The sequence below is a fragment of the Trachurus trachurus genome (genome assembly GCF_905171665.1).
Source record: "Trachurus trachurus genome assembly, chromosome: 14".
Lineage (NCBI taxonomy): Eukaryota > Metazoa > Chordata > Actinopteri > Carangiformes > Carangidae > Trachurus > Trachurus trachurus.
Window position 1 is genome coordinate 18,486,710 of NC_139903.1, and position 144,179 is coordinate 18,630,888.

At 41.6% G+C, this 144,179-nt stretch overlaps 1 protein-coding gene across 1 annotated transcript; it reads right to left on the bottom strand.

Moving 5' to 3' along the window:
• Positions 1 to 22,360: 22,360 nt before the first annotated feature.
• Positions 22,361 to 99,062, bottom strand: LOC310997496 (polypeptide N-acetylgalactosaminyltransferase 10-like; the record flags this gene model as incomplete). Its single annotated transcript, XM_083987206.1, has 12 exons — positions 22,361 to 22,525; positions 24,199 to 24,348; positions 25,532 to 25,648; positions 28,123 to 28,344; positions 31,030 to 31,137; positions 38,707 to 38,824; positions 45,936 to 46,119; positions 48,131 to 48,316; positions 68,349 to 68,515; positions 72,968 to 73,106; positions 76,829 to 76,931; positions 98,904 to 99,062. 12 exons carry the CDS (start codon positions 99,060 to 99,062, stop codon positions 22,361 to 22,363), a joined length of 1,818 nt encoding a protein of 605 aa, XP_083843332.1.
• Positions 99,063 to 144,179: the final 45,117 nt, after the last annotated feature.

The following is a 144,179-nucleotide window of genomic DNA, read 5'->3' on the forward strand; positions in this document are numbered from 1 at the left end:
AATTGACAAAGAAACTCCGAACTGTAACGGTGGTAATGGTTAGCTAAGCTAGCTGCAGTAAGATACAATGGCAGATAAGCTAACGGCTAACGTTAACTCCAAGCTCCAAGGTTGAAACACGGCTTTTTTTTTTTTTTTTTTTTTTTTTATCATATTTATTTCAAACCACAATCGAATTTTTCTATTGGCTGAGATGGAGGCAGATGACGGTTTGGTGGCCGCTTTCGTCACCGGCCACTAGCTCCCCGACCAATCAGCACCGGCTGCTGCCTGCCGCTAACGGTTGCTAGGCACTCTAGCTGCTCTGCTGCGGCTAACGGTTGCTAACAGCTGTCTGGATGGGAATCGTTAGTGCGGCCGCCGCTAACGACCCGTTAACGAGCCGGCGGATCGGCTGTAGATGCACTGTGTCACGGCTCTGGCGTCCTCTCCTAGTAGTGTCCGCGCTACTAGTGCTGTTAGAGTTGCTCCTTAGTAGCTCGTTAGCGCTAGCAGAAGTGTCGATGTGTGTTTATTACTTTTTTTTTTCTCTTTTGTGTGATTTCGCGGGTGTGAATTACTGTAAGTTAGTCCTAGTCTGAGAAATAGCCGATCTACAAGTTCACAAACCTACTGAGAACTTGCAGATCTAGCTATTTTAAATAAATGCCCACTATTAAATCTTTTATGGGGGTCTCTGGCAAAAAATATTTTCTAATTAGGTTCTACATTGCATATCAAACTGGGGGTCCTTGAAATTAAAACAGTTTGAGAGCCACTGAGTAAGTTACACTTGTGAAATCTCTAATTGAAATATTGATTACATGTTACCAGATGTTCATTTATTTATTCAGTTTCTTTGACTGTGAAATTCTAGGGTGTGGCAATTCTTGAAACCCATGATTTGATTTGACTTTTGATTTTAAAAAATTAGGGTCACGATTTGATTTTTTCATTCTCTCTCTCTCTCTCTTGCAGGATCTGGCTAAGCTGCTGCCAAAAGGCCACCCAACTCCACAAAAAATAATGTTAAAAGGTGATGAGCCATCAGACTCAACGTCTGGGTCTGACACCATTATAATAGATGAGAGCCCAGTCTCTAAGCATGGCGAGAAAATTCCATCGCTGAATCCATCACCTGACGGGGGACATGCAACACAGCTGGACCACCACCCTATGGGTAGGTTTGTCATAATTATTACATAATCGCCTGGGCCCACATGTTCAAAACTTTTAATCATTATCCTATCAGATTTGGTGAAGTTCAAAACCAAAAAAACAGCAGTAAGATAACTTTGTTATCCAAATAGTATGTGAATGACTCATGGGCCCTGATGAAGATTATTTGCTATTATTTTTGTCATTATTTTTGCTTAATGGTCAGAATCGTTTACATTCACCTATTTAAATTAATCTAATAATAACACTTAATAATTAAAAGCAACAAAGGCAATTAAATTATAGTATGAACATAATTTAACAGCACAGCAATTCATTATATGAATTATTATTGTGATATTTTAATGATAAGGTAAAGTGCATAAATCGGCTAAAGGTGATCAAATTAATCTGAACTAGTAGCCTATAAATCTAGCTGCCCCCTAGCAGCAGCAAATCTATTTGCTCCGTAGGTGGGTCTTCTTGGGCGGGCCACCCAAGTAAAGCCTTTGTAGGGGACACACTAGTTAATGGTGGGCTACTTAGTCTTAGGACATATTAAAACATGCCTACATGTTTGGCCTCACATAGGCATTCTTCAGGCCATGTAGAAAGACATGACACACCACACGAACAAGATACTCTCTAATTTTTTTTTCTTGTGGTGTTGTAGCATGTGCAAGGTTATCTAGGCATGTTTTAATTATGTTCAAAAATGAACTTGCCTGCCATTAAAGCTGAGTAGCTTGGTATTTTCTCACTCCTGTATTGTTTGTACTATTTCTCCCTTTCAGATCGAGGCCAGGTCAGAGAGCTTCAGACTCTTTGCGACTTAATTGGAGAGTGACATCGTGACAGCCCATCTTCATCATCAGGCCAGCAGGAGCTGTTTCCTGGGAGAAGCATGTTCGTCTCATCATTCCGCCTTGCTGCCATGAATCACGCATGCATGTGTCTGTTCCATGCACTTTTTGAATCCTAAGTAAGTTTTTTTCAAAAAAGGCTCTGTGTTTTTAGGCCAGGATAGTGGGAATAATGATTATATCCAATTAGGACAGTGTAGCAATGATTAATGATGCAAAGTCTGCGAACTAGTTCAGGCAGACGACTCAAGCTGCGCCCATCCTGATCAGCTGATCAGTCACATGCCCTCCTCATCCAAATAGGGCGGGCTATTTAAACCCCCCAGTTTACCTGCTCATCCCTGGCTATGCTGCTGCTGCCGTTGCTATTTTCTGCATACACTCTGCTCCTGCTGCTGCTGCTTCTGCATACATCTCACTGCTGCCGCACATGAGGTTTTGCAAACCCACCACCTCCCCAGCATCCACCTGTGGGCTCTGTCTCTATGCTTCATTCTGCTTCATTCCCTGTAATGTCTGGCAAAGCAGATCATTCAGGGAACACATTTCTGAGTCAGAGCCTGACACTAAACCTGCTGCAGCCATGCTCAAGGATACCTATGCTGTGCTTCAGCTTGCAATGCATGCTTATAAATGATTTGTTCTTATTTCAGAGTTGTCTGACTGAACTATCAGAATAGAAGTTTAATATCAGAAATTAAGTGTTATCCAGTATCACTTACAGCACTTTTAAGGATAACACTGTTGTTTACATTTATATTTATGATTGGCCCCAAAATCTTACTTGCTGATTTGCAATTCTCTGAACTGAAATGGACATCTCACGGTGTTATTTCCTTTTAACCTGAAGTGCAGTTGTGTATGGTCTATGTGGTAAGTCTTTTCGTCAAATTACTCACGACAGATTTTATGCTCTTGTCTTACAGCTTATGACCTGAGATGTGCAACTCTACCGGACTGGGAACCAATTGAGGAGGCCAAGCTCAAGAAAGCCTTTGTGAACAAATGTAGGGCCAGAGCAGGCTCCAAAGAGTAGGCCACTGGTATAGCCTGCCCTATGTGGACTGCTTTCTCTCTCACCCTTTTTTTTTATTTTTTTATTTTTATTTTTCTCATTCATTTTCATGGACCAGTAAATGCCAAGTTCATTTTGAGGTCTGGTAGTATGCGAGTTGTTAGTAGTAGTAGTAGTAGTAGTAGGTTCTCAGGTCCTTTTACGGTGGCCTGGAGGTGCAAATCAACATAACAAAATCTGAAACACTTTTACAAAGCTTGAGACAAATTTACATTTTAGAAAACATTTTTACATATCCTGAAACAAATTTACATTTCAGAAAACAAATTAACAAGAAACTAAACATTTTTACAAACACAGATAAATGTGCAAGTCCCAAAACAAATTTACAAATAACATAAACTGGAAAGGGAATGCACCAACTCCGGGGTTGAACCAGAGGTGATAACAGAAGCAGCCAGCCGGTGTTATGGTAATGTAATTTTGTTTTATGATATGTAAAAATGTTTTCTAAATTGTAAATTTGTCTCAAGCTTTGTAAAAGTGTTTCAGATTTTGTAATGTTGGTTTGCACCTCCAGGCCACCGTACATTGTTGTTCCACGTACCACAGCAGTGCTGGTCAGTGTGTTTTTGCTTAGTTTTTTTTTTACAATCTGGAAGTGTTGTACGTAGTAATGGTGTCACACAAATAAAGTTTTCAACTTTTCAATATTAAGAATTGTTTTTACAGTTATTTCTAATTACTAAAGTTTATTCATCTTTAAATTACATTCTCAATTTGTTCTCGTATTTCTCAAATATAGCTCAGATATCATTCTCATATATAGCTTCAGAAAGACATTTAAGAGAAATAATTAAGACATGGAAGAGACATAGGACAGACAATGATAAGATCTCTTTTAAGGCTCATACTTCTCAGATTTGTCTCATAAAAGTCTCAGATTCATCTCATGTTATTCTCGTCAATTCTCATTCAAATAACCAAGACATAATTGAGAACAGGGGTATACAATTATGAGATCTCATCTGTTTATCCCAATTCTCAAGTATTGCTCAAATTGTTTTCTCAATTCAACCTCCTTTGTCTTACTGGTGTCTTGTCTCTTCTTAGCTTATCTCTTGCTCCTAAGGGACCCTTAGGAGAAATAATTCAGAAACAAATGATCACAGAATGATACGAATATGAGAAGCTCAAATGTATCTCAAGAGACGAGATTGAACAACAGATGAGCAACACATTTTTCCTATGGGATTGGAGAACTATAGAAAGGACAGAATTTCATTTGTTAGTACCACTCCACATCAGATCAAGCATCAACAGTTCACAACATACCTCCATTAATTCATTAGTAGATGCAGACACCAGTAAGACCAGGGGAGAGAGGGAGAGGAGAGCTGTGGCAAACAATTGCAACCTGGTCACTACATATAATTGATTTAAAGTAACATTTAAACTAGTGGCTCTATTTCCTACCTCAGAGTCAGAGGAAGCCCACACAGCAGCCAGAGAGAGACAAAGAGACAGCCAAGAGGTCACAGGTGACTTAAATGCCCTCAGTCTAATCAGGAGGCAGTAGAAAGGGGTTGGCCTGAACACAAGGGTGTGTTCAAGAACCAACAACTGCAACTCTGGTTTCCCCATCACACTAGCTTAGAGTTCACAGGGTAAAATACACACAGTTTTATGTCAGTCAGCATTGTAAATGAACACATATCACATCATTTTAGGATATGATTAATATGAATACCTCTTAATTTGTTATTATATTTATTCGCATTTCTATTGTATACTTCTGTATTTTTTGTATTGTATGTCTTATTAATATTATATATGATATAATTGAGGTGCAATCAATCTGTCTGTCCATCTGTCTGTCTGTGACATGAGCTAATAAGCTAGCTAGTATATAAACAGACCATATAGCCTATGTTTCCCCTTATGTAGCGATTTGGTTATTTACCAAGGTGCAACACCCTTCCATATATATATATATTTATAAAACGGAAAGGTGAAATCCGGCAATCTGATTGGCTGTTAACCGTGGTATATTGAGCATATACCACGGCTACTATTCTAAAACCTTATCACAGCGTAAGCTATCACTCCGCCTCAGGCACGTATGACTGGTATGAATGGAAGTTGTTGTCATGTATCCATGACAACGGATTGTTGCAGTCCGTAGCAAAAGACAGCTGATGTTTTTACGATGTTAAAAAACGGACTAAAGTAGTTGAATTCACATGTTTAAGGTTGACTTTCACCTCCGGGGAGGGTTAACTATGGTAGAGGGGACTGAGCAGTGACTTTCACCTGAAAAAATGCGGAGGAAAAGACGAGCTGCAGAGCTAATTTGGAGCTAACGTCTGGAGAGGTGGGACTATTTTTTCACAGTGAGGCTATTTTATTCGATAATATGCATTTCTGGTTGAATAAAACTACATGAAATTGATTGCATATCCCTCTTTTATATTGCCTTTATTCGTAACCGTTTTATAAAAGCAATATATCACTCCAGTCCGTGGTATATGCTCATTATACCACTCCAAGGGGGTTGTCGTCCCTCCGCTTCGCGTCGGGCCGAACAACGCCCCTTAGCCGTGGTATAATGAGCATATACCACGGCCTGTCGTGATATATTGCTTAATTATAAAACGGAAAGGTGAAATCCGGCAATCTGATTGGTTGTTAGCCGTGGTATATTGAGCATATACCACCAAAGACGGTTTATCTTTGATACCACGGCTACTATTCTAAAACCTTATCACAGCGCAGGCTATCACTCCGCGTCAGGCACGTATGACTGGTATGAATGGAAGTTGTTGTCATGTATCCATGACAACGGACTGTTGCCGTCCGTAGCAAAAGACAGCTGATGTTTTTACGATGTTAAAAAACGGACTAAAGTAGTTGAATTCACATGTTTAAGGTTAACTTTCACCTCCGGGGAGGGTTAACAATGGTAGAGGGGACTGAGCAGTGACTTTCACCTGAAAAAATGCGGAGGAAAAGACGAGCTGCAGAGCTAACTTGGAGCTAACGTCTGGAGAGGTGGGACTATTTTTTCACAGTGAGGCTATTTTATTGGATAATATGTATTTCTGGTTGAATAAAACTACATGAAATTGATTGCTTATCCCTCTTCTATATTGCCTTTATTCGTAACCGTTTTTTTTCGCGTCGGGCCGAACAACGCCCCTTAGCCGTGGTATAATGAGCATATACCACGGCCTGTCGTGATATATTGCTTAAATATATATATATATATATATATATATATATATATATATATATATATATATATATATATATATATATATATATATATATATATATATATATATATACTGTATATACATACAGCTCTGGACAAAATTAAGAGACCACTCCCAAAATGATCAGTTTCTCTGGTTTTACTATTGTGTTTGAGTAAAATTCAATTCATTTTTTTTTGTTTTATTCTATCAACTAACATTTCTCCCAAAATTGAAAAAAAAATATTGTCATTTAGAGCTTTTATTGGCTAATGACAACTAGTCTAAATAACAAAAAATATCAAGTCTTTTCAGACCTTGAATAATAATAATAATGCAACGAAAACATGTTCATATTTATTCCTAAAGAACACAGCAAGAATATTTTAACTCAGGAAAAGAAAAGTGGTCTCTTATTTTTTTTCTGAAACAAAAAAAGAGACCACTTTCACAAAATGTTTTTTAAAAGCATCTCCACATGTATGACAGTCATTCTTTTCTTTTCTTTTTTAAATACCAACACAAACACAACTTATTCTACTTAATGAGACACTGATGAGGTCATCACCTGAACCACATCTGGTTTTATATAAAAACCACTTCTGGGATTAAACATTGACATTATCCCACAAAAACTGATTTATAAACTCTTCCTGAGTTAAAATATTATTGGTGTGTTCTTTAGGAATAATCAATCAATCAATTTGTTTATTTCGGGCATGTCAATTTAGATCATCATCATCACACTTCATCTTAGTTCAAATAATACAATACACATGGCCAAAAGGGAAAGCGGGAGAAGCAAAAGCTTATCTAGTCCCGCCCCCATTACCCACAGAATAAAAATCTTTATCATAATCTTTTCTTTTCGCTTTTTTTTTTTTTTACATTTTGATATAACATTCTTTTACTTATGACATTTTGACATAACATGTTACGGCAGTAGGTAGTATACAGATCATATCATAATCTTTTCTTTTCTTTTTGCTTTTTTACATTTTGATATAACATTCTTTTACTTATGACATTTTGACATAACATCTTACAGCAGTAGGTAGTAAACAGAGCTGAAGTTTAGCTCTAGACAGTACATACAGATTGCGTGTGTGTTTGCACATGTGTCCATATTTGTCCGTCATGAGTGAACAACAGTCTCATCTTGTAGCTTGGCATGTCACAAAGTCACAGAATGGTCCAATCGACAGAGAGCAAAGTCCAGTGTTGTTGGGATGGTGTGAGAGCCCTTTTTTGCCATTTTCTTTTATTCATCCATCTCCTCTGCAGCCTTCGCCGCGTTTAACTTCGCCATATCCTCCCGAGTTTTGGCCATGTCAGCTCGCATTATTGACACAAATTCACGGATTGCTGAGATGTCGGAGCACATCCCGACCACAGCACTTCGAGTAGTGGCGTTGTCCGCCCTCGCATTGCTCTGCTCAGTGGCAATCTTCCTCATTTTCCGATATTGCATGAAAATTCCGCATCCCAGGGTGAACATTCCAATTGTCATGAACGTTAATATGTACACGTCCTCGACATCCTCCACATCCAGTGCGGCAAGGCAGAGGACTCTCCACTTTTCTCATCCATCCAGGATGTAGCCGGAGATGAAGGTCCCGTCCGGGCATTTGGGTTCACCAGAACCTGCACGCCTTGTTGAGAACACTCTGTCAATGGCATTCAGTGACCAGCTCAGCAAATCCATCGTGAACCAGTTGATTGAACTCAGCTTGTCGATTTACAGGGCTCAGTTGAATTCTTCTCTGATCTTTCACAGTAATGTCACAGCATGCATTAGTACCCTAATTTATCTCCACCTTGTTGATAGACATTATAACAACATCCTGCTATAAACAGCCTGGCTTAGACCTTTGACATACAAGTTTCTCTGGTTAAACGTATTGTTTGGGTGCAAAATGTTTTTGTTATGCTCCCATGCCGTCTCAACACAGTGTCTGTTGATTCGTGTCTCTGACCTTTATCAGCCCTCCTGTGTTATTCTGTACCGGTCAATAGTTGAATTTACATACTTTCTCTTGAAGACATTCAGTGTCTCTGATTTTTTAACTTCATCTTCTAATGCATTCCATTGTTTGACACCTGTGATCGATAAGCAAAAGGATTTTAACGTAGTTCGAACCTTTCTTTGCCTGATAATCTTGTTCCCTCTAAGATTGTGTCTCCCCTCTCTTTCCAGGAAAAGTATTTGCAGATTTTTTGGGAGGCTTTTATTCGCGGCCTTGTACATCATTTGTACTGTGCGAAAATTTATCAAGTCATAGGGCCCTAGTTTCCTAGACCGGGCGAACTAGGCGTGTCCAGGTCCATTTCGCAAGTTTGCTGGACAGCGGAGTCCGACTTACGCCAGCACAAGCCCTCCCCTCGTCCCTCCTACCGGCGCAAACGGCAAAGAGGGAGGAGACAGGGCGGGAGGGAGACAGGAGGAGGAGAAGTGGGATTAACACAGCCGATTCGGATCTTCACCAATCAAAGGAGCTCCTCTCCTCACCTTTAACTGCGCCGCGGGCGATGCGCGCTGCAAGTTTGTCATTTTATACTTTGACATGGACGGAGGAGACAGCGATGCCAGAGGCCGAACCTCTCCCAGGAGGAAACAGCTGTTTTGGTCCGGAGGTCCGAGCTCAGAGTGACCAATAATGAGTTTACTAATATCCTTAATCAGGTTTGATCTGATACACTGAGAACCACTGCCCAGCTAAAAAACAACAACTAATAAACTAATAAAGAAACTCACATTATTCAAACCTTGTGTAAGAAAGATGAGAGGTGTACACTAATCACAACATAAACAAACACCATGCGGGATGAAATCAGCGTAAAGGACGCTCTCTCTCTCTCTCTCTCTCTCTGTCTGTCTCTTTTTTTCCCTTTTTTTTCTGTGATAGAGATGCTGAGTATACTGTAGTAGGCTATATACTGACTATCTGATACCGAGGCTGTTGTGGTGGGCTAAGAGAGATGATGATTTGTGTTTTGTTTTTCATTACAGCTGCGTGACGACGTGGTCGCTCGCGCTAATGAATTAATAAGTAAGTAAATAAATGAATAAAGCGGATCATCACAAGGGCACAGTGCAGTATCTCAACACGGCAGCAAAATGCAGTCCTCCACCCTGACAGTCCTGCTTTTGGGACATCCGCAGCTGCTTTTCAGTGCCAGTTCGTCCCTGCTGTGTTAAAGCAGAAGTGAGTGATATATTTGTGTTAATATAAGTCTTAAATAGTTATATCTTCCGACAGCAATCACTTACATAGAGTGTTTGGACTGAAACACGGGTCTCTCAGTCCCTCTGCTCAGCAGTCCATGTTTCCCATGAGATGAGATCTAGGACACCGGGTCAGAGGCGCTGATTTTGCAAGGGTAGTTTTCGGCCAGATGCTAGGTGGAAAAATTCTTGCATATTTCGTCTTTAAATTGATGTGTGATACCCAATTCAAACAAGCACATCTTGTGTCTTTAGATAGAACAGCTGGAATTAAAGCAGAAGTAAGTGATATATTTGTGTTAATATAAGTCTTAAATAGTTATATCTTCCGACAGCAATCACTTACATAGAGTGTTTGGACAGAAACACGGGTCTTTCAGTCCCTCTGCTCTGCTCTGAGCCGAAGAGAAAACATTTATCGTATCCTACAGTTTTTATCCAATGAGGAGAGAGAACGGCATGCAGGGCTGTGTGTGCAGCCAAGGAACGCCGTGAATGTGGTGACGTAACGACGAGGACTGTTATGGTGCGTTCAAGGAAACTCATATTTTTCCGACCGTGAAGTGGTACCACACTGGCGTAGCCACGGGTGTGCCAGTGCCACCCACAGAGGAAGCTGGCACACCCAAAAATTTGATGCATTTTTTGTTTTTGTTATAGTCTATAGCTACTAACATGTTATCGATCAGTTAATACATTTGTAAAAATTGCCTTCAGGTGATGCGTTGCGGAGAAACTGGACTAATGGAATAATTAACGAGTTCAAGGCCAAGCCACGCCGTCTTGCCCTTTAAATTGAGAGCTGCACAGTGCGCACAGGTAAGCAGCGATATCGTTGTCCTCTTCTGCTTTGCGATATAAAACCATCAGGCCAGGCTGTTACATAATCATATGTGATGAATGATGAGCCCAGTAGTTGTGTTCAGATGGTTAAATAGCGTTGTTGATCATGAGATCAAAGTCATTTAAGCGCCGTTACGCACGCCGCACCTCTCTCGTCCAGTGCGCTCCTCTCCTCTCCTCTCCTCTCCTCTCCTCCCTCTCCAGTACCTGGCTGCTCAGCTCTGGGACCGGGGCTGAGAGACGTCACCGCCGCCTTCACTCCGTCCGTGATCCATCTGGTCAGCGCGTTTAGATCCGAGTGGCCTGAGTGTCCCACCTGAGCTCTGTGCCATAGCGCGCAGCTCCAGCTCAATGAATGACAGCAGGTCTCAGTTACCTGCTCAGATGCTGCTCAACACTTATCAGAGCAGCTCTCCCTCGTTTGCTGAGGTTTTATTACAAACTAAAATCTTCTTTTGTTCTTTGCCGCATACCTATATCTCCCCATCTTCTCGTCACTTCATCTCTTCTCTTCTTGTTTTACCAACCACATTTTAACTTTCTCATAGATAATCTCCCACGTTTCTTATGCTGCAGGCAGCTCCACAATATGTTTATTTGTCCCTCTCTCTATTAATGCGTCAGATCAAATTTTTATTCTGCGTTTGTATCCATCCAGCTCTCTGTCCACACTCTCCATGGCGGAAACGATTACGCGCAAAACCCTCATTTAAATACTCCGGTTTGCGCGTGTTGTCATTTAGTGTGTTACTCTTAGTAGATCACCTATTGTGTGTGCGCTAACCAGACACGCAAAAGTGTGTTTTTTTATGACTTTGTTATTGATTTATTTGAGCACGTCATATGTGTGAATGTTTAGACCTGTTGTACTGTTGATAAGAGCAGTTACTAAGCAGTTTTTTTTTTACTCAGCGTTGCATATAGATTAGAAGATAAATATGATCATACAGGCTTGCCATGATGCCACTGTTACATTATGTGCAGTCTATGTCTGATGCTTGTTAAAGGCCTATGGCTTGTTGAGAGCGAATAACACATGGTTTGTTATTACTGATGAGAACGCACACAACATACATAATGTTGGAATTCTTTTGAATTTGTATGGAGGTGTAACGCTCAGTTTGTTGAAAATAAATTTGGCACACCCAGTCTTTGCAGGTGCACACCCAATGTCTTTTTTCTGGCTACGCCACTGTGGTACCAGTTCGATCTGGTACGAGTTCACCGGTCAGAAGTTACGAGTGGCCGTTATAGTGACTTTCACCGGTAAAACAGGTCGGAAAAACACGAGTGGGTTGCCTGGAACGCTACAAAGTCGTAAGTTGTGACTTGAAGCTGTAATTTACGATTTCAAAAGCCTGCCTGGAAGCAGCATTAGCGAAAACGACCGGATCACTCACTTCTGCTTTAATTCAGGTGGAGTTTCCATTACGCTGCCGACAGCCTTTGATCTCTGCTTTGATCTGACGTCAGATGTGACGGGACAATCTATATAGATATAAATTCACGTGTTGATTCCATTAGTTGCATTAAATAGTGGTTATTGTGGATATTTATTGCATTGAAATGTGCCTGGAACTGTGGAGATCCGCCTGTGAGGTCTTGGTGACGTGTGTGCACTGCACGTCAGTCAGCCAAACTTCCACTGCACCTGCTGCGCTCCGCCCTGCGCTGAGAGTAGACCTGGTTTGAGCTGGCGAGCTTTCAGCGCAACCTCGGCGCCGGCGGGACATTTTCGCACGAAACTTCCACTGCACCAAGCTGAATCTGTGACGCCTCCCCCTGCTGCGCGGCCACACCTATCTCAGCGCAGCGCGATCTACCAATCTGCCAATCTGACTTTGCGCTAGGCTGCGCTGGTCGAAACTAGCATTAGACCGGCTGCGTTACCTTGCGCCACCTGCGCTGCGCCAGCAAACTAGGGCCCATATAGTTTAAGTATTCTTGAATCGACGAATAACTGATTTGTGTGTGCCCTGTATTTGGCATAATGCAAGATTCTCAGAGCTCTTTTTTGGAGTATTAACAAGGGATGAGTGGAGCCTTTATATGTGTGACCCCACACCTCTGCATAGTATTGCAGGTGTGGAGAGACTAGTGCCCAATACAGCAGGTGAAGTGCTTTTTGATTTATTATTTTTTGTGCTTTCCAGAGTATGGACACACTCCTGGCTAACTTGCTTTTTAAGTGTCTTATGTGTGGTTTCCAACTTAACATGTCATCAATAATTACTCCCAGTACTTTGTTCTCACTGACCCTTTCAATATTCACTCCGTTTACTTGGATGTTTATATTCTTATTACAACCTTTTTTCCCATATAGCATGTATTTAGTTTTCCCTAGATTTAGTGATAATTTGTTTATATTAAACCACACATGAAGCTTAGCCATTTCCTGGTTTACTGTTTCCACAAGTTGGCTCAAATCACCCCCAGAACAGAAGATATTAGTATCATCCGCGAATAATATTAATTTCAGAATATTAGACACATTGCATATATCATTTATATATAGTATGAATAGCTTTGGACCCAGAACTGACCCCTGTGGGACCCCACAGATTAAGTCCAGGCAAGTTGATGTGTTATCACCTATTTTAACATATTGGGACCTCTTGTGTAGGTAGCTCTTAACCCACTCCAGAACTACACCTCTAATGCCATATCTCTCCAGTTTAGCTATTAAAATATCGTGGTTAATATGAACATGTTTTCTTTGCATTATTATTATTATTCAAGGTCCTTAGCTTGGGATTGGCTGAATATCAGTGGGAACAGACACTTATGACATTGGACGTCATCAAACCAAAAATATGAATTTCTTCCTCTTTAGGTCATCATCATTTTTCTTTCCTTAAAGGATGGCATAGGAAGGGGGACGTGTTAACTCTGACCTGCCTTTAACTTTTTTGAACAGCCAGGCGTGTTAAAGGATTTGACCCGAATACGTCCACCCAGGTCCCCAGTGACCCAAGTCTGCCACTGTGACACTGCCACTGCCGTGATTTTCCATTAGCATGTGACAGCGGGGCCGTTTATAGCAGCGAAGCCCTGTGGAGAAGCAGGTTAGCTGTAATTATTCAGCTGATAGGTTATGAGCAGAGCAGGCCTGTCACACCTCTACTGCCTCCATGGACTGAGCCAATCAGAAGCCAGGAGGAGCGTTTGGATATTAGTCATGCTGGCAGCAAGTGTCTCCCCAGTGAGAGGGAGGAACTTTCATTTTCACCAGGAGTCGTGGTTCATTGGAGGACTCCTTTTAGTTTCATCTCCAACATGCCACTAATACTTCTATTACCCTGGTTAACACACAGGCTAATAAGCTGTTTTTTACTCTGACCTACTTCTGCAAACACATTTTCCAGATGTGAGGAATAAAAGTTGACACTAAAGGAGGAAAATTGTTTTATTTTTCTGACAGGCCAGGATTCAATTAGCATTTTTATTTTTTGTTGTATTTTTTGTCTCCTGCTCACATCTGTCTTTCCGTTTTCATGCTGCCTGATGTTCATATCAGGCATGATCAAAAGAAGTGGGTGCAATTTGTTGTAATCTGACGGGGGCGAACATGGAGCTCAAAATGGAAACTACTGTATATGATAGAGTCTCATCCTCTTTGTAGAACTCTGTGGTCAAAGTTTCAGCTTGCCTTTTACAAACTGCACTCTCAATGAAGAGTAGTGAGTGAGTGAAAATATTTCAGTCAAAACATGTGACAGCCTGTACTTCAACACTATTTCACTCCAGATGTGGTGAAACTAATTATGATGTCTACCATTACAGTACTTTTCTTAAACCTCAAATCTCTGTGGAAAAACCTCCTTTGTAGATTTTAAAGCACATGTAGCCCCTCTGCTTTTTAAAGCGAGACAATCAGCATCAGAGAATGATGATTTTCCATGATATTTATCTTCATCATTTCATAAATAAAGTATTCAGCATGGCCTAATTCTTTCCTTTAAAGATTCTCTGTGGTGAGGAAACCATGGATTCTTTCTCTAATTCTACATGACGGACTCAAGGTGTCTGTGAATTTACTTTTGAGTGTCCTGTTGGTGGAAACCTTTGTCCACGAAAGCAATATGGTTGTGGAAAGACTACTTGTTATGTTGTTGTGGTTTGGTTCCAACACAATGAGGCTGAAGAAAAGACCAGGATTTGTTAAATATGTATCTACTTTAAAGGGATAGTTAACCCAAAATTCAAATTGCACTCATTATCTACTCACCCTCATGTCGACTAAGGGCTGGGAGAAGTTTTAGAGTTATCCGGAAGCTCCTCTTCCTGGTCCGTCCAATTTGGACGAACCAGGAAGAGGAGGAGCTTCCGCTACAAACAAGCTTGAAATATAGACTCTTTTTTTTTCAGAACAATTTTGCATTTTGGAGCTTCAATACAAGACGGACATTACATACAAGCAGCATGGAGGTATTTGGATGTTTTTTGGTGTGTCTTTTTGTTACGAAGAAAAGTGATGTCCATTTGCAACCGTTATATGGACATGCATTGCTACGCCGAGACCCCCTGTAACTCAGAGAAGCCACGGATAACTCTGAAACTACTCCCAGCCCTTAGGCGACATGAGGGTGAGTAGATAATGAGTGCAATTTGAATTTTGGGTGAACTATCTCTTTAAAGCAGAAGTAAGCGGAATGTTTGTGTTAACTCATTGAGTGCCAACCACGTAATTTCTCGTTTTTCGTTCCCATGCGTTGAGTGCCAAAAACGAGATTTTACGTTTTTTGCTCTTTTTTTAAATTATGAAAATAGACACTTTAATACACATTATATGTAAATTTGGGGACTCTACGACGAGGAGAACTGAAATAGATGACGATCAAAGTCACATGACAGCTCATGATCTGGAAGTTTTTATCATAACTCGGCTTTTGCAAACGGAGTTCTGCATGCAGATGCAGCGCAGCTGCTCTGCTCTCACCTGCGCTGCTGCTCTGCTCTCACCCGCGAGGCTGCAGCAGCTCGGAGCAGAAACAGGAAGCTCTCAGCCGACTGTCCCGCCCGGTCTTCATCTGGAGCAACACCGTGTCCTCCCCAAAGTCCCCCCGCGGTAAAATCTGATGGTCTCTGGGCCAAAGCAGACCGGCATCACCGACCCGTACCACAGAAGGACCGCGACCACCGGCGGGACCGGTCTTCCCGCGGCGCTGTGGCCGACAGACCCTCACGTTCCGCGGCTAGAGGCTGTGACACGGCACGGTGCGTCTGTGTTATTGTTGTTTAGTGGCGCCCCCCCCCCCCGCCCCCGATGGTGGTTTTGCGAATAGAACAACAATTGTTGTATATATTTATCTTATACGAGCCCTTTGATCCAGAAATGCGAGTGTCAGAAGAGCGACAGGCACAAACAGAGCACCTTTCATAAAAGACGCTCTATCTCCTTTTCTAGAAAAAAAGGAGGGATTTTGGTGAAACCCAGCCATGTTTAGCTTGACTTTTCTCAGGAACAGAGGCACGTAGAAACAAACGGTTTGTGGTCATTTGAAGCATAAAGTTAAACCTTTCAATTGAGCTACAGTATGTGTTGGTGGCAATAATATAGAATACACTATGGCTCTACATAAAAAGTCAAAAATGGTCTAAATTGCCGGTACACTTGACTAAAACTTTGGAAAGGAGCGCGGCACTCAATGAGTTCATATAGCCTAAGTCTTAAAGGGATAGTTCAACATTTTTGAAAATTGGCCCATCGCCATGATCCCCCTAGTAATAGCAGTAGGTTCGTTACCTTTAATTGTTGGTCCAAGCTGCTTTTAGATCGGGGGAGAAGAATACCGAGCGGCGCAGCTACACTACGGAGGCTAATGGAATTTCTTGGTTTTGCTCATCAAACTCAGCAAATACACAACCAAAAAACTCAAAAACGCTGTGGTGGACAAGTTGTGACCTGCACATTTACCACGCTATGAGATAATAGCGGAAAGTTAAGAGAAGTGAAGCAAATACTCGGAACTACTTTCTTCAGTGAACCACTGGTCGGAGGGACACAGTGTGCGCACCTCAGCCAGTGCCGTAGTATACGGACGTATCTGCAGTAAACAGGCGCTTTTGAAATCACTCCGCCGAGCAGCCGTCTAGAGTGTAAAGTCCGACTTTGCCTCTAAAACAACTCCATCTCGCAACTTTCCGCACATTTACCACGCTATGAGATAATAGCGGAAAGTTGCGAGATGGAGTTGTTTTAGAGGCAAAGTCGGACTTTACACTCTAGACGGCTGCTCGGCGGAGTGATTTCAAAAGCGCCTGTTTACTGCAGATACGTCCGTATACTACGGCACTGGCTGAGGTGCGCACACTGTGTCCCTCCGACCAGTGGTTCACTGAAGAAAGTAGTTCCGAGTATTTGCTTCACTTCTCTTAACTTTCCGCTATTATCTCATAGCGTGGTAAATGTGCAGGTCACAACTTGTCCACCACAGCGTTTTTGAGTTTTTTGGTTGTGTATTTGCTGAGTTTGATGAGCAAAACCAAGAAATTCCATTAGCCTCCGTAGTGTAGCTGCGCCGCTCGGTATTCTTCTCCCCCGATCTAAAAGCAGCTTGGACCAACAATTAAAGGTAACGAACCTACTGCTATTACTAGGGGGATCATGGCGATGGGCCAATTTTCAAAAATGTTGAACTATCCCTTTAAATAGTTATATCTTCCAACAGCAATCACTTATATAGAGTGTTTGGTCTGAAACATGGGTCTGCCAGTTACTCTGCTCTGCTGTAAGCCGAGGAGAAAACTTTCCTTGTATCCTACAACCTTTATCCAATGAGGAGAGAGAACGGCATAAAGGGGCGGTCCTCTCTGTGTGTGCAGCCAAGGGATGCGCGTGAATGTGGTGACGTAGGGACGAGGGCGGGGACTGCTAACTCCATCGGCTGACAGAAAGTTAGCCAAAACGACCGGATCGCTTACTTCTGCTTTAAGGTTAAATGGCCGTTGTTGTTGCTGTAACAACAATAAACATATGGTTAAAGTGATAGTTCAACATTTTGGCAAATTGGCCCATTGCTATAGAGAATGTGAAGCTGACGTCACGCCGCTTTGCGTTGGGGAACGACGGCGCCATCTGAGGAACGCAAACGTAAACAGAGAGTGGGGACTGGATTCAAGACCCAGATTTACTCCCTCCACTGACATATCCAGACATCGTGAACTATCTCGTTTTTGGTATTAGTGCATATACTACTGTGGCATTTTTTTACGCAGCAGTACTGTCCCACCATGATTACTTTTAAGCGACTTTGGGGAACTTTTTTTAGGGAGACGAGCAAGTGTTTACATCCGCGATCCTCCAAATATGGCGCCCAACGTCCCACGGCGTGACGTAACTTCACATTCTCTATAATCCCTATAGTTTTAGGAGTAGGTTCGTTACGTTTAATTGACCTATGGCTAAGCCCCGCCCCCTCCACTCACTCGGACAAACAGTCAACATTCGGTGACAGTTGCTATGGCAGCTGTCACAGTAGCAGACATTTCACAGGAGGCAATTGATGATTTTTGGAGACAAAAAGATTAAATATCATCTCAAAGTCACCAAAACTTAACTTAACTTTACTGCTATGGCTGCCGTTTGCCGCGAAACGCCGATAGCGACTGTCTATGGAGTTTTGCATTATACGTTAGCATTAAGCTAGCAGGCTTTATGCTTAGTTGTGATACTGGCTAACATCTAAACATCTCTGACAATATGTTGCCTCAAATACGTTGTTGACTTAACTTAGAACAGATGTAGACATCCTTGTTGAGTTTATCCACGTTTAGTTGGTGTTGTGGTCAACCGCATAACTTTATCCAGAGCAGACACTTCTCTCGGTTGAGATGTGGCTTAGGAAAAGGTAAAAAAAAAAATACACCCCGTTGCCCAGCCTTTCGTGATACCTAGTGTCATGTACGCCATACACACCGTTTGACCATTTTAAACTTAAAATGTCAAGAAAAAACATATAAACGAATGAAAACTGACTAACTGCAATGCATTTCAATGGACGTGGAAGCAGAGAATGTCCAAGTGTATGGGCTAGCTATGCGCACTGTGATTGGCTCATCGTATTTGGGGGCGTGGCTTAGCCATAGGTCAATTGTCGTTGCAAGGCGGAGCTGCTCAGGGCTACGCTACAGAGGCTCATGGGATTTCTTGGTTTCCCTCATCAAACTCATCAAATACACAATCCAAGAACTCCAAAACGCTGGTGTAGACACAGAAACTAGTTGACAAGGTTTAAAGTTATCATCCCAGGTGCAGGCGGCACATTTTTGGCAAAATTATAAAAATCTGAGTATATAGTTATAGACAGATCAATTATTTCACATAATGACGAAATTTGGTCATCTGTGCAAGGAGCAGGGGCCAAAATTCAGCCTACCAATCAAATCATGCAATCGGTGTTTACTTGGACATGTCTAATTAAAATTACGTGGGGAAACCTACATTGCTCCTGTCACAGTAGTCCCAGCCACTAGAGGTTACCTGACAACTAAACAGATGGGTTTTCACCTCTAACTGAAGTATCTGCCACTGTGAAACTGAACCAGACGTACATGGCAAATGCTGTATTAGCAATATGAAAACAGCACTGGAGAGTGACCCAAATGAATTCTGGGTAATGGACATCTCCACCGTTAACATTATGTCCATGAAAGTCATTTTCTTATTCATTTTTCTCTCATGTAGGTGTCACTTAAACCTTGACATTTTTTAATGTGGGTTTAATTGCCCGTTTATCTCAACTCTCGGGAAGCTAAATTGACTCATCTAATTCACCACCCCTTCGCTTGCCTGCCTATATAAGCACACCAACCAGCCGACACAACCTCTCCTCTCAGATCAAACATAACGTTACTCCTCTCCAGGTCGCAGATACAGCGGAGGGAGAGCAAAGGGTCAGTTCTCAGAGTCCATGTGTTGCGTGTTTGTGAAAAGGGCAACTCGAAGACTTGAACTTTCTCAGCTAGATAACCCCGATCCTGTAAGAGGGGATGGGCTGGAACAAGAGGTCCAAGCAGCAGTGACTTGACCTTGAGTTACAGAAGTTTAGAGGTGGTCACGAAAGAACAGTGTGTTGAACGGGAGTGGTTTCTGCTCATGTACATATTGAATAAGAAGTGAACTGATCGGAGTTCTGTTGTATTATCCACCAAAGGTTTTCTATTGCATAAAAAAGGACCATGGTTAGGGTAAGTTATTCAGTGGCTTCCACTGTTTGTTTGTTTGACCTTGGTGACATTAGACAGCCAATAAGATCCCTGGACTCATACTCATAGTATTGGATTTGCCACTCGGGTTGATGACTCACTCCATCAATAAAAAAGTGGATGTGCTAAATGAACTTTGGACCTCGGCAGCTGCTGTCCTTTGTGGGGAAATGTTAGGTTGCTGTGCCGGTTTCATCTCCAGGCTGAGCAGAGATGATGAGTTTGTGTGACCTCAGTTTTTATCAGATTTCCAATAAGACGTCTGCAATCACATACAGGTACCGAGTCAAGGACCCGAGTGGTCGAATACGCAGCTCTGCTAGAGTATGCACAGTGTGGGTGTAGCTGATACTGCATGATAATTCATATAATTTTCAATGTTTTTTTCATTATCATGTAAATGTATTCACTTTCTACAGCTCTGATGACCTCAGCTCAGCTCCTGTCCTAATCATATTTATTTATTTACAACCATAAGTCTTTTTCCTACAGGGTCCGTGATTTACTCCATAAAACCACCTCACAGTAGTTTTAGTTTTCTCCTCTCACAGGCTTTTTACTGGGGCTCTGGTAACAACATGTTGGTGTCAGCCAATAAGAAGAGAGGAGGCTGTGAGTCTGTTCTCTAATTGGCTGTTTCCTGAATGGTCCAATAAAACAAAAGAGCATCAGTGTTGAATTGTGCCATTTGCTGGAAAGAGAAAATCAGATTTAATGGATAAAATGGATAAGTGGATTTTTGATATGTGCTGAGATGTTACTTGTACCACCATTGGAGTTCAGTTGTATGATTCACCAACGGTTTTCTATTGCATCAAAAAATCTAAGAGGACCAAGGGTAAGTTATTCAGTGGCTTCCACTGTTTGTCTGTTTGACCTTGGTAGTATTAGACAGCCAATCAAATCCCTGCTTAAAAACCATTGTGTTAATAATATCAATATCATTTTGTTAATATCCTGGATACGCTTTCATGATAAAGAGGTCAAGATTGGCTAGTGCTGAAAAACATACAGGCCATATAAGGAGACTGGTGATGTACCATATCCAGAATCTGTTGTGCAAACAGCCCAAATGACACCCTATCACAAGTAAATGATAAATGACAATTGAAATGATCACATATTCTTTTCCACTATGCCAAAGTCCACACGTATCCTCTAGCAAGAATCTGGATCATGTCTGACATCTTACAAAGCTGTGATCTGATCAGGCCCATTTATCATATATGGGGTTATAGAACTGCTACAAAACATGGATTTTGCATAATATGGGCCCTTTAAAATATGTTGTGATATTTTTTTCTGTAAGTTGTTATTTTTTTAATTAAAACAAACAGCCTGAAATATTTCACAATTATAATGAATCTAGAATATATGAAAGATGTTTTTTAATAAAATAAGGAAATGGTTATCCTTTCCATAATCTTCTTAATTCATTCTCTGAGGTATGTGCTGTATGTGGTTTACATGTGTGCGCAGTATGTTGACTATATATTGTCAGAGGGCAAAAAACATCTCTTTGGACCAAACTAAAAATGGAACCAACTGGTGACATTTTGTTGCTTTATTACACTGTAGAAAAAAATATTTGCACTTTCAAGATGAGTCTGTACAACATGTACTTAGATTTTTGCAGAGCATCTGCACTCTGTGCAGGAATAATTGTTCAAAATATGTTTGTTGCTCTTTTTTTGGTGCCATGAGTGAAAACAAAGAGCAGACATGTCCTGTTCTTTGAATTTGTAAGGCAACAGTAGAAAAAGGCCAAAGAAAAGATAATCCATTAAATCCAGAGTCTGTTTAAGATTCAAACCAGCAAAGAAAGAACGGAGCGTCTTCCCAAATGTTTCTCTTGTAAATCCTTGAGGGCCAAAGAAGAGTTTTTGTCGGATTTCCACAGGACACTTGGTTTCATTGTGTTTTCCTGCCCTGCAGAGAGAGAACACAGGCAATCAATGGTATTCTTAAGTCAGTGAACTGTCAGGAGAGAATAGATCAGCTATGGGTGGCGTTCATGCTCGGGCGAGCGCGTCTCTCTTTTACCTCCTTCCTCATCACGAGCTCATGCTGTATGATTGGATTCTGGATGTTGGCTGTGTGTGTGTGGTCTGACCAGCACTCGGAGCTCTCAGCCTGGATCACTGCTCCACCATGGGGAAGGTTTCTAAAGCAGCGTGTTGTTCATTTGTAGCTTCCAGTCTCATCTGCGCAACAGTGGAAACAAGGCCAGATTACCAGCTGGTGGCGGCTCAGACATCGAACTGTTTGGAAAAAACAACAGGCTGAGTTGTAGAAGTTTTTACAACTTTTGGTATTTTAGGTGATCAAACTCATCAAATTTTTCCTCAGAGTCAACAGATCCCACATGATGAGAAATGGTTTCGGACATCTGTGTGAACCGTACGGTGTTGCAGAATAATCTGAGTTGTGGATAAATATTATTTAAACTTTCAATAAAGATGGGTGTGTCTGTGCTGTCTTTAACAGGTTTCTGAAGCTCAGAGTGAGCTGCTTCTCCATTGCCATCTTGGCAGGGTCAGACTCCGCCCCCTAACTCACAGCGAATCAAAAAATGGGTAAAGGGATGGGGCATGTTTTAAGTTGAAACTCTGGTGCATGTCATTTTGTGGCAAGCAGACGCTAAACGACCTGTCATTCAGACTCGATCCAGTATTGGGTCAAAATTCAACAAATCATGAGCATTTTGGTTAAAATCATGTAGATGTAAGTGATTGTGCCACTCACCTGAACAAAGGTGGCCATTATTCCTTGACCTCTTTCTTTGGAAGACTTCTGATCTCACTGCTGAGTGCCCTCAGTTGGCGCCCCCGTTGAAGTGCTCCAGCACGGTGGCGTTTGTCCTCTCAAACAGCCACTGCTGGCCGGGGGAGGACGGGTCACATGTGCTCATGAAGACCCGCCGCTCGTTCGGGCTGCTGTCGATGCAGCTGTTGCTGACCGGGTGGTACAGACTCTTATCCTGGAGGAAGGATATGGAGGACCACAGCGGACACATTAATTAAAAAGAGGAATTTCAAAAAGGATTTGAAAACGCAACTTTAAAACAGTCATTTAAATCACCATTTAGAAAATACACTAATGAATTCCCAAATGAATAACCAAATTTACACCAAAATGCATTTTGAAAAACAGAAATAAATAATGAATTTGCAAACTGAATTAAAAAATAAAATTTTTAATAAGTCTTTTAAAAGGGCAATTCCATCTTCTATTGGATATCCATTTGTGACGCCGGGTTAACTGCTGTCTGTCCCTTTGTTTCCCAAAAAGCTGGTTCGTATTATTCGTACTGGCATCCTCCTGATACATTGGCTGAAACTCAATGGTTGCTGTACCAGTAAATGGCGACATGTTTCAAATGCAATATGATCTATTTATGAGTCAAATATTCACCTAAAAAAAATGTTTTGTTTATTAATCCTTGTGTATGAAAATACTGTAATTTTGTTTATCTGGGTCTCAGTTGTTCCATGCTGTTTCATCACTCCCTGTTCAGCTTTTTTTTTGAAGGAAACCTGCTGGACACCAATTTCTAATCTGTGTCAGGTCCACAGCCTCTACGGTGTATGTCACTGTAATTCAAAAACAAACAAAACAAAGAAAAGAAAAGAAACTAAATCAATACGATTGCTTGCTCTTCATAAGCCATGCTCAGAGCAGCTCACCAAACAAAACCCACCTAACTTCGCACAGCAGAAAGCATCTTTTTATGAAGAGCACTCCATGAAAAGATAAAGAGCATGATAAAAAGGTCCTTCATGTTCAGTTTCGTAAATAAATAAATACGTGGTTCATTAAGGTTTTTCTCTGCTGGCGAATAAAGAAGCATCTTTGGGTAACCTATTGGCCTTTCTTTGCTAATGTAGTCAAGAGAAGCCAGGTGTTGTGAGGATTTTTTTAAATCTTCTATTCAGTCATCATGCTTGGACACTGTGACATCAGATTTATAAAGAATCTATAACAAATCAGTGCTCTTCAGCTTAAACGTTCGAATGTTTTTTTTCCACACTATTCATAAACACAGGAAAGTTTCATCCTGTGGTTATAAAATACAGTAACAAAGATACACTTGATAAGGTACTCAAAAAAGAAAAGAAAATACACCTCTCTTAGGGGGTCAGGTGTGTCCAGGTGGGTTTGGGCTTGATGACTGCTATGTTGTGACATCACAAAATTACACAAGTCTTAACGGTTGATTATAAAGCTCGGTTTCTGAATACAGGCTGTGTGCATTTCAGTAGTCTGTTGACTGAGTCTTTCGTACTTTCACAGTATTAATAACTGCTTAATAATTAAAATGACTTGGAAATCTCATTTTATACAATGTGGAACCTTTAAAATACCTTTCACCTGACATGGCCATTTGATGCATTTTGATCCATACATATAGTAGCACAGAATCACATACAGTATACAAAAAAAACTAACAAAAACAAAACAAAAAACCTTGACACCAAAAGACAGAAGCTGTGTAAGTACATGTTTTATGTTTTATGTTTACCAAATGATGATTAGCTGACCAAAGAAACCACAACAGCAATGGGAACACAGAGAAGACGATACAAGAAAAAAAACTCAACAGTATCACTTTCTGCAAGTAGTGTAACTCCAACCCCCGACCCCCCAACGTACCTTCCTGTAGCGCCACAGCTGGTTCCCCTTCATGCCGTGACAGTCGTACAGGGTGACGGGGCTGTTGTGGGAGACTGCGTCAAAGCAAACCTTCCTTGTGTGCATGGGGTCGCCAACTCGAATATCCTCCCTCCAGCCAAACGTCAACACCTGCAGAGAACATCACACTGTTTCTGTCCTCCCATCGATTTTTCTGAAATGTCTCCCATACTGTTATCCACGATTCTGTCGTTTCTAAGTCTCCAAACTTTTAGTTTTGCACTAAATAAATTATTGTTTATGAATTACTACATATTTCCTGAAGATGCAGAGTTGTTGGCTGAATAGACAAGAAAGAAGTTAAACAGGTAACTTGTTGGTAAATTGGATGGCGCCAAGAACACATGTACATTATTTACCGTTTCCATTAAATAAATCACTGTCACTGCCATTTCATATTAAACATTTAGTATGTTTGTAGCATCACATTATTTTTATCTTGCTTGTGAAAAGCTTGCATGTTTGGCACCTAACAACTAACATCAATTCCAAATGACAGATTTAAATTCTATACTATGCAAGTCCGCTCGCTTTTCCGCTTTTTTGGTTACACTCCTCTCGCCCATGTGCATTTGTTTACAATGAAGCCGGTGAAAAAACAATAAACGGAGCGGGTGATAACGTTACATAACATATACGAAGTTACGACTTGTGTGTTTGTGTAGTCTTAACCGTCATAAACAAAAGATTACGGGTTACGGAGCGCGTCTGTGTCACGGTGTGCAGAGACGAGAGCTGGGACACCGGGGCCGCGACCGAGTACTACACTGATGTTGCATGGTTGGTTTTCAGCCATGAGACGCCAGGTGGAGACCCTCCGTTCTCACTCGTAACAAGTCACAAGTCATGTAGTTAACTTTCACAATTACTCCGGAGCTTTTTAATTAAGGTAAAAATGTAGCATAGCCACGGGAGAAATCCTGCTTAGCTCCTCTTATAATAATAAACTAACATTGTTTCACGTGTGTATTAGCTCGAGAACATTAGCGTGTACATCACATCTTATTAAAATCAAAGTACATCTGGAGCTAATGGGAATTTGGTCATTCGTTTGTCTCCCATGAAATTAAGGGACAACTGTGAGGAGTCAGAGTATAATTACTGGGTTTTTGGGGGCTGTAAATATCAGTTTCAAATGTCAGACAGTACAAATAATATTTATTGGAATATTTCACTCTAGAGCCACTGGATTGGAACTACTGAACAAAGCGAACTGGCTTTTCAATGAGCAGGTCAGACAAATTGTTTATTCTAAGCTCTTCAGAGAAAGACTAGAGAAAGAATGACCGCTCACCTGTCCATGACTCCAGCCCACCTCACCCCGGCCCTTCACACAGTTCTCTAGACGGACAGGACTCCCTGACACAAAGTGTTTGATCTCCATGCACATGTCACTGCCCATGTTTCGTATCTACAACACACACACACATACAGAGATACACACACATAAATGCATGTGCAGAGAGTGGAGAAGTCCAGCTTGCTGTTTGTACTCACATCAGAGCCCAGAGGCAGATTTGGCCCAGGTAGTTTACAGGTTTAGAGGAGGAGAAGGAAAAAAAAACATGTTGTTATTGCAAACATGTTTCATCACTGATTCTTGTCTGTCGGCATCACTGGGAATTTTGTTATCGCCATCTCCAGCTTGGTGCTCAGGCTCTTTGCTTTTTTTTTTTTTAAGTGAAGAACGAACGCCTGTAGTAAAATAAACAATATATATATTGTATATCTTCCGTGAAGTTTTTCGACTTATTATGGCTACTCTTGTGTTCCAAAAAAGGTCAAAAACATCAGAGTAGTTTGTGAGGAGGAGGTCTAAGACTCACTAAAAAATAAGCACTTGCAGAGAGACAGTTTCAACAATAGGTTTGGAATTTATTTACATAAACAAAAATGATCTCCAGGTTGACTTCAAACAACGAGCAAAATAAATAAATCTTATTTAGCGGTCGAGAAACTGTTTCACTCCTCACTTGCCTCACTCCTCCAACACCAAAAAAACAGACCCCAAGAAACAAGCTGTTCTCACTCCCTAATCACAGGAGGAGGATGGCCTGACTGGAAAAAACTATTATAATAAAAAATAGTTTATCTACAATTGACTGTCTATCCTGAATAGTCATCATTATTATCATTATCCTTAGCATTTCCAAATAATCCACAAGAATTAATAGGATCTCATAGGCTCCAACAGTATATGGTGTTTTGGTGGTCACCTTTGTATCCAGTGCACCGATTGTGCAGCTTAAGCCTGCCACACACATAAAGATTTTATAAATCTCAACCGATTTATTATCTGTGAGAGACCCCACACATGAAGATAAAAAATCTGTGATTGAACAGTTTTGATCGTATTGTGTGTGGTGTGCTGCGATATTCCAAACACAGCACACCACACACATTAAGATTTTTCAGAATCTTGACCCTCTGGTCAGAAAACAATCCGGCATCAGCAGCGATACCAGGGGTGTCGTTGTAGCTACTCTTTCGGGTCTATTTCCGGATTGGACAATGAGAGCGACGTAATTTTTTTTTTAATGAAAGCGGGACACTTCAGCCTTTACAACGATCCCATCTGTGTGTGTCTGTGGCTCCGGACGCCGAGCAGTCAAGCGGCTGTCCAATAGGGAGCCGTACGCTGTCACATGACGGGCTGTGAGCGGCGGTCACATGATCGTTTAAACATGGCTGCTGTATTGCCAGCTGTTGCCGGCTACGAGCGCTACTGTCTTTGCTATCAGCTATCAGGAAACCTCCCGTGTGCGTGAATGTCTGTGTGAACCTCATGTAATGCCAGGGCTCAGGGCTGCACTGTGGCTCTCTGTGAGGTTGCCGGTGCTGTGTGGAGAAGTGGCTTGTTGCCGCGAGCAGCATGCAGAGCTCGGCAAGCAGGCGCTTCTCCGCACAACACCGGCTCTCCACACACAAGATGACTTTTGATTGAAACGGCCACCGAAGTCGGCCCCGATAATCGTAAATATTGAACATGTTTAATACTTACGATTATCGGCGCCGAACGTTTTCCGAGCCGATTGTCGGGGGAATTTTGACTCTTAACACACCACACACTACAAGAGAATCTTATAAGATAATCTTAAGACCTTAAGATAATCGGGCGGTGTCTGTCCGTGGTCGGAAGGGGGAAAATCGGGGCAAAATCAGCCCGATTATCTTTATGTGTGTGGCAGGCATTAGAGATAATTTCAGAGCAGAAACTGTTTTCAGCTTAAGGGATGACGCTCCATCCACCTCAGTTGGACTGAGTTAGTTGGGGAAGGAGCCTTTAGGCATTAAAAAAGTTTTGCAAAGTAAAAGCTGCTGAAGAAACTGCTGACATTTTCAAATAATATTTTTTTTTTCAACTTTGCTCTCAGCTAGGGGACAATCTTTATTCATTTTTATTTCTCCTTTTCTCAGAAAATGTTTCCCTCTTATTTCTGCCTCAGTTATTTCTTTGGATCTGAAATAATAGGAAAGCAGACGACCTCCATTCGCCACAAACAAACTTTAAGTGAACATATTAGTGCTGACAGCAGGTGGGAGTTCATTAGCTTATTATCAGACGGCTTCGTTCTCCCACGCACTTGTCTGTCAGGTGTGCATTAGAGCATTTGCAATACATGTCGGAGATGATGAAATTTGCTGAGTGAATGAATTCAGATTGACTGATGATGTTATGAAACCAGAGAAGTAACAAACTTTCAGGATCAATCTGAGCCGTTAATTAGGTGGAAGTTTGTACTTCAGTTGCATCATTGTTGTTGCAATTTCAGGTAACACATTTACTAACCTGTGTCAAATCTTTTCTGTGTAACATATGAATCCAATCTAATCTACATTGAATTGAATTCCAACACATTCACTAAAGTGCTTTCGTAAATGTACCTCTCCCCATGCAGCAGCAGGGGGCTCCACTGGTGGGTAGTGTTTGGGCAGATCCCAGGCCACATCGCTCATGAACCACTTGAAGCTCTTGCAATTGAGCCGGTTCCTGAGCTCCTTCTGCGACGTCATGTCGCCCGCCGACAGGTGGCGATACTCGGGCCGGCGCTGGTAGACGTATTCTGCGTATTCGTCCATCCAAACCTCGGCCACACGCTTTAAATTCTAAAAATCACAATCAAAGTGAGTCAAGTTTGTAGTAGGATAATATTAGTGTTTGGCTAACACAAGGTTAGCGTCTCACAGATGAGCCTCTCACAAATATCCACTCCATTCTGCTGGTTTTGTTGTTGATCTGTCTCAGGAGGAAGTTTGCCCTGGTTACATGCTGTCATTCTGACATCCCACCATTCCGACATACCGCTATTCCGACATGCGAACGTCCCACCATTCCGAGAAGGCTTTCAACATACTAAGGAAATGACTCCCTTCTTTAAGACATGCTGATAGACGAATACCCACATGGTTGTTCGTATCTACGCAGCAGAGCGCAGACAGGGACTAATCTGCCTGTCTAGCCACTACCTGCTCTTTTTACTAAACTTAACCAACTCCTTTCTTCACTGCCTAAGCTCAACCAGTGCAAAATCTTTTGGTGTAAAAAATACGCTATTGAAGGAATTGTCGGAAAGGCAGGCAAAAATTGTCTGAATGACGGGACTTTTGATAGTAAATTGAGTGTTGCCATTTAGACAATTAGAGGCCTATGTCAGACTGGTGGGATGTCAGAATGGTGGTTGCCCCCTGTTTGCCCTGACGGTGGCATCTATTTCCTGATTCTGTCTCAGGACAGGGGGGGGGAAACAACAGTTGCAACTTTGCTGCATTTGTAAAAACATTTCCCCTGTTGACATTCACTTTGAGCCAGCTGTAGTCAAGCAGCAGCAGATAAAATGTTAGCAAATAAAGACGTTTAACCTGTGAAGAGAACCCCCACTGAGGTCATTTTTTTTAGTAAATGTTCTGATGTAAATGTTCAGCTTCATCTGCAGGTTCAGCTGATTCAGGGCTATCAGCATTCCACTGAGGTCCAGTTTAAAGTTGGTCTGAATTAAAAAAAAAAAAAAAAAAAAAAAAAGGACAAAACAAAGGCCAGTGCCTTCCAGTTGCATACTGAGTCAAACGGAGCCAAGTTTCAGGCTGCGGCAGAGGCATACATAATGAATGGCGCTCAGCTACACCCTGGATGATTTAGTGCTTTTAGACAATTTCCCTCTCTGTGTAGGTGCTTTGGGGGAACAAAGAAACTTAAGCTCATTCTTCACAGGAGCACCTGCAAAGGCTAGGAGTTGTAGATAGTAGACACACTGCTCACGGCCACTTCTCATCTGGTGGTCTTTTGTGAGTAGATGCTAAGCGGACTGTAAAGTGCTTTCATGCAAGGAAGTGAAAGTGGAGACTACTTAGTAAAGAAGCCACTAAAAGGCATGCTCTCACACTCAGGCAATGGGTGTGTATGTGGTCAGTGTGTGTCTGTGTGTTTATTAGTGTTCTTGAGCTTAATTAGAAAGCTTATTTATTCCATCTTGTGAGTTAATGTATTCAGTTACACTGATTTTAGTTCATTTTCACTGTTTGGCCAAGTTGAGGGACGCAGATGTTGTTTTTACAGTGTCTGTGCTGCGGGTGTGTGGGTGTGTGGGTGTGTGTATCTGCATGAAATGACTTTTCCCGACTCCTGAATATTTCCTGTGCTGAAATACATTTGGTTTCACATCAAACCAAAATTTCAGTGCAACACGAAGCCAAACATGTTGTTTTTGAAAACCAAATTTAACTCATTTAGATGCTGAAGAGCCTTACGTGTGTGATAGTGTGTGCGCACGCGCGTGCACGTGTGTGTGTGTGTGTGTGTGTGTGAACAATGGCGAATACTAATACAATTAAAGATAGATAGATATCACCTTTATACCAAGAGTATAATTGGATTTTCCCTCATGTGTTGTTTGTTTAATCAAGAGGAATTAATGAGAAGCGCTTTTTCAAGAGACCAGGAAACCAGAAGGAGGAACTACAGAATGTGAGAGTGACTATACTAAACATAAATGGACTTATTGTTGCTGTCAAAATGCTTTGATTTAAACAACACCTGACAACAGACAACAGACATGATGAAAACCAGCCCCCAGCTTTAATATGAGCTGATACTGACTCCAAAAGGATATTCATAGCTTAGCTTATTAAAAAGCTTTCATTAAAGGGACACTACAACTAACCAGCTGATAGTAAATACATACTCTCATCTTAAAACATGAATTAATTGATCCATAAAATTGTGGTAAACATAGACTTAACTACCAGCCCACTCTCAAGTCCAAATCCCCCTCCCTCAGTATCATCACGGAGGCCTTGTCCGTCTTTATATATATTGTCTATGCTTGTGCTCTATCAAAGGGGAAAGAGTCCTGTTTGTCTTCCATTTGTAGGTTATAAGGTTTTTTGGTGGCTCTCAAGGTGACGTTGAACAGGTAATACAATCATGGTGCCATGTAACCTAACATATAAACAAAGGCCGAGATTGGACTGACCTTTGAACAGCCACACTGCCCTTTGATTAGCCCTGTAATCAATCACACTGATACTATAGGTCCTACCTACATTGAAAAAGAAAAGAAGGTTCCACCGCACACAATGGGGTACATTCAATTAATTTATTGTTAAAAACAGCAGCAATGCGTTTCGCCCTGTGGGCTTCATCAGGCTTGTTGTAATATGACTTGGCCTTGGGTTTGTTGGAGGTTGATATGACACCACTGAAGGCTTGTATCAGACTGTTACAGAAAATCTGTCACTGATCTGCTGCATTGTATTTCATCATGAACCGTGGAGGCGCACAATGTGAAGAATTACCTTTGCCAAGCTGATCCCACCAGGGACCTTGTAGGGGACGTACTTCCTATAGATGTGTCCTACCCTGGAGCAGGGGATGTCCTCCATCCGACCACCACACATCCACACCTACAGGCACACACGGATCAAGAGAGTTAGAAAGCACTTGTATTCTGAAGTGTTGTTCATATTAAGCTCCAAAGACAGAAAACTGTGGAAAGGTAAAGGAAGGTGAAGTGAGGGGGATGATCAAGGAGGCAGGACAGCTCAGAAGAGAGAGGCATGAAGTACAGTGGGTTTAACAGACTTATAAATCCTGGGAGACTAAAAGGAGAGAGGAGTGAGTGCAGGACGAGCGGCAATAAAGATGAGATTGGCAGGGCAGCGGAGGAAGAAGAGGAGGCACGAAAAACAAATGATGATATAATGGCGACCTGACTTCACCTGAGCACCAAGGTCAAATAAGAGACACAGCCGGGTTGTGTGTTATAGAAGTATTTTAACTTTGTTGTTATTAGAGAAGCATAAGCAAAATGACAGCTGCAAAAACTGCCGAGTGCTGTAACTTTTCAGGAAAAGAGGGCATGCAGTCTCTTTGAATGTTTTTTGACATTGTAGGATGAGGCTTTAATATGTTTTAAGCACCCTAATGCGCTTGTCTTAAACAAAAATAAACCTTCCTTTACAGCAATTTGCCACATTTCCGCTCCTTTCACTTGTCTATCGCTCGTAACAGAGGCATCCAGCAGTGGCTCCTCGTTTTAATCCTCCAACTATAATGAATAACAACTGTGATGATTCTTTTTCTTGGCTGGCAAAGCTGGAAATAAACCATGAGAAAGAAAGGGAGATGATGAAGAGGACAGAGAAGAAAAGAAAAACCTAGAGACGGCAGATGAGACGGAAAAAGGGGGTTTTGTTTTCAAGACAATAGCAAAATGAAACTTGGAGGAATGAAAGGCAGGATTTACATGACAACAAACAAGGAGAGTATGGACGCAGAGACGCAGCGCTCTTCCAAATTGTTTCTACACAGTGTAAAGGCCTTTAATATGTAAATAGGATGTATGCTGTTTGAAGGTTGGAGGCAGGTTGAAGCTGTGGGGAGTTTAGAAACGTGGACTGAAATAATGGAACATGAAATATAAATGTTTTACATGTGACTTCATGGTGGAGGACATAGAGCTGAACAGAGGAATAGAGGCCACGGTCGACCTCACATCCATCTGACTTCAAGTTGACTGCAGTGCACTTAACAGGCGTGAACATATAATCATATGCCGACTGTATTCACTGCTGCACTGAACCCCCCTAATAATGAAGTCCAGGTGCATAATAGTCTATTACATATGCAGCAACTTCATAGGGGACTTGATGCCAGTGGAAAAGGAGAGGCTGTATAAAAAGGATTGAGGTCTTTCAACCTTTGAATGATACAGAAATTTGCTTTCCAAAGACCAGGCTGACACCGCTTTTCCACCAAGGTAGTTCTGGGGCTCGTTTGGACCAAATGCCAAAGTTGTTATCAGTTTCTCTATTTTAGACAGACAAAGAACTGAAACCAGTTCCAGTTAGGCACTACTGTAACACTCGGTTACTTGGCTGGTGTAGAATGAGGAACTGCCTACATCAGGATCAAGACATGAAGACATGGAGACGTTGTGACGTGGCTCTATCGTGGCTCTCTGGAAAGTGGAAAGAAGACTCTAAGGGTGTTTTCACACCTGCAGTGTTAGTGCACACTAAATTTAGATCGTACTAAATTTGGTCCCGTTTGGGTCAGTGTGAAAGCATCAAGCAATAATAACTGTCTTCTAAACTTTTGTCTTATATGACTCTGAGACCAAAGGTTCGACACATTCTATTGTATAATCCAATAAACAGATTGCCTTCAATTTAAGCAGATTTGTTTTCCCCAGAGGATCAAGCATTTCCATCAATGACACTATATTGGCATATCACACATTTCATGCTCACAAAGGATTATATATGTTTGCTGATTTTGACCATGGACCGTTTTCTGTATCACCTGCAATGCTGAAAAAATTGCTGTCTTTTTTTAAAAATCTTCTTTATTTATTTTTACTGTGAGACACAAATGTTCCCATCTCAATTAAATATGTCCTAATTTAGGATCATTACAGCATTGTGTTTCTGTATTTAAATGTTTGCACTGACAAACTGACACAGAAAAAAGTAAATCTTTCAATCTCTGAAAGCCAATTAGCATCAACCTTACTGCAACAAGCGAAGAAGCTGGACTGCTAATTATTCTTATGATGAATTAAACACTGGTGTTAGTCTTATTAAAAATGTTTATTGCATTAGTGGATAGTGTTTTCTCAACTGCTCATTTCAAGGTCAAGAGTGTACCGTTGAGCTAAAATCAGCAAGATACATCTACCTTTCTACCTGGGGAATATATGATCTCCTGCATATTTGGATCTACCTTGAGGCCTCCTCCCAGTTGGATGTCCCAGTAGGCTTCCTAATGAACCATCTCAGCTTGCTTGCAGCTGTGGTCGGGGCTTTCCCACCCTCATCCACCCTGTTGAGTTAGCTTACTATTCTGGTCGCTACCCAAAGCTCATGACTGCAAGTGATGGTTGTGGTCACTTGGATTGAGTTTACTTATTGTTCCACAGCAACTTGCAACATAGGGATAATTTCAAGCAGCAGCCAGCCAGCACTGTGCTATTAAACCACCCAGCCATGACCAGCAGGTCCACCTGACCCAGTGTTGACATCACTGTCACCACAGAACAACAACAGTCTCCCTGGTCGATTGCACATGGAGAAAAGCTTCAGCACCGGTGAAACGGCTCACAACACATGACGGTACACGGCTCAGCTGATAGTAAGGAACTACAGAACAACAGAATTCACTCCAGCTGATGAATAAATCATATTGCTGCAAGAGAAAATCCAGAACTGATTTAGAGTGCAACAAAAACTGGAGTTGTTTCTATTGGTGTCTGAATAAAACATTAGCACATGTACAGTAGTTCTGTGAACCAGCATATTTTCAGAGGTCCTGGTCATGTGCTTTCAGTAGAATAATGAACAACAATCAATGTAAAGTAAACTTAAAGCTCTAAAGTTAGCGCTTCGATTTTGTGTTCAGTTTGTTTGTCCCCAGGATCTGAGAAAAATAAAAAATATGTTGTCCAACCTCAACAAACTTTTTTGAGAGTTACAAGTTACAAGTATTTTATTTTCCTCAGATCCCAGGGACAAACAAACTACAACAAACCTTCAGAAGTGTCTCCTGAAATAGCGCATTTATGGGCAGACCTACGGAGCCCGAGAAATGACATGGACAAAAAAAAAAAAATCGTGGCCACAATATAGATATAATGTGCGCACAAAATACTTATTTGTGGCCACGAAATAGTATAACTATACGTGCGCACAAAAATGCTGTGTGTATGTGAAAATGCTCTGATGGACTTGAATGGGAGTGAAGCGTTACAGCGTGCACATCGGACACAGAGACCAAAGTCCGACAGTGCAGCGAGGAGAACAGCACGTGAGGAAGATGAAGATGAGCTAATGAACGATGAGCTTGGTCGCTAATGTGTAAAAATAAACAATTTAGAAATAAAAGCCTCCCTGTGATAAAAGCCTGCCTCCAATAAAGGCCGTCGGCCGTAGCCTACGTCACACTGAGCTGTCAGATGCAGCCTGACTCTTCTATGCCAGATGCCAGATGCCTGGCTGTCTCTCTTTACACCACATCCTCACACTTTTCCCTCTGTTCCTGTCATAATTACTATGCCCACTGAATGTCATTTTTCACCAAAACATAACCGTACGTAAATATGCCCACTATAATAACCTGCTGCCCAGAAGACCTATGGACTTTACTTATTTTTTTTTACAGGTGGACATGTAATATGTTGAATTTTATTTGTCCAAAACACACTGACCTGTTCAAAATGTAAAGAGCAATAATTTCTTTATTAGTTACCGTACTAAATGCAGTGAATAAAATGCCTCAGCTCTAATCCTGTGTCCCTGATATTAAAATAATTGTTATATGCAAAATATGTGTAGGACAGTGTATTTATATTATTCTTACATTAAAATCTTCTCTCCCTGTTTAATATTCTTTGATGACTCATCCTCAATCTGGGGGTGTACACACATAAATGTGCAGACTCAGTTCACCCTATACAGTAGCTCATCTACATACACGTCATATCTAACCTTGTGAACACATCTACGGCAGCGAAAGTTTCAAGGATAAAGTTTAGAAAGGGCTGTCGCAGTCTCATCCATTCTCAGTAATTCAGAAAAGCAGTGACCTACGACCTTGTGCTTTTCTTATGTTTTAATCTCATACATAAAGGTAAAGAGAAAGCAGTGACATTGTTTTTCTTGGCCGGAACAGACTGTTTGATTGTGTTGTCATGGAAACAAGCAGCAGCCCATTGATGCATTATCATGCTGGCATTATTTTAACAAGTGTTAATTATTAAGGGGAAGGTTTTATGTCAGCATCGGGAATTCTGAATGATAGAGAAATACATGCCTGTAGAAAACCTTCTCCAACCAACTGTTAATAAACTTTTACTTTGAAAATATATATTTTTTTTTTATAAATGTACATAGCTCTGTCGCTGAGAACAGTTTGCATAACTTAAACTTCAATACAAAAGAATCCACTGCACCCTGTCATCTCAGCTCTGCGTGTCTAAGGTCAGATTTCCTCTGCGCCCTGCGAGGCTGGAGGTTCTGACATTATCTTGCTGTGTGAGCTGGAAACACTCAGCGCTCCCATACCAGTGTCACTGGGATGGAGCTTAGATTAGCCGTACCGCTGAATGAGGCGTCCGTGTTTCACAATGCGAGCAGGGCCTGGCTGTCTGTGGCAGCAGCAGTTTGGTTGTAAGGATTAGTATGAGAGCCTGTTAATCTTCTCACCTCAGGAGACTGGCTGTCTGCGCTGTATCAGCTAATGGGGATCTTAATAAAAAGGAAACCAAATTGAATATCTGAGGGTATAAAGTAGACTTAAGAGGCACAGCAAGCCATTTGCTGATAGCAAAATTTAATTGTATGATAATCTTGACCAAAATAATAACCTTGGTTTGGGATATTATCTCAATAATTACTTAAATAAGATGAAAAGCTTCAAAACAGTATTTAAACATAAGAGCTTTTCACACCAGGCTCAGCCCCGGGGTCACGCCTGGTGATAGCCATGGCCTATCATTCCTTCCACACTGACAACTTTAAATGGGAGAAATCCTCACCTCCTGCTCAGGGCTTTTTAAACACTCTAGTGCGTGGTAATCTTTTTAGATTTTAAGGTTAAGGCAGGATTAGACCTCTGCATTACAGTCTACAGCAGTCCAGTCGAAGGTCATGTATTCACCACCAGAACACCAGACTGTGAAGTTTTTCTCTTATTTGATGATGTGTTCACTGGCAAAAATGTAACAGAAAAGTTTATGTTTTCTTCGAAATGGACCCTTAAAGCGGTATTTCGGATCTTTTGACATGTAGCTATATGACATCCTTATTAGCAGCGTCGTGCATCAACACTACTGCGTCCTGTGAGCAGAGTTCCGGCCTGGTTTTGGTGTTGACGAAGGTTGTTCGGCTAGTTGGCTAGGGTCACAAAAATAAAGCGTTTTGCTTCTCAAAACAAAATGCGCTCAAAAGAGTAATACATTTGCACAAAATCGTTGTCCACGAAAAAGTCAGACCTCCCAATTGATAGGCGCTATTTTCTCTCCCTTCATATCACTGCAGCCTGTCGACAGCTGTTCACGTTTCCAAAGGGATACCTTTATGAACCTGAATATACAGATGCCAAACTTTGTCAGATGGCGTTACAACGGACAGTGAGAGAAAGGAGGGACAGAGAAGTGGTCCAAGCTGAAGTTGGACCCACAGCTGTAGCTGTGAGAGACAGGGTGACCGGGTGATCAGGGTGAGACATCTGCATGTGCATCACCTGCAAGGACGGTGCCGCCAAAAAAAAGAGAAAAGGAAGGTGCTGCACTCTCCAGCCGGTTCACCTGTAGCTCACCTGCAGCTGTCAGAGGAGCCTCTGCTAGTTCTCTCTCTTCAGCCTGGTGTTTGGCTGCACTTTGTATAAAAAGAGTTCAGCATGTGAAGATCTAACCGCCACCTGATCATCTCTGCCAATCGGTGCAGCGGAGCCAGAGCACAGTGGATGTGGCTGGTGTGTAGCCAGCTGGTGTGTCCTCAATCCCTGATAGAGGATCTGGTTGCCGATCGGGACATTGTTTCATTAAAGCCTATGGCAAGAAGCCTGTTGCCTAATAGCAATGTCTATGATAGGAAAACAGTGAAATATATACAGCAAATCAGACAGATTTTTGTTGTTACTGCCTGGATAATCACGTCTGCACCATTTTTAATATATTTTCTTGTATAATAATATATTTATCGCTCTAGATCTCACATTAACTCTCTCGCGTCGCAGCAGTCGTCATCAGACCATGTAAACACCGTGAAACAGGTGATGGAAACGTGCACAGTTGTCGACAGGCTGCAGAGCGCAGTGATATGAAGGGAGAGAAAATAGCGCCTATAGCGATTGTGAGGTCTGACTTTTTTCATGGACAACGGTTTTGTGATGCAAATGTATTACTCTTCTGAACGCATTTTGTTTTGAGAAGCAAAACGCTTTATTTTTGTGACACCAGCCAACTAGCTGAACAACCTTCGTCAACACCAAAACCAGACCAGAACTCTGCTCATGGGGCGCAGTAGGGGGAAAGTCACTGTTGATGCACGACACTGCTAATAAGGATGTCATATAGCTACATGTCAAAAGATCATAAATATCCTTTTAAAGGCATTTTCTGATCTGATACTGCTGCTGCAAGATGGCCAGAAATATTTACCTTCCAACAACTATTGAAAATGATATGATTTAACTGTATATGAACTGGGACATGGTATAAACACCTGCTCTGTTGGCCTGACCCATTGCTTGACTCAGGATAATATTTGCATTGCTTGACTCAGGATAATATTTGCCATTGCTTTTGGTTCATATATAATACAATTACATGTCTTTATTTGTCCAATATTAAACACTAGAAAAATATCTCTTTTAACAAACAAAAAATCTGTGATTAATTTGCAGTTAATCATGATTAAATATGGGTAACTATGTGATTAAAGGATACAATTTGAAATTTGAAAAAATCTGCCACCTTTGTGGTCAATGTTTAGTTGTGTTCAGACACAAAAACAACTTAAGATTTTGAGAAATTAAGTTGTGATGTTTCAAAAATGTCTTAGGTAGGTGCAGAGCAATTTCTGATGTGAATCTAAAATGTTTTTAAAAGGCATGAGTTCAAATGTGGATGAAAAAGTCAGAGGGAACTTTCAATGAATCTGAAGGAGGGCATTAGAAATAAAGTGGGATGTTCAAACTCCTTTTTCTTTTTAAACAAATGAAAGTCTTGAGGGAGCAGATGCATAAAACCTCAGATGTGCCTGGAGTCAGACGAGGAGGATTATGTCATTGCCCAGGGACAACTGCAATTTCCAAGAGAACATATTTCATTGTGTTTATGACCCTGATGCAACAGTGAGGGCTGAGAGGGTGGTTACAGGACGGTGAGTTAATACAAAGAGAGACAGAAACCTCATGTGTCTGGAGCAGCTTCAAATGCTAAAGCTGCATGAAATAAAAAATTATATTTTCACCTTGAAGGAGATCTCGTACTGCTCTCCTCCCCAGATCTCCAGACCCGTGTCGTATCCTCCCAGCTCCCAGAACCACTTCCTGTCCACGGCGAACAGTCCACCCGCCATCACTGGAGACCTGCAGGACACAGGAGAGACAGCACACAGTTACTGTTTCTGCAGTTCATTAAACACCATCACATTTGCATACAAAACATGATTATTATTTTTTTTTTTACCTAGTTTTTTTCCCAGTACACTTCAAATTGGTCATAGAAACAGATGAAAAACATGTCTGTTCAAAAACAATTCCAACAAAGAAAATCTTTACAGGAACAGAAGCGAAGAAGATTTTAATATAAAAGTTGTTAAATTAGATTTTTAGCCGAAATATATTTGGCGTATTACTAGAGGAATTTAACAAAGACACGATCATAACTCTTTGAAAGATCTAAGTTAAACATATCTAAGAATTTCCTGTTAAAAAAAAAGCGCCTGCAGGTCATCCTGCTTAATGGGGGTACATATGTCACATCTCTGTTTCCTCCCCTGCAGCTTGAATGGCAATAGGATAATTAGCAGTTCAGGTAACAAGTTTGAAACCCACTGAACATACAGGGAGGTAAATCATGCTGCCGGTATGTGGCAATAATGTACACGTGCTCTTTTCTGTGACTCCCGTGTCTCCACCACGTCCACTACAGCTGTTGAGTAGAACAACAATGGCAGCAGTAGCCTGCTATTTCTCTCCAGATAATGACGCTGCTCTGAACAATGCAGAAGCAATTAACCCCCAACACGGCAATGTCTGCTGTGACAGGCGCTGAGCTGCTGAATGCAGGGCTTGTTAGCTGTTGTGTTGCCGCTGCACTTGATCGTAGCAGCTTCACACCTGGGCAGAGAGAGTGGGGTAGCAGCTGCAAACACACACACACACACACACACACACACACACACACACACACACACACACACACACACACTACACATTTGCTTCCTTGTGGAGAACTTTTTCAGCTAGATGCAATCCTTAACTGCTCCAGCTTCCTCCACCATGCACCTTAACCCCCTCTCCAAACACACACACACACACACACACAACTTTCTCAACACTGATTCTTAATGTAACTTTAATCTTTAAAATCTATCGAAACTCAAGGACATCTTTCACATCTTTTCATTCCCCGGAGCAATTATGATCTTTCTCAGTGCAGACATTTCGCAACACACTTGCAGGTACACCTGGTTGTCATAGTTACTAGCTTTTCATCAGGGTAGAAGTGTGAGGCAACCAGCCAGCAGGCAGTCTGCTCTGACCGAAGTCGTACATTAGGAGGATCAATTAAAAAGACACCGGGCAGCTACTGTCAGCAGTCAGAGACACTCTGGAGCTTCACTCAACAAGTCCCATGGTGGTAACAGCCCAGTCTGTTTCTCTTCTCCAAGTCTGGCAAAGAGGAATCAACAGTGATCACAAAAACATCTGTTTGTCTTTTCAGTCTCCTTTTTTAATGATCCCACATTGTATAACGATAGATGTTTATATCGTATCTCCATGAAGTCTAAAGGTAGATTCCCATGTCTTCTTTAATCATATGTCAGGTCTTGGTTCTGAATTGTGAACGCCTCCCCTCACAGAGAATTACACAGCCTGCATTTTGAAACTAACCAAGCCCCACCCACCTGAACCCACCATAACTTTTGCAGGATTTGGTTTCAGTGGGTGTTTTACTTGAAATCTTTTTTATGGGACAAGTCAGGAAACTGTCAGCCAATCACAAGAGAGGTTCTGGGCGCATACACTTTACATACATACATCTCTTGAGAGGGCGTGTCCCTGACTGCTTGTTCATGCCAAAACATAACATCAATAGAAAACAAGAATCATATCTAATCAACTCAAGTTCCTCTTTTCAGCAGCATTGCAGGAGTGAAACTAGATGGGAATCAATGGTAAGTAAAATTGAAGTAAAGTTTTCCTGAATATTTATTTCACTAACAAGAGGAAATACTGTGATCATGTTCACTCTCTCACTGGACAGAACAGACTCAAACCTGCTGCTGGTCACTTACAGGGCCAAGGAGGTGACACAGTTACATTACATTAATTAGATGATGCTAATCAACCATCTCCTTTTCCAGCTGCCTCTCACCGAGTTGAGGCCAGAGCTAACCAAGTTCTTCCACACCAGACCGTCCAAAACCAGTTATAAACCTGGATTTGTCATCATGTCGAAAGAAGGGCTCGTCAAACACAAAAGGTTTCCACAAATGTGGAGACAACCCATGGTCAATGATATAACTGACTTTTGACTATACCGTCCACATACTTTTGGCCACAAACATAGATTTACACCAACTTTTTATCCAGCAGTGAGTTAGCATTCCTCACAAAGTCATACGATTTCCTCCAGTGATTCATGCTGTGTTTGTTTTTCCTGCATAACAACAGCTGCAGACTTAGGTCCCTGTTTACTCTGGATCCTTTGGCCAGTGTTGCTGTGCACTCAAAAGACTCAAAAGAGCCGAGAAGCAGCTCACAGTCCAGCATACAGTCAATTACTGTGACGAACATAGACTGATCCGTGTGTCAAACAGTTCCGTATAATCAGCTGTACTGATTAAAAATGTAATTAATTATACTGATGACGGAAGCAGGAGATGGGAGAGTGAAACATGTCTGGTGAGGACAGGGTGCTGAAAGGCTTTAACTGTGAAGCAGCTGTGCTCAGATGATACCGGAGCGTTTGCCTGGAATAACATCCCGCTGTTCGGAAAACATTAGTCCAAATTCATATTAGTATGAAGTTGAGCACGGAGGATCAGTTTGAAGCGTTGTGGGGGAATAGACTTAATTACCGCTGAGACATAGTGAAGCAGAGGAGTAGATGGAGAAACCAGCTATGGAAATTTCATGTTTTGAGTGTGCTGCGTTACTTAAGACTGAAAATACAATCCTCTGCTCAGCCGTAATTACACACAGATATTATATAATGGTCCATTGTGTATGGATAAAAACAAATTCCACACTTTAACTATATTTATCTTACTGTACATGATACACAGATATGACTTCCTCCACTCCCAACAAGGGACAGTAGAGGCAATAAGTGGCCCTCAGGTGGTCCTGAGAGCTCGAAGCACTGGAAATTACGAAAGAAATTAAAATTAAAAAATATATGCAGCTGTAAATTCAAACAACACAACAAAATGTTTCCATGGGACACGTGAGACAAGTGATGAGAGCCATAAGAGAGAGAGAGAAAGGTGGTGCACCTTCATGGCACTCACGGACGTAATTTTAGGGGGGGACGCAGGGGACATGTCCCCCCCACTTTTTCAAAACGCCGTTTTTGTCCCCCGCTGTTTTTACCGTCCACAAACAATGTTACACTGTATTAACACTAGCACCGCCATTGCACACTATATACCTATAACCGCCATGAGTCGTTCATTGGACAAACTGTAATAAAGCGTTAATTAGAGCTGTATAGGTGTTACATTTGTCGTAGTCTTTTAACAGCTACTCTGGGCCATGAAGTAGGCTGCGCCCCGCAGCCTCCGCGAGGCAGGGGGGGGGGCATACCGTAGGAACCCCGCCCCCGCCTGTAAAGCCAGGTTTCCACCGTATAAACAACCTTTTTTTCTCTCTCTCTCTTTTACGGCAACATCCATAGTCCTTAGTGATCTTTGTTTGATATGTCAGGTGGAGCTGCCCATCATACCGACGCAGGATTGCCCCCCCCCCCCCCCCCCCCCCCGCGTGCGCTCACGTCGGCGCTTTACATGAAGAGCACAGCGACTCTGTTTTTACACTAGTTTGCTCCTAAATACTAGCTTTATAAAACGAATTTCGTTTTCTTTTGATATCATATTGATATTTCCCCCCTGAATGTAGGCTACACCTCTTCTACAACTAGTCTGTCCAGTCTGGAAAATAATTTCTGCACCGTGCGTGTGTGAAGTGTGGACGTGAGTGTGCATCTGCGCAGCCTGCGCACGTGTACACACAGAGATACACATTAACACGCACGCACGCACGCACGCACGCACGCACACACACACACAATCACACACACACACACACACACAGAGAGAGAGAGAGAGAGAGAGAGAGGGGGAGAGAGAGCGCATAAGCCCAATAATGCCGGCGCAAATCGGTGAAAACTGTAAGAAACTGAAAGAGTTTGGGTTTTATTAAAATATGTCCCCCCCACTTCTAAAATCAAAATTTCGTCCATGATGGCACTCCTCACCCTTCACCACCATGCATGTGTCCGCTGGAAACTATGAGAGGCCGTTTAGGAAATAATTTATATTTGCTCTCTCACACACTATTACTCATACACACACCACTATGTGAGAGAGTACTAGTGTGTGTGTGTATGAGTATAATAGTGTGTGTAAAAGGTATAGTAGTGTGTGTGTGAGAGTATAGTAGTATGTGTAAGAAAGTTTGATTGAAACAGAAGTGAGTTTAAATTCTCAGTTTCTGATTGGTTCTTGGCAAGACCGCCGGAACCAGGAACTAAATTTAGTTCCAGGGTTTTTATTTTTTATTTTTTTAAGTGCATATAAAAATGTAGCTGCGAAAATGTTTTCTAAAGTGGTGGTCCAGTCAAAGGCTGACCACTTCAGCAGGGGGAGCGATATTGAAGTAGATACAGACACTGACTTAAACCTGCCAAGCGGCAAACCAGTTTATCAAGGCTCAGGGTGAAACATGTCGCAGGAGGACGGGGAGGAGCCAGTGTCTCGGCTCGGTGGGCTAGATTCAGTGCTGCCACTAAAACCTTAATTTCTCAGACTGTGGAGCGGTTGAAGGTATAAAATACATACAGTACATTTGAAACATGTAAGAAAAAAAATGTCATCGTGTTTATGACCATGGCCAATCCTCAAAGAGAAGCCAGTGCTTTACAATTCAAGTCAAAAGTCTCAGACAGTTATTTTATGTTTCTATCTGCTTCAGTGGCTGAGAAATTGAGGTTTTAATAGGTTGCTTTCAAACTGTGATTTTTTTTTTCTTTTTAATGTGCAAGTCTTTGACTCATTAAAAAAAAAAAGCCTCCTGTTCCTGCTGAGGTGGCTTGAAACTGCTGTATGCAAATACTGATAGAGAAACTACGCATTTTGCCCCCTTCTTTTTTTTTGAAGGTGTTTCCATGTTTGCTGTTGTGCAACAGTGTGACTGTAAATGGGAGAACCACTGACCACAATGTTTAATTCATGTGTTGATACAGTGTCTACAGATAGAGGAGCACTGCAGTGAACTGGTGAAGTGGCTGCTTGGGAGGAGGATGGGTGGGGGGTGGGAGAGATATTCCACTGTTCAGCCCTGGTATACAGTATACGAGCACCTGGCTTTCCACCCTACAGGACTCTGAGAAGTAATGAAACACTGGCTTTGAGTCTGTCTGCACCTCCTACACATATCTGAAACACCAATCTTAGTGAGCTGAGGGAGCGAGTCTATGTGCAGAGGGTTGTTAGGGAGGTTTTTTTTTGCCAGACAGACTCCAGTTGGCTTGTTAAGTGAAGATCCAACATCCCTGTGATACAACAGCGCAAGGGACTGTATTGGTGATGAAATACAACCCAGGAAGTGCAGTATGAGAGAGCAGATTAAAGGTCTACCAGACACTGCACAGTGGTCTGTCAAACTACCACTACTGTCATCTTTTATCTCCTGTCACAGCAACAGAAATGTAAACAGTAGGACAGTAGGACCTACTGTTATATACATGTATAAGTTATACAGGTGCGCTCAGGGCGTCAAATGAAGTTTGTTACACAACGCTGCATGATGGAAGTGGAAGATGCCACAGAACAAAAATAATGCTGCCCTGAACTTCAGCCAGCTGAGTAGGCTAAACAATGACCATAGAGAGCCTAAGCGGAAGCAGGAAGTAACGGTCGTCATGGGACCTCAAGTCGGAAAAAATCTCCATGTAAGTGAACGGGAGTCAAAATTTTATTTTGTGATCCAATTGAATTGTGCCATGAGAAAAAAATATGACCTCTACCTGTTTAAAACATTGCGTTTGTTGTAAAACTATTGTAAAAAAGAATTCCGAAAAATCCGTAACCAGAAAGACTACAGGTCACGTAGGTGACGTTACACACCACATGCCGCCCTTTCCCATGTCAGTTGGTGACATATTTTTTGTGGGACACCCGATCTATAGTCCGTCGAACGGTTTTCACACAAAATACATTCTTCCGTTGCCATTTTACGACAAACTGCTGATTTTTTGGCATGAAACGTAATGTTTTAAATACGTTACGGTCATATATTTTTGTCATGACGAAATTCAATCAGGTCACAAAATAACATTTTGACTCACGTTCACTTACATTCCGAATTGAGGTCCCATTACGAGCTTCACTTCCGCTTCCGCTCGCTATGACATTTTAAATCTTTTGAGCTTCAAAGCTAACTTTAGAGTCAGGTAGTGAGGATCAATCAGAGTCAGATGAATTTCTGTCAGAAATATTAGTCAGTCGACATCCAGCCTCAAACACAATTGAAGCAGAGCCATGCGTCGATTCAGAGCATTTTTGTCAAACGCCGTATGGAAAACATGGAGGCCAGGTTGGTGTTGCTGTAACAACAGCTGTGGCCTCTTTTTTTAAAAGAGTTTCTTCTGTCATTGCCTAGCAACAATTCTAGCGCTTTAAAATTGATCTTTATCGACAATTGCCTACAGCCGGTCCGCAGAGGCCGACAGCCTCTTATTACATGTACAGTGTGCGACTGTGCGCACTGTGGCTAATGATCGACCTGAACAGTGGAGACATAAATCCTGAGCTTGGTTTTACATCGTAGGTTTACTTGGAATTAAGCAACTTGATTTCTAAAATCAAAAATGTATGTCCAACTTCATTTGAGTAAAATCGTATGATAAAACTAGTGTAGCATCCTGTCAAGAAAACGATGTGATTATTATGAAAAAGTGGCTTTTAACAGATCATCTAGGCTGAGTGGGAGATGATGCTAAATTAAAGCCTGCTAGAGGAACATGAAGACAAAGATACCATCATTAACTGGGCTTTGACAACTGTCATCTGCTTTCACCCAAAACAAAAGTGTTATATTATGACGATAAGTCGCTCAACAGTCAGTTTGTGTGAAGTCTTGAAAATGTTAATTCTGTATTGGTGGAGAAAAGCAGCATGGAAAAGTGTCAGTCAACTGTACCAAGCAAAGATTTGGCTTTTTGTTTCCATGTGGCATGTTTGTCACTCACTCAAAGGGTTCACTGGGGTCGTCGCTCAGCAGCTCCGGCGGGATGGGGATCCGTTTGTAATACATTTCCCAGTCAAACGCTCCTCGCATGGCGTCTCCCGCCTGTGTGTCATAGCCAAAGTTGTCGTGGTCGATCACGTCAATCATTGGACAGACAATGGTCTTCCTGTTCTGGGCGATTTGGTCTGAGAGACACAGAAAGAGGGAGAAAGATGGTTGGTATTTCACACAATTAAAAAAAAGGCATCTCAGCAAACACATTATTTATACTGTATATTGCTTCAGGGTTTATGTTTGTGTTTGTATATTGCAGCAGTGTGTCCCACAGCTACAGCAGGAAAGGAAGAGGTCAGAGGAAATACTCATGTGTACATGTGTGTTTATTCTGCCTTTCCTGCTGAGCTCTTGACGTCAGACTCAAATCGACCATTACTGACACAAATCAGCCAGTACTGAGAAGAGGTCTCCAATCTGTTGACATGGGCCACTCAGAAAAAAAGGAGCTTGACAAGGGATAAGAAACTGATGTAGAAGCTCCTGCCATAATCTCCACTGCTCATCATCCAAAACATTTGAAATGTGTATTTTTACAGGGCAGCAGAATATCTCCTGGTCTGTGGAGCTGATACGGACAAGAACAGAATCAGATAAAGCCATTAAATACGGCACAAAGATGTAGGTTTTTCTGAGCTGTGTTTAAGAGTCTAAATAAACTAAAAATCTGGTGCAGCAAGCGTTTGGTCAGATTCATCATCTACTTGTACCAGGTTTTACTTGGGCAAAGTTGTGCTTTTGTTCAAATAATATTGTACAGACAATGTTTTTCTGATCTGAAAAGAGTTTTTTGTTAGTTTTTTTAGAGAGAGATTCTGAATTCACTGAATAAAAGCATACATTATTTTGGTAACAGTGGAAAAAATCAGGCACTTCATTGCTATTTAAAAAGTAATGCAGCTCAACCCTGCTCACAAGCTTAATTGGTTTTCAGATTCAAGTGCAGCTTAATATCTGTTAATGTTAATTCATTCCTTGAAGGAAGCCAAGCCTGAGCTCATCACCGGGATCTGAATCTCTCCTCTGACTGACTGGCTGTTTTCTAGGTGATCCAGTACAAATAAAGAGACATTCAGAGACACCAAATCCTGCAAATGTTGCATGGTGGGTCCAGGCGGACAGGGCTTGGTGACTGCTATGGACAGCTGGTTTTAAGGCTCAGTTTCTGAATACAGGCATTAGCATTTCTCTGTTGACTGAGGCTTTAATAGTTTAACCATATTAAATTAGAATATAGACCTGCTTTATAATCAGACTACACATGGACATTGGCGATAATATATTGTTATTACAGTGCCATTCATCATTAGATCACACTGTCTCTCCATGATTATTACTGTAGTTCAAGTGTGGCAGCAGACTGTAATAAACACTGTGACCACCTGTTCATGTTACTCCCTCATGCACGTGTCCTACTCAACACACATGATGTAAACAGGCTGACATTAAGGTAATAATGTTTGTTGTGAAATAGTTCTGTGGCAGGACGGCGCCACGCTGAGACATAGAGCTCAATAAGAATCCTTAATAGGAAAAAGGGTAATTTAGAAAATTAGATTGCAGATGAGTATGACCATCAGCTAGAAAAGGAGGCACTCAGCCTCATGGTAAGGATATGTGTGTGTGTCTGTGTACGCACAACTGTGAGTGTTTAATTGTATTTCTATGCATGACAGTGTGGTTCTGTGTTTCTTAAAGCAGTCTGACAGCAGCACAAGCGGAGCAGACATCAGTCTCCAGTCAAGTTAAATCTGTGAGATGACCATGAGTGTCAGGACATTTTCACAAAATGAGAACATTTTACAAATCAAGGACATTGTTTTGATGGAAAAGGACACTTTGGAAATGTGAGTCAATATCGGAAAAGAGAAGACATTTTTTTGTAAAGTGAGGATGTTTCTAAAGTTAGAACCTTTTTGGAAACTTGACAATTATTTTGTATGCAAGGACATTTTTGATGAAAAAAAGGAAATGCTTGAAATTTCTGAAAATGTCTGATATTGAGTGAGAACATGAACACTTTGCATTTTGCTATAACTTGTTAGTGTTATGTTGAAGGATAGAAAATGTATTACATTAGCAAAAAAAATGTGACCTAAGTGTGTGTGGTGTGTCCATGGTGTGTCCGTGTGTATCCCTCACCCAGCAGTGGAGGCAGCCAGTTGACGTTGGCCTCACAGTGCGAGTCCAGGAAGGTGATGACTTCTCCTTTAGCGGCGGCGGCTCCCAACAGGCGAGTCCTGATCAGCCCCTCCCTCTTCTTGGTCCTCAGGATGTGAACCTTCGGCATCCGTGTCATGTACTCCTCCAGTGGCACCTTTAGGTGTTCTGCAGAGAGGGGAGGGCAGGGGAGAAGATGCATTAAAGATCATAGTGTACCCACCTCTTGTGATATCACTGGTTCATCAGGTTAACAGTTTACATACTATGACCGTGATCTGGACCATTAACAAACTTACTCGCTAGAGACAGATGATATTTCAACTTAAGAGCAATACAAATATTTCAAAAAATGTCTAATAAAGACATAAAATATCCCAAGGTTCCTTAAAAATATAATAATAAAAAAAACCTTTCCATCAAAGATGTTTTATTGTAGCAGTGTGGGTAAAGCAGATACCCTCGGGAATGTCAGTGTTAATCCAGAATTCAAGGCAACACATCTCTTAAATCTGTGATCAGTCCCTCATACATCTGTGTGTGGCTGCACTGACAGCACAGAGGTTACATTGCAGTGGTTACTGCAGCACAACAGTCCAGCTTGCCCCCCCACCACCACCCCCCACCTGCAGATAAGTGGTTTAAGAGAATGGATGGATGGTTGGTGCAGTAGAAGTGAAGGACAGATTCAGGGTGGAGGGTGTGCGTGGGGTGGACTTTTTTCAACAACAAGAAGTTGTACAGTTCCCTGGACTCCTCAACATCACAACTCTCCTCTATACTGACAAAGAGGAAACAAATCACTTCCCTGCAGTTTTCTGCCTGTGGGAGTTTCACATCTTGAACAAAGACATTACAGACAGAACATTAAACTGCACTGGTGATAAATTAGGCTGACAAACTGTTGGAGAGACAGTTACTTAACTGATGTAGAACAAAATGTTTTGAAATGAATAAAAGGCATCAAACAGAAACAAACAGAGTGGATCAAACAAAGCCAAATCTCCTTGTTCAGACATATTTTAGACTCAAAGCCAGCTGATTATACATGGACTTACTATATAATATGCTGTTCCTTCGAATAAATAACCATCCTCCACAGATACCCAACAACAAATGCTGCAGGCAGGATGTCTGGTGTGAATGGCTCTCTTGAGGTCATTCCATAGCATCCCTACTGGATTCAGGTCTGGCCTCTCACTGGGCCTCTCCGAAAGGTGGATTTTCTTTTTTGAAACTACTAGATTATCTAGATAGTAGATTTACTTCAATGTTTAGGGTCATTGTCCTGCTGCATCACACAACTTCTACTGAGTTTCAGCTAGTGAATAATAATAATAATAATAATAATAATAATAATAATAATAATAATAATAATAATAATAATAATAATAATAATAATAATAATAATAATAATAAGGGTTTACATTTATATAGTGCTTTTTTTAATCTATACCTGATACCACATTCACACCGGTGGTGGTAAGCAGCTACAACTATCTGTCTGGCAAGCTGTCCAGGCCCTGAGGCAGCAAAGCAAAGCCCCAAACCATGATGCTTCCTTCCTCCACCGTACTTCACCTTTGAGATGATGCCAACATGCTGGTATGCAGTGCCATTTTTACACCATACGTACAAAAAATAAACAAATAGAAAAAAATAAATCTTAGTTTCATCAGTCCACAAAACATTTTCCTGTTAGTGTTGTGGAGTGTTAAAGCAAGGATTAGGAAATTCCAAAGAGATCACATACTTTTTTGCCACTGTATATATTTTTTTCTCCTGTGGCAGGTTTGTAGAGTAAAAATTCAGTGGCACTGTGTTTGTGGATGAAAAGCTTCATACGAGAAAATATTTTCAGACAAGTGTGATATTTGGTAGCAATTGATAGACTGGACACACAATAAATTATCCTTCATCCACATCCCTGGTCGCATGGTAACATCTTCAGAAGATTTTTAGAGGCTGTGAGAACGTTCTTTTATATGTACATGCAGACTGTGGCAGGGAGGGGAGAAAAAACTCTTAATGGTCAATGGGGTTTTCTGTCTGGACTGAGTGAGTGAATAATGTTACACTATTGGTCAGGCAAAAGCTTGACTTTACTGTCTGTTGCTCTTCCAGAATGATGCGGTGCAAATATTTTCACGTCATCAAGAGGCTTTTTAAAGCAAAAGCAAAAAAACAACCTACAGATAAATGGTAAATGGTAAATGGTCTTGTATTTATATAGCGCTTTACTAAACCTGTACGATACCCAAAGCGCTTTACAGTACATCACATTCACCCATTCACACACACATTCACACACTGATGGCGGAAGCTGCCATGCAAGGCGCGAACCACGACCCATCAGGAGCAAGGTGGGTAAGGTGTCTTGCCCAAGGACACTACGGCAGCAACCGGGACAGAGCGGGATTCAAACCGCCAACCCTCTGATCACTGAACGACCCGCTCTACCACCTGAGCCACTGCCGCCCCCAAAACAGATGACAAATCCATGAGTTTTCAGAGAAACCTTTAAATCCACAAACCTTTAAAGCTCCAAACCTTCACAACATACAAACCTTAGCCACTTTCCATATAAGACAGTCGCTCTGTCAGTTACTCTCTGCATGTTCTAAGTCCAGTGACGAAGCAGCAGCATTTCATTACCATGACAGAGACGACAGAGTGTGTGAGAGACATTAAAATAAAGATATTGATGTTTCTAAGTTTTCCTCTGAATGATGATTTTATAAGTACATATAACTGCACAGCCATCGTGCATATGTGAGGAATTTGTCAGATTATGCAGAGAAAACACACTGCAACTCTATTATAGCTATTATCTTGTATTGTGCAGTGCACGCAACAATTGCTTAAACTCTGGACATTAAATTGCTGTTAATGCTGATGTTCGCCATGGCCACAGTAAAGAGCCGTCCACTTTACTGACGTCCTCTGCTCCAGTTTCATTATGAAAAACAAGCACACAACAGAGCCATCAGGCAGCTGACTAAAATCAACACACAACAATTGAACATAAAGCAGGGAGTGAGATCTGATCGCAGTTGGTCGAAGGAGATGTATTTGAAATCAGTGTGAACAGACGCACTCAGCGCTGAACACGGTGATTGATCACTGGTTAGTATGAAGTGTGAACTGTGCCTGTGTGTGAGCGTGGATGAAAGTGTCAGTTGTTGCAGTACAGCAATGAATGTTCAGACATAAATTTACTGATTCACTGATCTAGAAGTAAAAGCTGAAGCAGCATTTTCTGAAACTAACCAGATGTTTTTTTTAATAGTTTCTGATTGATGTTCAATATTCTGGTTTGATATGACTCGGAAAACAAAAGGTGCCCTTTCTGCCATTTCTTCTCGATTAGATGGGATGGTTTGCAGAGATACAAAGCTGCTCATCTCAGTTCAGATGTTACACAACAACGCCCCCCAGTCACATTGCCCACTGTGGGATCAGTTGTGGAACTGTAACCACACTCTCTCCTCAACCTATAATCCCTCGAAGCTGTGTGTCTGTGTGATGCCGTTAACAGCTGTGACTCTGTTTTCTTATCTCTTGCTGTCTCTCTCTTTATCACTCCATCAAAAAACCAACCTCCACCTCCCACTCTCTCCGTCCCCACTTTCGTCCATCCTCTCTGTTACCCCCGGTGAAGGTCAGCCGTATTTATTTTCCATTGCTGCATTTATTGCGCCGCACAGCTGATGACCTACACCGCTGTAAAGTGTGACATTGCAACAAGGGCAGGAGGTGCTGTGTGAGGTCAGCGTCAGACTGCGAGGAAAAGGCAAACTGTCCTGCGTGTGTGTCTCGGCAATAAATCAGCCCATTAACAACTGACCATAACGAGGCTGACTCCGGCTCTTTGCGAAGGCTCACGCTTACATCATCCCGCTAATGACAAGAAGCCGGGTGAAATTAATCAACGTGCATTTGCCCCGCATGTGAAGAGAACTTGTATGGGGAGAGGTAAGGGAGAGGAAGATCAGAGTATTTAATTATGATTGGTTAATTTTCCCTGAATAAATTGGAATACAGCTCATACTGTTTACCGAAAGCAAGGAGGCAATTAATCACGCTAATGAGAGCGAGCTGGTGTCGGCAAACACATTAGTCTTTATTAGAACGTGAAGCAGAGGAGATTGGGGGGCTGAGGTGTCATGGATGTCGGGGTCATTTCACAGCAAGGAGCGGAGGGATGAATTACTCACGCACCAGGTTGGTGAAAGAAATCCAGGCCACTTATTCAGCACCTGATCTCCCTCTTTACAATCCATCTCCATCCATCCCTCTCTGTTTGCCCTCCTCCCCACGCACCTCCCTTCAGCCTGCCACTCATTTTATTTCTCCTGTGGACCGTTGTCAAACTGCCCGGACACCCCCCCCCCCCCCCCCCTCCCTCTTTCATCTCCTCACAAGGGGCCACACTCAAACATGAATTAGCTGTTAGCAGATGAAAGGCGCGGCACTTGGCCTCGGGCTCTTGTCAAAGCGTCTGTGTGCATTTAAAATGTCATTGATAAAATGTATATGTGTTGCGCTTGTTTCACTTCGATGACTCAAACCAACAGCGAAGCAATTACAGGGGCAGTTAGTCACGTCTGATTTTGCACTACATCCCAAACGTCTCACTTGGAAAATGTCCCTCATAGCATGTCAGTTAGAGATGTACTGTGTTGTGACATATCCTCTTTAAAGCATACGACTTAGCTCAGTGAAGACATCATGTGTGTGTCAAGAATGCACAAATCAAAACCGTATGACAGTAAATCATTTCAGGTGGTTTCTTCTGATCTGCCACTGTTATAGTTAAGGATTGGGAAGGTTTGGGAAACTTGGTTTAAGTCTGAGGAAGATTATCCTAATGATAAATGATGGTCGGAGACAAGACATAAATCTTTGTGTCAGATATCAAAGTCAGACACAAACAGGGGTGGAGCGGGGCAAAGAGATGTCCTGGACGTAGACCAACGTTAACTGGCTGTAAGGTAGAGATATGTGAAACTTTGGCCATGTAATCGCACAGCATTATGGGCCAGTCAATCAAGGCACATCTAGAAAAACTCTTGGTCCCCCCGGTGGCCAGTCCACCTTAACACATACCATCCAGCTCCACATTGTCTCTAAATGGTTCTATGGGCCTATAACAACATCCAGTCACTTCATTCCAGCTGTTCTATCTAAAGACACAAGATGTGCTTGTTTGAATTGGGTAATCACACATCAATTTAAAGACGAAATATGCAAGAATTTTTCCACCTACAGTAGCATCTGGCCGAAAACTACCCTTGCAAAATCAGCGCCTCTGACCCGGTGTCCTAGATCTCATCTCATGGGAAACATGGACTGCTTTACGGCACTACGACACAAACACACAGGGGAATCGGTAATCCCTTGTTAACATTACCCATCTTGTTCGCTTGATCGCACCACGGCTTGCCTTCTCCCCGGCTTCGTTGAAAACAAATGCACATGGCCAGAGAAAGCAACCAAAAAGCAAAAAAGAACTATGAACTCTGACCTATGAACTGCACTGCTTCAATGACAAAAACAGTTTGTTAAATGTAATCCCTGGTTCTGTTGTTGCTTATCAATGATTGACATATTTTGGCCGATCTAAATCTATAAATAAAAGTGAGTTTCTTCAGATTTGAGTATAAATGCCTATATTTTTTTCAAAAATTACAACACATCATGTAAGTACATTATGAATTAATGAATGAGTACCTCAAACTGTACACACACACACTTGTTTCTGCCCACAACTACCACCATCAATGTCCTCCCTGACGCCTTTTATAAAAATTCAATTAGCTCTGAGACACAGTGGATTCAACACGGCCGGCTGAGCTCTGTTTCCAGGGTGCTGGATTAATCCCCAGAGGCTCCACATCACCAAAGACCCCGAGCTTCTCACTTATTCCCTCAGCAAAAATATTCCAATGCCCTTGTGAACTCCATTACACTGTCTTTTTTTTTTTTCTGTGCCGCATTTTGAATTTTTGCTGCTGTCGTTAAAACACTGACTCTGGAGGAAGCGACTGAACACGTTGTAGGTCAGTGTTTGTTGCACTGACAGGAAGTACAACTAGGTTATAGCGACACGTACAACACACTTATGATGGCATACTTTGGCTTATTTGCATATCTTGTTTTTATCTCGTATTTTGTTTACATAGCGTGCAGCGAACGTGGGGAAATGGACGACCGTCTCTGGAGACAGATGTTGATTCCTCCACCTCCTCTCATGTCTGCTGAACATATTTTATCCCATGTACCTTAAAAGTGCCAACTGTCATACTTTTACCTGAAAACCCTGGAGTTGCTGCCCCTGAATATCTCTCTACTCTGCCGCCCTAATTTTAGCTCCATTCTCAGGTGCAGCGTCACACCCTCATCTACTGGTAGATCTCTGCCAAGTTTTAGTACACATCAGTACTCCGGGGCTCAGACTAGTACAGGGATTATTGAATCCCTGTTGTTTGTTCATTTTCTAAATATAAGCCGTTTCTAAAACTGCAGATTTATTTAATATGCATGAGCAGAAAATGGGAGAGGAAAAAAAAAAGCAAACACGACAGTGAATTGTAGAGGAGGAATTCGTTTTTTATTTTACAGTTTGGTGTATCATTGTTCAGCAAATTTCTGTCCTTTACTGTAGGTAAACTGTTGAATACAACTTGTCCTGTGCTTGTTTACAACCGAACTGTCAATCTGTGTGGCATCTCCAATCCCGTTGTGTTCACTGACAGTTGAAACAATTATGGCCATAATCTGACTATATAATATAATATATATAATATACGTAAACGCATTAGTCCGACTAAAACTGGACTTCTCCAGATCCGGATCCAGATAATGCAATTGGAAAAAGGTTTTCTTCTGCATGTATATGCCTTAATCTGACTGAAACTGGGCAATGTATGTGCACATGCTTCACAACAGTAGTGCATGTAAACACACTGATTGTCTCAGTTCATGTAGAAATCAGGACCTTGCTAAACTGTGAGTCAGCAAAAGTGAAGCCTGGAGATGTGTGCATGATGTATTGATTGATAATCGTAAGCTCCCACCACTGACATTAGCTTTCTCTGACTGGTTAGAAATCTGAGGCTTGCTCAGAAACTCTCGATGGGAATATACTGTATCTGCACTGCAGATATACAGTATTTCACACAATTAATGTGTGAAGATAACCTCCTCATTAACCTCTGGGTTTTTTTTTTCATCTTGTGCATCTTGCATTTTGAAAAACAAATACTTTATGTTGTGAATGGAAATCATTTCTTCGGTCTGTTGTCAGCACAGCTCAAACTACTCCCCGCCCCTGCACCTTGATCCTATCCACATCTGTATGTGTGTCGGCCATATAAAAACACTGAAGCAGAGATGCCAGTGGTAGATAATGGAGGGAATATCAACTCTGTTCAAAGTCTCTTTCAGGTGAACCTCTGCACCATCTTTTTTGTGTTATAACTTAATGATAAGGCCAATTACGCATCACAGACGCTACAGTAAATGACATCTATACTTTGTCCTCACACAGCAAACGTGACTCATGTGGTCTTCTCCTCTTCACAGAGACGTTTGAATCGATCAGCTCCCACTGATGGCTCTACATCGCTAAATGGCAACACTCAATTAGCTCCTTTTGTCCTCTGCCGTCTGTCTCCCTCTCAACCTCCCTCTTCATATCACTCTCTCCCTCGTCTCTCCGTCACACTTCACTGAGCGCCATTACCCCATTATCTCCCCACACCCTCAGCCACATACACAAACAGACACGCGCGCCGACATGAATGGATGAACATGCCCAACTTTGTTCAGTGCTCATGCGTCGCTGCCTCTCGCTCTTTCTCTTTCTCCCTCCCTCCCTCCCTCCATTCCTGCCTGTCCCACACATCGTCTCCTATCTCCTCATCAGCGCTGCTTCCTCTCCTCACCTCTCCATCATGCAGATGGTGAAGCTGCTCGTGTTGATAAGACTGTTCAAAGTAGCTGCCGACAGCAGCTTCCTCAACCAGCCACAGCAACTCAATCATTAATAACACTGTCCTGAAATCTAATCAGTTCATTAAGTACTGGGGGCCACCTTCCAGCACAAATCTTCAACATGCAAAGTTTCAAAAATCTTTTGGACTGATAACCATTCAATTAAATTAGCATGTAATTGCTCCCCAGAGGAAGAACCCTTTACATTTGAGATGTTTTATGATCTTTTCTCCAGCGTCCATCTACAACCTTAAAGTTCCTAATATACATTTTTGTCCAAATGCCTCTCAAGGGCATCCAGCTCCCCAGAGGATAAATCATTTGATTCTAACCACTGATACTCCTCAGAGAAATCAGACAACTAGCCATGTTCAGGCTCATTGAGGAGCTAAATAATCACTATATTGTTGATTGTTTATGAGTCCGGTTATTTTGTGTTTGATATGATGTAATGATCATCTCCTCTGTCAATGTTAACTGATTTGAACAAAAAAAAGTTTTATGGTGTGTCTCTTTGATTGGCTGTTTATTTTTTTTGATTGGCTGTTTATTTGTTCTATTTGTAGAGCTTTTAAGTATTGCTATATAGCCAATGATAGACATCACCAGCTGTTTACTGATCAGTATTGCAAAGAGTTTCAGCCATCCTTGTGTTTACAAGACGAGGTGAAAGTACAGCCTTTAGACAGTGCTAATTCCTCAGGTCAGCCAAAAGTGACTCGGTATCATCAGTAAGCATGCTAACTAAGAAGTGATGGAAATAAACAGCTGAGGAGATGGCTCTTTGAGAGACAAAGTCTGATGCTGCATCGTTTCTTGTGGACTTGAGCAGCATCTAATACTAACGTTGGCTACCTTTAAGAACACTGTATAGCTCCTATTATAGCGATGATGTCAATGCAGTTGATGCAATTGGTACACTTAAGGAGTGGTCTTATAAACAAGTATTTTTTTATCATTATAAATCCACATGGACACTTGACAGGAAAATACACTTTGAAGCCTCTTGTGTATTCAACAAAAATAACTACAGACACTCAGAGGAAAATAGTGCGAGTAAAGGCAAAAATCTGACAAACACATCTCAACTCTCAGACTCCATTAATGTCACTCTTCTGTTATGTTGGATTCACAGCAACAACAACAAAAATCTGTCTTTGTGTGTGGTGTGTGATGGAGTGGTCACTGTGAAAGAAAGCAGCAGTGTTTAATAGTTTTCCTTTTCAATATTCTGATCTGGAAATGCTTTTTTGCCAACCACTTAAGCTTCATTTTAAGAGCTGCAAAAACGTTAGTGGCTTCGTTCCACAAGCAGCTGCGGTTGGCAGCACGATGCGCCCACACTGGCAAAGATCAGCACTGTTTTCCATCTGAAGACAATGCTAATCTGTTTTCCCACCAAAATGTGAGACATATTTCTGCACAATTAGCAGCAGACCTCTTACGGTCAGCTCTGTGGTGGCTCCAGGCTGGAGGCTGTGCTGACGCCTGCTGGGAGCCGCGCTGTCTGACCGCCAAACCGCCTCTACATCTAACTGGAAATACATCAAAAGACACTCTGCATAAGAGCAGGGCCACTCCTTATCTGAAATGAAGTATTGCAGCCATTTGCTCAACTGATCCCATCGGGGAGCAGGAAGGGGGGAAAGTAATTGGATGATCAATCTGCCAATGGCAGGTTTCCATCACAGAGTAGCTGATAGTGCAGTGTGCCACCGTGGTTTCACTGAATAAATACAGGCTCTGTTATTCTGGCTGTGATTACATGACACGGGTGGCTTTTGTTTTAAATAAATATCAATGTTATTGACAAACGCTACAAAACTATTTGGTATGAGAGCTGGAGAAAATAACAGGACACAGAGTCCTGTTGACAGGGTAAACACAAGGGAGAGTTTCCACCTACAATCAGCACAGTTATTGGTTTGACTGCTGCACTTCCTACTGAAGCAGCTCTTTGATCCGAGTGAAGATGAGATCCCCTCAGCATCTTCTAGGACCGTGTCCACACCTGGTATTAAAATCCAACTCAGATGATCTGTGATTTGATTTTGAAATTGATCATGTGTCCACATTCTGGGCTCCACTGTCATCCTCTGACAAATTAGTTTTATTAGTACTCATAATAAACCCAAAATATGTTATCACTTCAAATGGCCTAAACTTTACTTCATCGCACAGCTGTAAGCAGTGCTTTAATTTGCCATACTCTCTCTCTCCCTCTCTCTCTCTCTCTCACACACACACACACACACATTGACAACAGACCTCGAGCAAACCACTCAAGATGCATGTGAAGATACATTTTAATGCTCTCCCAGCTCTGAGCCAGCCCTGGGTTCATTCAAAAAAGTAAACATCAGTTCACACAAAATAATGCCATCCATACTAAGTTTGCTTTCACACATGAAATGGGAGGATGAAACACTGGTAGAGAATGCATCATCTCAGAGAAACCTGTTTCATCCGCTCAGGTCAGTAAGCATACAGAGTGGAATCTGAATATACACGTAGATGTTTAGGAAATACAATGCAAGACCAGTAATTTACATTACACATTTATGTCTGAGCCTCTCTGGTAGTTTATGACTGTTATTCTAAGAAAGAAAGTAGAGTGTATAGAGAGCTAACCCCAGGTTTAGAGAAAGACAATCAGGGTGTGGAGGGTTATTGAAGTTAAGGATTCCTACAGCATGATAACACACTGCGGATCAACACCAACTGTCGGCTGCATGGAGACAGAGAGGCCTGCAGCAGATCAGTAATCAGAAGTAGAAATGCAAAGAGCACCAGTGTGATCCCTCAGTGCTGTGTGTAAAATATGCATGAGTAAAGAAGTGGAAACAGTAAATCACAGTTATGTATCCGAGCACTTCGCAGCACTGGTAGGAGGAGAGTCGACACACAGACTTATTGCAGGGTGTTTTTCTGACTATGAGAATCATCCATAGTTCTCAGAGAACAGCTGTGACTGGATTTAACACAATAACAAACCAGCTACTTGGCAGCTCGGCTAAGTCATTTGAAGGCCCGTGGTGACGGGGCCATGAGGAAATGAATGAACAACATCTCGCTCTCTGCATCATCAGCTCCACAACAAAGAGTCCTGATTAAAGAAAAAAAAGCTCCACTGGTGTTGATTATGCACCACTGTGGTCAAACTGGCAGGTTCCCAGGTGTGAAGGTGTGAATGATGACTACTCCCCTCCCAAAGCGATGCCTGAAAACTGTGTGGCTGTAAACAATTGTCAACTTGTTTTCACTAATAAGCCTGGAAGTTCCACTGTGAGTTTTTAGTGTGATGCCAAAAAACCTGGATGTGATAATGTGGTGCTGATGCATTGGGGGGAGAGACAGAGAGAGAAAGAGAATTAAGGATACAATAATAAAGCCCTATAGCATTGTTTACAGTGCATTACTACTAATACCCTTCACAAAATGACATCCCAGTCTCTCCATTTAAGGTGGTTCAGGTTCACACACTGAACAGTTTAATAAATGTTGGGGAAAGAATGTTTTGCTTAAATACTTCATATCCAAAGTAGTTTAAACTTGGATGTAAACTGGGGGGGGGGGGGGGGGGGGGGTCAACTTGCCATCATAGACAAAACAGCAATCCCAGGGCTGCAACCCAAAAGCTGAAAAAAGGCAAGTTTTGTTTTGTGCAATCACACAATCAACATGACGTTCTTTGTAGGGTATCGGCCATTTAATTGACAGTGCTCTCCTCCTCACGCACTAACTCCCTTGCTGCACTATTTTGCTGGGACACCAGATCTGCTGTGATTGGTTTGAAGAAATGCAAACAAGCCATGATAATGGATGCAGCCGGAGTGTTCTCCAGCTCTGACACAGTGATGATAGGTCTGGATACTTAATCACCTACTGTTTGTACTGCTTCAGAGTTGTGCCAGACTTTGAAAAGTTTGTATTTGCTCCTATGGATGTGTTTTTTATTTCTTTTATTTTTTTTTTTACATAACTAGGTGTTTCAGTCGAAACTAGGGAGGAAGCTATAGTAAAAAACATTTCAGAGCTACTGTACATGTGGACGTGGTGGAGTTCTTCATGATGACAGCAGTTGGACATGGAGCAGAGGGGAAGTGGTGACAACAGCTGAGGTTGGTCAGATTTAGTGGCTTTGTTGATGCAATGCCAAGCAAAGCTTATTAATGGCAGAACATATGAGGCTCACACTGTAAAGCAAACACTCACATCCAGGGCTCCATCACCTTGCTTTGGCTTTCCTCCTCCCTGATGTGAAGAAGGAGGCAGCGCTCTGTTCTTTTCTGTTTCTGTGAAAGTGACAAGTTACAGCTACTCTCTCTCTCTTTTGCTCTCTCCCTACCCGGTCTGGCCATAAATCCGTGAAATGACTTGGGCTCCAGCAGCAAGTATTCATCGCCCATGCTCAGCCACAAATGCTAAGCTGCCAGACACACATGCAGCCATTTACTCTGTGTGACCAACTTTACACAGCAGGGGGGAGTGTGGGCGATGTGAAGATGTGGAGATAATAAGGATTGAGGCATTCACAGAACCATACAATGCATTAAATAAACAAGGAGTGACAGGTGATTGCTAATTTTAAAAGAAACCCATCAACTTTAGTAGAAGGCTATTAGTCTTTGCGTGACTGTGAATGGTTGCTTCCATCTGTTAGTGTAACCAAAAAGCTGTTAAATTAGCTGTGTAATGAGTTCTTATGTACCGCGAGGACAATTTCAATAAGAACATGTAATGTTAACATTTCCCTCTGCTGATGTTTCCAGTGGAATTAGTACAAACCACTCATGCTGATCCAGAGTAACAACAGTCAGTTAAATGGCAGACGACAAAGCTATTCTGGCTTTCAGTATATCAATTAGCATGGTCAGGTCTCTGAGAAATTCTGTTTGTGTACAAACAATTTGCAACAGCAAATATGTTTCATAGGAAATGTAATGGTTTCCAGATCACGTTTCCTGTTATCATACTGAGGACACATGTATGCCATTAATCTGCATGTGGCAGATTTAATAATACTGAGTGAATCATTCAGATTTTCACAGACCGTGTTTGTTTTGCGCCAAAATGCCTGATCTTCCAGAACAAGGTCCACATGGAGTAACTACATCATTATTAACCACCTTTATGTTTCTGACACACAAGAAGGTTTTTAAAATACAGTAATGAGTTTAAAACATTAATATTTTCAATTCCCAAAGAATAAATTCACTTTGTATATTCAAACTTTAGAACTATATTTCCACAATTTTCAGCAGTTTTTTTTTTAACCTTTGCTATTGACCTTTGTTTTAACCTTAAACACAAAAGGAGAATCGAGGTAGTAGTAGGACTGGCTGTAGACCTGTCACCTCTGATCCAAGAGGCTTCTTCGTTTCTTATTAACTCATGGAGAGATCCAGGTACTAGACCTCTGTGTTAAACCTCTAATCTTCTGCCCACAACTGTTCACACTTGACCTCAGGTGGTTCTAATGAACCACGACATCTGCACTAACCACCCTCTCTAGACGACTGATTTAGTCTTGTCACCTGAAAACTCATATATCCCTTACAGTGAACAATCTGCTTCCTTGTCTCCTCTTCAATTGGTTCCTTGCAGAAAATACTGAGATAGAGGAACAGCAAAGACAGGTGCAGAGTTAAAATGCAGAATCCAACTCTACAACATCTGCAGTAAAGACACAAGGTCAGTAACAACTGTGAGGTGTTGTGCATTATGTGTTCACCACCTGCAGTCAAGCCTGAAAAGGCCACATCAGGGATCCCACATTGTAGGGCTGTCAAAGTTAATGCGTTATTATTAATAATAATAATAATAATAATAATAATAATAATGGATTACATTTATATACTGTAGCGCTTTTCTATTGTCACCCGATACCCAAAGCGCATACAGTAACCATTATTCATTCTGACCACATGCACATGTGGTAAACTACGTCTGTGTAGCCACAGCTGCCCTGGGGCAGACTGACAGAAGCGTGGCGGCCATTTCGCGCCAAACAGCCCCTCCGACCACCACCATGATCATCCATATGCACACGGGGCAAGGTGGGTAAGATCAGGTGTCTTGCCCAAGGACACTACGACAGAGACTGGGAGAGAGCGGGATTCGAACCACCAACCCTCTGATTATTGGACGACCCGCTCTACTGAGCCACTGCGTTAACACATGCAATTACGCGTTTAAAAAAATATTACACACGATTAATTACATTACAGTCGATGGTCTGTGTCATAACGTCCTGTATTTGAGGAATAGTGCGTCCCGTTTGAGTCAATAAGGGGCTGGTTTGTCCCATATTTCCGTCTTGAATGCAGCATCATCCTATCCCCATTCTGTGAAGGCCAGCCTCGCTTTGCCTGTGATCAGGTAAAACTTGAAGTCACGGCTGATTTGATCACAAAAGAGTGGGAAAATTCAAACCCTTTGACAGTGGCAGTGCTAATGACTATCAGACTAGTTGTAAAATATGTCTACGAGTGTTTCCTGTGGCGGACGGTGGCCTGTCAGATGTACGGCAGCTTCAGGAGGGCAACACTCTCCGTTCACAATGATGCCTGTGATGTGATTCATTTATGAAGGTTGAGGTGTACAGTCAGATGCATAGGCATTTGTTTAATACGCTGATCAAAATATATTACTGATGTGAAAAAATAAACAACTATGATGTGTTACTATTTTTCTGTAATTGCATCCTAGGTTTGCATCCTTCAATACTATATAAGAATGAATAGATGAGTTATATTAGTATATATATAATAGTGTTTTAATCACGGTTAAAGTTAGTAGTAAAGACGTTTTTTAGATTGTTTTTAACCTATCCTTTCCATAGGTGTCCACTTGTTTCCAAAGGTGTTTGTTTCCTGACTGAACCACAACCCCAGACTTTTCAAACTAAAACATGTTTCACGTATGTGTGTGATACCTCCTGATCTCTCTCCTCCTCTTGTGTGAATGCCAAGAGTAAATGTAGCAAAAGTGATGCATTTTAAAATAAAACCAAGGACTTTAGATGTGCATGGAGAGGCATCTTGTGCTTGATTCAACTTTCCATCAACCATGACCTCAAGTAATCTCTGACCCCTTTGTCCAACTGCCGCCCACCTCATCCGACCCCTGCAAATCTGTTGCCATGACTAAATTCATTAAACATGACTTTGGCTCTAAACTGAATCCAGCCAGCACTGACATTTACTAGTGTAGTTAAATGTAATCTCTTGGAGACAGAATCACAATTTTCTACCAGTTTTGAAAGTAATTTAAAAGTTATTTCCATGCTGATATCAAATTAGTTCCGTTATTATTCACCATGTGGAGACAGTTTTATGTTTCACCACCTTCAAACCATGAGCACACAGGGAAGCTATTTTTGTGTCTTGGTAACACTGTAGGATTTAGACATAATATAAAACCATATTAGTGGTTCGTGAAAATGTCTCATGTACTTGGGTTATAATTAGATATTTCACAGTTTTCCGGGAGTGTACTGTATACAGAGGAGCGGGATATAAATGAGGGGATAGAAAAGTTGACACAGGGAGATATAAGAGAGCCGTTGTCAGCTCTGATAGCAACACTTGCTTCACTTTGTAGCTCGGTGTCACGCTCGAGTGCTGGCTGTAAATCAGAGCTGCCTGCTGGTCAGATGTGGCGGCGGAGAGAAGCTGAGAGAAGCAGAGCGGGAGATAAAGTGAGAGGCAGAGGCCAAATGGTGCTGGTGGGGAGGTTTCTCATCCCCAGTCATGGGGAGCTCTCCTCAAATGAAACCTGTAATTAAAATGAAATCTGAATATAGTTTGAATAAAATCTGCAGAAGAGGAGACATGTCAGGGAAGGGAGGATAGATGCTTCGGTACAAAACCTTCCATCTGCCACATGGTGGGAATTAAGAGAATAAAAAGCAAATGAAGATAGTGCCTCCTGATGTCTCCCCTGTTCTGTGACAGCAGGGGGTAATTTCATGGACAACTTGCTTTTAGTGGAAAACAACATTTAGGAGAGAGAGGCATCCTTTCAATTTGGATAGCACCAAATACCAGACTTACAACCTTGAAAAGGCTTCAAAATCCACACTAAACCACAGAAAGGAAACTAAAAGAATGTAAACGTGTAAAAAACAAAAAAAAACAAAAAAAAAAACATTTTGTCCTTACATTCAGTTTGATTAGCTGCTCTTTTTTTTTTATATTTTTCATTTTCTATTTGGCAACTGTGGCTTGAATTCATCCTCCTGTATCATCAGTGTGTGGGTAGTGTATGTATGGGAGAAAAGTGCTGTTGCTGTGAGTGAAAGGGTGAATGTGGCTCCCATTGTAAAGTGCTGTGAGTGGTTGATAAGATTAGAAAATGTGCAGTGCAGTCCATCCATATACCATTTACTCTGTGATGGCCTTCAATGTGGCTCCTGTAACATATATAAAGGCTTTCACAGATGTCAGATTTTATAGGAGTATAAAGGAGTTTTATGTCACTTCTATTTACTTTCATAAAAGCCTCCACAGATTTCTATTTCAAAATCCCAAATTGTAACTAAATTGTTGCTGTGTTTAAGTAAATTATGTTTTAATGCAAATCCAGAACACTCACTTGTTGTATTAGTAGATTTGTTTGGAAACAGTCTGTAAATAAAGATGGGCGGAGTCTATGCCTGCTTTCTAAAGAGCAACTTTAAAGGAGACATATTATGCCCCTTTTTCACAAATTAAAATAGTTCCCAGGTGTCCTAGAGACATGTCTGTGACATGCTTCGGTCAAAATACCCCAAGGATCCAACATCACAGCTCATTTCATCCTCTGTTGTTACGATGCCATGTAAAGCCCTTTGAGACAAACTGTTTGTAAAAACGGGCTATACAAATAAAATTGCCTTGCCTCTCAAAAAAGCCCTGTTCAGAGCAGCTGGTTTCAGTGCCTGTCCCTTAAAAGGCAAATGAACCGCTGCTTGCCCCGTCCCACCCCTTCTTCCAGTAAAGGTAGGCGTGGTATATGCAAATGTGTATTATGCAAATATATAGAGCTAGTTTCAACTATGATACAAGCCGATGCACAACGATACACGCCATCGCGCGCTGCTAACCGCCGTCTGAGCGCCGATCACCGCATGTGCAGAGCAGAGCGAGTGAACATTTCCAATTGTCGTTAAGAGACCTGTCCAGTCCTCCAGTCCACTCACATGCTCTGAGAGCACAATGGATTGGAGCTGCATATTTGATTTGTATATAAAAACTTGTCTACAGTTATAATGATTCCCAGTCTCACCCGCTCCCGTCAACTTTTTTCCTCTCCCGTCCCATTCACTTGATGAATAATGAAACTATTCCCATCCTGTGGGAATCACGTGGGAATTACATGACCGGAAGGCAAGTCAAACACCCAAATATAATATAAAGAGCCAAAAAGTGTTATTTCCATAATATGTCCCCTTTAAAGCTTAGACTGAGCCCCCTCCATCGCCATCTTGGCAGCGTCCAACTAGCTGAGACTTTGTTGCATGTCAATTCATGACAAGCCTACACTCACCCACGTGTCACTCAAAGAAGCCCTTGATTATGCCGAACTTGAGTGTTTAATAAAACAGCAGAGTTCTATAGATAGTCGTCATGAGGGAGGAAATAGATGTAGAGACCAAAATTGTTTTTGTGCCAGGCTATAAACATGTTTATTCCTGCTGTTAAGACGAACATTTTAACACCGGAGTCTATGGAGACTGACTCACAGTTGGAGACACAATCATTTGGGGAATAGCAGGACGCTGCAGCCTAAGGCCCAGTGGCCTTTTGTAAACACTCTTTTTGTCTTGTGTTAATATAGGAGCATAAATGTAGAATGATTTTTATGGGTTTTATCCCTCTAGGAAGCTAACACACTGAATAAATGGTTACAGGATTGAATCCTAATCTTTATTGATCACTTTTGAAAGCGAGGAAAAAGTAAACAAATAAGCCATAATGAGACAGCGAATCGTCATGTTTCCACTTTTATCTGCAGTCGTACAGAAAATGACTTCTCATCTTGGGGAATGAATGTGTGAAGCAGAGATGAAGCGGCACACTGTAAGCCCGAACCACACTTCATAATAAATCACTTTTTCCCTGCTCCTCTATCAGGCACTCGCTCCTTAATTTATTATGCAAGGGTTCAAAGCTGAGCATTGATTTGTGCTGTTCTGCACAGAAACTGTCTGGGATTATTCTCTCCAGCATTGTAACACCGACTCCTCAACCGGAGACCAGAACTGATTGAAGTTCACTTTGTCCTTGTGTCTCTTAAGCCTTAATTACAACCCAACTCATTTCTTATCAAAGGACAGTGATGGTGAGAAGGACTGTGAGAGCAGATGTCCCGCAGAGGTTAAGTCCCATCCCTGCAGCTCTGTAATGTTCTGCCATCCATCCAGACGACAGAGGGCCGGACCCGTCCCAGGTTCCAGGCTATTTTCACATAACTGAGTTGTTCTTTGCTTCCCACCCACAGGGATCTGGGAGAGGGGGAGAACTCTTCCTGAATCCTAATGGAAAAGTTTACTTCTATAGCTCTGCCTCGCATAATGTTCTTGGACTTACAGTACATTCATATACAATTATCTTAATAGCTAAAGACAAACTGAACAAAATATAATATTGCTCGGTAATGGTTGCCCAGCGGACACACATAGGGTCCCCAATGTCGACAGAATTTAATCTTTGACCACATACCAGTCAGGACAAAGCCGAATAAGAACATAGTAGTCCTCGAATACCGACAGCTGACTGGTTGTAATGTATTCTTAAGTGATCAAAATCCAGCGTCTTCCAAATGTCTCATTCCTAATTTAACTAGACATAAATAAAAATACAACTTCTGTCTCATGTTAGGTCAGTGACTGTATGACGCAAGTGTCTTTCACCCAACTGCTGTGTTGTGTGATCTATAATTGGATGTCTCACCTATTAAGGTCCTGTTCGTTTTACAAATTACAGCAGATGCACTATGGCACATAAATGAATCTGTTATGCACGTAATAAAAAGCTTGTGCTCATTTCAGATATTCCCCTCACCTCACCTCACCTCACAAATAATGGCAGATCTGTAAAAACTTGCTAATACATGTGAGTTCTGTCTTGTTTTGTTAAGAGCAATGTTCCAAACAAACTTATGTCAGGATTGTGATTAAAATATATATATATATAGTATATATTTAGACATCTTTTGCTGTTTGTGCTGAACCAGGCAGCAGCGATGGGAGAGTTTTGCCTCTGGGCTCTGATGGGTGTTAACCTCTAAATGAGTCCCAGGCAACGAAACATCTCATTACTGTGGAGACGAGAGGTAAACACATCCTTCAATGAGGGACGGTGACAAAGAGCACTAATTAACAAGGAATTAAACACTTTCTTAAGAGAAAGCTGGTGAAGGGACTCAGAGGAAATTAACACACTCGCACACGCCTACGCACACACACAAACAAAATGCAAAAATAGAAAAAAAAAGATGTTAGCTGCTGAAAAGAGGGGCAGCGGGGATACACAAACAAAGCCATGCCCGTGTTTACTGAACAGAGACTGCCCTGCAGGACACTGCTGCAGTGATGATGTGTGTTTTATTTTGAAAGATGCGATTACGCTGTCATCATCTTGTGGAAATTGGACAGCCATGATGAAACGCCAAATTACTGTACTGCATCCATCAGCTACCCCGACATGTCGCTAAACTAACAACAGAGCTTGTGTGTTGCTGCAGATGCCTTTTACTTTACACCCTCCCACTGATGTTGATGAGTAACTTCCAGTAATCAGTAACTGAGTCAGAGATCAGTAACTTTACCAGCAAACAAAGAGATTTTAACACTGAAGCTCCTGATGCACAGAAATTATAATGACCCGTCAAAAAAAATTTGAGCTCCTTCCTTCCCAGAAAATAAGTCTGAAAACCATCAGTGGTTCACAGGCAGGTTTTTTTTTTTTTAAGGTTTTAAGGTTATAGCATCTTTTCCCCATTCACATCCCATTATCACATTCATCCCACATCTAAAGACACAACTACACAGCATGGAGAACAGGAGACTAATTGGATCCCAGTCCTACTTGAACCTAAAAGAATTATAGTTACATTTGCCCTTCTCTGTGCTATGAAATATAGCAAGGGAAATATACAAAAAACATAATCATAATTTCAAATCAAGGTATATCTGTGTGTGTTTTTTGATCAGTACCTTTGTCACTGAAGTCGTCGACCAGGATGATCTCTGCGATGAGCTGTGGCGGAGAGCGGTTGAGGACGCTGTGAACGGTTCTGAGCAGCGACGACCAGCCCTCGTTGTGGAACGGGATGATGATGCTGGTGTTGGGCAGCTTCTCCGCGTACAACTTCTGTTTACAGCTGCAGAATACATATGGAAAAACAGCACTTAATAGTCAAATATTAGTCATCTTTTAACAATTTTGTCATTATTTGTCTTTTCCTTCTTCTGTTGAAAGAAGAAAACAAGCATAATTTGTTGCCCTGGTTACGCACTCGCCTACTCATAGGATCTTGAGGTCACCTGATCTGTTTGAAGATGTGTTTGAGCTGCAGCCTCTGAGGCTGAAGAATTAAGCCAACAGGGAAACAACAAAAACACTGCAGTGTTGCAGGTGGCTGCTCGAGGCTGCGTCCAAAAGCCAGTGAATCGTCAAACACCCTCAAGTTCCTAAAATATTACAAAATGTGTCTAAAGCTAATTTCCTATTACAGTGGGTGATTTCTTTAATGCCATATAATCAAGGGGTTGGAGCTTTGAGCTACAGGTGAGTTGCCATGAGCCGACTAACCCTAACCCTAACCCTCTTTTCCCATTTTTGAATTAGCTGTGGAGACAGGCACTGCCAAGATGGCGACATCAGAGTAGCTCACCTGTGGGAGTGACATTGCAGAGTCAATGTAGTCTGTGGTTTGTGCGCTGTGCAGCTGCAGGTCAAGGTCAGGTTCTATTTGGTCGTTATCTGTTTCTTTTTTTTCCTGTTCTCAGTGAATCACCGGATGTATGTTGCTTCTCCTAACGCAGCCAGCATGCTCTACCACCTTTATCATGGCCCCTTCATCATCTGCTATCCTTCATCATCATCTTCAAGATCACAGCCTTAAATCATCACCATCTATATCTACAGAAGACAGGTTTATATCAAAGAACTACTTATAGTCTTAGGTGTGACAGAACCAACACAGTTACTGATCTTCAGACTCCTGATACTCACACCTATGGCTGTTTGGTCCCGAATACATTCAGGACCAAACAGCCATTCGTGGCTTGGGGACTTGACCATTCACTTATTACTATCAATCTATGGATATTATTAAGCATGCTTAACCATCTTATCTTGAATTGCTTTCAACTTCTGACCAATAAGAATAATTTAAATTGAAATGGGGAATATTCTTCCCTTGACTAATGAAATTAGCTCTGGGGAGTTCATTGTAGGTTTGACCTTTTTACAATACAAAGACCTTCAGAGCGGCTGCTGAACGGAGCTCAGAGCAGCAGCGCTCTGCAGGGACACCACTGATATGTTCCTCCTGCATCAGAGACGGCACTAATTGTATTATTTGCAGCACATACAGCTGTTATAAGCTGCCGACATGCGCGCCGACGACGGGCTACAGCGATCGCCTCGCACACGCTCAGCAGAGCGAGAGGCAGGACCCCTGCAGAGGAGCTAATCATGGGAAGAGAGTAATGTTCCCCTTGCTGATGTGAGAGAGAGAGGGAGGGAGAGAGAGAGGGAGAGAGAGAGAGAGAGAAAGTGTGTAGTGAACTGTGTCAGTCGATCAATGTCTGTGTTGAACATTAGCCTGCGTGTTATTCATTCAAATATGAAAGCATGGAGACAGGAAGGCAGGGTGATCGACAGGCGGCCGGCCCCTGAATCTTAACAAAGCCTGACCAAGTCCACAGAGGAAGGAGGTGCATGTATGTGTGTGTGTGTGTGTGTGTGTGTGTGTGTGTGTGTGTGTGTGTGTGTGTGTGTGTGTGTGTGTGTGTGTGTGTGTGTGTGTGTGTGTGTGTGTGTGTGTGTGTGTGTGCTTCAATTAAATCTTGTCAGCCTGCAGAAATCGAATGTGTCAGTCGCAAGTCTGGGACCGGCTGCCTCTGAGGCACAGACAACATGCCAATCACCAAGAGGCAGCGAAGATTCCTTCTGGGCAGATGAGGTCGGTGGGGGGGGGCAACTGGTTGATTTCGAGAGCAGGTGTGTCTGTCTGATTGGACACAGGAGAGTGATGAACGTCTGGCAGTCAGCAGGGGGCAACTTTAACTCTCAACAGCATTCATTCATTTAGCACATTTACATGCTAATAATTCAATAACAGCCACATTAAAGCAGGACTGCTGCCCCCACCCACCAACCACCCACCACCCTCTCATGCCTCAGGGTCACAGATATGAATGGACTGAAAGCAACAAAGCTGCACCTGTTACATCATTGAAACCCCATCGTGTTTCTACTAACACAGAAATCAGAGGGATAACGCTCGGGGACCGGGTTCACATGTTCAACTCTGACATGGAGTCTCTGTGTGGTGTTTTATAATGACCAGTTGTTTGGTGTATACACTCTGATCCGATACGAAATGAAAACACACATGCAGCACAGCCTGTGTGCTCTTGGTCGTAGCCACATATCAGACCATCCATCCTTCCTGCCTCTCTTCTACTATGAATTGGGATAGATCCAAGTCCTCGAGGAACCCACATTTTGACCTGTGACACAAAGCATGGTGGCAAAATAGAGAAGTGGTTAGCGATGTTGCCTTGCAGGGTTCGATCTCTGTGGCTGGGGGATTTCTGTGTGTGGAGTTTGCGTGTTCTCCCTCTCCCTCTCCCTCTCTCTGGGCTCTCAAGCTTCCTCTGAAGTCTCACTATGGACCAGCGATCTGCTCATTCCTGTTTCTTCCCATTGAGGAATATCACAAATCTCAGGTCTGTGATGATGGAAATATTAATTCACATTTACACATCATCTTGCAATTCTCCTACACTTGCCTAAGTAAAACATCCCTGGATGTTCCCAATCAAATTAATTGTGATTACTTGTGATGTACTGTAGGGCTCTACTACTTAAACTACTACTACTACTACTACTACTACTACTACTACTACTACTTCTACTCTTAAATTCACCTTTGTATGATGTTATTTATGTCTGTTTTTATTTTTGTTCTATACTGCATTCTACATCATCATCACTGTACATGTTTTTTGGTTTATTACTATGTTTTATGTCTTTACATACATCTGTCTCATAATGTTTCATAGTTTCATCTATGTTGTATGTGTTTGCCTGTGTGAAGCACTTTGTGACTTCTTGCTCTTGAACAGTGTGAGATAGAGTAGCATAATGTTACTCACAAACTGACACAAGGTAATCAGTGTGAATGTGAGGTGGTTTGTAGCTACATGTCATAACACTGTGATAGACTGACAACTTGTGCAGCTGACCCTGAAGTGGTGTAGTTAATGGATAGATGCATATCCTGTGGCATGTCATAAATAAATGCAGAAAAAACACTGACACACAACTTTATATTCACTTGTTTGGTCTGTGTTAAAATTATTTGGTCATAGTCATTACAAGAATCACATCTTGACTTGCAATCTGATGACAACTTGTCTTACTGTATCTCGAAGGGACTGTTGACTTGACTCGCACTGTCTTTTACCCCTGGCAGCTCTGAAGCTGCTTTGTTGTGTACTGCATGTGTCAGTGAGTGAGTTTCAAAGTTAGTCCAAGCATTGACACCAGCCTTGTCAAAAAAAAATGAATTCACATTTTCTGTGGATCTGTTATCATTGAGATTTAAATCAAATACATATACTACAAGCTATATAGTAGCTCTGTGTGGTTAAATGTTTGGAGATTTATTCTGAACACCTGACAGCACAGAGCGGTCAGGGCAAGAGATGTGTAAGGTCAAACAAAGCCGGCTTTTAAACACAGATGAAAAGAGGGAGATGTCCTGGGGAAACTGACAGTGGAGAAGCTTCAAAGCGGCTTTCCACATGAAAGAAGAGGGAGGGTCAAGTGTCAGAGGAAACTTCTCATCTGGAAAAAGAAAAGCTATGATTAAAGGCCTTTTCACAATGTCATCCTGGGACTGAAGAGGAACACACGGGTCAGGACAGGTTGTGGTTTCTTGGAAAGAAACTGGGAAACTTTCAAATAACGTTTTCACCAGTATTTTATGAGGGGAAATTGACATTTGTATATAACTAAACTACAACTTGCTATGTTTTTGGAAACCAAAGGTCCCATCCAGGGTCCTGGCTTGAGTTTAGGCAACAAACACACCCCGATTAAGTTTTTAAAAAATACGGTACCTCTGTTTTCTTGAACCACACAACAATCTTTGCAAAACCCAAATGAATATTTCAGTGGACAACAAATATGTAGAATTGGTACATTCCAACTCATCAATGTTTTTTTAAGCCTTGCCTGTTGGAAAGTACCACTCCTAAACACGGTAGCCCAGGTTCAAGCGCAACCGAAACCATGGAGATGAATGCACATGGATGAATTCCATGCTTTGCAATAAACCTCCACATTTCTCCAACTGAGGTCGTTCTATTGATGCACCAGTTCATGGGATCTAAAGGAACCGTTCACCAGCGAATAAAGGACCCTGCAGACGGTCTGGGCGGCCTGTTATGACCCACAGCATTTTAATTGACCTGCAGCAGGTGTAGCAATCACAGCAGGAGTAAAGGTGATGCAGTATAAAGGAGGATGTCCATGTTGTGAGGAGGTTGGGATGGAGGGATGGGTTGAGGAAACACAACACGTGTGTGGGACTCACTTCAGGTGGCGGATGTCAGGGAGGGAGCGGTTCAGAGAGATCCGGTCGCTGACGTAGATGTTGAAGCCGTTCTCCCTGTAGGCCTGATCCACCTGGTCGGTCTCTGTCAGAGGGAAAGGCTTCCCCTGTTCTCCATTACCTACATTACACACACACATACACAAGTTTTTTGAAAAAAGAAAAAAATTCCCTCATCATCAGGACCCACTGCACCACACAGACATTTAAAATGCAGTAAATCATGGAAAACTACCTCTTGTAATGTCTACTCCTGTAAAGTCTCACATGCAGTAAACTTAATGGAGGCTTCTTTTTTGAATCTCCTACTTTTTCCATCCTTCCCAAAGTAACACTATATTTTTATGAGTATAATTTTGTTTTAGTTATGTTTTTACTCTTTTACCAGCTTCATTTTCTCTTTTCCTTTTGGATTTTCTTGTATTTTTCAATCTGATGATGTTTGACGTTTTTGCTATGAATGTACAGTACGAGAGAATGGATTATTTTGAATATAGATGCAATCACATGTGAGAAGCTAGAACCAGTTGGGGAAAAAAGAAAAAAAACAATCCTCTCCAAATATTTACCAAAAAATTGTCCATTAATTAATCAGTTAACTTTATTGTTTCAGTTCTTCACAGTGAGACTTTCAATTTCATACCTCTACAATATATCACATATTAAGTATGTAGCTAATCACTTTTGCAAACTTTCTGAAATCTGAGCTCGTTTGAGCCGTGCAACAAATTACACAGTGCTGCATGTTTCATTAGCCACTCATCAACGCACTCTACACAAACACACACTAATGCATGCATGGAGGCTGATCTATAGTCAGAGGAGGGTATCAAATTAAAGCGAGATGCCTTGTTCCATTAGGCAGAAATGGTCTGTCTATATTCCTGAAGGTAATAACTGTGAAAAATAACTTCTTACTTTAATGCCTCATTTCAGAGATAAACTCTTCAACTTAACGCTGCACCATTTTTTTTGTCTGTGTAATAAACTTGTTTCATGCTACGTCTTCTGGCTCTCCTCCAGCAGAATGTGAACTCTGTCAAATATTTTGGAAATTTACTTATTAGTCTATTTATTATGGAGTCACAGGCTTATTCCCTTCAGGAACTATATTCATGGATGTAATGTTTGTGCTGGTTGACACATGACTTTCCTTTTTACAACTCTGCACAGTATGCAGCAGATATTTAATCATCTGCTTCTCTGAAAGAGATCCTTAACCTCTTCATGCAGAGGCCATTTTTGGCAATTTTCGCCTGTTTTTGTATCACTGCAATTAAAGCTTTTTATTTACAGAAGTACTAATCCCACAACTATGGTTAATGGCTTAAATGAAAGAAAACCTTTGTCCCTTTACATCTATATCTATAAAATATTGAATTGAGTCATTCCATAAAAAAATGGGCTTCTGAAATAACAAATTTCTTTTGAAAAAAAAAAAAACGAGTTTGAAATTTTTGGTGAAAAGGTGATATATCAAAATCCTAATTATAAAACAGGTTGAATTTTACATATATGGTTCACACACTCCCTGTCCACATATGTACCAAATTTTAGGTTGATATGTAAAACTACTGAGGCACTATAGAGTTTTTCCAAACAGTGTCCCTTGGCGATGTACAGCGTGCAAAAACTGTCCAAAATTGTCCAATTTGGCTAAAATGCACACTGCAAGATTTTAGTGAGATTTTTTTTTTTCCAACAGATAACTTACTGGGGCCAATCACATACTTGATGGCTTTTAGGAACACCAGTTACATAAGTAAAATGCCATTTGAAAATTTAATTTATGGGGATGAATATTTAGTGTCCAAAACCCATCCAAACAGGAATTTGACCTATTTTCGCCTGTATTATATTGTTATTTTCCTTTAAAACTCCAGAAGTAAACATCCCACAACCATCAGTGATGGCTTAAATTAACAAGGACATTTGAAATAGTTCATTTTGTCTTTTATTATTATTTTAATTAAACTTGGGGCAGTAAAAACACACTTTTTGTGGATACTTGTATTGCTTACTTGTTGACACTAGGGGGAGAGGGAACCACATGAACCAGCTGGGTGCAGGCTTAAGCTTTGCCCAATCAGGGATCATTATATATCAGGTCACACCTTAGAGTCTCTGCTATTGGACCAAAAAGTTTTCACCCCCGTGATTTTGATTGACAGGCGACGAGAGATGCGCAAAGCGGGTGCGCAGTCTGACGGATAATAGCTCATAGCATTAGCACTGCGGGTAAACGTAACCATTAACGGATTATCTGGTCACGATGGAATAAATCGCCCATGCCTGTTTTGTCGAGCACATCTTCAGCTTGAAAAAGAGGGTAAGCTTGTAATTTTATTCAGTGTTTTAGTGGGTTTGTGACTGACAAATGTCCGTCTTTTTCGGCACTCGAAAATGACTTCCGGGTTTGTTTGTGTTGAGTGATCAGGCTTGTTTAAACCTTTAATGGGGTAAAAACTGCATTTTTGTGCTTTGCTTTTGTTTATATGACAGTTTATGATTTTTTGGTGGTGAAAGAAGAGGTGTACAGATGGTACATATATGTTAAAATCACCTTCGTTGTTGACGTGACGTCACTTGTGGGCTGCCGTAGTCTGATATTGTTTGAGACATTTTCAGTGACTGTGAAAAAACCGTAGCACCTAGAAACTTCTTTTTTTTTTCTACATGTTGCCGAAGGTGTCCTTAAAAGGTCTGTGGTGGAGTTTTCATTACAGCATGCATACTTATCGTTGTATTAAGGACGCCGTTCATGTGTTATTGATTTGGGACGCCGGCGTCCCAACCACTAGGGGGCCTGCGTGAACAGGTTAACCTTTCCAAATTGGCACTTTTTATGCAGGAATTCATTCAAACCTTAGAGAGGGTTACACATTTTTATTTTTGTGACTCATGAAAGGTAATATCTTTTCAGTTCTTTTCAGCTCAGCGGCATCAGCCACACTCTGTGATGTGATTGTTGTTTTTCTCCCAATGAGAAAAAGAAGCTTTGAACTGATCTCAGTCCCACTGTTCTCTTCTCATGTGCATATTACACATCAAAAATATCCCTCTGTGGTACCTTTCACTCAAAATGTTAATTTAGAAACGTGCAAAAATGAAGGGCAAATAATGTTTTTTGAGCATCAATACCATCTAAAATCCAAACGTCTAAAAACCCTCAAGGAAGGAACATATTATTTATCTTTAATGCTCAAAATAGCCCTCCCTGAACTCTGCAATCTTTACAGTCTGAGTGTTGCTGACACACACAAAATGAACATCTGTCCTTGTCTTGTCTTATAACAGCCATACAAGATGCTCAATCTGAATATTTTTGAGCGAACACACAGAGTTACCATTAGTGAAAAAGTAAAAGTGAATTACGAAGATAGTAAAGTCACAATTACAGATCCTAGTGCGCTGCCAAACCCATTGTATTATACTTTAAAATCTCCATTCACTTGGTGCTCACTCACAAATTCATCTAAATTGCCAACTAAGTGTCTCCTAATACCATATAAAAGCCAGTTAAATCTGTTCCATTTGCAATGAAAAGGCAAAGGTATGTTATCCACTCGAGGCCTCAGGCTGAATCAATGCTTATTGTAGAAGATTAACTGTGTTTAATTATGAACTCAGAACTTTACTTGCAGCATTGATTTACACTGCTGCTGAGGGAGAGAAATACACTCACAGGGAATTAAGAGAAGAAAAAAAGTTCAACTGTAGTGCCGCAGCGTGGGTGTATGTCTGCATGTGTATGTGTGTGTTGTCCTGTGCTGAAACAGAGCAGATGTTCTCGGTAAACATGCCTCAGCAAAACAACAGCATGAGCAAAGAGTGTGGACGCACCCATGCGAGCAGCATCTCTCCTCATCGCCTCGTAGTCGTGCCAGTCTGTCCTCCGCACGCCATCAAGTCCCACCTGGGCGACCTTCCTCATCTGGTTCAACTCCTGCAGGAGCACACAAAGGAGACACAAGCCATTATGTGGATGGAGAGCGGAGTTTGGGGCTCAGCTGCACAGGGGAGAGACATGTGGGAGTGGCTCGTGGGAGCAGGGCCAGGTTTCTAATTGGCACAGGTGTTACCTGCTAAATCGACTCTGACTGTCTCTGGTGAGGCAGCAGCACAGTGGACCTCGAGACACACACACACACACACACACACACACAGAAAGACAGGCAGGAGCAAAGGGACGGTGATTGTCCTCCTCTTGGGTATATCCATTTCAATTTGGGTTATTGGAGAAGTCGGACTAGTAACCGAGTCACGGGGAAAGAGCAAAGGAGTGTAGGCTAAGTTCTGCTACTGCTACATAGCTAACCTTAGCACCAACACCTTTATTGGTTATCTTGGTTGGTTTTGGTTTCACTGCTGCAGATCTTGTGTTTTGTAGTTGTTCCTACAGTATGGCTTGACAAGGTGACCGTGACCACGCTCATTTTGAAGTATGTTAGTGTTAAGGCTTAGTCAGTTTATTGAAACACATCGACCAAAAGTTGGTTGCTCCTCATCTGGAAACTAATCCAAATGTAAATACCATTATTAACATTATTGTTGTCATGACAATTGGCTTCTTCAAATACAGGAACAATACTTTGACATACTAGTGAGTGGTGTCTCGAAAGCAAGAAAATGCTTGCTGTAGTCTCCTGAATAATATAGACAAGATCTATAATAATAGGCAATGTAGTTTGTCCACAAACGGCTGCTGCAAGAAAGTTGAAAAAAAAAAAAGATCCTGCTTTTCTTTTGTTTTTTTATAGGAACCACACACAACTGTAGAAGAAACACAGACTTGCCTCCCCACTTCAATCTCTCTCCTGGCAGTAGGCCAAAACCTGCATGAGCTTCATTTTGCTTCCTAAAGGGCGCTGCTGACAGCTGGGTTTAGACAAAGTAAAGATGTTTTAAAAAAATCTAGAAAATCACGTTAAATTTCACTGCTATTACTGGCACACAAACACACAGTGCACACAAACACACAGTGTACACACACACTCATCACCATAAGCTATTATTCTCTATTCAGTATTAAAATGCATAATCAGCCATTTATGAAATTCTCTCCATCTTAGAAATGACTTTTAGTGACTCCAGATATTATAGGATCACAGCACAATGGTAAATTAATTGGTTCCACGGGAGGATGCAATTAGTCAAATGTTGTTAATACAAGCGACACGTCTGACTGCAAGGAATACCATTAGCCAGACTGTTAGCTGATAGCACAGTACAGTCAAACAAACCACTATAGCAGCTGCTCCCCGTTTCACTGTTTGCTTCAAGACTACTTGACATTTCAGAGACAGCCAAGACAATCAGCCAAGGTGGTATGGTACCAAATGCAATGAGACCTAAACACTGTGCCAATACTACAACATTAGGCTATCACACGCAGAACACATCATACATTTACTTCAACAGTAGTCACAGTGGGAAAGTAAAACTTTTATATTATGCTGTTTTTGAACAAGAGTGCTAAATATGTTATCTTTTTATTTCCTTTTTGATCTTCACCCATGTGTCATCATCCACATACCTACTGTACAGTAAACCAATGGTTTGGAGGTGTTCTTTTATATGAGTTTATGGCCTTGTGCTCTACCATTTCCATGTGAAAATTGGCCACAATAGGGGACACTGGTGAGCAGCCGTGCTTTTGTCTGTCGAATTTGCTGTTAAACTGACTAACCGAATGTACGAACTGATGAAGCCCCTTGGATAAGAGGCGAAACGTCTACAAGTCCAGTTGCCTACGATTCTATTTGAGAGAAAGAGAGAACAATGACCTGGATGAATGAGAATATTCATTGACAACATCCATACTGTATTGACTCAAAGCCAGGTCTACTTGGTGATGAAGTATAAAATAAAAGTATGAAAATGAAATAGCAGCAAGCAACCAATGACCAATGAAATGAAATAAGAATTTTATTACATGCAAACAAAACAAAAAGAGCTACAGCTAGCATAGCTATAGAGGCTGTCATATTACAAAGACATAATAATCTGAGGATCTTGAGTCAATCTCCAGAGCTACAGTTGGCCATCGACTTCTGTGTGTTGTAGAGCTCTTTATATATTTCTCAACATCAATATCCATTGTACAAACAGAAGAGACCAAGACTGTAGGAGCTGAGTAGAGAGAAGTGAAGCAGCTACAGGAAGCAGGATACAGGCTACAAAACAAAAAATGAGTTTCTTCAGGGCTGATGATGCCAGTATTGGGAAAATGGCATGAAGTGTCACAGGGCAGCACACCTGGCTGCTGCCATCGCTGTAGAAAATATCAGGGGCGACTGCTCTGCTTTGCACTGTGCTTTGGCCTTTAGACAGACAACAGCTGATGTGATGCACCAGTGCTGGCATTCAAAACAAAGCTTCAGCACCACCGGCATTTAACTTTAATTGATTGTGGAAAATCAGCATAAAATGATTAGTGGCTAATTATTCTGATTGATGATGTTATTGATGCGGTCAATTATAAATGATTTGAGGAGGTCGCTGAACTGAAACAGCCACCGATGCCATCCTGCAAAACTGGAATAAATAACGGGGACGGGAGATTTATTCAGCATTGATTTTGATCTTCACTAACTTTCCTCACAAGATTCATAGGGAGATTTTCTTTTTTTCTGTTTCTGTAAAACTGTTTAGTTTACGGCATTAAAGTAAAATGCTGGTCCAATTATCTCAACACGTCATCCCTCTCTCCTCTTTCTGTTTCATATCTCCTCTTGGTGTCAGTCATGCCAGGACCTGACATGCACAGAGATTCCATCTGCGTGCTTCCAAATAAAAGGAAGCGACACTGCGCCGTCCCATTTCCTTTGATTAAATTTTCAGTACACGTCACCATGATATTCCACCGGGGCTCTCTGCTCTAACAAGACCTTGAAAAATGAGACAAGGAGAGAGAAAAACTTTTCGCAATCTGAGTCTTCGTGAGTGTTTTGGTGTGACTTTGCTCAGGTGTTATATTGTACCGAAAGGCAAACAAGAAAAATGAAAATATGTCTCTCTCTCTCTCTTTCTTACTCTCTCTCTCTCATATATATACTTACAGGGAAATTAACTCCCAGAAAAGCTGTCGTAATCATGCACTGCTACTGTATGCAGGAAATGGAACTGGACACCACATTAACCCAGCGTCTTAGAGGAACTTCCATTTTATTTTCTCCCCCCCACACCGTATATGCACATTCATTTTCATTCCGTTAATTCTGGTTAAACTGGACTCTGTTCAGTTCAGTTTGAATTTACTGTCACTCTGCATCACACTAGTGCTCAACTAAAAGGCTGAGGTTATGGCAGCATCCAGACTAAATGAACACATCCTTCACCAAGTGTTTATCATTCTTACTACGACAACAAGAATGGTCTGGCACACCTCTTGCTAGTAGTCTACACTCCTTTGGGTTGTATTCTTGTTAATATGGCATAGGTAGAGCCAACATGGTGGGGGACAGACAACCTTTACAATGGTGTAAGTTTGGGAATTTGTTGTCAAACTGCAGGACGATATAGTTTGGTGAAGAACAAGGTCTTCACCTTGAAAATAATGGGTCATATATTTCTTCCTTGCGAGACGATGCTGTGTTACGGTTGCTGCCGAGACTGTTTGTGGGAGATCACGTTACCACCACGTGACTGAATCCTGCGCACCGATTGGCTTCTGAGGCATGAATCTGGCGAATAAGGACTTTCATGCGCCTCTCCTTTACTGTCTATTGTTTTCTTTTTGAGGTAGTATAGATACTCGATAACTGCACATTCACAACATTTACGATAATACTGTAGGCGATATATATATCGCCCACCTCTACTCTGTGAGTAAAGCTACTATTAGCAAAAAACGCACATATAGCAGTTTTGAAGTGAAAAAATAGAAACTCTTCACCAAAGAAGAGGAACACCTGACATCAGATCAAACCAGGGGAAAGGAGTAAAGTTCCAAAACTGTCATGGACATTGATCAAATCATATCTGCTGTCACTGATGTGGTCTCAGTGGGGAATTTATTACAACATAGCTCTTGTTCTTCAATCTCATACAAACAGAAACCACACTGTCAGAAGATACAAGTAAACTTTTAGAAAACCAATCATCATTTCTCTTGTGTCTCACTGTTCTCTACCTGCTGCTGCTTCAGTAAAAAAAAAAAAAAAAAACTCCAGGGTGGCCTGACCTCATCCTATCCACTCCAACACTTAAAAAAGAGCCAATTCAACTGTCAAGGCGGGTGGTGCAGGAGTGAATCTCTACTGCTGTGGACCTGTATTTTATCACACACATATATCCACCTCATAAAAGCTGGTGTAAGTGGCATTCACATTGTGGAAAAGAGAACAAAAATGCAACTTTTTGTGGTGATTTGTCTGCCTCCCTGCTGTGTGCTCTCTCGCTACCTTTCTAACGGCCATCATCACAAGGACACAACTTCCCGCTGCCACAAACAAATTCCTGCTCCAGGCACTTTACTACTTGATCAATATTCAAGGTGCAGCATAAACCAGCTAATAGGGCTTCACGGGAGCTACAGCAGCAGCCACGCAGCCCATGTTTTATCTCCATCAACTGTTCCATCATTAATTACAAAGCACAGTGGGCGATAAGTGACAGGCTGTAATGGAAATTCATATTTTATTGAGCAAAACATTCAGAGAGACAAAGAGAGAGAGAGAGGAAGACGTGGAAGTGGCCAATTTCACCTGCATGAGCGACCACTAATTAACTTTCATGTAGCCTTTTAACGGTCCATTCATCAATTCATCTAATGTTTGCTACTTACAAAGTGTCTGTCCCTGGGTGGGAATAAACATTATGAGTTCCACTTTGAATACATTTTATGGATCTGCATGTGTATGTGTTTGTGTGCTGCACAAAGTACAACAAGTTTAAATTACAAAGTATAACAAGTTGTACTGCAGTAATCCGACAACTTCAAAACTCAAATCTCCACCTTTTCAGTTGGCATCCATTATCTTCAAAAGCTGGTTTCAACTTATCATTTCAAAAGACAAAAGGTAATGGAAACAGTTGCAGTCCTTAACCACAGAGCTCAACAGGGATCTCTGCTTTCCAGAAGACAGATGCAAAATGTCTAATCAACACTGTTCAAATAGTCTTGATCAACTGGCTATAAAGAGTCATAAGATTGCTGAGGAGCTTTCAGGTCAAATATTCAGTTGATAGCCTCTAAATTTTGACGGCCACAGAAAAAAAAAGTGCAAACAAACGCAGCACAAGAGTCTGGTCAAACAGCTCAGGGCCTGAAGTAAATTATCGAGGGCTCTTGAAGATTCAAGTTTGTGGATTCTGATCGTTGGTTAATTCAACACCCAGATAAATGACTTTGAAGGTCTTAAAGATGTGGGTTAGCTTTCTATGTGGCTCAGTGAATTTTGAAGAACAAGTACCAAAAATGAACAGTGCAATTAGAAGCTATAGTGGCACATTCGTCTGAGATCTAACACGGCACCAGATGTGCAATAAAATTGAGTTTCTGAATGAAATCAAGGAAGCCATGTTTTGTATTTTTATATGTTCAAAATGAGTAAAAATAGTACACGCTTGGTCCGCATATCAGTGGTAGGTGAGGTATAAAGTGACACCCAAAACACACTTGCAGCTTTCTATAGAATTTGTAGAGTTATGCGTTTGTTTTTTTTGATAATTGTACATAATTGTATGGAAACAGTTTTTCAACCCTGAAATCCTCACCTTAGTGTGTCAAGCTAATTATCTCACTGTACTAGTGTTGTAATACTCGAGACCCGTCTTGGTCTCAAGAGTGCATTTTCATGGTCTTGGTCTTGTCTTGGAATCAACTGCATATTTACTCGGTCTTGTCTCGGTCTCGGTCGAGCTGGACTCAGGATTTATTGTCAAGTTCAGTCAAGACCACAGCTGCTGTGATTTTTTTTTAAAACGCAAATGTGTGAATTTCCTGAATTAAAATGTAACCAATAAAGTATTTTATTTTGAAAGTGTTGACGCTGCCACATACGTGCCAAAGAGGAGAAGAAGAGGGAGAATGTCTCGGCGAATGTCACTATACAAATGTTACACTCGGCGGAGTGTTTTTTCTTCCCAGTTAACTTAAGACTGGTACACACATGAAGAAAATCTGGCTGACTTTGGCCCGATTTTCCTCTTTCCAACCAAGGACAAAAATCGACCGATTAGATTATCCTACGAGATTATCCTGTGGTGTGAGTCAAATTCTCCTGACAGTCGGCTCGGAAAATGGTCGCGTCGGTTGGAGCCAACAATCGTAACTAGACATGTTCAATATTTACGATTGTCGGCCCCGACATCTTGTGTGTGGGAGAAGCCAAGAATCCTGACTGAGTCACAGACTCGGAATGATGTGAAATTGAATATAGCCAATAAAGACACGAGCTGACTGAAGAACAGAAGCATAACAAACCATGGATGTATTGCATTAACTCACCACTTTTAACATGAATAATCTTGGAAAAAGGACAAAGAATGCATGTAGGCTACAGTAAATTTGTTTTGTTTTTTCATCAGAGAATCAGCTTTCAAGTGTTGATACATTCTTCATACATTGGTTGTGACAGCACTGACTGGTTGCTGCTTTTGAAAGCACCATGTAAAAAGGGGACATTACTTACTACTGCAGGCTGGTTGGCCTTACCAACAGTTTGAAATAAATGTATTTTTCAAAATGACAAATTTTGTGCTACTGTTTATTTTGTTTGGCCTCAGCCTTGGACTTGGTCTCGCCCCTTCTCGTTCTTGTTCTTGACTCTCTCACCCCCTTAAAGTCTTGGTCTTGTAGTCTTGGTATGCTCTGGTCTTGGTCATGACTCGGTCTCAGGTTAGGTGGTCTTGACTACAACACTAACCTACTAAGGTCATAATGTACAGCAGTATTAATTCCAAAGTCAAGCAGAAAATCAGGACTTTACATCACTGTGTGAGGTTACAGGTTGTGAAAATCCACGATGTGACTAAAATGCCAGACAGCTTCTTATTTCGATGTCTGATATGAACCGTTAGTTGTGAGGAGAGTGACTTTTGTCTGCATGCAGCCATCTGTTAATTTGCCAACTAGTCTAATTAGCTTAATTAATGTCTAGATAATGGTGATAAATTCTTCCAGCAACAGCTCATGTTTCAGCTATGACTCTACTTTTAATTATTTCTGGGGTAAAAAAAGAGCCATTGTGAGAAATCCCCCCACTGAAACTGTCTTACTCGTCACACCTGACCAGACTTGAAAAGGTCTTAAAAAACGCACAATGAAAGAAAAGACCACAGTGAATAGAAATGCCATGCTAACCTCTGAGGCATCACCTTTCTCTGCAAAGGGTTACGTCATCATGCTTTGTGGCAGTGGATTTATTCTTCAGTGGATGTACTATGGAACAAGGGAGAAAAGGTTTCTCCTGAGGAATAAGTGACAGCATAATCAGAAAAAAATACCCATGACCTCGTACCTTTATTTCACAGCACACTGAAAAGCTTTGCAAAGAAAAAGTTCAACCCAAGAGTTTAGACTGCCAGGGTTTTATCACACAAGGAGGAGGTTGCTGCCAACTGGCCTCCAGACGCTAGGTGTGTCTGAATCCACCATGGTAGGTCTCAGCTGAATCAATACCACTGGGGTATTGTTTGCCTCGGTGCTGTATGGCGGCATGGAGAAGAATCCTCAAGAATGAGACCAACCTGCCAAGTCAACAATTTCCTATTAATATTTTAAAAAATGTAGAGAGAGTTTCTTGGGGCAAAAATAAGCTCAATATCTCCTGGGTGTTTTGTATGATGATTTATGTACAGTATCTGCTGTGCAGCTATAAACAGTACATATAGGACTTTTGTTTTTCATACTGCTGGATCGATGAAGTTTATAGGTCATATCCTTGGTCAGAGTGAAAATCTGTGTGAAAGTGCTATAGGATGCATTTCCTAGATTAGCCTCAGGTATTCATTAATTGCAGAACTTTCTGTTTCTCTTTTCATAATGAAAATGTGTTGGCCATCAAGTACATGGACCGTATTGACATACATTATGAACTGCGACATGTCTGGGTTTCATTTAGTAATGATGTCCTTGCATTGGTTGATCCACTAGAGAAAAATAATGTCAGGTTTTTTTGTTATTTCAGTTTGTGGTTCTCACATTTATAAGGGTTTGCTAGAGGCTTTTTTATACTTTATTATTTTATTGACATTTTGCAAGAGTTTACTGCAGAGCTGCACTTAGGTCATTTTGAATAAAAGATGTTATGTATTGGACTGTTATTGTTATTTCAACTCATTTCCAGGTTTTAGGACCGGTGACACTCGATTATGTGAAGACAAAAGAGGAATCGCTGCAGTTGGCAACAAGGTAGGAACTATCAAGATAGACCCTGAAATGATTTTGAATCTTCCACGAAACAAACATCACACATTTTTGGTTTTCTCTGTCATCACTGATGTAACTGTGCATTGAGGGAACCACAATTTAAAAAGAAAAGAAGAAAAAAAAAAAGGTTTAAATTAAAATGTCCTGTTAACATTGCTGAACTTGGTGATGTATTTTAATATAGTAATTATCATGAGTAAAAAAAATAAAATCAACATCAACACCAGTTGGTTGTACACATAAGTTCAGCATTGTTACTATCCTCTTTCTGCACTCACTTGTGAAAAAGCAATCATTTTCGGCTGCCTTCAGATCTGTTGTGTACAACAAAGAGGAGGGGTGAACAAGGAGAGACAGAGGAGGACTATTGGACTGCCTTTGTTTGGCATGGGAGAAAAGCTGGCATTACCAACAGAGCAGTAAATCTGATAAGAACAGAGCTCCTCATTCATTCTCTGAGGAGGATGAATCCGACCACCTTGGGTCAATACTTCTCCCTTTTCTGTTTCCTTTCCGCCTGCTGAGAGCCGACAGTTACGTGGAGTGAAGAGAGGAAGCTTTCCTCTTTCTTTTTTTTTCTTCTCCTTCCTGTTCTGTCAGATCACAGGTAGATCTACCTCTACCCCCGGAGACACAATTACCTTTCCTGTTCTACCTCACCCTCTGCTGCTCCTCCTCCTCCTCCTCCTCCTCCACCTCCAGCCACTTCACAGACAAGTGAATCTGTGCCGGTGGCTCCCTCCATCCCCTGATCCTCTGTCTAAGAATACAAAATGTGGACTAACTGACCCACTGCTCCTCCTGTGAGAGGCTGTGATCGAAACACAATGAATAAGACATATCATTGATCCGCAAGCGATCATACTGGTATCAGCCTTGGAAAGGATGTTCAATCTGCATTCACTTTTTTTTTGAATTGCTGCTGAACTCCATAAGAAGCTCAAAGACATACAGCCAATACCACTTTTTAGATATCTGCATTAATACTGCCCTGTCTTAAAAAATGAAATAAACCCGTAATCTCTTGTTTATGACAGATAAGACTAAACAAATATACACGTCGTAACATCGTATATGATATAACGTTATTTACCGCTTTATTGATTGATTTCTCGCCGGCTTCGTTGTAAACAAATGCACATGGCCAGGAGGAGGGTTAGCAAAAAAAAAAACATTTTTTGTCCAGAATTAAAAAAACAACAAAAAACAAAGTTATCAATGTGGAAGAAATGATTCGATCTAGTGTTTACAAATTCCTCATTGAAGGTAGTATAGAGGAGGGTATATTTCAAAATTAAAGCCAAGAGGACAGAATCTGCCATTCCACAGACAGACAGGTAGGTATAGGTGTTCCGTTTTTACCTGTCGGTTTCATTTTTACCTTCCCTGCTACGTCAGGGAACCTGAGTGAAACAACTTGTACAAACTCTTCACCAGCCGGAACAGCCACATTCAAATCCCTCCAGGCGACCCCTCGTCATCCTGTCTGAGCTGACACGGGCTCGAGGCAGAGGACCTCCAGGCGAAGGGCCCTGCTGTGAGTCATTTCACCAACCCCACCCCCCACCATCCCTCACTGAAAGAGGACCTCAGTAAGGCCATGCAACAGTCCATTCCCTCCCAAAAGGAGTCATTATCCAGAGTCCTGCTGAGACAGAGAGAGCAGCCAGAGGACCAGAAAGAGGCCAGGAGTGGTGGAGTCCTCCATCTCCCGCGGTCTCAGGCTCTCTGCCCCCTGATATTGATGGATTGTGGTATATGAGAATTTTACAAAATGGGTAGATCATCTGTTGTTTGCATGAAAAAGACAAACATACAGAAAAAGGGGAGGGGTATGAAAGGGTGTTTTCTCTGTTTATCTTTTATAGGACACACGCACAATGTCACAAACACAAAACATCTCTAGATCACTCAATGCAGCCATTAGGGACAACATGCATCTCTAACCCATTCATCCATCCAACCATCCGACTAAGCAGAAAGTTCCAGACATCCTCTCTGGAAACACTTCCCAGCTCCCCCTGAGGGGATCCTGAGGCGTTCCCAGGCCAGAAGGGATATTAAGAAGAATCCCTCCAGCGAGTTCTTGGTCTGCCCCGGGGTACCAGTTTGACATGCCGCGAGAAGCTCCACAGCAAGGGGCCCAGGAGGCATCCTCATCAGATCCCTCAAACACCTCAACTGGCTCCTTTCAACATGAAGGAGCAGCGTGTCTACTTTGAGTTCCCTCTGAAAGTCCAAGCTTCTCACTCTGTCCCTAAGACTGAGCCCAGATGGGAAATCCATTTGCTACATCTAGTCATTTGATTGCTAACCTGTTAATGTGGAAAAGTCAGAGACGTTTCACAGCAGCCATGCAAACACAATGCAGCCAGTCTGTCCTGAGTCAAATGCTTAAGAACTTGTCTGTCTCTAGTGACCAAACTCTTAAAAAGTACAAATCTCTGCAGCTGCAACCTGAAAACCAAAAGAGAGGAGGCACACAAAGCTGATCCATGTTTTTTTTGGTTTTTAACAACATCTGGTGGAGAGCTTTCTGTCTGACAATAGACTTCACATCTTTCTCTTTCTCGGCTGCATCACTTCTCTTCTCTCTCTGCTGCTTGCAGGGTGTGTTATCTGCTCAGTTCTACAGTACGTGGGCGTTAACAAGAAAGTACCCACACAAGAGGAACACAAACTGGACACATACACTTTCAGTAAGTGCACAAACACATTTAAAGAAATTGAAAGACCTTACTAACACAAACTAAGTAGGGCAAACTGCACAACTGTACACAACCACACCCCCAGCTAAAAGCAATCCTGCTATCACTCGGCTACAGTCTCCCAAACAGCTGAGGGATATTAATAAATGTTTGCGGATAGAGCCGGCAAACATGCATATATAACAACTTAGACTCGTATTACTGCTCCTCAACACTTCAATACATATGCACGTACTCCTGCTAAAAGACAGTCTGTTTTGTTTTTTAAAAGCCTGTTAAGTATAGAAAATGAGGCTGGTAAAAATGCTTCAAAGCTCACTCCTCCCTCCTTTCCCTTTGTAATCACAATGAAACGCTGATCAAACTCAGGGCTGCAGGGGTTCTGCTTTGTTTGATTGTTTTGTTTTTGTGCTTTTTGATGTCAAGGTTCTCTGGGGTGTTTCAGGTGCTGCCACTGCAAACTTTACTCCTCTTTGATTTGAACAGTAGCCGAGATGAGAGTGCCCTAAAAACAACAACAAAAAAAACAAGAGTTCTGCAAAGCAGGTTATTATGACCCCTAGTTAGTTTTCTTTGCTAGGAGACATCTAGTGGTCGCAGCAATTGGAGGGCCACAAAGTCAACTTTAGAAGGAGATTGTGCTGGACGGATGGGTCAACAAAACAAAATCACTATACTTAAATGATATACAGTAAATAAAATTCACATCTGCTGGACTGAGGTTTGGTAGAGGTCTGTATCTCAAACATAAAACCAAAAAACTGGAGGTCAGGGTTGGGTTGTGTTAAAAAATATATTTCTGTATTTGGTTGAGCCAACCCTTATGGAGAAAAAAGGATTCTCGCACAGTGATACAACAACAAATTTTGAGCTACAAGCAGGGTTTGCTGGACCTGCTGTGGAAATCAGTATTAATTTACAGCTGTGGTGGAACTGCTGGAATCACAGCCACTGCTGGCTCCGGTCCAAACCCATCTGAGCTGTTCAAATAAGCTCCTTATTACCATGTCTGAGGGAAAGGAAACCAGGGGAATTACAGCACAGAACTGCTGCATGGTGGCCATTAAGTGCAGTGGAGTGGTGGTACCAACCTCGTACAAAGAGAGGCTTCTAGTCCCATCCCAACTAAGGCAAAGCAGAGAGACCCTGACTCACCACTCTGCAGACACCGTCAGTGGGACACTGAGCTTTTAGATGAAGCTGAGAAAATAGGATCCTCCAACCTCCATGTCAGGAAAAAATAGCATTTTGAGCTCCATGTGAACAAAGTACAGCCCTGCTGCTATTGAGATGATGCTAAAAACACAGATTTTCACTGCAGTAAAATAAAGAGACATTGAAGCCGTTTGCTACCACTGCACAAGACAAACTATAAAGCATGTGGTGTAACACTGTTTTGAATGTGTGTGAAGAGTTTTGTCTGGTACAAGTGCATTAAACTTTAATTTGAGTATGCTGAACAGGACAAAATGTATTATTGAACTTGAAAACAGCAGAATAAGGTCACCTCAGGGTGAGTTCAGGAGCTTATATGGACTAGGGCTGTCAGAACGAACTTCGCTATTCGAATACAATTCGAATGTTAGTCAAAATGAGAACATTCGAAGGTGGAAACTGATGTTCGAACGTTTGCCTTCCACCACGGTGCGCGTATGTGTCCCCACACTACACGCACACCTTTTTTTTTTTAATCGATAGATCCGCGGACCACTTGTGTGCCGATCACGGATCAGCTGTGATCTGTTGCACCACTACTCTGTGCCCTAACCCCGCAGCCCCCGCGAGTGAGGGGGGGGCCTGTGAAGCCGGGTTTCCACCGAATCAACGATCCTCTTTTTTTTTAAATACCGCAACATTCATGTCAAGATAACTTCTATATTTTTGCTATTCAAACTTCCACAGTCCATAGTTCTCTTTGTTTAACACTTCAAGAGACTTTTGGTTAAGTAACCATGGACAGCTCCTATGCAGGATTGTTCTGCTGTGTCGTTGTCGCCACCGTCATCGCTGCCCATTAAACATTAAAAATTTGAATATTATTCGACTATTTAACATAAGATGGGTTAGAAATTCGAAACTGATTTGGGGGGGAAGATTGACAGCCCTAATATGGACAGATCATATTTTTATGTCATCCAGTCCAATCATATGTTCACTGCAGACTTTTGCATCAATTATGTAGATAATTACAGTCTTCCTAACCGCTGCCTTTTATGTTTGTCTTCGCTGTGCTCTGACATTAAGTGCTCCAAAGCTTCCATCTTACAAACGACTCCTTCATCTAAATGTTTCCTGAAAAGGCCAATTAGGCAAATAGGTTACTTCTTTAAGGACAGTCATTTATAAATCACAATCTAATGTTCAGAGGTTATTTTTGATATCAAGGAAACAAACTCAGTGAGTCAATGGGAGGAAATAATTTCCTGTGAATGCTGATTTCACTTCAAAAGAACCGTGAGACCTGAGTCTGTTTGAGTCAAGATGTCTGATAACAAGTTTTTCATATCAAAATGATGTTTTTTAAAGAGTAAAAACTTTCTCATTCATTAATTCTAGTTTTTGTTTGAGTTGTTATGGTTGATAAGATGCAATTTAAAGGCAGTTGAAAAGCATTATTACAGACACTGAGACCATAAAAACACAGCTATTAGTGACTTTGCTCTGATCAAAGCAGCAAAGGTAGATACATATTGTACCACAGCAAAGGTTTCTAAGAGGTGGTTATTGATGTTTGGAACAACAAAGATTTTGTAAGAGGCCGTAACCGTGACAGTAAAACTTAGATACCTGAAACTTTCTTGAAAACAATTCTTAGCTGAAAATGCTGACATGCTATCAGAGCTGGTGCTGGACTTCACATTTGTCCAAAGTGTCATGGCCATTAGTCACTTTATTTTAAATGCTTACATTATTGTTTAGTTTTTTGTTTTTTTGTTGTTGTTTTTGCTTACGTTATTGTCGCTTTTGGTATTTCTTTAAGCTCATCATGTGTAGCATTTCTTCACCTAAGACATATTGCAAAAATCAGACCAATTCTGCCTTTGTTACATCCAGGCTCGACTATTGTAACCTAAGCCTAAGAAGAGCTTTCATGGACGACAAATGGTTCAGAACATGGCAGCTCGTATTATGTCTGGCTCATCTAAGTACGAGCACATTACGCCAGTGCTGGCTTGTCTTCATTGGCTACCTATTCAGATGAGAGCAGATTTTAAGGTGCTTTTACTAACTTTTAAAATCTTAAAACGGCTTGGCACCTTCGTACCTGAGCGACTTAGTTTATGTGCCCATGCGGTCTATACGCTCCCAGGGGAGTGGTTGTCTGTGGGTCCTGAAGGTTTAAAAGAAGATGGTTGGTGAGCGGGCCTTTTGCTACTAGGCTCCGACACTGTGGAACAACCTCCCGTTAGACATCAGGCAGGCCTGTTCGTTTGAGGATTTTAAAGCAAAGATTTTAATGCAATGCACCATGACACCGAGTTAGCGCAGTCTATTTCTCCACACGCAAACCGCAATCAAAAAGCCACTCATGGCCACAAATGATGCTCAGAACAGCACCAAACGTCATGAACAGTAAACGGGGTCCCAGCACATAATACGAGGCATCAAACATCTGTTAGCTTTGCCTGATTTCTATTGAAAAGACACAAAAACACAACTCACCCACTCTCTTCCAATTATACATTATGCAGCAACTTTCCGTGTCCAGGCACTGATAAAACACATCCAAGTCCTCCTGGCAGCACAAACATCTGGTTTCAGCGGCCACTGGCAGGCAGTGACCACACCTGACCACTCGAACCCCCCAGGTCCAGCACATAGACTCCACCACTTTTCTCCTCCATTTCCTTCAGCTCGTCTTCATAAACTCGGTCTCAAACTGATAGTGGCGCCCATCGAAATGAAACCAGTCGTTGTTGTTCTCAAACTTGTGTTGTCCCTTCTGTGATGTCTACTCAATAGATCCATGTGTCTACTTTACTATGTTACAGGCAGTCTTTTCCAGCAACAAACGTTGTCCTGATCACGCGTGTGACGTCACGTCTAATCTCGCGCTTGTTTACGTGATTTTCTCCCGCAAATATCTGAAGTTAGAAATGCCTGATTCCGTTCATTTCCCTGTGAACTTTTATAAACTGATGTTGTGTTTTTGGTATTGTTCCTGCTTGTAAATTGCCTTCAGTTTTTGATGTGGTGTACAGCACTTTGATGTAAAGTGCTTTATAAATGTATTATTATTATTATTATTATTATTGCTATCATTATTATCAGTCTATGAAGCACCACACCCATCTTCAAACCCTGCTGCCACTTCAACTCCACCCCTGTACGCTTTCATGACTCTGTCTTGCTGGTTATCCACACTTTGTCATGACGACACACAACACAGACTCATGAGAAGGAAACAACAGCGGCCACAATGCTGCAACTGGTAATAAATTGCACGTTAGGTCTAATGAGACAGATTCACTTCGGAGTTGATGACGAAGGTCTCTACAAGCTGTATCTTTGTTTTAAAGCTACAGTCACATGACCGGCAGCAGCAGCCACGGCAGCCCTGCGGTCCTCTCTCTCCCTCTGAGTGAATGTCTCTCTGTCAGCAGGACTCAGACTACAGATGAGCGACTTGTCTCAGCTTGTTGCCTCTGAGCGCAGCTCCGTCCAACATGGGGCTACTGAAGGACAGATGTGGCTTTCACCAGCTCCCCTGAACCCACCCCCTCCATGATGTACATGGCTCTGTCTGAATCAGCCTTGCCATTTCTTGCTGAAAATGCTGACAAGCTATCAGAGCTGGTGCTGGTCTTCACATTTGTCCAAAGTGTCCTTCTTTAAATGCAACAGGGTCATTATTCACTTTATTTTAATTGCTTACATTATTGTTTTTTTTGTGTGTGTTTGTTGTTGTTGTTTTGCTTACGTTATTGTCGCTTTTTGTACATCTTTAAACTCATCCTGTGTAGCATGCCCTGCTCTGCTCTATTGGATCTGAGTCACGCTGTGTTGTGCTGAGACAGGTGGCTCCTTCCCTCCACTACAGCGATCAATTCTCAATATGGTTAAAGGGAGCAAATCAATTGGTTTAACACAAAGAACTGTCAGTGTGCTGTTGAAAGGCATTTAGCCACACTGGTGCGCACACAACATGCGAGTTACCCGAAGGCCATTTCATTTTTAAATAAAAAAGAGAGCAAAGGCAGCATTCTGCTTCTTCACTTTTTGTCCTGTTTCACAGCAAAATGTCAAATTTGATCAGAATTTACAACCAAACAATAAAATGGGAGACTCAGCTCCGGGTCTCTCAGGATACAGAAAGTGCTGCTTAGCTTTATCTGATGCTGAAACCTTCATTTTACACTCTGTGGACACAACTTGATCTCTGACTACTGTTATGCCCAGCTAGTTGGAGAGCATAACAACAGAGAGAGGACCATGAAGTAATAATTAATAATTTATTAAAGGTCCAACAAAGAAGACCAACTTTGTGTGTATATCAGTGATCAGTAGTGAGGTGAGGGTGTTGGATGCGCAGAGTGTGTGGGTGAAGTCAGAAAGGAACCAAAATAACCAAACAAACACAACCAAAACCAAACAAAGCCATGGGAGAGGGCTGAACAGCACCAGCCATCCAGGAGGGTGAGAGACTGCCATTTTGGAACCACCAAGCTAATATAGTCAGGCACCAGGTGGAGTGAATCCCCCAACAAGGTGGGAGGAACCAGCCAGGAGCACCTGAAAGGGAGGAGCACAAGCAGGGCAAGCAGCAGTGTGCTATAGAGCCCGAGGGCCATCACACTACAGACTAAGGCCTATTTACACGACAATGTTCGCAGATGAAAACGGTAAAATATCATCGGATGTTCCTTTCGTTTAGATGGCGACGGCGCTTTGGGGGCTTGAAAATGCAAGAAGGTGATACCACCCTCCAGAGTGGAAATCTTAAAAACTCTCTGCCGTTGCGTCTCCGTGTAAAGGGTGAAAACGCAAAACCTCTGCTCCGATTGCTATGACCTGAGGAGGGCACGGAGGGTAGCATAACGATCGCTGGCGTACAGCCTGCTGGAAATCAAGAGGAAGAAGAAGAATACACAGGTGTGCGGACTTGGTGGTGTTGTGTGTTGTGCGGCACGCTGCCACCTAGGCTCCTGGCGTGCATACAATATTGAATTACACAGACTTTTGCGTCACCGTATGCACGTGGATTTCCACCCCGAAAACGCTAATCTAAACGCGGAATAAAAAGTGAAGACAACGCCACTTTTGCGTTTTCTGTTCGGATCGTTTCCATATAAACGTAGCCTAAACCTGTAAGATATGGCTTCATATCAGTATCAAGATTATTTCATACTACGATCAATGAACAATCAGATTTTGAGCCATGAGCTCTGCATATTCAGCAATGTGATTCTTTTTAAAGTGATTAGAAAAAGCAATTCTGTTTCAATTTGCTGCTTCTTTTTTTTTTTTTTATTTAAGGAGGACAGTGCACATTAATGAACATAATAAAATGTAAAAGTGCCAGTGTGATACTGTAGTTGTGATTTAATGTAATGTTTGTTTTTTTTGCCTGCACAGGATACATGAGTATGTGAAAAACACTGGAAAATAATCTTTTTTGCTGTGTTTTTGGCCTGATACAAGAGGAAATACTGTGTTTGATAAAACTCAAGGGGGCGAGGTAGGTCTATATGTCACTGGTTTTTGAAGGTCACATGTCTGTACAAGCTAAAACATGTTCAGCAGTGCTCTCAAAAATCTCTGTAAAACTCAACCAGTGAATTTCGTGGGCTCGGTGTTTGCACACACATCACCAACTTCTCACTGAGTAAACTCACAGTGGCCTCATTGGACGGGGCGGGGCCACATGACTGAATGCAAGGTTGTATGTTTTGAGGGGACAGTTAATAGGGATTAAAGTAGAAACTGAATTAACTGACACGAGCAAGATCAGGTTGTTGAGAGGTTTTAAATGTTGATTTTGATTTTCCGGTTCATTGTCCTGAAACATGTGGTTTCACACCACAGACAGACCTGGCTCAACACTGAGAGCTTTTCAATCACCTACTTTTCTGTCACCCTCGGGAGAAGGCTTTAGAGTAGCTTGAACAGAGGAATCACAGATGTATCCTACATTTGATGTTTTACCAGTGGGCAACATCCCGTCTACATCTGTCTAGTGGTAGTGAATGGTTGGACAGTAGCAGGAATACTGCTGACAGTTTCCAAACAGTGAATACTGTAGATCAATAATCAGTGCTCAGTGGAAAGATCTGCAAACTGCAAATTTTTGCAACTAAATTGTTCCGTGGGGCAAACAGCAGAAATCTGGCAGGGATAAAGTGCCATCAAATAAAAGCAAACAAGAGCAGTGCTGGATAGACGACGTGTCCTCATCCTCCTGCCTGGGTAAATAAAAATTGAAAATAATAATAATAATAAAAAAGGAAAAAAAAACAATATTGTGAATGTTATTCATTTATATTCTATTTTATCTGCTGGAGACTGTGCATGAATGAGACTTCGGCTCATAGTGTTTGTGTTTAATCTGCTCTGATCTTATTTTGATGGTTTAAACACTGCATCTGCTACAAGCGAAACAGACAGAAACCAGCGAGGGGAAGAAGAAAATATCTGCTACAAACGTCTCTAACAAGACTTATGTGGGAAAAAAGAGGCTGAATGGGATTAGGGTATTGATTTTTATCTACTTCAGTGAAGCCATAACAGCCCACGGAGAACACTTGCATACAAAAAAACACAGTCACAAATATTGTTCCTTACTTCTCCCCTCAGTTGTCCCTTTGTTCCACTTGTCTCTCACTAATCAAAGTTTACAAGGTGGCAAGAGTACAGCAGATGAATGCTTGCAGACAGTTTCCAGCAGTAAGAAGCCAAAGCTAAAATAAGACAAGTGCTAGTTAGCTGCAGACTGGCAGCGTGCTCTTCACATAATGGACCCTTCAGGATCCACATGACACTGACATGATGACATGTTAGCGTCATATAGCTGCCTCTTTACATCAGTCACAGCTTGTGACTTTTTCAAAGGACCAACACAGAGTAATCATGTCAAGACAAAAGCTGCTGCTTCAGGTAATCAAATGCTAAATCAATTGGCCCAGTGTTATATTGATCATGTAGGGTATTTTTTACACAACCTTGAATCATATGACCGTTTTTTTTTTTCCACTGGCCCTGCTGCAAATACTTTACAAGCAAGTGTTTATTTACATTCAATCTTAATCCTCTTAACGGCACCTTAAGCACTTCATAATTTAGAAAAAGAAGGAAAAAAGGAAAATGTTGCCTCTGAACATAATCCAGCCCTTAAATGTTGCAGCCAAGTCACATATAAACGTCATTTCCAAGAGTCTAGTTGAGGGTTGCACTGCTACAGAATGTAGCTCTGCAAAGATGTCTAGAGGCAACGCAACCCTGAGACATGAGATTGCGTGGAAACCAATTTTCCAACTAGTCCTCCGCCCTCCAGAACAACACATACAGGTTTCTGATCTGACGCCTGTGGCAGGACGACAGCTTTTTGTCTGGGTCTACCAAAACTGTTACAAATCCTTGTTTTCTTACAGCTACAGTTAAGGCCTGTTATGAAATAACTTGGTTTGGCTTGGATAACTGCTTTGACTGAGTGAGTTAACAGTCAGAGTCATGATATTTTGTTGACTGAGCCACATCAACCTGCTCCATCTGCTGATTTTGTTCTCCATAACAACATCAGCTAGAGCAGCAACACGTTTTTGAACTGCTGCCCATGAGGAGTGGGTGACAGCTCAGAAAAATGAGGCCTCAGTCATAAGAATATAATTTAATTTCATTGCTCAGATATGACCTCACTGTCCCAAACCAGCTCAGTAATGAAAATACATTAAATTAGCCTTTAAGTTGTTGTCGAAATCTTGAGGAATATTAAGTGTAATCTATGCAAAATATTATATTGGGATCATATCAAATGAAACAGAGGGGTTATAGTACAGACGCAATCTATTTTAATTTCCTACAGAATGTAACGCTGTGCCGTGAAGGGATACTTAAGGATGCATGACTGCAGCGTTTTTAAAATGAAATAAAACATTCTTAAAAAGTACAATTGAATTGCTAAACCTAATTGTGCAAGTTAGTAATTTTCAGACAGGACTGTTTATATAATAAATAAACAATAAATGAGAAAGGTTGCATTTCAGAGTGTTTTCATCTGAAAACAGCTCCGATACTGAGGCTTAAGAAGATGTTGCATCAAAATTGATCCACAAGTCCTGATACAGTGAATCTGAGCAAAGAAATACTGCTCATAAAAGATCTGATTTGCACCATATATTAAACTGGCTGGCCAGTCAGTTAGTCCTATAATATATTGTAATGAATTCTAATCACTTGCTCTCATCTTCCATGAGGAAATTCATGATCTGGTCCTTTCGTTTGAACCTAATGCTGCCTTTGAAAATCTGTGACAGTGGATCATCATTTAAATCCAAGATCAGCACATGAATTTACACTGGCCGGTAATGCGTGTCTGCGTACATGACTCATAATCAATGACCCGCGTTTGAAAGTGATAGTTTTACCTTAGTGTTGTAGCATCTATATTTAAATTTAATCCCTCAGAAAAAATGAAATCTTTATCACCCTGAGCTTATTTTAAGTGGAAAACTGTTTGTTTCATGCTCTGATTGTGAATCTGATTTGGAGTTCAGGGTGGCTTTTCTCCTCGCACATAAAGCATGAACAGGATACCTGACGACAGCTCAGTGTGATGCCATTGATCCTTTGGATGTGAAGATCATTACTGTTAGTGGTTTAAAAGCATTTCGCTGAAAGGAGATGCTGCTGGAGTGTAAATACCAGTGACAGACACAGAGCTCCTCATGATTACTTCATGTAGACTGGCTAGTTCATTGTTAAAGCCATTTTGAATTATATAACATAGCTGTTCAGTCATTTCTACAAGATTAATGAACAAGTTGAGATAGCTGGCATGAATATCATCAAATATTATCTTATAAATGAATTTAAATAATGATGTATGTGTTGTTTGGAGCTTCCTCTGTGTAAAGATTTTCACATTTACTCTGTTTTATGTTGTTTTAAATTTGCCTGACAAAACAAGCCAATAAAATATCCTGAGATGACCACTTTCTTCCTATCTATATTTAATGCAGATAACCAGTCGTTCTCCATGGTAACAGATAAACCCATGGTGAAAGACTGTGACAACATGATCACTAAATGGACTTGACCAGAGCTTATCATAAAGCTTATCATAGAGAAAAATCAGGAATGATGCTGCCAGAAAGATTCCATCCAAAACAAAAATGCCAAGCAGCAAACAAAACTAAGAGAACAGATTACTTTATGGGAGATGATCTGGCATCTAACTTCCTTCCTTTCAGTGTCTCTACAGCCACTTGAACTGCTAAGATTCTTAAATTAGAGAGGAAAAAAACATACACTATACAAAAAATCGCACTGTATTTTCAGGCTTCATCAGTGCTGCTTTTAAAAACCATAAGCCTCTCTTGCCATGAGTCGCTCTCCATGGTGCTGAACCCGAGCAGCACTCAAAGCGCTACGGCGCTCTCCGTGGTGCTGAACCCGGGCAGCGCTCTAAGTACTAAGGCGCTCTCCACGGTCCTGACTCTGCACCCGGTGCACTAGATACAGTCGGCCTGTGGAAGACTGTCTTTGTTTCAGATCCAGAGCCAAGTCTATTAAAGCGTTACTCGGCCGCGGGAGTTCTTTGAAATGAGAAGAAACCGTGGAGACAGATAAGGAAAATAAAGCGGCGTGGCGCGGCTACGTTTTCTTAAGACTCCCGTACCTGTATCGGGTGAATGCCGCCCGGACCGTCCACCGCGTCCGGCGAGTTGACGAAGACTCGGTCCCTGTACAAAGACCACAGCCCGACGTTAGGGAGGAACAGGAGAGCGACAATGAGCAGCCCGGCGAACTGCAGCAGCCTCTTCTCTTTCCGCCTCATCTCTCTCTCTCTCTGTCTCCTGGAGAACAGCAGCGTGTGAAGCAGCGGCGCTGGAGACGGACGAGCCCTGACTACCTGCTTCTTCCAAGCGGAGCCAACTTTCACTCTGACTAGGGGAAGGAGTGAGGGAGGGGACACACGGGGGGACGGACTACATTCAAGCTAGTTGGAATATCCAAACATACGCGACGTCCGGTCACGACTTTCAAAATAAGACACCGTGCTCACATGTTGATTCAAGCAACTACAAAAGGCTTCAATTTTCTTCACCATAAAGACAGAAATGGATGGGCATGGAACCACATAGATGAAGATGTCTGATATATTAATTGCAATTACAATTTAAAAACATGCTCACTAAAACACATAGCCTATACTACTAGTAGTAATAGAGTTAAAATGTAGAAAATGAAAATGTTAAGGGTTTTTTCTGTGTTTAGGCTAATTTAGGTTTGTTCACATTATTAGAAGTCTCTTCGATTGACATTGTTATTGCCTGGATGTGTTTGATGTTTTTCATCAACTCTGTAGATGGGATCTTAGCAAAACCATCAAATTGGGTGTGAATACAATGTGCACTGTGTGTAGCCTATAGCTAATTAAGCTGTGGGAGGCTGCAGTCTCTACGGCAACCTCCCACAGCTTAATTAGAGAACCCACACTGAGTCGGGCCAGGTTTGCAAAGCTACCATTCTGTATACATTTCTGACTTTTCTCTCTGTGACTTAAAAAAAACAAACTTCTCCTGTGGTGTTGTCTGTTTTAGTCAGTAGTTGCATATTTTACAGGCTATCAAAAATTGTGACACCAGGACAGCCATGTACTGAAACTCAGTTTTAACTATCAACTATTTAGCTTCTCAAGTGTCACATCATGGATAGTACAATCAATCCACTGTGTGCTCCATCGCTCTGCAAATACATTCATATTCACTCTCTCCTGCAATTGACTGAATGGGTGCTTTTGTTGTGAAGGGTCAAGCCTCTATCCTCTTGTTGTTTTAGGATTTTCCCTACAGCAGCTTGATGCACTTTATTATTTTTGAAAAAAGACTTGGCGGTATAATGGATCCTGTGTTTAGCTGTCAGAACTTACAGGAACTTGCTCACCTTTGTCTGCTGTGCAAGCACGATTTTAAGACACCAATAAGGTGAAGGTATACTAATAAAGACCTTATCTGTAAATATGCAGGCCCTACAAACAGGTGAGGGTTGGTTGGTGAGGTGGTGAGACAGTCACTTTCAAGTTTAGAATTTGAAATGTAATCAAAACCATGAATGTCAATTAAGATAAAATATGCTTCAAATGTGAGTAAATGATTCAGAATGTATTATGTCAACAAGCAATAACTGAACTCTCCACGACATTTCAAATAACAATTTGTGCTTCCAAGTGAAAAATGTAGTTGATTGCCCCCACCCCTCTCTCAGGGAGACACTTACAGAGATTGTAATTACTACCTTATAAAGTGCAGTGTCATTGTTGTCCTCTCCCTCTGACTTAATTAACACCACTGATGCTTGAAACCAGAATCTGAATGAGACGTTAAATATTATTCCAACTGAAAAGCGCAGGAGGCAGCCTTGGGATCTGCTCCTCAGAGAAAATGTTCTAGCATCAAATGATTGAAGTTGAAAGTATGGTATCATTGAACACCTCTTCACCTTCTACATGCATAAATCATTGAAAAACTGAACACAAGCACCTAGTGGTTGTACCGGACCGGTCATTACAACACCTTCAGAAAAAATTATATAATTGGCTACACCGTATTTACTTTGATCAGCACAACCCGATATCAGTCCTATTTTGGAACACCATGCTTGCTGGTGCCGGAGTTGCTTCAGTTTAATAGAGACGTTTACTTGGTCAACATTACCTTGGTTATACTACAATCATTTGATTTACAAAAAGCTACCATTTAATTATAGTGATCTTGAATGCCTTTCACATGTTTAGGGCACTGGATCATTCGCTCCACTATTGACCATTTCTCTGCTTCACGGTGGAGAGAGAAATTGTAGGGTTTTAATTGAGAGGTGCTTAAGTGAGGAGTGCGCTATAGTTAGTGTGTTATATAGCACTGTTAAATATAGTGCACACTCGTCAAACCAAATCACAGCATTTCACAAACGCATTGAATATCTGCGACACAAAAACTACATCAATGTAAACTGATCACATAGATGCCCCTTTCCCCCACTGGAACCCAACCATTTGCCTTGTTTGTCTCTCCTGGGTGTGCCTCTGCATTCAGGTACATAATGAAACTTTATTGTCATGTTAATATTTTTATCTATTTCTATTTCCATTGTTCCTCTAGACAGTTTTTGGGCGATGCCCCTGTTTATCTGACCCAATAGAACAGATTTTATGGCTCAGATCATTGAGATAGAATGACGGTTCAGTAATTGCTTATCAGGGAAGTCACGGCCCCGCCCTTTCTGAATGAGCTCTGCTAATAGCTTTCAGCACTGAGGAGTCGATCAGTGGTCCACCATCAGATGATAATAATACTGGTATTTCCACTGCTTTATGTGCTATGAATTACCTTGATTTTTTTCCAACCTCTTTCAAATCCACACCGAGGCTGTGACACGAGCGGGAGGAGTTATAAATCGTAAATCCTCACCACATTCAGAGGTTGCGGGGTTTATCCATAATTCATGCAGGAAGACACTGAACAGATTGAATTGTCACAACTAAGGCTGGTGCAGATGGAGAGAACGAGAGAGGAATGAGCTTCTCTCTCTCTCTCTCTCTCTGTCTGAGCGTCCAGAGCAGAAATAGAAAGAACAGGATTAAGAAGGAGAGAGACTCCATCACACCCTGGGTTCAAGTCCACTCTGTAAAGCAATGTGGCTAATCTTCAGTTAACCCATACTCATTCTTCCTGCTCTGTATATGCCTGTCTGTCGCATTCAAGTGTTGGAGGAGATTAGGGTGACGCTTGACTGGTCTGGAAATTAGGATCCGTTCACTGTGTCAGAGGTTACAGGAAAAAAAGCAAATCCCCTGCCAGTTGTAACAATAATGAATCATGGAGCTGTTTAAGGTCAAGTACAGGAGGTCGGCATTTTCTTTGCTACAAGTGACAGACTGGCTTTGCAACAAAGTGGGTGAAAATTACTTCTACAGTATAATACTGTATATGATTTATCGCAATTGAAAAGCAAGAATGAATGTGTGAACTCTCACCTTTGACCTCCCAAGTAGTGAGACCTCAATGATCAACATCAGAATAACTTGAATGGCTAACGATACTAAGTCTAACTCGCAGACATTTAGGAGACTTTCAGGGGGTGTTCAGGAGACACTAAGCAGACGTTTAGCAGACCTTTGAGAGACATTTAGGAGACAGTGAAGAGACATTTAGCAGATGTTTAGGAGACATTTAGGAGACACTCTGTTCAATATATGTTTAGGGGGCATTAAGACACCTAGAAGATGATTAAGACTGTTGATGTCGTTTGGTGCTGTTCTGAGCATTATTTGTGGCTATGAGTGGTTTTTTAATCGTGGTTTGCGCGCGGAGAAAATAGACTTGCTAAAGTTGCTACAACTAGAGAAGCTAGCGGTCAGCAGGCTTCATCTCTCGAGGGGGGGTCTAACTCGGTGTCACGATGCGTTGGACCATGGGTTAAATTTACACCGGAATATCCCTTTAAGTAGATGTTTAGGTTAAGTGTAACAGAACTTTAGAAGATATTTAGGAAACATTAAGGACAAAAAGGAGACATCTAGGGGACTTTTAGAAAACACTTAGCAGATGTTTAACTCTTTCGCGACCACACTAATTCCTCAGCACATCCACTCAGGACCACATGTTTTTGGCTATTTGTTTACCTTTTTCTCACGTCGAACCGAACTCTGTACAACACCTAGAAACAAACGGTCTTCACGTGGTTGAAGAGTGACTTTCCAACGTGCTCCTCGAAAAAACGGCGAGTTTTTCCGCCATTTCGTTCGTGAATATGAAGTAGAAGAAGAGAGCTTGGTTTCTCCAAAAACGGAGCTCCCGCTCTAATTTCAGACAAAAACGCACTTTTGTGTCAAGTGGCAATCCGCTCATTTTACCACTACTCTGCAGTGTGGCATGTCTCCCAAATCATTTCTACGGCTAAATAAATATATTTGTAGGCAAATCTGGGGGGGTGGCGTCTCTGGCCGCAGCGGAGCAGCTCCGTGACACTCCTGTTTGACTGGCCGGCGATGGGTGCTCATCAATGGTCGTGAATGGTCGTGAACGTTCGGCAGGGTTGTTTACTCGTCAATGGTCGCGAAAGAGTTAAGGGATGTTCAAAAGAAACTTAGGAGACCTCTGATAAGCTTTTACGAGATGTTTGGATTTTCTCATGACTAGTTATGTCAGTATTTTATGTGTCAAGGTCATGTTGGCATTAGACATTTAGAAGACATTGGACTTTAGTTATAGTTTATTTGACATCATTAACATCTTCAGTGAAGTTAGTATGGGGTTATATGACTTCTATAATAATTGCCAATCCATACAATACTGTATTAGGCATTTCTGGGCAGTCGAAAGCCCATATTGTCATTGTACCTCATTGTACCTCTTGAAAATGTCAAAATGTTAAAAATTATTTGATGAGCAACAACACTGAGTCAGCAGGACTTGCTACAGGTTCATATTTATACTCCATGCCGTGAATTTGTGTTTTAAATAATGTCAGTGACACTATTATTCAAAGGCAGTATTTTCATTGGTGGTAAGCACATCCGAAGCAGAGGAAATACATGCATTAAATCACTGATATAGCTGACATGGCTAGAAAAAAAATATAATGAAACTCCTTTGCTGCCTTTGCTTACTTTCGGTTGGCGATAAAGAGGCTGCAGGAACACCTCATACACAATTTATGTGTGAAAGTGCCCTTTCTTAATGCCATGAAAGGTCAAGAAGTGGTAATTCACCAGAGGAATTATCACTGCACATGGCAAGACTGAGCGAAATAATATCAGGCATGACTGGTGTGCTGAGTGGAGGAGTGGAACTGAAGCAGAATTGTTTTATGGTTCCACTTCGCTCTTATCAGCTGATGCTTTCTATATAATTGCTCAGCTTTTCTGGCTAAATTCTGTAGCACAGCAATCTATCATGAGGGTAAACACAGGAGGCTTCAGGACAGAGCCATAAAACCTCTACCTGCTGTGAACAGACGGCCCTGTGTGAAACTGGTTTTATGTTCATATTTATTCTGGACTGGTTCAAGGTCAGTGAAAAATGTTGTTTTAAAGGTAGCCCCTGGATTTATTGGTCCACCATATCTGGAATCCATTAGGCAAGACAAAGAGTTTAATTTACCGTCATTCAATGTGAAGTGTGTGAGACTGGAATGGACATTGTTGTATATATTTATTGTTATTTCTATTTTTCATTCATTTTATTTCATATTTTTTGACATATTGTAAATATGTCATTTTTCAAGGTTTTTTTTTTTCTTCTGCACAAAAACAGCAAAAAAAAAAAAAAAAAAAACCTTTTATGAAAACCCAATTGACAATTCATCAGACTACATTCCACGTGTAAATACTGAGGGAGGAAAGCTTTTAGTTTCTTTGCCCCCTACAAGTGGAATAAATTGCAAGACTCGCTCAAACTGAAACAGTTTATTCCAGTGGAGTCCTTCAGAAGTCTCTTAGACTTTGTTTTTTACACTGAATGTCCTCGCCTTCCATGAAGCTGAGACCCTAAATGTATATGTTGTTCTCCTTGTGTCTGCTCAATGTATTTCTGATTCTGACACTTGTTGACCATCGTGTGTACATTGTTTATAATTGTGTTGTTTTTTATCTCTGTAATCAGGGCGTCATTGAAAAAGAGAGCCTGCTCTCAATTGACTCCCCTGAATAAATAAAGGTTTGAAATGAAATGAAATGCTTGATGCTTGTAATTACCAATATAAGAGCTGAAGTTTTAGAGACAATGTTGTTTTAATTGCAATAGCTTTACGCCTGGAATGCACTGCCATTTTGGCTCCACCGTGAGTCTTATCTCTATTCATTTCCTATGGAACACGTCAAACCGATGCTATCATCCCTGCAAAGCATTTTGGACAGTAGGTGCTGCAGTTTGCGCAGCTCTGGTGTGTCCAAAAGTTGACCGTGACTCAACTTTATGCATATAAATCTGTCAGTTATGAGGACAACTATCCAACTAACCCTCTACAGTGAATACGCCCATCTGTGTTCCTGCCTAACTAAACATCCGTTTTGGACAGGCAACATGTCCAGAAAGAAATCTCGGTGACACCAGTGGATTCCATGTGAGCATGTTAATATTTGAGTTCATTTCTAGATGATAGATCTGCATGGCTATAAGCTCTTTGTCTTGTTTTGAATATTTCTTTTAGTGGATAAGTTGCATTGAAACATGGTGTGTTTGCTGGCAATTAGTCATTAATCATCAGCGTGGTACAGTCACTGTAATATCTTGCGTTATTGAATTTAGGCCAGAGACGTTGTGATGAATGAGGGGAATTATTAGCCAAAGCAGGTTGTAAAACTGTGTCAAATACGACATGATCAGTCTTGGAACACAGTGAATGTCACAGATTAAAATCAAATTTGTCACTTGAATTAATTCATTTATTCATTTTTTGCACAAAAACTCTTCCAGCTGGACTTTGTTATGAACACAGCATCGCTCTGTTTGGTGGTGTGCGCCAGCCAAATCAAACATTCTTCATGCAGGGATCCTTCTGTGTTGACTATAATGGAGCCTGCTCTCTTTGTGTATAAATTAATTATGCACCATCAGTATTCCCTCAGTCTCGTGGTGTAACTGGCACAGAAAGAAAGATTAGGCTGTTACATTCCCAGAGCTGTTCCTGGACCAATGCCCTCTGTAAATCTGTCTCCTCTGGTCCTGCAGTACTCGCCACATCCCTTACTTTACATTAAGCTCTTTCTGAATTTGTTTATTTATGCTGAAAACTCTGGCTGCAACTTTCCTGCACTATGACCACCTGGGAGTTAGTGTCGGTGACATTTCTTTCTTCTGTCCATTTGGGAGAAAATCCCTCCTGTGGAATGGTTAAATAAGCCCCCCATCATCCCAGTTTAATGTCCACTGTGCACGTTTCCAGACTTTGTCGTTTCTTGTTGTTTGGTTGGTATTTCTCTGAGCAGTTCCCTCTTTAGAGCGATATAAAATTGCCATCTTCCAGTTTTGAGCAGACACTTTTTTTTCCACGTTTTGTCCTCTAAAGGCTCAACCAGTCTCTCTAATACACATTAAATGATGCATCAAAATAGTAGACATTCTATCAGTTTAACATACTGTACAGTGGCTCTGAGAGCTCAATGCAATGCAACTTAAGAAAAGAAATGAAACCGACTGAACACAAATTCTGAAAATATCTTATTGATTCACCAACACATGTGGTGCAAATACTCACAACACAACTGTTTCCAGGAGACATTTAAAGTGTAACACCTGGTTGGAGCGTACACTGGTATTCAACCACTGACCTCCGAAAGGACAAAAGGACAAAAGTGAAAATATCTCCATCAAACAATGTGGTTCTTGAGACACATTTCAGCTCTGTTTATGTGCTGTATTCTCTCTAGATGCTGATCCACCTTCTGCCATTTATCCCCATTTTCAAAGTAATAAGCGTACACAGAACAAAACAACTACCCTGCAAACCCAATCCTTTGATCTTCCTCTGTTTGTCCGTCTCTATCTCCTCTGTCTCTCTCTTCCTGATGCTTCATCAACCTCTCTAAGTGGTGATCATACCCAGCCAGCCAAATAATGTTCATTTCCTCACAGCCCAAACACCTTCATAAAGCTTTGCTCCGTTTCATAAACACAGCCAGCCCATCCACTTTTCTTCTCATTTTCTACCTTATTTTCTCCCCACTGCCTTTAACACCTTCATCAGCCTCTACACAAACACCGGCCTTAATGAGTTCAGCAGATGGTGCTGCCAATGTGTCTGTTTGAGGATTGTGCATTTCCCTAAGAAGGAGAGATGAAAGCCATGATAATTGTTTACAGCTAGCTGACCTTCAAGGACAATAAATGCTGCAGATAGAGGAGCATGCAGATGGTTTTGAATGTTTCATCCTGCAAATGAAATATTATACCCACTATCCAAACATCAGGGAGGCATTTAAAGACTGTCTATAGGCCCTGCCCCCCTAAGGTACTACCATGACACATAAAATAGTTTACTGTGATGACAGCAGCAAATTCATCAGAAAAGATTGGTTCTTGATTGTCATTTTTGTCAGGTGAAATCACAAAGTAGCTACTTAAAGCAGAACTATGCAACTCGGCCGGAAATAGCTCGCTCCTTCGTTGGTTTCTCTTTTTTTCCCTCTCCGGGGCTCCCCCACAGTTCTGGGAGGCACATGTCACTGTCGTAAAAAAAAAAAACTCGCCGCCGCCACCACCCCCTCCACCCCCTCCACGTGCTTGTGTTTACTGCTGAAGGTAGAGAGCGGTGTTTGCTAAGCAGGGAGCTAATGCTAACACGGAGCTAACGCTAACAGGGAGCTAATGCTAACACGGAGCTAAAGCTAATACGGCCACACACAGACAAAGACACAAAGACACAGACATACACACACATTAATAAAGGTTCCAAAACGCGAAGGTGTGTGTGTGTCATGATGTATTACATTATCTTATAAAAGATCCATGGTGTGTGTGTGTGTCTGTTAGCATTAGCTCCGTGTTAGCCACAAGCCGAACTTCATCAGTACAAACATGTTTCCATGGTTTCCTCCGACTTTCCGAACTCAAACCAATCACGATTCATGACATGTATGACGTCATCTGCGTTCTTATCTCGTACTGCCGTAAGGCAGTTTCTCGCGATAGTCCATCCATTGATGAGATTTGGGACACCGAGACGGAGGACTGATCTTGCAAGTGCGGTTTTCAGCCAGTGGGGGGGGTGAGCGCATTGGCCTAGACCCCATTCACCTCATAACAGGTCACTCTACCATCACAGTGTCTCTGAGCCACAATAATTACACCCAAAATCCTGCATAGTTCTGCTTTAAACCAATGCTAGTCAGTGAGTTGGTGGAAACGCCAATGTTTACTGCTGACCAGGCTGTATGGCTTTGAAGTCATAGGGGAAGCTTCAAGTTGTGTCACAATCAACTTTGCCAGATGAAGAAGTTTACATCTGAACTGTTTCCTGAATTTTATTTGTGTGTGTCTGGTATGCGCTCATCTGTCCTTATAATTCTGCTCGACTCCTCCAGCCCACATACTGAAATCATCTTTGTGCAAGGTAGTGAACCACTGTTGCCCCTAATGCATTACCGCTGTATCACTGAGCGTGATGGAATAATATTGAATGCATAGAAAAATCTTTGAGTGTTCGATTATACTAGAGAACCGCTGTATAAGTGCAGTCTATTCACCATTTACTATTCCATTTTTGGTGATCTACAAGCTATCTTGAATAACAGGTTTTTCTGCGAGCGTAATACAACAATCGCTAAGCTATGAGGGATCAATTGGTCTTAGGATCAGCAAGTAGTCAGCCGAAAAAAAGGAATTATTTTAGCTTACTGAATAATTTACCTGTGATGGGGTAGAGATTATGAATTGTACGCAGGTGTTACCAATCTTAAAATATGTAGACGTTGGTGTGGAGGTTCTGTTATTCGTAGCAAAGATGAAAAAATGGAAGAAACAATAATGTGCTTTGTTATGACCATGGTAGAGGGAGAAGACTAGTGGGACTAAAAAGATGAGGATCATACAGCTACGCTTCAGCACCTTCTCGCTCCAGTACTCCGACAAGAACCTCGACTTTGCAATCAAGTAGAAATAGTAGATATTTCAAGTAAAAGAAAATGGAATGTTTTACAGGTTCAGTGTCTGTTATTCATGTCAAATAATGCAGAAGCTCATCCAGCACTCACAATGCCTCTGCTGTATTTCCAAGTGCCAGTATGTAGGATTTAAGGATCTATATAATAATTAAAATTATGTTTTCATCGGAAACTAAGAACCATTGTTTAATTTTTGGCTTTGAGTGGGTCCACTTTCACAGACTTTTCGGGTTGCTACAGTAGCCCAGTTACTGTGTTAATTTGTTGTTGTTTATTTGTCATTTGACATGTCAAATGGCAGCCTATTATGCTCTATTATACTGTCACTTGGCTGCTGTAATACTGCTGTAATTTGCCCACTGTTGTGCTAATGGAAGAATATCTACACACTGTACATTTGCTTCAGTGAAGATCACAATGGTACCATTCACAGCTGCTGGTGACAGGAAGAACATTATTAAATCTTTAATTATCATCACCTGTAGCGGCAGGGGACACGGGGGAGTAAGGGCCCACTGTGGATAAAGAAAGGTCAAACTTAAAGTCTTCCTCATGCAGAGAATCTGCAGTCGCTAATTATATTTTACAGTGACACCACCACTTCCACTGAGAAAGTGAAACAAGATTTTCAAGTTCATTTTAAAAGATAAAGCGAGATTGATTTTTATTGCAGATGTTTGTTGTGTGGTTATGTTTTCTCTCCAGCCATCAATATTTCTGACAAAGTGACTTGGATGTTGGACAACAGAGCTCCTACATGACAGGCAGTTGTACATGATGTTAACCCACCCTCAGCCCCAAAGTGAATGTAAGTGACAGCAACAAGCTCACAGGCCCACAGAGAGAGGGAGAGAGACAAACAGATTTAACCCTCTATGGTATGCATTATGATGCCATTCGGGGAAAAAATGTTTGGAGTGTTTTTATGTCTAAAAATAGATTAAATAAACATAATCTAAAGAATTTTTTTTAGAAATTATTATTCTTTGGAGATTTTTGGGATTTGTTGCCTGTAGGCAACATTGTATAATGGTGCATAAGTGAAAAAGCGAGGTTTTTTTTTATTTTTATTCAATTTGATCATGATTCATTTCATAAACATGTAAAATATTAAATAGCTTAAACTGGTTACAATACATGCCATTTTTAATTTAAAAGCATTATAAAATGAAATCTTTTAAAGACCCACTCCCATGAAAATCGTGTTTTTTGAGCTTTTCACATGATCCTGTGGCATTTTTCTTGTGTTAGAGCACATATCAGCAGAAAAGGAAGTGCAAAATTGCATTTCTGAGTTTTTCTGCCTTCAAATTGCTGTGAACCAATGGCAGATGCAAACTGGCAGTTTCAGGGAGACTGGAGCTGACGTGTCACAGCTCCAGGGGAGGGCACTAGTGCTACAAGCTCCCGCCCCGCTCTGCATCTGGCTCAGAGGTGAAAGGCTTGACAGTTCGGTGTAGCTGTTTAGGTATAACAGGTATAGCTCACCTGGTAGAGCAGCTTGCACTGTGAGCAAGGACTATGTTCCAGTCTGGGATTGAATCCCAGTGTGGAGTTTTACGCTAAACGCGCTGAATCTGTAATTGTACAATGTCCAGCTATCAGCAAGCGGGGGTTGGGGTGCGAGGAGGTGGCTGGGCGGGTGCAGAGCAGCGCAGTCTCCGCCCACCCCCCAGAGGTGCATTGCTAATGTGCATGGCTAATGAGCTGGTTTTAAAATGAGCAAAAAGGGTCGCGGGAGTGGGACTTTAAAGGGTTTCTTGTCTCAATGTTGTCTACTGGCAACACTGTACCATTGTGAAACGACTCATTGAAATGAATGACTCAAAGAGTCGAAGCCAAAGAATGGACGTAGCATCCGTGACGTCACCCATTGGTTTTGGGGAGTCGTTTTTGTGACTCAAATATGGCGGCCTGAACAGCGCCATGTTGGATTGGCTGGCCGAGAACCCGCCCACTGGCCTCGAAGCAGCCTGTCTCCGGACTGCTCCGGACCTGTCACTCAACGTTTCCGCGCCCTAATTGGCCAGAGTTTTAACCTAATAACAGTAAAACGGTAGAGTTAAAAAACCTCAGATTGTGTGCGGGGGTAGAAACTATCGATTGAGACCAAAAAACGTTGATCATGTTTATTGAGGATGTAAAGTCGGCAATTTTAACATGGGGGTCTATGGAGAATGCTGCTTTCTGACACCAGCCCCCAGAGGAAGCTGAAGGGATTGCAGTTTTTTGAACGCGGAAGTGAGCTTCACTTCTCAGTCCGACAACTGCCCCCTTGGTCGAAGCGTATTTCTTTGAAGAATAATTCATTATAAGTGCATTTTACAGTGCATTCTATCTTATACTGTACTAGAAATACCAGTCTCTGTAAACTTTCACCTTCACTGGCCTCATCCTCATCCAAATTCTCACTTTCATCTCCCTCATCATCATCATCCTAATAGCCTGTAGTTTACTTTACTGTAACCAAAATCAAATTTATTGTAAGGATCAAAACAATTATGATGAATTGTATGTTTTTGAACATTATATTTACACCTAAACACACACTGCCAAAACGTAATGCTGCAATGTTAATTCCATAATGGTTCACTGTTGCCTCAAGGCAACGTCGCAATATTCTATAATGGTATGTTGTTACCTTCGGGCAACAGGTGCATTTTAATAAGCAAATGAATTGCATTGAACTATTAAATTAAACTTAAATAATCCATTAGTGTAAATATATATATATATATATATATATATTTTTTTTTTTTTTTTTTTTTTTTTTTTCAGACAAGAAGGGGCCAGGAAGTTATGTTCTCAGATGGTTTTAGTGGAGCAAAATGGCAAACCTGTTTCCTTAAAAAAAGTCTCCAAACTGGGTTTCAGTATGGCTTCCTGAAAGTCATGTGTTAAATTAAAGCATTGTTATTCATTCTCTATGGTCTACAGCATTAAAAGGGATGCATTGTGGAGATGTGACAGGCCAAAAATTGGTATGTTGCCTGCCATGGAATAAAGAAAAATATGAGATTCAGCTGTGATCACTGCAGTTTCACCTGAGCGGAATGAATCTGTGCTGCTGCTGACAACATATGGTTGATTTTACTTGTTATCAGCTAAGAAATATGCTGAATATTGCATTGGATAATTGGTCAGATCTTTAAAAATATATGAATTTACTTTGCAGAAGGAAAAAAAAATTTGTTGTCCCCTTAAAAGCTGTCTTCACAGATTCCCATCAGTCTTCTCTTTCTTTCTGACTGAGGGAATGACTCTTGCAGCATCTGTTAAAGCTACTTCTGCAGTTAACAGCTTCAAACCCTCGTCTCCATGAAAGCACATTAAGCGCAGATATGAGCTACTCAAGCGTGCGGAGATGTGGTCAAAATGAATTCATAAATGAGAGATTTTCCCCCCACATTCCATCTCTGTCTCTTTGCCTTTATTTCCCCAGTGATTCTCCTTCATGTGAGCTGAGCAAAGCGATCGTTTCCATATTGATTGGCATAGAGAGATATTCAGATTGCTGCTCTAACTACTTATTCCAGTGAAATAGGCTGAAATGATTGTAGGTTTATGCAATTCATTCTGCAGCAGCAAGAATCCTCAGACAGCTTCCAAAGAAACCATCAGTGAGGCATTTTCACAGTGGTGTCAGTGTGTGTCGTTTTATGTGTTCATCTCTGAGGTATTGCACAGGTTAGTGCGGTGGCAAATATGCGTGTCCTCATGTACATTGTATGTGCAATGCATGTTATAGCATGCTTGCATGGCCCCACTGGATCTCTGGGATTGTTTACGCTCCCCTGTATGTGCACGAGGGCGTGGCTTCCCTCTTCCAATCTCCGCGTCAAGCTGCAGCACGAACTGCTTAGCTGACCGGTGATGTTGATAGGTTTTCAAAGTGAGTCCCTGAAACCCACAGGTGGTGATTTGAGTGGGTCCCTGTGAAAGTAGTTGATGTTTTCATTTTGTGAGAAATTGCAGTGTCTCCTGTGACTGGCTAGTTGTCAAAGTGACTAAACTAGCATGTTGACAGACAGTGCACATGGATCTCGTCTACGGTGACTACAACGTCAGACAGAGAGTTGAAACAGTGCTGCCTGGTGCTGACAGATGCTTTGCTTGCTAATTCTTGTCTTTAACACAAGTTTGTTGTTCATAATATGTTGATCTGCTTGGGAAATGTTTGATTCAACCCTGGAACCACGGACAGTGAGTTTCAGATTTGAATGCATCAGTGAGGCGGGACACATACTCCACCACATCACTGTTGGATTGTCTGTAGATGTACAGCTGTGGCTCAGGTTGATGGTTCAATCTCTGGGTCCATGACATGTTGTTGAGAGCCCCAACTTGTTCCTTATGGGTGAACCCTGAGCACTGCAATTACAGAGCATTTATTCAGACTGGAAAGTGTAACTGCTGCCATAGCAGCTTCTAGAAAATACTGAATTATGATATGAATATTTTGTAAATCATATTGCACTTTTGTATTAAAAATTCTATTTTTAAGAATTAACTATACAACACAAAAAATACAGAGGGGTCTGAATATGTTCTGAAGCCAGTGTGGTTAAAGACTATAAAGTTAGAATATAGAGTTAATATGCATGTGATATGTAACAGAAGTGAACATGGTTGAACATTAAAGAAAGGGCTGATGCCAAAGTGAAAGCCTTAGGGCCAGACTGTGCTATAAAAACAATGGTATTGATGATGAAACACAGAGATAACTTTGCTATTCCTCCATCTTTTCCACTCGAGGGGAAAATAAAAAATAAATAAATTATGTTTGTTGAGTTCGGAGCCAAAGAGCAGCTTCTGAGTTGCTTTGTTCTTTAAAGCTGCACTGATCAATATTTTTTTTTGTGTTGACTGTATGAATCACTCAATTCTTCAGTGTGAAACAATGTGCACAGGTTGCTCAGACAGAGTCAGTGAATAGTTGGTGAAGTAAGTGAAACATCTGGCAGCTGAAGAGAAAGAAGATCAACGAAATGAGAGGAATACAAAAGGACCTTTTTGTAATTTTTTGGCTTTATCATGACAGGAAAGCCAGGGAAGAGAGAGACAGGGTGGCATGCACCAAACGGTAACGAGTCAGACCCAAAGCAAGGCCACTACACTAAGAACTGAGCGGGGACATCTTTAAGACGTCCCCTCACCTTCCAATATTAACAAGGACAGGAAAAATATCTCTGAATATAAATTATAACGTTTCTTTACAGTTTTGCAGCCTCTTGTATTAACTATATGAGGTGCTTCTGTGTTTACAGAGCGTTTTATTCACTCGCTGTGGCTGAAAAATCTATTCATGCAGCTTAAAATGAGCCTTTTCTTCCTGCTGGTTCATATTGTTTGTATAAACCTACACAGAGAAATGAGCTCACGATTACCTTTAAACATAGATCAAGTGTTACAAATGAGGCCCTTATGGATTCATGTTACAGTGTATTTTCCTGCAGCTCACACACCCACATTCATTACACATTAGGGAAGAAGCCCTGTGCTGCATCAAGAGACTTGGCTCAGACATAGCCAACAGTCAACGTATTGATAACACAGTAGATTATTGGAGTTGATTAATGAGCTGCTCTTACACAATGTGTCTTCAGCCCTAAGTCGCCACATACATTACACAGATTAGTGAAGCCGGCTTGGCCTCGAGCTGAGCTGTATTGACAGCGTGGACAATGGAGCTTTCACAGTCAACCCACACTGTATCAATGCATCTGACTGAGAGTGGGCAGAAATCAAGTCATTGATAAAACATTAGGCCGCTGGATGATTCAGCTTGTGTCCCATCCTTTCAGAGCAGCCAGTGTGACAGCACTGGACAGGATTCATGAGTGGATACAAACCAACAATATTCCTGTCAGAAAATAGTCATGTCCTCGTGGTATTTACCAAGAGGACGTCTGAGTACAGACAGCTCAGCTCAGACAACCTGGACTGTCTAGAGTTGTGTCAACACAGCTTTAATCCAGGGTCCAGGGTCATAAGACAAATTGATTGTGTTCACAAAAACACAGTCTGCCTCATCAAAACATGAACAGCAGCTGTTGATTCAAATTAAACTGACCTGAAAGCTTCAAATCACTGAAACGTGATGGCATCTTATTTCATATGTGCTTATTAATATTTTAGAAAGTTTAACTAGACAAAGCAAATTCTGAAGAAGTTAAACTGTCAAAAGGGGGATGATTTGAAAAAGGTCAAGCTGAGCATCACAGCAATTAAGCTGTTGTTTTTTATGATTAAACCGATACCTACGATTTATTGTGAAGATTTGAAAACCAAAAACCATCTTAGTGTAGTTTTCTATCTCCTCTTTCGGGCTTATCTCCGGAGCTCTAGTAACAACGGATCGATAAGCCAATCAGAAGAGGAGGCTCGGAACCTCTCTTTTGATTGGCTGTCTGTTTTATGAGCGATCCAATAAAAATTGAGCAGATTTCAGGTAAAAACATTCATGAGAAACCAAATCCTGCAAGTGCTGGATGGAGGTTGTCTGTGGACTGAGGCTTTGATACAGTAAGTAATGTGGACTTAATTTACACTACACTACATATGAACGTCTACCTGAGAGCATTATAGGACTTTTAAAGTGATTTAAGGCCTAAGTTTGGAAAAAGAAATCATGAAACTTAAGATCACAAACATCAAAATGCACTGGTCTACTAACATTTGTTTGCACCAGAATGTGAAGAAATTCTCCATCTGAGATGAATAAATAAGTAAAATAACATTTAACTTTAATAATCAATAACAATTACAAACAACAGAAGCTGTTTTCATTCTGGTGAATCAAACCACAGCCAAAATCTGTGTGCTGTGTTGGCTTTTCCAGCGTGCTGTGCAGAAAGTGACTTCAGACCGAGAGCACTGCATCACTTTGAATCAACAATGTGGAGCTGCTCAAAATGACAGAGGGGCCAAACACAGAAGGCCCTTGACTTCCAACAGCTGGAGCCTCCTTTATAAAATGCACAAAGAAACCTTTGATGGAAGATAACTGTGACAGAAAAAAGACACATGGAGACAGATTTTCAACTGACTGTGCATGGAATCGGGATCTTGTGGTCAAAGTGTACAACTTTAGCAGTTGGATTTCTTTGTGCTTTCCTTCACAGATTTGTCACCAAACTGTGATTTCTGCCTCAGTCTGTTATCCAACTCCTGTTTGTCTTAAGTACCAATGTCCACCATCTCCAGTGGCTGTCTGTGTGCCACTTTCCTGACGACCTGTGTGCACACTAATATTTTGTGTTTGTCCCGCACAGCCTGCGTCCCAGCACATGTTATTGTGTGTACATTTTTAAACTGTACGGGTGTGTTTGCCACACGGTGTGTAATGTGGCTAGGTCCTGCAAGAGTGCAGGTGCTGCTGCTGCTCTCTGTACTGTACATGTGTGTCTATGTGTCTAGTACCGCCCGTGTGTGCGTGTGTGTGTGTGTGTGTGCGTGTGTGTGTGTGTGTGTGTGTGTGTGTGTGTGTGTGTGTGTGTGTGTGTGTGTGTGTGTGTGTGTGTGTGTGTGTGTGTGTGTGTGACCTGGCTGGGCTCTGCGTTGCGATAAAGGGCCAGCTGCCGCCTGAGTTCTCTGCCATATGGAGCCAGACCAAGGCCGCTCCTGGATGGAGAGATTACAGAATAAATGACTGATAACTGGAAGCCAGTGGAGGCTTTGAGGGCGGAGAGACGAATCATAACCTACAGTCACTGAACAGAGGAATAAGTGAGAGTGGATTGGTAATTGACAGACATCGATGGGGTTAGTGTTGCATCAGAAAAGGAACTAGATTGTCAGTATGTAATTACGCATTGATATGGAGGCTCTAAATAACAAGCTTCTCTCCCAAAGGCCTGGATTTATGCAGATGTTGATGCATTTATGACTGTGAACACGTAAAACGCCCGGTGCAACATTGTCTAATTACCTTTGATAGCACAGCAGCCTGACGTGAAAAATAGAGCAAGGAAATTGGTTCTTTCTGTGCATTCATGGCTCTCTGAGTGCAGACTGAGCGGGGTGAACGTTCAAGATTGCCTCAATCTGATTTAGCAGTCTGAAGCTGTTTAAAATGGCCGTGGTGGAGATAAAACCAACAACTGTGACGATCTACAGTAAAAACACAAAAAGAGCCGAGTGGCCTCAGTTGGCTGGCTTCAGTGACATGTTCATTTGCACATGATGCATCACAGACACACTCCTGTGGTGCCGTGGCTTTGATGCATCAGGATATAGATTTGTTTTGCACATTATCAAACACAGACATCATTCAATGTGCTAACGAGAAATAAAACACACAGGGAAAACACATGCTGCAAATTCATGTTTCCAGGGACACAAAAAACTGATGGACCCCGCTAAAGACTAATGTTTAGATAACAGTACATATTAGCAATGATATTCAATATGCAATATTAATTTGGTACAGTGTTTTTGTTTTTTTTGCAGTATTTATTATGTTTTTTACTGACTGTGCTGACTGTGCTCTGCTTGCTGTCTGTTGTGTAAAGATGTGTGTAAATACAGGGTGATGTGTTGTTGCCATGTGATGTGCTTTGGTCATCGTGTTGTGTGTGTCTCAACGCTCTTTGCTATGAAGTTTCTAACAGAAAAATAAAGTAATTTTGATTTGATTTGATTTGATTGATCAAACAAACTCACCTCAAACATCGCACTAAATTCTCCCCAGTCATGTCCGTCTCTTTTTTCTGTCCCTGGTAACAGTATTGTTGCGTCCTGAATTTTTGAACAAGATGTTTTCTGAAAAGCATAGAGAAAAAGCATTATAAGAAAACAATATAAAACACAGATTATAAAACATATTTCATTCAAGACTAAAGACTTGTGATAGTCCTGCACCAGCACTTGAAGATCCCAGTGGTCTGATTATTGCTCTTAATGCTTTAGCTAATTTGCTTCCCCAGACTGACTCTCTGGGACTTTGAGAAACCAGACATCACATTTCAAATGTATCAGTTTGATGTACTTGCATCTTTCAGTAAGGATTATGGCTCCCTACAGTGCTGGAAAATAGCAGCTCTCTATTTCCCTTTCATGCTTTTATCCTATGCATCTCCCCAACATTATCCTAGTATAGGTCAGTATAGCCGTGTTGACAGGGGGCATGATGATGCTCATTGCTATGGAACCTCTCCACAGCTTTAAATACATGTTCTTGGCCCCATGCAGGCCCTTGTTTTACACAGTGAGATGACAGTACATGCTTGTGTTTATTGGGTTAGCCACTTGAATCTCAAATCTACCACATTCAAGAATGAGACACAAGGTTCAGGGACAAGGATGACACTTATTTTTATCTATTGTTAAAGAAGGAGAGAGAGGAGGTGTGAGCTCTGAGGTTCTTGCTCAATTTCATTTCAATAATTGACCTCATATTACTTCAGGGCATTTTATATACATGTACTACTGTATATATATATATATATATATATATATATATATATATATATATATATATAAAAAAAAATCACGCAAATATGCACTCGGAGACTCGGAGCTGAAATGAAATTAACTGAAATTTTCCTAAATTTTCAACATTAAAGAAAAATCTGCGTATAGCCTATTTTTCTTTTAGATTTACAGGCATTTAGGTTAAAAGTGTTTATTAGCTGGTCTCAAACTGTTGCATTGCATAACAATATTTACTCTTCCCTCGTGTAAGATCTAAATGTTTGTTAGAGCAGCTGACAGGAAACAAACCTGAACCTGTACTTTAGCAATAGGTAAAAGGGCCAATTAAAAAAGGACAGTAGTTCCATAGCTATCAAATGAACCTTATGGTATCTGAAAAAAAATCTAATCCCCTGTATGGGCCAAGCTAAAGTTTAGCTATCATTCTGCAAGCTTGCAGTGACAAGATCCAATTTTGGCAGGGCAAAGTATCCCTCCTTATTTTGTTTATTTATTTAATTTTATTATTTTTTGGAAGTAAATGCCCCGTAAATGTTACAAGCCACTGGGTTCTGTTTTTCAAGTTTTATGTTTTATTTGACAATTCAGCTACATCCGCTGGTAGTCAACAAGTATTTGGCCAAGCTTTGGTGTTTTACAGCCAAGAAAAAGATTTGTTTGTGTAGGACAAAAAACATTTTTATTGTTTTATTGTTTGATTTTTGCAGTATACAAAGGGCAGCACATTACACCAGAGAGCATTACTCTAATTGGGCCATCACAGAAAGATGTATGAGAGGGCATGTTCATTGCTGTAATGAAATGGTCATATCTTTTCCAGAGTCACCTGATTGCAGTGTTTAATTGGCTGCTAGGGGTCACGTAACTGATCGACACAAAAGCAACATACACAAAGCTGCTAGAGAGCCCTTGTCTCCATTTGTTATGGCAGTTGTTGACACCCAGATTGGAAGTTTTAAGTTTCTACTATATTTAAAATTAGTTCTGTTGAGATTATGTGGCTTCTTGGGGCAAGGTCTTGTAGCAGATTGCACAATCATTTTTACCACTTTTTAACATTATGTTTGTATAAAAATTGAAGCAACGAAAGGAGATTTATTTGGTCCGTTCTGACCATCAGAATATCAGCATAGTTATGTTCAAGGGTCAAGATTCATTTATTGTCATTTCTGAAATTATTTTGCATTGACATGATTATTGTGCTTGAATGTATTGATAAATCCCAGTGTAGAGTGGAAACCTTCTAATTTTACACATAGCAGCTTCAACACAGATTCAGTATACTCCAATCATAATTTGTCACAATTATTCATGGCAGACTGATTTATTCAGCTGATGTTTAATGGATTGAATGAGGGCTACAGATTTTCTCCTTCGGTGGGGTGGAGAAACTGTTTCAGGGACCAATATAAATTGGTTGTAACAGTTGCTTTTACATACCCTTTAAAGCACGTTAACTGATTGACAAAAGAACTGTGGGAGGTTCAAAATCACTTGTTGAATCTTGTTGAAAAGCCAAGCTGCAAAAATATACATACTACACATTATGTGCTTTGTGCTGAAGTAGTAGAAATCGCACAGGCTCTTTACCTAATCTCCACTTAAGCCCCTGCTCTCTATATTCCATCTGTATCCTAATGGTATTTTAATTTCTTAGACAATCAAACGAGGAAAACTGTGAAACAAACCCATGCTCTGGTTCACTATCTCCTCATTATGCCCTGATAAGTCTGGAACAATAATAATTCATCACAACAGAACATGTGACAAAATATGCATGTGATTCCCATGCATGAGACTGCTACAAACTGAATTCTGAAGCTAAAAACAGCTTTCTCTCTGCCAGCTCAGGACATTAGCACAGTAACATATTTGGACAGCAAAACACTTGGAATGATTTAGACGTTTTCAACGGGGTGGATTCAATTCGCCAGCCAGACAGACAGACGCAAAGTACTCAATTTATTTTAACATTACAACACGTTATTATGGACCCGGAGGGTGACCTTAATTCCACAATCATTCCCATTTGCAATTCAGAGATAAAACCCCATGCCTCGCCACAGAGAAGATACAGAATGACCTTCATTACTCAGCAAACCTATTTAGAAACCCGAGGAAAAAAAAAAAAATTCTACCCTCTACAGTAAAACCCATCAGAGCTCTGCTGATTTAGCTCAATTCTTTTAAAACAGTGCCAGGCTCAGTTCAGCACCGAGAGAACGACCTTCACTTCACATTCAAACTCTGCATAGAGAGGGAGAGAGAGAGCTTCTACTACTTTTACAAAAGAACAGCGATCCAATCAGAACAACACAGAACAGAAAGTCATTCCCTTGTGGGGTGTAACCTCTTTCCAAAATGTCGTGCATGCATCTTTCATGCTGTGTTACACTCGACACTATGTGGCAAGAGATTAGGTCCACTGCTTCTATACAATGACTGCAGCTGGTGAATATGTATGAGAGCATGCCAGACTGAGCATGTAGCCTATATGGAGTGTGTGTCTGTGAGGGATGGTAATTAAGGAGGACTTTGTCCAACTTCTTTCTCTGAGGAGCATTTATTGATGATTTTAATGGCACTTTCAGATCAAAATTTGCAAAAAGAAAAAAAAAACACTCAACAAATTGTATTTAAAGCCAACATTTCTCACATTACATCTCGTATCTCTCTGGAGACAGCAAAATAAATCGGGCCTCCCCATGGAACACGCAATTGTTTTATTATGGCTCAGTATAACTGAATCTGGCAAATACACAGCATGATTGTCAGACACTGCTTTGACATCTGGCCACAATTCACACAGACAGAAAAAATCTTTCTGGTTAGGATACAGTAGGCCTACCGCCTGCACTCTGACCAGATGTGCAAGTAGCTACATCTGGGTGGTTGGTTTATTTTTCTCTGCTGCTGAACATTATGATGCCTCTATTGTTTGCCATATAGCCTACTCACCAGATGCCAACTAATTAACCCTTTAATCCTTTATATTGCTCGAAATTAATCGCCAATGTACTATTTTTCTCTCGTTACAGAACAGAGAAACAGAGAAAAACAGAGATTTGGGGAGCCGATGTCCCGAGGCGCTGCACTGTCCAACACACATAAAGCTTCACTTTTCATTCAAACAAACTAATGCTAGGCTACTGCCACAATTGTTACATTTCATCAATGAGACCAACATTTATCTCCTAAAAATAATTTAACCAGCCGGTGGTAAACCTCTAAATACCTGTGGGTAAGTTAATTAGCCATCGTTTTGTCCCCCAGTTGCTGCCTCTGTGATGTTTTGGTAATTGCTCACACAGGTGGAGCTTCAAATCTCTGAAAACATCGGAGCAGACTTCTAAACAGCCGTCATTTGGATAAACTGGCCGTACATTTGGGATCTAAACAGTTACTATCTCACATGAAAAAATATTAAAACTTTAAACAAAAGGAGGGCAAGTGACGTTGTTGTTGCTGCTATGCGGGATCATGTGCGGGATTTTGGCTAAGGTGGGCTCATAGACTGTAAAAAGAATGGACGTAGCGTCCGTGACGTCACCCATTGGTTTTGGGGAGTCTGTTTTGTGCCGCTACTACGGAGGTTTGAGCTGCGCCATGTTGGATTCTACTTGCAATATTTGGAGCGGTGCGGCCGAGGGCCCGCCCACTGGCCTCGTAGCAGCGGTCGCCGGACCTGTCACTCAACGGTTCTGCGCCCTAATTGGCCAGAACTTTAAACCTAATAATAGTAAAACGGTAGAGTTTAAAAAAAATTCACCCCCCTCAGAGTGTGTGCGGGGGTAGAAACTATCAATTGAGACCAAAAAAATAAAATGTACCAGGCTGTAAATATGTTTTTTTAAGCTGTAAAATCGGCTATTTTAACATGGGGCTCAATTGGAGTTGCTCCCTTCTGGAGCCAGCCCCCAGCGACAGCCGAGGGGATTGCAGCTTTTTGAATGCGGAAGTGAGCTTCACTTCTCAGACCGACAACTGCCCCCTTGGGTGGGCTTGAGCTTCTCGATACACTGCCACCTACAGGTTTGGCATGCTCTTGACGGTACATGGGGGCTTAAAGAGGTAGGTAGCCTACAAATAACAGATAGACACAGTCGGCAAGCAAGGAAACGTCACTTCCGGTTAGGGCCGTGGGGGAAAACAAACCGTTTTCCCCATACACACTCATGCAAAAAGGCGGCATTTTAAACCTTTGTCAAACGCTTGTTCGCCGTCCTGTCTTAGTTTTAATCACATGTAGCCTATATGCTGACAAAGAGCTATATATTAGAAAACTCATCACGATCTGGGTCGATTGCTGTCCGTACATCTTAAAATATAAAGTTTTCACAGCCATAGCCTACACCGAGTCAGCAGGGTCGGCAACCTTCACTTCCGGTCAGAGCGTTACACGTTTGGAGAAGATGAGCGAAGTTCCGATATAAAAGTTCAGGTTGTGGTTTTTGAATTTATTTGCGGTGCAAAATAATACACAATAACTCAGGCAGTGTCTACGAGTGTCTAGAGCCGGCCGGCGGCGACTAAGAGAGCGTCATAGCCGTGGGGGAAGACAAATATGACTGACTGTGAAATACCTAATATTTTTAAATGTACGGACAACAATCGACCCAGATCGTGATGAGTTTCTAAAAATATAGCTCTCTGTCAGCATATACATGTGATTAAAACTAAGACAGGACGGCGAAAAAGCCTTTGACAAAGGTTTAAAATGCCGCGTTTTTGCATGAGTGTGTATGGGGGACACGGTTTGTTTTCCCCCACGGCCCTAACCGGAAGTGACGTTTCCTTGCTTGCCGACTGTGTCTATAGGGGGGTTGAAACATTTATCTTTCTTATTAGTTATCATCATAGATATACAGACTGAGTTAGGCCTATCATAAGTACTACAATATACAATATTTTCCATAGTCATGCCAGGGAGATGCAAGTAGTAAAATGTCACACTCCATTTCATTGCCTGAGCCTGCATGTGACTGGCTCACATCCAAGTCCGCACGTGCATTTAAAAAATAAAAAAGACTTCACGCCATCTCATGGAGCGCCGTAAATTAATGTAAGTAGCCAAGCTATTCCATACACTTACTTACTAACTTTCAGAATTATATTGTGTCAGGTGTCTGCAGCTCCTCTTCTATGCCTCCTACCTTTTGTAACACCTGGCCTTTGCCTGCTCGTCCCTCTCTGGCGTCTTCGTGTTGATTTTCATAAAGCTGCTTCCTCCAACTCTTTAACGTCACTATTCTTTACCACGCCACGTGTCTGTCCGTTTGGTTTTTCTCATTAGAAATCGATCCATTTTGTGCCCTGTGCACGTCACTCTGGTTAGCAGAGCTATCATAACCTGCAAGCCTGCACTGCCGTCAAGTTGTAAATAAAGCCGCAAACTGCGTTGCCAGGTTTGACAGTTGCCCCCTTTTGGAAACAACATCATTGAAGTGAATGAGAAGTTTACTCTAATGTGGATGTTTGCGTGTTAGTAAAGCAGTGTTGGGCTATTTGTGTAGCCTATTTTTATGTAGCACATTTTTTATAATTTCATTTTAATAGTATTTGAGTGGTGGTTTAGTTGGGCTTTTACCTTTTTGATACTGAAAACTGACCTCAAAATCAAACTTTGTGAGCTGTTTTCTTAAAATAGTCTGATGTTTCTCAGGCTCTTGAGACATAGTGTCCTATCTAATCCATTAGTTCCAATAATTGCACCAGTTCAGGATGTGAATCTGTCTAGACTAGAGCATGTAGCCTATCACCATCTGCCATTGTCTTATATGTAGATAGTGTGTTTGGTTCTGGTTCTACATTGTGTGGATCTGCAGACATGCAGGTTTGCTAGGGTGTGTGTGTGTGTGTGTGTGTGTGTGTGTGTGTGCATGTGTGGGTCTGACTTGCTGGCAGTTTAGATCTAGAATATTTTGTTGGTGACTGCAAAAGTTGTTTGTGTGGTACATCATGAACTGTAAAATTGTGTAAAAATTGGTTTATCATCATCTACAGACTGTAGACATTTCATTGACCAAGCAAGATATCAAGCATGCACCTGCGCTGTACTGCGCTGTGTAAAATGTTGACCCCTCCAATTTAATGTTTTTATAATTTGCACTCTTGGGCCCTTCCATGGCCTCACATTCAGCTGAGCTTCCGGGTTGTGAGGTGACTATGGTCAGCTTTGTAATGTATGGTCACAGATAGGCTATCCTTCTTTATGTTTAAGAGTTAAAGCACATTTCTCAGTTTCCTGAGAAAGGCTTAAGTGCAAGTAAAAAATAATTTGTGAAGTAAAGCCTTCACAGACAAACATCATTGATGGTTGTCAAATATCAATCGTCAAGGAGCTATATAGAAGTTTCTATTACATTTTATTGTAAATAGCCTAAATCTGTACACAAAGTAGCCTAACTGTTATTTCACATTTTCAAGTAGGCTAAGTAGAAGTTATTTAATTATGATATGATTTTTTTTTTTTTTTTCAAATAAGGGAAGTAGCTAAATTGTATCATCCTCTTCTTTTTTTCCCCCTCCATTTCCATTTTACAAGATATTCTTGTCTTGATTCCAATGGGAAGGTGAAGAAAAGGCCATCTTAGTAGGCCAGGTCTATTTTGGGTCATGGGAAATGGTGAGAACAATGTTTCTCCAATTTTTCATCTGACTAACAGATGGAGAGAGGGGGAGGGGGGAGGCAGGGAGAGGGGGTGAGAGAAAGAAAGAGAAGGATTGGGGGCTGGAAAGAAGAGAAATAGAGGGCACTGGAGCTCATCCAGCTTGTATCACACACTATAGGGGGGTGAGGGTGGGCTTGGGGTTCACCTATGAGCGCCTCTGCATGGCGGTGTGGATGTACATTCAGACAGGAAAATAGAATCAGCAGAGGCGACAGCCACTCTACGTCTCTTTTTAAGGCAGAGAGACGAGATTACACCGTGGAAATGTAGAGTGAACTTCACAGTCACCTTCAAATCTGCATGCATAGAAATAACTGAGTTGTTTTCAGCACAACAAAGAGTCACAAGAGGAGAAGATGCAAAACACCTCTTCAATACCATCATCATAATCGTTGTTGTGTTAAAGTAGTTTCAAAAACATTTAGGGGGAACTAAAACTAATAAGTGCATCAATGTTTCAGTTCTTCAACTTTTTAAAGCAAAGACTCAGGGAAAGTTTGAGGGTGGTGACAGTGCGGAGACGTCTGGTGGTTTGGCCTTTTGTTCCTTCAAGTGTTTTTCGAACTTGACTTGAACATTAAATGCAAGGAGAAGTTCAGAAGAGTCATCTCTAACTTTGCAGATCCACATTTTGTAGTGCCTTTGTAGTATGAGTTCTGTTTCCTGTTGCCAAACCCAAGAGCAGAAAGACAAAACAACTGTGGGCAAGTGTTAACAGTAAAGCATAATAACTTTATGAAGCCATACAGTCAGCCTGGGAGAAGGAGAGAGGCAGAAAGTTAGAAAAAGTGGGAAATTTCTAGAATTAAAATTGGAGCCAGGTTCCTGTGAGAAACAGCTGTTCAGCTGCAGCAGTGAACAGTGAATGTGTGGATTCCTGTTTACTTGGCGGTTACATTTTGTCTTACCATGCTACACACATGTCATGTGTCAGTCACAATTTATTTTTTATCCCTGGTCCGGTCATTGACATATTTAGCTCTCAGTAAGCAAGGAGATCAGAGGGAAATTAAATGTGTTTGGGGGCAATTTCTTTCTGATGGATGACAGATCTTGTTACAGATGTACAGTCAATTATTTCTGTGCAGTTGTTATCATTTTCTGCCTGCTGAGCTAATTTGAGCTAGTGTCTGCAGTTGGGTTAAACTTTAATAGCCAAATGATGGAGGCATGAATCTGGCTTGCTGCACATGCATGTTAGTTATATTGCAACAGTATTACAAACAGGATTTAAAAAAAGGGTATTATATGTTGTAAAAGGCAAAGTGGAAAGGTTGAACTAGCTCATCTGTTACTTCCTCACTGAGAAATACTGTATGGATCAGGCCTTATGCCCCGCCCACCTGCCTGCTCCCGGTTGACGGGTGAAAGAGTATACATCAGAGAGACTCATGTGGGACATTAATCACAGCACACACAGTATTGGCCTCAGTCAGGGTCTGAGAATTAGCTTTCTAGTCATATACATAAAAATACAAAGATAAAGAGTCAAATATGTAATATTAAATGTTAGTAAAAACTGAATAAAAATAGTTCAAAAAGCAAGTTCAAAGAAATTAGCTAAAAGAAAAAAATATGAGGAGTCTATTGAGACTGTTAGATGGATTAGAATTTTTTTTGCGTTGGTGTCTTGGTGTTCATGTATGAAATCTAAAATAAATATACACCAGGTTACACAATGGTAGGAGCTCTGTTGCTCTTGGTGTAACATTGAAGAAGTCAAAAGTAAATGAAGTGTGAGGGGGTCTTTTTTTTTTTTTTTTTTTTTACCATATTAATATTTAACCAAAACCTTTTGGTGACTCAGTAAAACCTCTTGTGGAGCTCAGAATGAGAATGGAGTCCAGAGTAGCCTATACACTTCACTGTGAGTCCACCAGACACCCTGGCCAGTGGCCACCCACCACCACCAATATGTCCTCCTGACTTCCATGCTAGGAAAATAAATGACTATTATATAAACCCAATTTCCAGGAGTTGCTTTTGTTTCTTTTAAAGAGGGAAAATAATGTGGAAGCACACACATTACACAGATTTCTTTTATACACGCACACACCCACACACTCACTGCGAGCTGCTGATATTAGGACGCTAAACAATACAAAAGAAACAAGTAAAAAATATGACTGCAGGGCACTTCTCCCACCACGTCTGTTCATTTGAGATTTTGCCATAAAAATTGCACACAATTGTCTTTTCTCACTATATAATTACCTGTGCCACAGCAGGAAAACAGTATCAAGTTTGCTTTTACAATAACACTGATTTAGGAAAAGTAGTTGAAAGACAATAAATCTGATGCTGTGATAATAATTCTGGAGGATTCCAGGGGTGGATGCCTCCAACATGGGAGTTTTAAATGTCCCTTCTCACCGTACCGTCATTTGTTTTCTGCACAGAATCCAGTCAGGAGGAGTGTGTGGATTATTTTTCAGTCAGTGGGTGTCTGATAAACAACCCTCTAACCTTTTCAACAATTCTATCTGAACGTCGTCAGCAGCTGCGGCCCAGCTGCTGAGCCTTTACTTTTTATGAAATTAAACTCTGCTGTGTAGTGGAAACAATCAGCAGAAACAGTAGAACCCAAGTGTTACCACAGTAGATCCGGTTTAATTGCCCATTATGTGTTTTGTTTTGTTTTTACATCTCACATCCGAACCACAAATTTACCTGATCAATCACAGTGACACCAATCAAGCAAAATAATTTGTTCCTGTCGAGATTAGGTCTGCTGAATCTTTTACTACTTTTAAATCACATCATGAAGCTTCTTTATTTTTCTTTTTTTCTTTTTTTTTACCAAACCTTTTATTTCTGTTTGAATTATAATTTCAGTACACTTTTCTGACTGTTTTTACTTTTTCATTGCTTTTTTGATTTTTGTTTTTGTCATTTTGTGAAGCACTTTGTAACCTTGTTAAGAAAGGTCATGCATAAATGATAACCATTATTATTATTACATTAGCAGAGGTGGGTATGAAAGTGAAATCAATTCATCAGGTACTGCTCCATTGTGGTAGTCAGATGGCCAGAGCTGCCAACCATTTTCAAAACTTGAAACTTTATGAACTCTCCCCAAAGGTGCATTCAAGGACCCCGCACTGTTGAATACTTAAGAGTTGGCTTCCAAAAAAACCTTGAAAATGTTAGTAAACAAAACACTGAAAGAACACTATGTCATTTTCTGCCACTATGAGTTTCACACATGTTGCAAAGTAGCAAGGGGTCAAGGGAGTTGTTGTCTTCACTTTTACCTCACCTTCTCATAGTTACTGTACAATTCTTTCAGTGTCAGCAACATGCTTTGGCTGGACTGCAATTATGCATGATGTCTCCTCAAAATAAAAGCACTAATTGTAAGCTAACTGAATCAAAAGCTGACATGTCATTCTAGTTATGTTCACAGGAAACTACTAAGATTTTCAAAGTGGATTGAAAATGTGATGCAGTTCTTTTTTATAGATATATGTAACTATTGCTGGAAACATAATGTAACAAAAGTAAGTCTTTGACATTTTAATGGAGAAAGGGTGGAGGAGCCTAATTTTGATCATCCACATAAAGAGAAGCGGGAAACAACATATTATATTATATCATATTATATTTCAGTAGAATAAAAACATAGCCTATTTGATGTTAAATAATTTGACAAACCAATTCCTTGGGTAAGGAGCATGGGTTGAAAATAGGTTTCTACAATAATTCATGTTTTGTTTAGTTTTTTCCCGGCTCCATTTAGAGTGATATAGAAAGGTTTGAATGTCACATTTTATAGAAGGAGGAAAAAAGCTGCAGCTTTCACAGTTGACTTCTGTAACAGTGTCGTGTTTGTATTATTAAATGTGTACCTCTGACACAACATCTACCCTTGTTAATATGGGAGAGAAAAAAACAAAAACAAAAACTGTAACACTCCATTCAAGCAAACACTCTGATTGTGCTCCAGAGGCACTTGGCATTGATTAACAGCTGAAGTTTTCCAGCTCCTTATGTTTTGTTTGTCTCTTTGAGGAAGTTATGAGTTTTCTTGAGTTGAGCTGAAGCAAGTTCGATGAAAAAAATCCTCTGCATAATGAAAAAGCGAGAGAGAGAACCCTGGCCTCTCTGGGGTTTAACTCTGGCACACAGACGGTAATTGGTCCCTGTCTGTCTCTTTCTCTCTTCCCTCCATTAGTGTGTGTGTGGGATGATAAAGTGCTCCATCACAACAGGTTCGGAGGCAGAGCAGGAGCGTGTGATGATGATGGTGCTGTCAGGGAGACAGACAGACAGACAGACAGTTCATGAGGGGGAGGAAAAGTGAAATGAGCACAAGTGAAAATTGGCAGATGTGAGCGGTGATTGTAGTGGAGCACGAGTGTACGAGTGCAGGTGCTAAAAGTGGGACTTCATGTGTGTTTCCGTAGGTGAGTGAAGATCTTTCTAAAGCAACGGTGACAGGGTGTAGGTAGCAGCTTTATGAAAGTGACCGTTCATTTTGCATTGGGAGAAAAGCATAGTTATTTTCATTACTTTGGCTGAAATAAATATTTAATGGCATTCCACAGGACTCCTTTTTTCAGGTTAATGAATAACGGCATGTTAATAAATGACTATTTTAGCCATTTTCTCATTTCAAAACATAACACATGTACCAGCAGCAATAGGTGGAATGAGAAATCAAGAATTGTGTTTTTAAGTTTTCCTCCAAAGACAGATCCATTTGAAATTATTTTCCCAGTTTGTTATGAAGGACATTTGACAGGCCTGTTGACTTCTCACCTAAACCTGATCCCAACACCTTTGGGATGATCTGGAAGGCCGAGTGGAAGCCGTGCCAGTCGGTGGCTGACCTTGCTAATGCTCTTGTGGGCAGATGGGAGTGTATCTCTGCAGTCAGGCTTCCAAAGTCTAAAAGCAGAAGAACGGAGCCTGTTAGCTAATGTTGAAAACTGTGTATCAACGAGCCAACAAGAATTCTGAAGTGGCCCCAATACTTCGTCCTAGCTATTTCGCTCCAAAATTGCCTGTCTGAAATTTAATTCATGCAAATTAAATTAAAACATCAAATATGTTTCATTGCAGCTGGATTATATTTTCAATTAACATAACTAGGATGTGATGTTAAGTTACCAGCAGGGGCTGTGATGGTGAAGTAGTTGATGGTAAAGTATTTGCCTTAGAAAAAAGGGTATAGTTTCCAAAGTTGGTTCGTCCAGGGCCACTTGTATGTTCTCCTGGTGCCTTTGTTGATATAGTCCAAAGACATGCAGTGACTTGAAATTACCTGTTTGTCTCTATACGTCGGCCCTATGATGAATTGGTGACCTGTGCAAGGTGTACCCCACCCAATCAGCTGGCTTCAGCCACCTTAGCTGCATGCACTTGGACAACCTTTTCACGAATGTGCTACTATTAATGAATGTACTTCACTTCTGTCTAAAAAATATAATCAAGCAGAGCTCAAGTTTCTCTGGACTCTCATCTTTTCTGTTGGAGTTCAGTTATACAAAGATGTAATTTCTTGGAGACAAGGCCAGAGGCTGAGGCTCTGGGGCCTCTGATCTTGTGGCCCCTGGACAATTCCCTAATATAATCTTGACTCAGGGCCATCTGGGAGTCTGTCTGTCTCTCTGTACTTCTTACACTCTTGTAAAGCCAAACTTCCACACATGAGTTTTAATCATGTAATGTGCCAGGGCACATGAGGACTTCATCTCCCAGTGGCCTCCGGCTGCACATACATCAGTTTCTCTCTGAAATGCAGCCTTATTAGCTGTGTAGTTTGACTGTAGCCCAGTTTGTATCATTACTGGAGTTCATGAGATCAAAACACATTTGCGTGTATGTGACAGAATGACATTATAAAGCAACGTATGTCCATGGGCAGTGGGCAACTGACAGTTTGTTTCAGGCACATGCTGCAAAGTAAATCCAATCAATTTTCACGCCTTGGTGAATCAGATGTAGCATGAAAACAGTTGATTTCTAGTCCAGACTTCACGTGACCACATATTCACTTTCTTTCATCTTTTACACATTGCAATCAAAGTGCTTTCATGGAGCCTAATTATACACAGATGGTAAAGATGGTTGATAATTTAGATGAAAAAGCAAGAAAATTAGCTTATGTCTCACGTTATTGATTGTATGCAATGTAAAATAAGGAGCATTTGTCATCAAAAGGGGGGCTTTAAGGGGCTTTAATCTCAGCAAATTCTCCACATCTAAGAAATAATAGTGTTGATTCAGGCAGTGAGTTATTACATTAGCTACGCGTAAGCAAATTGTGTAAAAATTCTCCTCAGCCATGTCGATTTTGAAGGTCCATTTATTTTCAAGATGTGGCTCTAAAACAAATGTTCCATTTTTGCCATAATGACATTTCCAGTGCGTCCCCTGCTCCCTCCCTCCCTTCTTCTTCCCTCCGCTCCTTTGTGGTTATCATGTGATTATTTCTGTTGCTTGTTACAGACCTGTATGCATCAGCAATCTTCAAGGCTCCAAAGCTCTGTTACACCATCGCCACATGAAAAACACATTACACAGATTTTGTAGGAGGGTTATACCAAATTTGTCAGTTAATCCGATTGTATATTTACACAGCAGGCAAAAACATGAATCATCTCACAAAGGCTACAATAGAAAACAATTAGAAATTAAACTGCTCTGATTCTTGCAGACTTTGCAAAGTAGATTTCTACCAAGATTTTGTGAATTGCTTTTTTCACTCCTGTCTTTAGTTTGGCTTTTACTTCTACAATGCAGTTAAACAGTTTTCATTGTCATGAAACCAATACAAATTACAAAGTGTGAAATACTTCAACCAGTAATCTTACCTTTTCAGTTTGCAACAAACAGGTACAAATACCACAAAACTTTGATAGGCTTTCTTATTAGTGTACAGTGGAGGGTCCGGGTGCACTCACTCACCCATAAAGGACGTGCAAACCCGACTGCCAAGCGGTCATTGACCTCAGCGGTTTGCATCGTCGGCCGCCGTATGGGAGACCAGGGTTCGAACCCCAGTCCGTACCGAACACAATGCAGAGGGCCAGATTAACATCGGCTACATTAGCAAACATTAACACCAGTATATATCAGTAGAAGTGTAGGGAATTATCCAGTTGAAGTTTAAATCACTGACCAGTTTTTAGAAGAAATCAGAGATTGGGACGGGTCAATGTTAATGTTGCATCCTCCTTGGCACTTGTCGTTGTGTCATTATAATGAATTAAAATTGTAGTTGAATGACATCTCTTGTGACTTCCTGAGGTGCAGGTGCTGATCAGTGTTGGTAATAAATTATAATGTCAACCACTTAATATGCTGATATTCCCAAAATGCCTTGGGGTAATAGATGAAGCCCTTCTGTGTTCTTGCCAAAGATCGCTTGAAAAGTTGCATTAATTACCAGCAATAAATTTGGCTCTTGACTTTGATAATGACCTTGCTCCCTGCCTTTGTCTTCCAGGGATCAGTGATCTTGGTCTCTGTTTTCTAATAATGTTATACCAGCTCAGGTATTACCAGATCAGCAGAATGCTAATCATGTCATTAATGCCAGAGTTATAGTGGAGATTTATTAAATCAAACAGGTGACAGCCTCAGGTATTAATGAAAAAAACATGGATCATAAGTTTGAGACAGTTTTAGAAAGTGGGTAGTTACTGAAGCTACTGTTGCTGAATTCTGCAGTGAAATTTAGTGTAGTGCATAGAAATAACAAAATCATGACAAGTTAAGAATGCAGTGAATTCATGGATCATAATAAGGTAAAAAAAATAAAAATAATAATAATAATACAAGGTTAAACAGATGTTTGTGTTCATAAGAAATGATTCATAAGATGTTTTGTGTCTGCTGGTTTGAGATAAATTGCTTTGGCCTTTGGCCACACACAAAGTGGAAATCAGGGAAATTTCCGCAACTGCATCACTGTGGAAAGAGCACTGTGTTGCTGATTACTGGAAACACTGAAATGGCCTGGAAAATTCATTCATTCAAATCCAAAAGCAAGGAGTAACCAAACCCACAGTTAAACAGCAGCTTAGCAACTGCAAAAATAATTTGCATGCACACATTTTCAAATGAAAAGAAACTCTCCAGATTACAGTTTCAGCTCCATATCAGAAATGCAGACATGATGTCCATCCACATGGCCACACATGGAAACACACACATAGCTTGGCAATCACATAAGCATGTGTGAGCCAGTGTGAACAGGATACAGGTTGTCTACTCTAAATACTACGGAGGAGGAACAGCAAAGAGCTGTGTTTCACAGTGTACATTTCCATCCATCTTTTAGCTATACCACGTGTCCATGCAGGGTTGAAAGGGGTAGGAGCCAATCATAGACAACATAGGGTGAGGGAGGGTTACAAGACAGTATATCACCCACTCAAACCTACACCCTTCTGGGAGACAATGCTACGGTCAATGTTGTATTCACCATTGATTGTCAACAAGGCAGATAAGACTGAAACAGTAAGTGACCACGGATGTCCACATTATCCAAAGGCCTCAATTTTCATTCTTCCTGACCTGGAGCTTTCAAACTAACATGGTGCCCACAGCTTGAAAAGCCTGTGTCGTGTGGATGGGAAGAGGAAAGTCCTCTGGCTACATGTTTTAAAATGAAAACATAACAGTAGTAGTAGTGTGGAGTGTAATTGAATATAATCAAGAACTTGTTACACCTGTCGAGCTGTGCATGACAGCTTCCAATTGAGATGTTATTCCAACCAGTCTTCAGCAACTGAACCTAAAAGTTAATTTAGAACAGTGTGTTAAGATGTCACCATCACCGCCACACTCTCAGGTTTCATCAGCCTTTCAGCTCCAGGGCTTTTATCCATCTGTTCAGGAAGACGCAGGAAATAGGACACATTCTTTTGTCCTTGGTGCTTGAAGGAATGATGTGTTTTGATACAAATACTAATGTTGACAGTCCATGTAACACCATGTCCTCTGTGATGGTTTTACAACTGTGTGCTGTGACCGAGGCAACAGGGGATTTATGTCATTGCACCCTTGAGGGTTTTGTGGTTCATCCTGCATCGCGTTTGCATCAAAGGAGATTACAGAAATCTCCTTGGAGCATGCCGCCATTTAACCCACAAATACCTTGCACGAGGAGGTACTTTATCAAACATATTTCATGTGACAACCCACCATGACGTATAATTATCTCCAAACATTTCAGATACAATTTCATGTTGCATATGAAACACAGAATTCCAGAGTAGGAGCTTAACCACAAGGTCAGTCCGATGCCAACAATCAAAACATAATAATTAAAGTGCAGAGGACTCATGTACACAAAATATTTTAGGCAGCCCAGCACTGACTCCTCTGTGAAATCATGTTTATTGTGACATGTGATGTTCTTTTGTCTTGATAGAAAACAGGTGTTGTGTTGTTTACAGAATTAGCTGATTGCAAAGTGCCTCCACAAGAGAACATTAAATCACCGTGCCATTCATCACTAATGCATAGCTGAGCTGGTTGAGGTACCGAGAATCAATCATCTAAATGGGGCCATGAAAGCGTAGAGTGTGCCATTAAATGAGTTGTATCGGTGGCTGGGCTCGTTGCTCACCTCGGAGTGTAATCAGCATCACTGCTGGAACGGAGGAAAACACTTAAAAACATGCGACAGCTGTTAATCGCTGAACTTGAAAGTAGTTTTGAGACAACAAGGTGTAGAAATGTGTTTGTCTATTTACACTGCTTATAATGATCATGAGTATCAAACTGAAACAGAGTACCTATAAATTAATTATCAGACCAACAGGCCAAATAAACACAATGATCCCTCACTGGACCCACTTTGGGTACCTTCATCAACTGCATTGAATTGCTATTACCATAATGTAACATTAATGCAGTGTATTTTAGTTAAACTGTTATTGTTTTGTGGGTTGTAACAAACAGCCACTCAACTTGAAGGTCCTGGAATAGATGCCCATGTGTAGTGTGATTATAGCTCAGGTCACTATATTAAACTGAGCCTTGAAACTAGCGCAGGACTTCTGTGACATTGTGATGTCACAACAAAGCAGTCACCAAGCCCCGCCCACCCGGACCCACCATCCAGAACTTGCAGGATTTGGTTTCTCTGAGTGATTTACCTGAAATCTGCTCTGTTACTAGAGCCCCAGAGAGAAAATTGAGAGAAGACATGGAAAACTACACTGAGATGGCTAATGAATCATGGATTAAATTGAACCATGAGTCACTGGGCTCTAATTTCTGCGTCTTGTGTGCGCACTGTGCGCCGGTCAGCCAGATTACCACTGCGCCACCTACGCTTCGCCCTGCACCGAGAGTAGACCAGGTTGGAGCTGGTGGGCTTTCGGTGCAGCCTTTTGGCACGAAATTGTCACTGCGCCAAGCTGAATCTTTCGACACCTCCCCCTGCTGCGCTGCCACACCCATCTCGGCATGCCTCGGTCTACCAAATTACCAAATTTGCTGCGCGGTGCTGCGCCGGACAAAATTACCACTGCACCACCCTGCACTGCGCCACAAAATTTGAGCCCACTGTATTACCACCAATATTGACCCTTATCCATTTAATGGTATCGTCTCATCTCTACTCACCTTTATTTTACAAAAGCTGTACCTTTCTTTTGGTATTAGCCTACCTAAATCAAGTTTCCAAGGTAACTAAGACAATATTAAAACTTTAGACTGTTTATCAATTAGAGAGAATTGTCAGCATGACATCATCACTGTGTGAGGTGCGACATTTACTAAAACTAAGCTATATCATTGCTGGGACATCAGTAAATACTTGGTACCAAAAGCAAGTAGAATCAAGTAGAGTTGGAACAATGTAGGGAAAAAGGCTACAGGAGAACACACATATTTGATTTCCTGCCAGTGACTTGTAGGGTAAATCAAAATGAGGCAACCATTCATGTCACTAGGCTCAGAAACTCATTCCTTTATTTCCTAGCAAAATAATTGCTTTCATCATAAAGTTATTTTATATGACATAAAAGTGAAACTCATGTCTGAGTTGTGGGAGCAGTGGCTATTTCCCAGGGATTTGTTTACCTCGAGTCGCGGCTACACTACAAAGCAGCAGACAGGTCAGATCATGCAGGTAATAATTTGATCAGTCGGAGCACATATAGAGAGCACATCAAACACACTAATTGTGTTTTGGCAAGTTCTGTTGTGAGTATGGTTCATAAAATATTTCAATGAATGTTGTGGCAAGCAGTAGTTTCAGTGCACATACATAAACGAGTGCAAATTACAGAAACCAATAGCATCGTTTATACAGGAGGCTCCATATTAAGGAATCTGTTATTATGAGGTAAAAAAAAAGTCAGTCAAAAATGAGCTAGGTTTGTCCTAATGAGTAAACTTCATCATCATCATCATCATCATCATCATCATCATCATCATCATCATCATCATCATCATCATCATCATCATCATCATCAGTTTCATGATCTCTTGCAATGAATCAAAGTTTTAGACTTTTAACAATAGCCTGGTTATTCACTTTGTCAGTCCTCCCTGTGCTTGGAGAGTGTGTGTGGGGGGATTCAGGTGTTACTCGTGTTGTGTTTCTGCAGTCATATAACAGGGGCTTACTGTCCTATGCGACAGAAAGCAGGCCCTCATAATGTCAATCATGAAATTTTAAAGTGGAGACATGTGTCAAGGTGATGTTACAATGATTAATAAATTGATTGTGTGTGTGTGTGTGTGTGTGTGTGTGTGTGTGTGTGTGTGTGTGTGTGTGTGTGTGTGTGTGTGTGTGTGTGTGTGTGTGTGTGTGTGTGTGTGTGCGCGTGCTCATGCGGTGGGGGAAGTCAATCAAAACCAGTCAGGTAAAACAATGTGTCCCTCTGTTGCAGTCCAGCTGAGGTCACTGACTCTGACGTGTTTTATTATAAGATTCTGCACTTCACCACCAATTAGGGGCACTCACCTTTTCAGATTTGATCTCTGACGAGATCTGACTCTGACCTGGACTGACCTGAATTCCTGTGCCGGACCCTCAGGTCTGACAATTCAGCCTTTAGAAGTCTGTTTCTGCAAACTATTGACCTTCCAGCAGCCCAGCTGAGTGGACAGCTGTAAGCAGATTCAAGTTATTCTGACAATTTCTGCAGAATAAATCACAACATCACCTCTTGTCTTTCTGTAAATTTAATCCAAGGTGTTTGCAAACACACCAACAGTACTAAGGGGCATGAGATGCATGAATGAGGGTTATAGAGTAAAGGAGATGGCAGACAAAATACAGATCAGACAGTCATACATCTGATTCTAGGTTACATTGTGTTTATGTAAACAAAACAGCATTATGATACACAATGTGATATTATATAGTCAGGACAAGTTTGTTCAAGATTATCTTCAGGAGAATTTATATCAGCCAGAGAACTCCACAGACGACTGTGTATGATCTATCACTCCCTTCGTGTCCTGTCTGGAGAAATCCTTTATGTTTTTTTTAATTGATTTTTTTTTTCACAAAATCAAAATCATTGCTATAAATAAACACAATACAACAGTGAAACCAAACCATAAAGAAGGACAAAAAATAAGAAAGAAAGAAAACATCAACCACGTAGCTCTGAGCAGCTTGCGGCTGCGCTCCGCCGTTCTAAAAATAGCTTGCAGCGACAATTAAAGGTAACAAACCTACTGCTATGACTATAGGGATTATGGCAATGGGCCAATTTGCCAAAACATTGAACTATCCCTTTAACTTAAAGCAGAGGGGGCTCATCCATTCACCGTCTGTCTCTCTTTACTTTCAAAATGTCTTGTTGCCAACAGCTTTCTGTTTAGATACACCAGTCTTTGCCATGGACATGATCGTTTAGCGCAAAATGAATCTGAGACACCAAACAAGTACAGAGGCTAGTGTGTTAGGGCAGTCTCAGTTTTTCTCATAGAGAAAACAAACAGATCAGGTTAACTCAGGTCTAAGGCCAAAGTTACCATGGTAACATGGAAATATGTGACCTGTGTTAACCAGTACCCATCAACAAGAAACAGGGAAACAGGGTTTATGATTTATGGTTGGCAATATTGTTATAGAGAGCTCAAAGAAAATGGAAAGAGTTTATACAGATCATATCTGTAAAACCTCCTTGGAACACTTAATTTCTTCAACAGTTTAACAGTGCGGAGTGATTGGATGGAACACCTGGTTTCACAAAGACATGGGGGTGGGGGGATATGCTGAGGACTTGTTGCTCTTCTATGTGTCAATAAATTAGAAGAGGTAGACTTTAGCCCTGGAAAAGAAACTTTTTTACAATACAACCATCAAAAAATCATATACCCAATGAAAGCTATCATCATTAGTTCTGGCCTTAGTTAAAAGTTTCTGAGTGAGCTTATTACGGCTGTCGGTTTTGTGCTGCAGTTATCTCCGCTTCACCACATCCTGCATTAATCAATAGGCAGCCTTCACAGCTCTCGGTCCAACTTAACGAGCTCATCAGGTCCAGGTCGAATCCATCGGGCTCCTCAGATGATCATCATCTCCAGGATGAAATGTCTTTAGTCACATGGAAGTCATATCCACACTTATTTTTAACTACTGGTCTATACTCAATCGGGGGGGCTCAAACGCTGCCCACCACCTCATTAAGAGAGATTCACACAGAGCTCTCTTTATGTCCTTGTTCTATCATCCGGTCACTAAATGTAAGAGTTGGACCAGATGAGAAAATAAAAGTTATCATGCCTCAGATCGTGCAATTCCAGATCTATTTCATGTTATAGATTGAATACAATAATTTTGGTACCTATTAGAATTTATATCTTATAAAGGTAAAGTGGTATTTAAGATAAATGTATCTGGATTTGTCATGAATCAAGCTTAACATGATACCACATACTGAAAGTGGATAAATGGAAACTCCGTTAAAATGTGTGTAGGTGCAGCAAATTATTCAAATGATAGTGTTACCATGTGGGAGTGTAGCTCAAGAGAAAGTCAGGTAAACTCTCCTTCAGATGACATGAAGAGGCAGGAGGCAGGTGTGCAAAACAAAGTAAATTTTAATTGCTGCCAGGCCTGAGCAAACAAAGTACAAACTAAGGGGAAAGTGGCTGAAAAGAAAAACACAAAAACTTAAAGGGGGAGAGCTGGCTGGTCATCCCCTCATGGCAAGAGAGAGCTCCTTGTGAACTGGGGCCTTATATAAGCTGTGGAAGCCCCGCCCCAGCATTTAACAATCAACCCAGCTGATTCCAATATGCTACTCAGTGCAGGCCTCCTTCCGGGCCTGACTACAGGTCTCTGTTCCTGTTGAGACAGACACAGTTACATTAATGGGCGGTCCAGTCAAATAGGCTGTGCACCGCCTACTTGACTGGAACACATCAAAAATACAATTACAGAGGTTTTAGATACAATACAGAGGTTACATTACAACAAATACAGAGGCTACCTTCACTCTGTGACATTTCTTCCCTCCTCTCCCTCTGGGTTGTACATACCTGGTACACGTGACAAGTAGTCGGCTATGAGGTTACGCCTACCTGGACAATACTCAATGACAAAGTGGTATGGCTGAAGAGCCAGACACCAGCGCAGTATTCTTGAGTTTTGGCTCTGCATGGACTGCATCCACTTCAGGGCTCGATGGTCTGTTTGAAGGACGAACTCTCGTCCGAGAAGATAGTACCTCAGGGAGTCCACCGCCCACTTGATGGCAAGTCCCTCCTTCTCAATGGTCGAGTACTTCCTTTCTCGGTCGAAGAGCTTCCGGCTCAGAAACAAGATGGGCCTCTCCTCTCCAGGTTCTCCTTGGGCCAAGACCGCACCCAAGCCAACATCAGAGGCGTCCACTTGTACAAGAAACTTCTTGGTGAAGTCAGGGCTCTGCAAAACAGGATCTCGACACAACAGTTCCTTTAACTTGTTAAAGGCCTCCTCACATTCTTCAGTCCATGGAAGACGGGAAGAACTAGTCTTCCGAGTGAGATTAGTTATTGGAGCAGCTAAGGTGGCGAAATGGGGCACAAATCTTCGGTACCACCCTATTAGGCCAAGAAAAGACCGTACTTGCCTTTTGGTCTGCGGTCTGGGTATCTGTCGGATCGTCCCCAGCTTCTCCACCAGCGGCTTGATCTCTCCATGCCCGATGCGGTACCCCAGGTACGTCACCTCCTCCTGGGCCCAGGAGCACTTCTTCTGGTTGATGGTCAATCCAGCTTCCTGAAGCCTCCGGAGGACCTGCTCAAGATGACAGAGATGCTCCTGCCAAGACTCGCTGTAGATGATAACATCATCTAGGTAGGCGGCTGCATACTGACCACAATCAGCTAAAACGATGTCCATGAGTCTTTGAAAGGTAGCAGGTGCCCCGTGCAGACCGAATGGCATCACTGTATACTGATACAAGCCGGTAGGTGTTCGGAAGGCTGTGTATGGTCTACAAGCAGTGGTAAGTGGGACCTGCCAGTACCCCTTGCATAGATCTAATGTGGTCATGTATTTAGCTCTACCTAACCTTTCCAACAGTTCATCGATTCTGGGCATCGGATAGGAGTCAAAACAGGAAACACTGTTCAACTTACGGAAGTCGGTGCAGAATCGAAGACTTCCATCTTTTTTCGGAACCAGAAGAACAGGACTGGACCATTCACTTCTTGAAGGCTCTATGACCCCCATCTCTAACATGGTTGCGACCTCCTTCTTCAGTGGCTCCACCATCCTCTCAGGAACACGGTAAGGTCTCTGTCGGATTGGTGTTGAATCCTTCAACACAACGTCATGGCTGATGACCTTTGTGTGACCCGGTCTCTCCTGGAAGAGCGAAGGGAAGGACACTTGTACCTGGGTCAGCTGAGCTTGTTGCTCCTTACTCAGATGCTCAGGTGACTCCACGGCCACTCCTTGAGGTCGAGCTGGTTCCATGTCCGGTTCCTCGTCTCCATCCTCTGCCACACGCACCATCATCACTGGTTTTGCCGCTGAGGTTACGTCTCTCTCCTTGAACTCTCGCAGCAGGTTAACGTGCAGGATCTGCTTCTGGCGCTTCTTATCTGGGCACAAGATTTCAAATGTTACGGGTCCAACTTTTCTGGTGACAACATAGGGCCCTTGCCATTTGGCAAGCAACTTACAGGTGCCTGAAGGCAGCAGTACTAACACCTTCTGCCCTGGTTTCAGTTCTCTGTCTCTAGCATGGATGTCATACCACACCTTCTGCTTGGTTTGTGCCTCCCGCAGGTGCTCCTGGGCCAGATGTCTCATCTTCTCCAGCTGGTCCCGCATTTGAAGGATGTAGGAGGCGATACTGCACTGGGCTGACTCACCCGCCACCCAACTCTCCCTGAGTACGTCCAGGGGCCCCCTAACCTGCCGGCCATAAACCAACTCAAAAGGAGAAAACCCTGTTGAGGCCTGTGGAACCTCTCTATAAGCAAAAAGGAGGAAAGGAATCCATCTATCCCAATCTCTCCCTGTCTCATCCACAAACTTTCTTAGCATGCTTTTAAGTGTACCATTAAAGCGCTCGACCAACCCATCAGTTTGTGGATGATATGGTGTAGTTCTGATGCCTGTGATGCCTAACTGCTGGTACAAGGTTTTCATAAGCTTGGACATGAAATTAGTACCTTGATCTGTAATTATTTCAGTAGGAACACCAACTCTGGAAATCAGATCGATCAGGCACCGAACTATATGCTTAACCTGGATGGAGCGCAGTGGATATACTTCGGGATACCTCGTAGCATAATCACAGATTACCAGAGCAAATCGATGCCCCGAGCTACTTTTCACTAAAGGGCCGATGATATCCATACCAAGGCGCTCGAATGGTGTGCCGATTATAGGCAAGGGTTGCAAAAGACCTCGATCTGATTTGCGAACTGGTGCTACTTGCTGACACTCTGTACATGTTCTACAGTACTCCTGAACATCCTGATAGAGTCTAGGCCAATAGAACCTCTGACTGATTCTATCATAGCTTTTCTGTTGGCCCAGATGTCCCGCCCATGGAATGTGGTGTCCCAAATGTAAAATTAGCTGATGGAATGATTTAGGAACAACCAATCTGGGAATCTCAGTGTCTGCAATGTACAAGAGGTTATCTTTGAGGATGTATTTGTCACCAATAAGAGTAGCTTGTTTAACTGGTACACCATCTATCTCACATACCTTGGAAAAAAGAGGTTGAAGCAAAGGATCTGATCTTTGCAGCTCCTTAAAGTTGTCAGGGACTTGCCACTGTGGGTCCAGCAAAGTGGTCTCTGGATCTGGAGAAACTGGAACTGGATCCTGCACCCTGGCCTTCCCCACATGCTTGTCCCAACGACGCTGCTTTTTACCCTTCTTAACCTTTGTACCCCCTTCAAAAAGGTCTGCATGGAGGTTAGGAAGGGGTTGCAAGCCTGTGGCTTGAGACCTAGTAACCACAGCACATGACTCGGAAACAGACTGAACAAGGTTAGACAGAACCGGTAAATCATCCCCCAACACAACATCATGGGACAGTTGACCCACTACACCCACCTTCATCCTATACACTTGACCTTTGATCACAACATTCACGTTAGCAGTAGGATACATTCGTTCATCCCCATGTACACATCCCAAACCCACTAGGTCCCCAGAGTTCAAAGCCCCATTGTCTACAAACTTAGCTTTCACCAATGTCTGGGAACTACCTGTGTCTAACAGTGCTTCAGCAGGTTGCCCATTAACAAGAACTGAGGTAGTATATCGGGATTTAGCTTGAAAAGTTTGCACTCTGGGCTGAAGCTCGGGCTCAGGAACATAGCACATGTTGGCCTCTTTAGGCTTTTTAAGTGGACACAAGGCTGCCTTGTGACCTGGTTGCTGGCAATTAAAGCAGATAAGCCCCCCGGTACTAAAATTGGGCCTTGCTCCACCCCCTGCATCCTGCTTAGCTATACCCTCATCATATTTTGACCACTCTGGTTTACCCCTCCCCACAGTCACCTTGTAGGGCCGAGGCGGTTCCCGGTGTGCCGCCAGGTACCTCTCGGCCAGTCTTGCAGCCTCCTCCCCCGTCTGTGGCTGATGTTCTTTTACCCATGTTCGAACATCTGGGCGGAGAACGCGCAGGTACTGCTCGAGGATCAAGGTCTCGGCCATCTCCTCTGTGGTCTTGGTCTCTGGTCGCATCCACCGTCGGTAGAGTCCCTTCAACCTGTTGTAGGTCTCCCTCGCCGTCTCTCCCACTGGTACGATGCTTGACCGGAATCGTTGGCGATAGGTCTCTTCTGTAACATTATATTTGGCAAGGACAGCCGCTTTGATGTCCTCATAGATGTGTGACCGCTGTTCGTCCATGCCAGCATAGGCCTCCAAAGCTTTACCGGTGAGGAGGGTGACGACCCGGGCTGCCCACTCCTCTTGACCCCAGCCCCAGGTCCTGGCGATACGCTCGAAGCGGATGAAAAAACTTTCAACATCCTCACCCTCGCTGAAGGTTGGGATCCTTGCCCCGTCGTACCGGCCGATGGGCCGCACTGTCGGGTGGCAGGGCTGTGGCCCGGATGGACCGACGTCTGGCCCGGAGGAGTGGAGGTCTGGTGGCGCTGTGCAGAGACTGGGCAGCGGGCGTCGCTGCGCTGGAGTAGGCAGGGCATAAGGATTCTGCTGATTAGCTGCGTCATCAGTCACACGGTCTTGGCTGGGTTTTCGATAAACAATGTCTTTTAAATCTTCCAGTCCATCAAACAACAGTTTTTCATTTCTTTGTTGTCTGTACATGAACTCTCTTATTTCATTCATGAATTGTTGTCCCACACCAATACTCTCATGTGAAGGCTGCGGAGTACTTAGCTTTTGCTTTACTGCTGGATATTCAATTTCTGGCTCCTGCTCCTGTTGCCGGTCCTCCAATGCCTGGGCTCCAGCAGCCAGCCCCGGTTCCATGTCCTCCGCTTCTCCCGACTCAATGGCCTTCTCCTCCACTTGCTCCTCACCCCACTTTGCCAGTGGGTTTTTCCGGGTAACTCGGCCACGCCCTCGTCCTCGTACAGACATCTCAGGTGCTTTACTGACTACTTCTCACTGGAGACTTCACACATCCCACCACTGCCACCATTTGTTACCATGTGGGAGTGTAGCTCAAGAGAAAGTCAGGTAAACTCTCCTTCAGATGACATGAAGAGGCAGGAGGCAGGTGTGCAAAACAAAGTAAATTTTCATTGCTGCCAGGCCTGAGCAAACAAA